Below are 144,179 nucleotides of genomic sequence, written 5' to 3'. Positions count from 1 at the left end.
AAATATTAGAATTGGCAAAGCAATACTGAGGAACAAAAAACAAGCAGAAGGCATAACTCTCCCAGACTTCAGGCAATATTACAAAGCCACAGTAATCAAGACAGTGTGGTACTTGTACCCAAACAGACACACAGACAAATGGAACAGAATATAGATCCTGGAAACAAACCCAGACACCTAGGATGAATTAATCTTTGACAAAGGAGGCAAGAATATAAAATGGGAAAAAGACAGTCTCTTCAGCAAACTGGGAAAACTGGACAGTTGCATGTAAACCAATGAAACTAGAACACACCCTCACACCATGTGCAAAAATAAACTCAAAATGGCTTAAAGACTTAAATATAAGACAAGACACCATCAAAATCCTAGAAGAGAACATAGGCAAAACATTCTCTGACATCAACCATACAAATATTTTCTTAGGTCAATCTCCCAAAGCAACAGAAATAAACAAAAAAAAATAAACCAAAGGGGCCTTATCGAACTTACAAACTTTTGCACAGCAAAGGAAACCATAAAAAAAATAAAGAGACAACTTGCAGAATGGGAAAAATAGTTACAAACAATGCAACCATCAAGAGCTTGATCTCCAAAATATACAAACGATTCATACAACTCAACAGCAAAAAAAAAAAAAAAAAAAAAAAAAATCCAATTGAAAAACTGGCAAAAGACCTGAATAGACATTTCTCCAAAGAAAACATACAGAGGGCCAACAGGCACATGAAAAAAAATGCTCAACATGACTTGCTTTGTGAAAAGAACCATGAACGTCACCAGCAGTACCATAGGGACTTTTGCACAGCAGGTAGTTCCAAAGGGCCACGCCAGAAATAGGATACCCTACAGAGTTTCCATGTAGGTTCCAGAGTCAAGGGTCTAAATGGAACAAAATGAAAGGCGAGTAAAGAGGGAACCAAGACATGAACTAAAGTGAGGTGGGTCTTCAGTAGTAAAAGGAAGGAGGAAATCTCTGAGCAAATTCTGGGGCTTCCCACAGCTATTTAGGGACAACCCAACCCCTCAAGCATGGCATCTTGAGGTGGGCAGGTTGAAAGCAGTTAAAGCAGAAGGATTCCTCGTTTCTGTCTGATGCATCAGAAGATGGCACTCTGATTCTTCTGGAAATTTATATACAGCAGATGTCAAAATAATCCACCTGCTAATCCAGACCTAAGGATCCATATCATGTCAAAGTTCAGATTAGGTAGACAGATGGCTGATAGAGTTAGATAGTTGAGAGAGTTAGATAGTTTAGAGAGACAGATAGAGAGATGGAAAGATTGGTAGATAGATAATTTTCCCTCTTGACTGAACTTCTTCCTCTAGCTAATACTGTCTTTTCTGCCTCTATAACATCTAACTTGGCTCTCTCCACTTTGTATAGTTCTCATTCACTTTTCAACCTAGGATATGCTAGCCTCTGCCCCCCGCTTTCTTCTGTAATTGCTTCCACTAAGGTCATTCGTGCCTCTCTGGTAACTAAAGCCAGTAAAGACTGGTTACTTGTTCAACAGAACATTCTGCTAGACATTGTCTGCTGCTCCTTGTTTTTGAACCCCACCCCACCCCACCCTTGGCTTACAAGGGACAACTGAGTTCTCTTTCTCTTTGAAAGCATGTTTTCAGTCTTTTAAACTGGTTCTTTTTCATCTACTTGTCCCTTAAATGGTGGTATCTCCCAGGGACACACGTTTGGCTTCTTCACATTTTTTCCTGGGCCTTTACTGCCTCCAACTATCAATATGCTGATGATTTCCAAAGTTACATCTACATGCCTCCTCATGCCTCATTTCCAGTCCATCCCATTATTCTGCCTTTTTACAGAAGGAGTGTGGAGGTTAAGAGCATGAATTCTGGAGCCATATGCCTGGACAGGCTTGTCTTAAGGAAGCCACATAAACTCTTTCTGTGCCATAGTCTTCTTATCTGCAAAATTGCAGATGGGGGATAATAAAATGTCCACTTCTTAGGATTATTGTTCAGATTAAATGAGCTACTCTATGTAATGTCTTTAGAATAGTACCTGAAACATAAAAAACAAAATATGTCTGCAGATATTACTTTGTATTAGGCATCACTATCTAGACTTTCCTGCCAGCTTATCAGGCTTATTTTCTTTTTTTTTTATTTTTTATTTTCCCACTGTACAGCAAGGGGATCAAGTTATCCTTACATGTATACATTACAATTACATTTTTCCCCACCCTTTGTTCTGTTGCAACATGAGTATCTAGACAAAGTTCTCAATGCTATTCAGCAGGATCTCCTTGTAAATCTGTTCTAAGTTGTGTCTGATAATTTTCTAAATCTGTCCCTGAAATGCATTTCTCTTCATCTCTAGTGCTAATACACTGACTCCAACTATCTGAATGGCTAGGCCATACTTGCCTCTCTAGTTTTATTTCTGGTTATTTTGTCACCATCAAAGCCCATTAATAATACCTGAGAAATAAAAGTAGAATCTGCATGATAAAGTCTAACCTTTTTGTCCATTGTGTTTATTCTAATATCACTTGCTCATAGGGGCCTTCTACATGGCACTTCAGACCATAGTTCCTAGTGCAAAATGGCTGTACCCAACACGTCAGCTCAACAAGCCATGTGCAGAGATGCTACGCCCAGCAGTGGTAAGAAGCCTGAGCAGCATGGCTGCACCTGACCCACAAGCACTCCACCCCCACCTCCCACCCAGACACCAACTCTACAGAGCAGCCCCACTCAGCCTGTGGGGACAGCTTGTGCCCTAGAGTATAGCTTTGTACTTCTCCACTCTTTGATTAAAGTATAAAATTTCTTTCACTTCTGAGCAGAAATTGGTCTAATTCTATTGGCTTGAGTGACACCAGGCAAGAGGACCTGATTCAAAAGGGTTGGTAAAAATTCTAACGACTCAGCTAGAGTGATCTGTGGCCCTTTCACCTGCACATATCCATGAGATCCCAAGTCACCTGGCCTCCAGCAGGAGGATGGCGGAAACTTCGGGAGATTAAGGTGAAGATGCTGGACTCTGGTCTTTGAGGACACTCTGATGGGGTAGAACAGTGGCAGCCTCCAGCTGAATTTAAAACAATGCTGTCTAAGAGCCCAGTACCTCGGTGTGGTGTACATAGTGTAGTCCCCAGAGTAACCTGGACAGAGCCTCTTTGAGGGGATCATTGGTATCATTGGAGATTGGAGACTGAAACTCGTGTTTGCCTGCCTGTTCCTCTGGCTGACCATCCTGAGGTACCAGATACCCAGGGTCCACGGATGAGAGGGAGCCATGGCAGTCTTGCCTACTGTCTCACCACAGTGCTGTTCTATTGCACTCTACAAGGCAATGGTGGCCACGCCAGGGCTTTTGCCCTCCTCATCAACCTCCAGGGGTTGTTCATAGCATTCTCCAATGTCACTTTCAGTTTGGTAAATCCAGGTGTCCCTGAGCCAAGAAGCAAGACCAGGAAAGGATGAAGGTAACAAGCACTGCCTGACAAAACGGAAGGAGGATGCTCAGTCCAAATTGAGGGAAAAGCAATAGGGATGCCAGAGTGTGAAAGGGCCGCAAGGTGGGTCCACGACCAGCGATCTGACCTCTTGCAGTCAATGCCAGTTTCTCTGAAGCAGGCTGGGGAGCTTGTCAGCCACTCAGAAGACCAGGAATCCCAATATCAGGAAGTCCCGTGAGCTGCTGGCAAGAACAGAAACACCCACCATCAAACCTCTTCTCCCTGCTCTGCTCGTGAGATGAACTTTGGGTGTTTCTTTATTGATTAAGGTTCTACAGGCTCTCCTCCTGGTTTCAGCTCAGAATGCCAGTGCTCCAGAGAGCTGGGTAGTAACAGGTGGGAATTCTTCATGCTTTTAGCACATATTCAGTGGGCAGTCTGAAAATGTCTCCTTTTCAGCTGAACAGAAGAAAGAACCCCAGCTCGCACAGTTGTGCTACCTTCTAATGGACCACGTTAGTCAGGAACTAACACAGCTAAGCTGCTCTGGCCCAGAGGCAGTCCTGTCTAATCTCCTGTGGGACATTCTTTTTTTTAAATTTTTTTAATAATGATTTTTATTTTTTCCATTATATCTGGTTTACAGTGTTCTGTCAATTTTCTATTGTACAGCAAGGTGACCCAGTCACACACACATGTATACATTCTTTTTTCTCACATTATCATGCTCCATCATAAGTGACTAGATATAGTTTCCAGTGCTATACAGCAGGATCTCATTGCTTATCCATTCCAAAGGCAAGATTAACCCCAAATTCCCAGTACATCCCACTCCCTCACCCTCCCCCTTGGCAACCACAAATCTGTTCTCTAAGTCCATGAGTTTCTTTTCTGTGGGTAGGTTCATTTGTGAAGTATATCAGATTCCAGATATAAATAATATTATACGGTTTTTTTGTCTTTCTCTTTCTGACTTACTTTACTTAGTGTGAGAGTCTCTAGTTCCATCCATGTTGCTGCAAATGGCATTATTTTGTTCCTTTTATGGCTGAGTAGTATTCCATTGCATAGATGTACCACATGTTCTTAGTCCATTCATCTGTTGATGGACATTTAGGTTGTTTCCATGTCTTGGCTATTATGAATAGTGCTTGAATGAACATGCGGGTACATGTGTCTTTTTCAAGGAAAGTTTTGTCTGGATATATGCCCAAGAGTGGGATTGCTGGGTCATATGGTAGTTCTATGTATAATTTTCTAAGGTACCTCAATACTGTTATCCATAGAGGCTGTACCCATTTACATTTCCACCAACAGTATAGGACGGTTCCCTTTTCTCCACACCCTCTCTGGCATTTATTTGTTGACTTAGTAATGATGGCCATTCTTACTGGTATGAGGTGGTACTCCATAGCAGTTTTGATTTGCACTTCTCTGATAATCAGTGATGTTGAACATATTTTTATGTGCTTGTTGGCTATCTGTATATGTTCTTTGGAAATGTCTATTCCGGTCTTTTGCCCATTTTTCTACTGGGTTGTTGGCTTTTTTGCTGTTGAGTTGTATAAGTTGTTTGTATATTTTAGAGATTAAATCCTTGTCAGTTGCATCGTTTGAAACTATTTTTTCCCATTCTGTAAGTTGTCTTTTTGGTTTTGGGGGTTTTTTATGGTTTCCTTTGCTGTGTAAAAGTTTGTCAGTTTGATTAGGTCCCATTGGTTTATTTTTGCTTTTACATCTGTTGCCTGTGTGACAATTCTGACTTAGGAAAGACTAACCATTTCAAGCACAGGCCAGTACACATTCAAGGCCGACCCCTAGTTATATCCGAGTCCACAACATTTGAATCCCTCTTATTTTGGTCTTTTGAAGAATCATTTAACAGTTTGGTGCTGAATTCAAATTTCCAAAGCTGGAAATCTTACTTGGATCAGATCTTGCAGCATCTGCATACCAAAAAAAATCACTCCAACTGCCCTCCTGGTAGTTGGAAACATATGCAAAACAAAACATCTAAAGTATGGGGAACCAAACATCTACCTTACCAAAGGACAGCCCCTTAGGGTGCTTCTTATAGAACTGGAAGCTGTTTGGGTATCACTCCCTGACTCCACACATTTAATCTCCCTATGTAAAAGGGCCTGGTACCAATACCAGCTGGGAGGTGGGGAGTGTTGCCCTGTCCACAGGTCTCTAAATTACAACACAATTTTACAACTGGACCTCTATGCCAAAGACAAAAAAAAATGGATGAAATTCCCTGTCAGTTTTTTATGGCCTTATATCAGAACAAAGGCCTTCAAAAGGGATGTGGGCTCCCATCCATGAAGGTAACACCAGTCCTTGATCCTCCTTCTGAGTGCCTTTTAGATCTCCTCCCTGCCCCTTCTGTTCCCTCTCTGCTCCCTTCTTTTACAGGTACTGACATAGGCCACAAGCCCGAATGGCCCCCTCCATAACACCCCCTGTTCCCAGAACCCTGCCCAGCAACTACACAAATCAGGACTTATTACTCCCACAGCCCACCAGAAAAGGACTCCCTTTGAGGCAGGTGCCTGATGGAGAAGGGAGCTCATCCAAGTACATGCCCCCTTTACCACTCCTGATCTGTATAACTTTTAAAAAGTCATAGCAAGGGGTTGAGGGAAGATCCAGAGGGATTCCTGAATCTGATTAGGGGAATCTTTCAGACCACGAACCCCCAGGAGTAGCCATCCAAGGACCCTAGGACCCAATCAGTGTGCCATACGTAAACAAGAGGGACCCTGGACGAGAGATGCCTCTGCCACCCTGAAGGGGGATGGAAAGGCTAGACCCTGGCCATTACTGTTAAAGGCAGATTGCCCAGAGAGATGAATAATGATGGAGTCAGTATCCCATAAGCTGATCCTCCAACTGGGCCTGTGGAGTCCCAGCTGGCACTGGACATAGAAGGAAAGTCTGTTCAATTCTTAGTTGACACCGGTGCCACTTACTCAGTTCTAAACACCAGACCAGGAAAACTGAATCACAAGAGTTGTGAAATTATGGGGGCACCAGTGAAGGCCCAAGAATGAGCATTCACAGAGCCATAAGATACACGCACCCCCATGTTCATAGCAGCACTATTCACAAGAGCCAAGTCAAGGAAATAGTCTAAATGCCCATTTAAAGATGAATAGATTAAGAAGTTGTGGTACATGTGTACAATGAAATATTACTCAGCCATTAAAAAGACAATAAATTTGCTGAACAAATTTTCAGCAACATGGATGCAACTAGAGATTCTCATATTAAGTGAAGTCAGAAAGAGAAAGACAAACACCATATGAGATTACTTATGTGTGGAATCTGAAATATGGCACAAATGAACCTATCTATAAAACAGAAACAGACTCACAGACATAGAGAATAGACTTCTGGGGTCAAGAGAGAGGGGGAGGGAGTGGGATAAATTGGGAGTTTGAAGTTAGTAGATGCAAACTATCATATTTAGAATGGATAGGCAATGGGTGCCTGCTGTTCAGCACAGGGAACTATATCCAGTCATTTGCAATAGAACATGATGAAAGATAATATGAGAAAAAGAGTGTGTGTGTGTGTGTGTCTGTGTGTGCGCGCACGTGCGTGTGTGTGTATAAAAAAGTGGGTCACTTTGTTGTACAGCAGAAATTGACAGAACAATGTAAATCAACTATAATAAATTTTTTTAAAAAAGAATATAAATGGGATAAACACTCAACCATTCCTTCCTGTATGTCCTGAACACTTTATAACCCTGCTAGAAAAAGATACCTTACATAAATCGGAGGCTACTATATCCACCTATTGGGAGACAAACTGGAGACTGGTGTCCCCTTAGACAAAAGGTATAAGATAATGTGAATGGCTGAGGACAGATCTCCCTAGACAGAGCAAGTCAACCTCCCCACTGTAAATTCTGAGGTCTGGCCAAGGAACAGGTAGGACAAGCTCTAGGAGCCTGTCCTGTGAGCATCTATCTAAAATCTAGACATATATGGCGCCATAAAAAAAAAATAAGCTCTTCATTAGGAGGCCTTGTTGGGCACTGCCCCTTCTGTATAGGGCTAACTCACTAGAGCCTTATTAGACCATGCCAATCAGCCTGTAAGCCCCCATTCTTCCATAAAGAAATTCAGTGGAGAATAAACAGATGGTATATGACCTCAGAGCAGTCCATGAGGATACACATCCATGAGTCCCTAATCCCTACCCCTGCTGGCCACTCCACTGTCCACCAGGACCTGGTTTTCTACATTAGATTTAAAAGATGCCTTCTTCTGTATTCCATTAGCCCTGGAGCCACAAGAAATTTTTGCTTTTGAGTGGGAGGACTTAAGTATACAACAAAAACAATACTGCTGAACAGTCCTGCCTCAAGGATTCAAAAATTTCCCTACCTTCTTTCAGGAATCCTTAGCTAAAGACATAAAAGACCTACCCCTAGAGGAGAGAACTCTTCTCCAGTTTGTAAACGACACTATGATTGCCAGCCCTACTAAGGAAGCCTCAGACAAAAATACTGTAACCACTCTGAACAACCTAGCTGATAAATGATGTCAGGTATCTGAGAACAGGGCTCAAATATCAAACTAGGGTGACCTACCTAGGCTTCATTCTCACAGAAGGTCAGAGAAACCTACCCCAGGAAAGGAAAGAAGCCATTTGCAACCTCAGCCTCCTAAAACAAGACCAGCTATGGTCTGACAACTAGGCCTCTCTATGCAAAGTTGAAAGGAAAGGGTGATAATCCTTTTGAATAGACTTCAGAATTTGAAGGGGCATTTTAACAATTTACAAACCAATTACTTCAGGCCCCTGTCCTGCCCTACTAGATTTATCTAAACCCTTTGACCTTTACTTTCATAAGAGAAGGGTTATTGCTCTTGAGGTACTAGGACCCCTTACTCAGGTGGCTGTTTATTGTTCTAAGCATTTAGATCAAACTGCAGAGGAATGGCCTCCTTGCCTACAGGCAGTAGCAGCTGCTACAACCCACTACAGGAAGCTGAAAAGTTAATGTTTGGTCAGCCAATCACTACATGGACTCCACACTAGCAGGAGTAGTAAGCTCTAAGGGGACAGAATGGTGATCCCCAGAAGGTTGATTCAAGTTCAGACTGTGCTTTCAGACAAGCCAGGGGCCACCATAAAAACATGTCATACATTAAATCCTGCCACCATGCTACCCACAGAAACGGGGCCCTGGAGCATGGCTGTGTGTAAACCATAGAGATGATCTGTCCAGTCACCTTGACCTAAGAAGTGAGCTTCCCCAAAGGCCAAAGAGGGACGGTTCACAAACAAGAGTGATTTTACCAGAGAGGGAAAGAGGCTGGAAGGCTACATAGTAAGCTCCCAGACCTGAGTCATGGAGGCAAGAAGCCTAAACCTAGGGATTTCCGCCCAAAAGGTGAAGCTGACTGCCCTTCCCTGAGCCTTAGAGCTCAGGACAGGGAAGTTCTTAAATGTTGACACAGACTGCCAGTAGGCGAATGCCATCCTACCTGCACAAGAAAGGAAAGAGGTATGCTTGCTCCAGAGAATAAACAGGTGAAACATGGCTTAAGTATATTAAAGCTCTTAGGAGCAGTATAGCTTCCCAAAAAAGGTGGCAGTGATTCATGGTAGGGTCACCAAAAGGGGGATGCAGAGGTAATAAAGGGGAAACAACAAGGCAATGCAACTGCCAAAAGGGTGGCCCTAGAACCAGTAATTTGGCTGTTATGCCTCACACCTCAAAGGCCAAATCCATCCAATTATTCCCAAATCTACACAAAGGAAGAATAATATAAAGCCTGAAAATGGGGCTTCAGTGGAGACCTAGGAGGCCATGTTTGGCTAGTTAATGTATATATACAATTCTTTCCCCAAATGCAGCCTGTTAAGACATCAGGGAGGCTTAACCACGAACTCACCAAGTGGGGGATGCCCTATGTTATTAGTCAGCTGAGGTCACAGTAACTCCTGGCATGAAAAATGTAACCAATTGGATAGTTGAGACCTGCCCCATCTGCACAATTAACAACCCCAACACCAGACCTCCTAAAGGTCCCTAGAAAAGGCCCATTCAGACCGGAGGGCCATATCCTGGGGAAGACTGTCAGATTGATTTCACATGCCGAGAGTACCAGGCACATTCAATTATTTCTTGGTGCTCGAAGACACATTTTCTGGGTACATAGAAGCATCCCCTGCTAAACTGAAATGGCAGCTGAAGGGGAAGGCAGTACTAAGAGAAAGAATCCCCAGGTTTGGGCTCCCAGGATCCTCACAAAGGGATAATGGTCCAGCACTTGTGTCTCCAGTGACAAAGCTGATAACAAGTGCCCGCGGCATGATGTAGACCTTGCACTCAGCTTGAGACCCCAGTCATGGAGGGAAGCAGAGATTCAATCAGACGTTGAAATGGGCCTCAGCCAAGCTATGACAGGAAACTCAAGAAAACTGCATTAATTTGCTTCCGATTGCCCTGTTCTGCATGCAGTTAAACCTAAGGGATAAGTTAAAATACATCTGAACTCACATGAGGTAAACCCATTCCCCACGCCCAAGAGACAGAGCACCCTGTTCTCATGGAATATGTAACTATGTACTGCCAGCACCCACTGACCTGTCCCTGCACCCCTTCCAGCCAGGAGACTGGGTGAACCTAAAAACCTGGAAAGTCAGCAGCCCACAAGACCAGCTCATTCCTAAGTGAACTGACCCCACGTGGTGAGCACCACTCTGCCCTGAAGTTCATGGGGTCACTCTGTGGAGACACCACACTTCATTGAAGAGGCTCCAACCTCTGGAGACAACCTGGGGCAACTGATGCCCTTGACCACTCCTGTGACCTCTCTTTGACCTGAAGCTACTCTTGCAAAAAAAAGAACCAAACTGCAGGCAAAAGACTTAGATATCTGCATTTTTAGGGAAAATGTTGACATATGACTGTTATTCTCTTATCGATATTTGGGCTCGGCATCTGAAACTGTCTGGTGTCTTTTGTCTCCAAGGTTAGACAAGTGGTGTGGCTTAGGGATACAGCTGTTTGGATGAAAGCTCGGGGACAATCACACACACCGAAAGACATCCAGGAGAAGTTTTGTTCTACCACCAGGGCTTATGACCTGTGCCCCTCAGTGCCCCTGAAAAATGAGGAGCAGGACAAAAGGCACAGGAGGAATTGGTCACCAGCAAAGCTCATTAACAACTCCTGGGGATGAGTTCCCATTGTGGTACAGCAGAAACGAATCCAATTAGGAACCATGAGGTTTTGGGTTCCATCCCAGGGCTTCACTCAGTGGGTTAAGGATCCTGCATTGCTGTGAGCTGTGGTGTAGTTCCCAGATTTGGCTTGGATCCTGCGTTGCTGTGCCTGTGGCATAGACTGGCGGCTATAGCTGTGATTCAACCCCTAGCCTGGGAACTTCCATATGCCACAGGTATGGCCCTAAAAAGCAAAAAAAAGAAAAAGAGAAGTACTGAAATAGGAATCCTATAATCAAATGAACATATTTCTTCATATAAGAAAAAATAATTTTAGTATACCCTCATATATGTCACTACTTATAAAATCCATTTCATTGATGGAAATTTAACTGGAATAAAATGAATATTTGCAATTATGATGATAAAAGGATGTTGCCTTAAAGAACATCATGAATTGTAAAGCAGTCCAAAAAGAAAATCAAAATTCTAAAAATGGTTCTTTTAAGTAAATTCCCATCACTTTTTTTTTGTTTTTATGGCCACACTTGGGGCACACGGAAGTTCCCAGGCTAGGGGTCAAATCAGAGCTGTAGCTGTGGCCTATACCACAGCCACAGCAACACCAGATCCAAGCCTCCTCTGCAACCTATGACACAGCTTGCAGCAATGCTGGGTCCTTAACCCACTGAGTGAGGCCAGGGACTGAACCCACCTCCTCCTGGACACTATGTCAGGGTCTCAACCTGCTGAGCCACAATAGGAGCTCAGCATCACTTTTTGATAACAAAATATCTTTATTGTTTAGAGATATAAAAATATAAGTGTTTGTTTTTAACAATAAAAATCTCTCAAAAAGGAAAATTAAATAGCTACTGTGTTTAAGTCTGGGCTCTGATGCCTACTGATTTGGGTGGGGATCTTGGACAAATCAATTAATCTTATAAAGCCTCAGTTTCTTCACCTGTAAATTAGAGGGTAATCATAATATGAAGTCACAAAGTTAAATATGAAGATTAAATGTGACTTGGTAAATAAAGCTGATCTCTAAACTCTAACCTGCTAGATCACCATTATAACCACTGCTAATATGATTCCTATGAGGCAAATAGCTTTCCAAAGAATGACCCAGTCACTTTATGATTTCAGTCCTTACTCCCTATATCTCTTTATTATTGGAGCTGACACTGAAAGATAAAGTTTCAAGATAGTATTATCATGAAAGTGGAGAAGGAAACCTAGTATGTATAAACAAAATGTATATGCAGATTAGTATTTGGGTATACAGTGTATTTGTGTTGGACATTTTAATGATTTTTAGAAAACAAAGCCATAGGAAACTAATGCTTCAAGTTTCACCTTTAGCCACTAAATAGTATACAACAGGGTAGATATTTTAGGCTTTGCAAGCCATAGCATCTCTGTTGCAACTATTCAACTCGGATATTGTGCAGAAATAAACTATAAACAATATACAAACACATGGGTATGACTGTGTTCCAACCAAACTTCATGCACGCTAAAATTTTAATTTCATATAATTTTTGTATATCATGAAATATTATTCTTTTGATTTTTTTCAGTCATTTAACAATGTAAAAACCCTTAGCTCATGGAATATATAAAAGCAAGTGTCAGGCCAGATTGGGACAATGTGCCAATATCTAGTAAAAAAAAAAAGATAACATTTCAAATTGAAGATGATACAAAGAAATGAAAAGATATCCAGTGTCCATGGATTGGAAGAATAAATGTTGTTAAAATGGTCATATTACCCAAAGCAATCTACATATGTAATGCAATCACCATCAAAATACCCATGACATTTTTCATAGAACTAGAACAATGATCCTAAAATTTATGTGGAATCACAAAAGACCACAAATTGCCAAAGCAATCTTGAGAATAAGAACAAAGCTAGAGGTATCACACTCCCTGCTTCAGACTATGCTACAAAACTACAATCATCAAAACAGTATGGTACTGGCATGAAAACAGACGCATAGATCAATGGAACAGAATAGAAAGCCCAGGAATAAACCCAAGCACCTATGATCAACTAATCAGTTAATCTACAGCAAGGGAGACAAGAATATACAATGGAGAAAAGACAATATCTTCAATAAGTTGTGCTGGGAAAACTGCACAGATATATATATTTCTTGATTGTTCCTGTGAACATCATCAGAGGAAATTTGAAAATAGCTATCCCAAGGGAGGTCACTATCTAATTTAATTCAAGTTCCACCAATATGTCCTTATGTATATCCTATACCATATCATCTGCCTTCAGGTGGCATAGCATGTAACCTGGAAAGATTTATATATACTGACTTCTCACTGTAAATTTGCATCTACAAAATCCTTGCATCCTGTTTACATATTCTATTTCCCAGGCAACGTAACATGAATGTGGTTTGTAGAGCCACTCAAACCAGGTTAAATCCTAGCTTCCCATGTGACTTGGAATTTGTCAAATCGTTTAAACTTAATTCCTCATTTGTAGAACAAGAAAAATGACAAGAATATTTTCAGAGTTAGTGGAAAGTGAAAGGAGATCACATAGGTAAAAGCACCTGGGGCAAAGTATGGTTCCTTTTCCTCACTCTACTTCCGATTTCAAAAAAGGGTCAAAACACATCTGCTACTCTAAATGAAGGTACGTTCCCATCTTTGATTTCTCTTTTATCTGAATCATTATGACCATACAAGGAACCACCTACATTTCTAAAATTTTTAACAGGCATTAGTATAAATTATCACATTTTATCTACCTTTTATTTTCTTAAAACACTTTCACAATGAAGCTGAGTGCTCATTTTATGGAAACATTTGGATGCCTCTGTTTTTAAAGAAATTCACAAGAATATTTGGATGCCTCTGTTTTAAAAAAATCCACAAGAACATCCAAGCATTAACCTCAAACATACGAAGTGTCAAAAACTTTCAGAAATCACTCATATTTTCCCTTGTAAAACATTAATATCCTTTAAATTTCTCGAAAAATACAAGTCTACTTTGTTTCCTTTTTAGACATACAGATCTTTAAAACTGTCCATCTTTCCATCCTATTTTTCATCAAACAAAAAATCTCTTGAGAATTTTCATTTTCTTTTTTTAATATATGATGATTTTAATTTTTTTCCCATTATAGCTGGTTTACAGTGTTCTGTCAATTTTATACTGTACAGCATGGTGACCCAGTTACACATACATGTATACATTCTTTTTTCTCATATTTTCATGCTCCATCATAAGTGAAATCATAGTTCCCAGTGCTACACAGCAGGATTTCATTCTCAAATTAGAAAAAGCTGAGGAAAAAAAATTCTCTTGACATTGAAAGGCCAGCAATGTACAGATATCAGAGCCAATCACACATTCTTGCCAGTTACTCTATTGCTTGGCCCTTAGATCGCTGTTTTGGCAGACAGAGGTTCTGGAGTTGGACTGCCTACACTCAAATCCCATCTCAGTTTTGCAACCAGCAGGCTGAATAACCCCAGGCAAGTTTAGTAACCCTATCTGTGACTCGGTTTCCTCTCTATAAAATGGAGCTAAGGCTTGTGTTAGCTCACAGGAAGGTCTATAGAGAGAATTAACTGTGTATGCCTCAATCTGGGTTCTCCCAAAGTTGAGACTGAAATAGGTTTGAGTTCAGGAAGCTCCCAGGGGGCAGGGCTGTAAGGAAAGGGAGGGAGAAATCCAAGCCCACTGAGGGTGCATTGTTGGAGTGGTGACTACTCTGAGCAACTGGAGCGCCATCATGTGGGGAGCCTTCTAAGGGGCTTAGAGGATGGCCTTCAGAGCTACACCTTTAAAGGATGGGAAACTGGGGCATTAATCCACAAGTCCCAACCTCATTTGCTGAGGTTCACTTCTAAGAGCTTAATTTCCCCATCACACCATGGCTGGCTGGCTGGCTCACTGACTGAGCAGCCTTTCCTAGTGCCAGAGAATGCCCTGAGGCAAAACAGCAGAGGCATGACCTTGACAAGGAATAGGGCATCAAGCACAGAACTTTTCATCATAGCTGCTCTCAAAACCAATGGAGGCAATAGGTTCAGAACTTATCTGGCACAAATGTAGGAAACACCAAGCACAGCATATGGAAAAATAGTAACTGCTTCATAAGTCATAGTTCTTAATATTAATTTTGCTGTCAGAATCAACTCTGTGCTGTAGGAAGACAAACACCATTAATCCTTTGGGTCCTAAATAACAACACATACCCAGATGCCAGCAAGAGTGCAAGTACTGGAGGGGCACAAAATAAAAAGTTCAGTTAGGACTTCACAGGGTGGCTAATATGGGGAACTGTGGTGCAGATAACCAATAGACACACAGGAATTTGGTCTGGAACTTAGGAGAGAATGGGTGAAAGCTGGAGATGGAGACTTTAGAAACACTAGTACCCCCACGAGTATTCATATGTCAGTATGTGATCATAGAGGAAGACAAATCAGATGGAGAAAAGAAGAGGGTTAAGATGCAACCTTAGGACACAGTAGCATTTAGGAAACCACAGAAGGAGGGTGACCCTGGAATGCCAACACGAAATAATCCTGTTAGGGATATAGGAAGCAAGCAGGAGAGGGCAGTGTCATGGAAACCAGAGCAGAGAGGAGAAGTTTTCAGAAGGAAGGAGTATTCAACAGTGTCAAATACTGCAGAGACTAACATGAAAACAGAAAGATGCTCATTACATATGTATTTTTTTAAATGCAAATTTTAATGGAATATAATTTTAGTTGGGAAAAGTAGAAACAAGAGCAGTTTAAAAATGGAGGCACAGGGAAGCTATCAAATTTAATTCAATACAAAAGGCTTTTACTGAGCACCTAGAGTATGCCCAGAAGGTAATTGAGACTGATTATTCCAAAATCATCTGAAAGTAATAATTTAAACTTCTTTGAATCTCTTCCTCTCATCTTTTTCTGTTCTTGAAAAATGAGTTATATAATGTGAACAGTTGATATTATGAAATTGGCCTCAAGCTTTAACTCCTTTGTACACATTATCAGCAAGCATTCCTGACTGCTCTGTCTCCACTAGAATGTAAAGCATGTCAACTGAACAATGGTAGCTATGCAAGCCAACTTAATTATTAATACGCCTACTGGTTTTCCAAACATACGCTTAAATATCTTCTACATTCTAGGATTTTATAGACTAGTGTTGCAGAGTAAGAAACCTCATTTGTTTCACTACCATAATAACCAATTGTCTTTTAGCTTTATGGTCAGGAGCCATTGGCCACTAGATGGAGAAAGATACCCAAGTGACCCCAGTAGGCAAAGGCATGAACTGAATTTTTCGTTCCCCAGACTCACTTAGTGACCTCAATAGATAGTAAGTTGGATTCAGCTGTGAACAAAAGAAATCTCTGTGAATGGTGATGCCAAGTATTCCATGCACTTGGGGGTCATTATTCTTTTCCCTGGAATCTATGCATTCACTTTCCAAGAATGAGTTCCTTACCCTTCTGATCAAGATAACCCTCAGAATCTGAATTAATGAGTTATTGTTCTGCCTCTCGGCCTTTAGCCCTCCACAGAGCACTGGTAACACAGTTCTTGCTACACGGGTGACATAGAGGAGATTATGCCCCTGCAAGAGCCCCTCCAGGCCCTGAGCCACACTCAGATACTACCCTTTCCCCCAAACACACAAACGACCAACCATAACCTCCAGATACATTTGAATTTTTACTGGGGACCTCAGAAAAACAAAAGGTCTTCTGAATCTAAAGAAATAAAACTCTCAAGGGTAAAATTTGAGAACCATGACTGGCACACCCATCACTTACCTTAAGATCTATCTTGAACTGGAATCATAATAAATTTCCCATCATCTTTGAATAACTTATGCAAATAATATTTTATAGAGAAATCTGTTCCTCTAGCCAAAAGAGTTCTATCCAAGTAAACTTTTAAAATGTACTCTATTAAGTGCCTTTATATTCATTATCATTCAAACGATGTTTTAACTTTGGCCACACCCACTGCACATGGACGTTCCTGAGCCAGGGATCAAACCTGCACAGCACAGCACTTGTGACCCGCATCACAAGCTGTGGGAACATCAGATCCTTAGCCTGTTGTGCTATAAGGGAACCTCCCAAACTTTTTAAATCACAGTATAATGTTTGTTCTTTTTCTTTCTCATGTTTTCCTCTGAATACATGTCTCTCCTAGTTTTAATGAATTAATCACTCTCACAACTTAAATACAGATTTTTAACTTTCTCTTCACATATTTTTTTTGTCTTTTTAGGGCCACACCCACAGCATATGGAGGTTCCCAGGCTAGGGGTCAAATCAGAGCTGTAGCTGCCAGCCTACACCAGAGCCACAGAAATGTGGGATCCAAACCTACACCACAGCTCACAGCAACGCCAGATCCTTAACCCACTGAGCAAGGCCAGAGATCGAACTTGCATCCTCATGGATAGTAGTTTGGTTCATTAACCACTGAGCCATAATGGAAACTACTTCTTTTTAATTTTTTAAAATTTTTTTTGAACTTTCACTAAAAATAAAATTTAACATTTATTTTCTTATCCCTCATCTAAACATGTCCAAACATATGAGTTATTAACTGAAAAATATTTTCCTGCTTTCTAACTAATCACTATTTTTAGAGAGGAAAAATAAATATCATAATTGTTTAATAGTTATGATTTTCTTCTTGCCCAAGAATTCCAGCGTCTGCCAATTTAAACCTTATATAAATTTTAAAATCTAAGAAGTAGATCTTAATTGTTGTTATCATAAGAAAAAAAGTTTTAGGATCTATATGAGATGATGGATCTTTTTTTTTTCTTTTTATGGCCACACCTGTGGCATATGGAAGTTCCCAGGCTAGGGGTACAATCCGAGCTGCAGCTGAGGCCTATGTCACATTCTTGGCAACACTAGGTCCGAGCTGTATCTACAACCTATGCCACAGCCTGCAGCAATGCCATAACCTTAACCCATGGAGTGAGGCCAGGGGTTGAACCTGCATCCTCATGGACACTATGTTGGGTTCTTAACCTGCTGAGCCACAATGGGAACTTCAAGATAATGGATTTTAACTTATTATGGAATAACTTCAAATATATATGTCAAGTCATTATGTTTATACCTTAAGCTTATTTAAAAAATGAAAAGATAGAAGTTCCCTTTGTGGCTCAGTGGTTAGCAAACCTGACTAGGATTTGTGAGAATGTGGCTTCAATCCCTGGCCTCGCTCAGTGGGTTAAGGATCCGGCATTGCCATGAGCTGTGGTGTAGGTCACTGATGCAGCTCAGATCCTGCAATGTTGCTGTGGTGTAGGCTGGCAGCTACAGCTCCAATTCAAGCCCTCGCCTGGGAACTTCCATATGCCGCAGGTGCAGTCCTAAAAGGAAAAAAATTTTTAAAGTAAAGAAAAAGAAGAAAAAAGTGGAATTGTAGATGGACAAAAATAGAGAAGTTAACAAAGCTAAAAAGAAAACTGAGAAAACGAATGAAGTAAGGACTGAATGGAAAAACATCCAATGGGGTCCTGAGGTTGTGTCTGAAGATTTTGATGTTGATTTTTTTATCCCAGGCTCGTCCTTTTCTAATCACGTCTTCTCAAATTTGATTCCTTATTTTACTCCTTCCATCTCCAATACTGCTTTCCTTAATGTTTTAAATCTTGTAAAGATAGCAATAGACCTAAAGATAAGCATTAACTTTGATTATTTAAGGAGAAATCCCTACAAGTAAATTAATAATTAATTAACTACCAACCCATTACCTTTTGTAATTAAAGTAGTTGGTCTGAAAATTGTGAGATCAAATCTTTTACTCTGCTGGATTATCTCGGCTTTTAGGAAAGCATGCCCCATGCACATGTGCAAACTCCCTATTCACACAGGATCGGGGAATTCAAGAATGGAGACCTGGGGAAGAACTAATCCCAGCCCCATCATTCAAATGACAGGACCTTGAATCTTCCTTCTTACTCCTGTCAGTGGATTCAAACCTTAAGGCAGAGCTCCTGGGCCAGTGCTATTCCACATTATGATTTTCCTGAAACAAAGAGGAGTTCAAACTATATCTCATGTGTTGGTTACACTGACTGGAGAACCGCAGACACTCTCTGGTTTCTACCAGTGGAAATAAACAGAATGTAGTCTGTGCAGCTCAGATTTCTCTAACTGCTGGAGCTTCCCACATGAAGGGCGAGAAGGCCACAAACCAAGCCTCAAATTCAGACTTTTCACTTTACTTCACTTTACATCCATTTGAGATTAAACATTCAGTTACAGAAAGACGCAAATGGAACGGAAAGACCTTCGCCACACAACGTTAAACTTGGATTCCTTCCAGAGTACCACGTAGGGCCTGAGGATCGTCTGGATAAAAGAGTCATATCCCTTGATACTTTTTGTGTGTGTGCATATGTTACCAACATTTATTTGTTAAAAACAATCATATATACTAGTATTATTTGCTTTTGTATTTCACTTCTTCCTATATCAGAAGGTTCAAACATGAAAGTGACCTCTTTGGACCTCAAAGAAGATCTGCTGACAAGAATACCAGATTGTGTTGTGGGAAACTAGGGAATTCCTCCCGACAGAGGCACCAGCCACCACTCACACTCATCCTCTGCTGGACATTTCTGTCTAGAGCTTTGTGATATCATATCACGTCACAACATGATATGCCCTCTGATGTAGGTACTTTTTAGCACCCAGTTTACAGAAGAGGAAAATAAGCTTAGGTTCCTCTCTCTAGCACAGACAACTAGTCAGTGGTTGAGCCAGAACTACAGAGAACTCTTTCCTGGCTCCACCAAAGCCATGTTCCAGCCCCTCTAGACCACCACCTCTCAGGGTGGGTTATTTCCATGAAGGAACTCTAGTGATTCAGGAAACTCAGTGGAAGGTCTTTAAACCTGACTCAGTGAACTGACAATCAAGAATAAGCTCTTCCCCTCAGCTCACACCACTCATTATCATGGAGGATGAGACAGTCTGTGAGAGTCTGAGCATGCATATTACATTCAAAGCTTACAGTTAGAGACGTGAGGACCCACTGCTAGTTGATTGTCCTGTAATCTTATATCCTTTCCCTGACCTGTGTTCCTAACACATTTCTGACACTAGCCATTTTTGGACCTGTTTTACATGATAATCTATTGAATGGGTGCTATTATGGCATATTCCTCAGCTTTTCTGCCATTTCCAAATAAGAACCAAATCTCGTTTGTTTCTTTCTCTATTAACCCCAAAAGACAATGTTTTTGTCCAGTATGCTCCCAGTGTCCATGATATGCCCAACCACATCAAAGCCTAAGTTATATGAATATTCACCCCGGACTGGGACATGGTAAAGGAAGAAAAATGGGGAATTTGTCCTCAGTGGACTCTCTGCTTGCTCCCTATAATCGTCTTTTGCTCACATAAAGTTGGCCCTTCCCGGAGATATTGCCATATCTCGAGAGGATGGCTAGGCATGTGTCCCCTTTCCTGAGACAGGATGAAGCAGCTTAGGAAAGAAGAGACAGACCCACCCAGTGAAGAGAGCCAGGCTTCAGGGACACGTTGGGGCCAAGAAACAGAACACTATGTCCAGAGGACTCACAGCAATGGAGATAGGAAATGGCCAGGCAGCTGTGGACTTCAGGAACATAACACAACTTGGCAGGAGCATCCACACAGGCAAGTGGAACAGCAAAGGAAGATTCTCCCTGAGGTGGGTCACATTCTAAGCTCCAAGCAGGATGGAGCCCTGGGGCAGCGGCCATGTTGGGGAGTGGGAGCACCACTTGAATCCCTGGCAAGCGGAACCACAAGACCAAAACAGGTCCCTCACTAGAAAGGGACCAAGATACCAGGCACATCACTGAGATATCTATTTGGTTCAAACAATAACACAAGACTTTATCTCTTAAGTATAAATGGGAAACCTGGGTGTCAGGGCAGTCTCCTTGATCAGAATGCAGACACAATTCAGAGCTAGACTTGGTGCTCTGACCCCTGGATGGAGTCCTACAAGCTCTCCAATTGCAGTCAGGAAGAAGATGTGGATGCTGCTGGCCCAGCCACTGAAAGGACAGTGGTCCCAGTTTGGAGGTGAGGATCCTCAGCCACACATTTAAGCCCACATGACACTTCATGCTAATGAGAAAAAGGCATCTTGTCCGTGCAAAAGGTAAACCTGCAAACATGCAGGCACAGCTCTTCTCAAGCATCCTTGTATCCTTTATAAAGAGATGCCCCTCCCAGGTGGACACAGACCTGTGCAGGGAACAACCTGGTGTCTGGAACACAGGCTAGATTCTAGCTCCCTCCTTATTCCTCAATCAGCCACCTTTAGGCAGTAAAGAATCTGTCCAATCATACCCAGCTGACTTGGAAAGCCCAGTAACTTAACAGCAGGAGAAGGTCTGTTCTGAAAAAGTCTAGAATCAAGGGCAAGGAAAGGGTTTTCCATCGCTCATCTATGGTATAACCAAGCCTCTTCCACATACCCTATGGGCATGAAAAGTGGGATCCAGAGGAATGTACATCAAGCAACTGATCAAAACTCTTTTCCTCCCAGAAAGGACATTTCAATATGAATCCAAGCTAATAAATCTGAGAAACTCCAAAGTAAGTGCTTTGGCAAAAACATGTATTTCATGATTTTATTTTCATAGACAAGTTATGTTCCTTCTTTGTTTTTATCCAGGCCTTCCTCACAGAGTTTTAATTATCTATGACCAAGTGGAAGATAAGTTGGACAGATGCACCATTCAGAAGCCAAGATCCGCACAGCAATTTTTTTTTTTTCTAAAAGTAACATCTGGTTCTATGGCTCTTTTTTCCTTAGAGACTTAGCGGCTATGGACGTGGATGGCTGCTTGGTTTGCTTTGCAGCTGTAGAACTATGTCCCAAGTTGTTTCTGGCATAAGCTGCAGCTGGGCAACATCTGACTTTGCCTTCCACCTCCCCCTTCTGTCCTTTTACAGAAAGCATACCCCCAAGGGAGTTAGGGCAAGGTTCTGGGTGGTGTCAGCATGCTGGCCCCAGGCCCTCCATAGCCAGTTGTCATACCCAGTTGTGTGAGGACTAGCATTCTGTTCCATGTTAAAATTTAGGAAAGAGGTTAATCCCTTCCATCAGGCAGAGGCAGGGGGGTGGGGGGGAGGGGGAATGAGTTCCTGTTCACAGGGGAGATGAAATGAAAAATCTTTTTGGAGAGTGAAGACTTTCCTATCAGTGAAGCCTGAAGATAAAGAATAAAGAGAGAGGCCTATAAAGACACTTATGAGAGAAAGGAGGCCAACAGTACCTAAGGGCTCCAGAAATACCTCTGCATGGGAAGGAGTCCAGTCTGATAAGTCTTCAAAAACAATGTTTTCATTTTCCAAGTTATGCATACTCACTAAAGAAACTATAGAAAAAGAAAGGAAAAAATGCATACCTGTAGAGAACCATATTTCTATCATCTAAACTCAGCCCATTTGGGGCATTTCCTCCCTACCCTTTTTTCCCTGTATATAGAATGAATTACAGGGATCTCCATCGTTTCACTCATACATGATACATGCTTTTATATTCATGATATTAGAGTATATAAATTTTGTCATGTTAACATTCTTCCTAACAATTTTAATGGCTACCTAATCAAGCAGTTACGTAAATTTTCTAAGTTATTCAAACATAATTTAGGTTCAGAGGTCACTGAAGAGACATTTTCAAAGAGGAAATAGAATAAGTTTAAAAAAAAAGATTGGATTTACACAATGGAAAGGAAGGAAAAAGTCGATGTAAATTGCAAGATTTAAATAGCCTGAGAAAGTAGCAGAATGGTACCAACTAGATCTTAGAGCTTGTATAATTCTTTACCACTCAAAGTGTGATCCTTGAACTACCAGCCTGACACCACCACACCTGACAGTGTGTTAGGAATACAGACTTTCATCCTCCACCCCAGAACTACTGAACCATAACCTGCATTTTCCAAAGATCTTCGGGCAGTTCATATGTGTGTTAAAGACTGAGAATCACTGGTTTAGAATAAACACTTTCTGTAATCAGAGAAGTAAAATCTGGTCACAGTTACACAGCTATTAGCAGCAGACCTGGTTTCTGCTTCTTTCTATTAAACCAAAATGGATCTTATTCAACCAATAATAATATATAATATTTATCAACAACTATGTACCAGGAATTATTCAAATTGTTTTATAACTAACCCTCACAACAACCCTATTAGTGTTCCTATTTTGTAAATAACTGAGTTTTTTAACTTAATTTTATTGAAGTACAGTTGATTTACAATGTTATGTTAATTTCCGCTGTACGGGAAAGTGACTGAGCTGTACATTTATGCATATCCATTTCCATATAGGTTATCACAGAACATTGAATAGAGCTCCCTGTGCCATACAGCAGGCCCCCATTGATCATCCATTCCACATACAAAAGTGTATACAAAAGCCTTTGCCATTCCCAAACCCCCAATCCATCCTTCTCCACCCCTACCCTTCCCCTTTACTAACTTTGATGAGTTTGAAATAACTGAGTTGTAAGTAACTTGACCAAGGTCACATAGCACTTGGCAGAGCTGAGACTGAACCCTGGCCCCATTACTTGTGCTCCTAAGCCCTGAACTGGATGGATGGATGGGTGGGTGGATGTAATGGTGGGGGGGTAAGGAGGGAGGGACAATTTTGCCCAGCTTATCTGCTACATATCATATTTGAGTAGGTCAGAGATAGACTCAAAGGACAGTATGCATAGCCATATGGATTTGAGTCAGAGAAGTCTGGTTCCAAAGCCCCCACCTGCTCTGAGTCATTCACTATGCCAGCAGAACAGCAAAGAGAACAGTACACCCTGCTGGCTGAAAATCACTACAGTCAGTGTGAGGAATTTTGCATCTATAAGAAGATGGCTTCTCTCCTTATTGAATTTTCTATTATTTTTTCTTTACCCACCATCGACTTATCTCCCAATTTATTCATTCACCTTAATGCTTATCAGGCCCATATGTTCTTAAATAATTATTATGGTACTTCTCAGAAAACTATAATCTTTAAAGATCTCTGCCCTCATAGATTTTGCAATCCAGAAAGAGCATAAATAATTACACATAAATATAAATATATTGATAATATAGTACATGTTATTTATATAAATATGTATTTAACTTCAAGTAGTGCTATGAAGGGAAATTATAAGCCCTGAGAAAAACCAGCAGGGGGGTTATGGCTTCATCTTGGAGTCAACCTTATTCGGTTTGACCCACTCCCTGCAGTTTCACACATACATTACCTTCCTCCATCAGTGTCTTTCCACCCAAACATCAAACTCGTTTCGCAAACATTCTGTTTCTTTCAAATCACATAATGTCCTATCTCCCCCCATTAATTTCAGCACCTGCACAACTTTCCCACTGCTGCTATAATAATTACTACAAACTTAGTGGCTTAAAACAAAACAAATTTATTATCTTAAAGTTCTGGAGGTAAGAAGTCCCAAATGGATCTCCCTGATGTCTAAATGGCAAAAATCCAGGTGTTGGCAGAGCTGCATTCCTTTTAGAGGCTCTGGGGGTTTGATTTCCTTGCCTTCCCCAGTTTCCAGAGGCTGCCCCGCTTTTAGTCAGCAGTCACATAACTCTGACCTCTACTCCTGTTGTCATATCTCCCTCCCTGACTGTGATTCTTCTGCCTCCCTCTTTCACTTCTAAGGACCTCTGTGCTTACATTGAGTCCACCTGGATAATCATCTCTCTAACTCAAAATTCCTAACTTAATCACTTATGCCATATGTGATAATGCAGGTTCACTCGATGGGGACCATACCCCACCTACCACAGCAGGCTCGTGCTGTCTCCCTCACCCTGTTCTGAGGCTCTGTCTGTACCTATTCTCTTCATCCTATCATCCCTATCTCCTTCTCATTATTTCCCCTCGTAATGCAACCACATAACGATTCCAGTAACACACCAACCAAACAGGAAGAAGGAAGCAGAATGGGTCAACCCCTGGAGCCACACTTTTCCACTGGAGCATAGCCTTTCTTCTGTTTTTTCAAACAAAGCTTTTGTCTTGGACTCAATTTTCTAAAAATCAAAACAGCACATTTCCTGGTTCAGAATGTGCCTACAAAACAATAGAAAGACTATCATTTTTTCCAGGTAACTTTTATAAAGGAAAAAGTTACACTGCAATAGTTCATTGTATTGCAACAGACCTTAGGAAGGTCAATTAGTATATAGCAAAAGGAACTTCAATTTCAAAAATCTATCCCAAAAATAACTAGGGATGAGCACAAAGATACACAATCATTTCTAGTGATTGAGGGAAAAAAAAACCCTAAATATGCAAGATTACAAAACTGAATTATTGGTTGTTTGTGAAGTGGTTCACTATGCAGCCTTTTAAATGATATTGTGGTATATAATAAATGACGTGGAAATAAAGTAGTGATATTACTTTTCAGAACAGTACAACATGGTTAGTTAAGGTGCATGATTATGTTCAGAATAATATAACCACATATAGGAGATAACCACAGGGCTTTTTTTTAAAAAATCATTTTTGCTTTATCTGTAGTCTTCTATCTGTTCCACTATAACTTATATTACTAAGCAATCACAAAGCAGAGTTTTTACAAGTAGAGTTCACTGATAAAAACATACAAGTATTATTTAATAATTAAAAACAATAGCAGGGGTTCCCTCAATGCTCAGTGAGTTAATAATCCAGCATTGTCACTGCTGTGACTCTGGTTATAGCTGTGGCATGGGTTCCATTCCTGGCTCAGGGACTTCAATTGCAAAAATCTATGCCACGTGCCACTGACAATGGCCAAATCACAATCATCATCATCATCATCATCATCACAATAAGAACCAGAAAGCATTTAGTTACTTTCAGTTTGCAAAGCATGTTCTCATGCAAATTCTGAATCAATAAAATGATCTGGACACCAGCCTGGAATATTTATATTCAAAAGAATCAACGACAATCCACATAACCATAAACAGATATAAGATCACTCTCACCATCTCTCCCTCTCCCCATTGCAAACTATGCTCTTGTCACACAGACTATTCTTTCAATGTGCCACACTTACTGTCACCAATAGGACCTGCAGAGTGGCTGTCCCTTCTGCCTGAAATACATTTCCCACAAATCTTCACACAGTTGGCTCTTTCTTATCATTTAAGACCCAGCTCAGGAGTTCTTGTCGTGACTCAACAGAAACAAATCCAACTAGTAACCATGAGGATGTGGGTTCAATCCCTGGCCTCGCTCAGTGGGTTAAGGATCCAGCATTGCCACTCACTGTGGTGTAGGTTGCAGACACAGCTCGGATCCCATGTTGCTGTGGCTGTGGTGTAGGCCGGCAGCTACAGGTCCAATTCAACCTCTAGCCTGGGAACTTCCACATGCTGTGGGTGCAGCCCTAAAAAAAAGCAAAAAATAAGTCAGAAAGAGAAAGACAAATACCATATGATATACTTATATCTGGAATCTAATAGGCACAAATGAACCTTTTCCACAGAAAGAAAATCATGGACTTGCAGAATAGACCTGTGGTTGCCAAGTGGGAGGGGGAGGAAGTGGGGTGGTTGGGGAGCTTCGGGTTAATAGGTACAATCTATTGCCTTTGGAATGGACTAGCAATGAGATCCTGCTGTGTAGCACTGGGAACTGTCTAGTCACCTATGATGGAGCATGATAATGTGCAAAAATAGAATGTGTACATGTATGTGTAACTGGGTCACCATGCTGTACTGTAGAAAAAAATTGTATTGGGGAAATAACTATTAAAATAATAATAATAATAATAAAATTTTTTTAAAAAAGACCCAACTCAAACATCTCCTCCTCCTCAAAGAAGTTTTCCCTCACCACCTCATCTAATGTATCTCTCCCTTTCCTCTCTGCCCGGTCAGTTTTCTTCATGGCACATATCTGAAATTATTTTATCCTTTAAGTTGTCTGCTTATTTATAGTTTGTTCTTCCCTTCATCAGCGTCTTTTACTTTCCCTAAAATGTAAAGCACTTGAAAACAAGGCTAATTTTTGCTCTGTTTACCAATTCCTAGAACATGCCTCATACACAAGAAGTATTCAATACATTTTGTTAAATAAAATAAAGACCAGCCCAACAGAAGAAACTGTATGCATTGCATTAAAGAACATGTGCTACAGGAGAGTTTTCTTTTGTTTTTCTTTGCAACATTCAGTTCCTTACCATGATTCTGGGTTTTTTTCTTTTTTAAAAAATAGCATTAACACTTACATAGAGTAAATGCACAGATCTTAAGCATATAATTTGATGAATTTCTACAATTATAATACTCACTTAACCCCAACAAATACATAAAGCTTTTTAATCACCCTAGAAAAGTTTACTTTGCCCCTTCTAGGCATCTCCACAGAGGCAAAAATTATTCTGATTTCTATCACTATAGATTTGTTCTCCCTGTTCTCAAAATTCATGTAAAAGAAATAATAGAGTACTGTACTCTTTTGTCTAGCTGCTTTCACTCAACATTATACCTCTAAGATTTGTCCATATTGTTGCATTTAGCAATAAAATACTCATTTTCAATGCTATGTAGTATTCCATTGTATAGATATCCTTCTATTTCATTTTTTTATTCTTCTCTTTATGGACATGTGTCTTAGTCACAGTTTGGGGGTATTATAAATAAAGCTGGTATGAACATTTTTTGTACAAGTCTTTTTGTGAACATACATTTTTAACTTTTCTTGGCTAAATACCCATGAATAGAATCACTAGGTTATAAAGTAGTTATATATTTAACTTTATTTTAAAAACTGTCAAACTGTTTCTCCAAAACACTTCTGCCATTTTACATTCCCACTAGCAAAGCATGAAAGTTCCAGCTGATCCACATCCTCACCAACATTTTGTATTGTCATTCTTTTTAATCTGGACCATTCTGATAGGTGTGGCATGACACCTCGCTGTGGTTCTAAACTGCATTTGCCCTGATGACATATGGTGTTGAGTATCCATCTTCATATCTTCTTAGTAAAATACCTATTCAAATATTTTGTCCATTTTTTTTACAGCCACACCTGCGGCATGTGGAAGTTCCCGGGCTAGGGGTCACATCAGAGCTGCAGCTGCTGGCCCATGCCACAGCCACATTAATGCAGGATCCGAGTTGTGTCTGTATCATATGCTGCAGCTTGCAGCAACACCAGATCCTTAACCCAGTGAGCAAGGCCAGGGATCGAACCTGCATCCTCATGGACCCTATGTCAATTTCTTAGCCCACTGAGCCACAACAGGAATTCCTTGCCCTTTTTTTTATATAGATTTGTAGGGCCTTCTTAGTTATGGCAGGACCTTGACATATTCTGGCTGAGTCCTTTGTCAGTTTCACATATTACTGATACCATCTCCCAGTCCACAACTTATCTGTTCATCTTTTTAATGATGCCTTCAGATGAACTGAGATTTTTAATTTTTCTGCAGTCCAATTTATCAAATTTTCTTCTATAGCTAATGCTTTTTGTATCCTGCTAAGAGATCTTTGTGCACCCCAGAATCACAAATATCTTCTCCTATTTAGAATCAATTTTGTGTATGGTGTATGGTAGAGATTGGTGCTCATCTTTCTCATGCAGTACTTAGTTCTTTTTTTTTTTCTTTTTTTTTTTTCCCACTGTACAGCAAGGGGGTCAGGTTATCCTTACATGTATACATTACAATTACAGTTTTTCCCCCACCCTTTCTTCTGTTGCAACATGAGTATCTAGACATAGTTCTCAATGCTATTCAGCAGGATCTCCTTGTAAATCTATTCTAAGTTGTGTCTGATAAGCCCAAGCTCCCGAAGAAGATATACAGATGGCCAACAAACACATGAAAAAAATGTTCAACATCACTGATTATAAGAGAAATGCAAATCAAAACCACCATGAGATATCACCTCACACCAGTCAGAGTGGCCATCATTAATAAATCCACAAATAACAAGTGCTGGAGGGGCTGTGGAGAAAAGGGAACCCTCCTGCACTGTTGGTGGGAATGTAAACTGGTACAGCCACTATGGAGAACAGTTTGGAGAGACCTTAGAAATCTATACATAGAACTTCCATATGACCCCGCAATCCCACTCTTGGGCATCTATCCGGACAAAACTCTACTTAAAAGAGACACGTGCACCTGCATGTTCATTGCAGCAGTATTCACAATAGCCACGACATGGAAACAACCCAAATGTCCATCGACAGAGGATTGGATTTGGAAGAGGTAGTATATATACACAATGGAATACTACTCAGCCATAAAAAAGAATGACATAATGCCATTTGCAATGGATGGAACTAGAGAATCTCATACTGAGTGAAATGAGCCAGAAAGACAAAGACAGTACTTAGTTCTTCTAGCACCATTTCCTGAAAAACCATTACTTCATCTATTGAATTGCTATAGTGACTTTGGTGAAAATCAATTGACTATTTTTTTTAAGTGGCTCTATTTCCAAACTATTCTATTCCATAGATCTATTATTTTCCTACCTTTAGGTTAATATCATGCTATCTTGATTACCATATCTTTACAGTTAATCTTGGAATCAGGTAATGTAATTCCTCCAATTTTGTTCTTTATTTTTCTAAGGACTATTTGTAATTTCTATTTCTTGTACAAGTTTTATAAGTTGTGTCTTTCAAGGACTTTGTTCTTTTCAGTTAAATTTCCAATGTCTCATCATAAAGTTGTTCATAATATTCTCCTATACTTTCAATGTCTAAAAATCTATTTTTATGTCTAAACTTTCACTCCCACTAATAATATTCAGTGTTCTTTTTTTTAACTTCATCAGTTTTACTCGGAGTACATCAATCTTACTAACCTTCTTAGATTCGATTTGGGCTTTGTGGTTTTTCTCTATTGTTTAGCTTTTTTTCTGGTTAAAGATTTTCTGTTTGTCTTAACTGGCTTTTAGCAGTTTGACTAGGATTGTGTAGGTGTGGTTTTCTTTGAAGTTTGTTAAGGCTTGTGGATCCATGAGTTAATGATTTGCATCATATGTGGAAAATTCTTGGCTTCATCTTCTCTCTCCCCAAATCTTATATTCCAAATACATCATTATTATGCACTGCCTAGTATTGTCCTAAAGGTCACACTTCTGAAACCTTCTTTAATCTCTCCAATTCATTCAGGTAATTTTATTGGTATGGTTTTAAGTGCACTGATTTTTTTCTTCTGCAGTGTCTAATCTGATTTAAGCCCATATGCTGGTTTGTTTGTTTGTTTGTTTTTTGGTTCAGAAACTATATTTTTCAATTTGTTAATTTTCATTTTCTTTTTATTTAGAATTTCTAGTTCTCTCCTAAAACTCCCCCTCTATTCACACATTACACTCACTCTGTCCCATAAATTATTTTAAAATTTTTTAATTTTTTTGTCTTTTTAAGGCTGCACCTACAGCATATGGAAATTCCCAGTCTAGGGGTCAAATGAGACTACAGCTGCCAGCCTACACCACAGCCACAGCAACTGGGGATCCAAGCCGTATCTGCAATCTACACCACAGCTAATGGCAACTCCAGATCCTTAACCCACTGAGCAAGACCAGATATCAAACCCATATCCTCATGGATACTAGTTAGGTTTGTTACCACTGAGCCAAGACAGGAAATCCCTATAATGGTGTTTTAATGCCTTTACCTGCTAATTTTTATAGCTGGGTCATCTACAGGTCTGCATCTAGTGGCTCTGTTTTCTCTTAATTGTGGATCAAATATTCCTTTTTTTCATGTCTCAGTTTTGTATTGTATTCCAGACACTGTGTATAAAATAACAGTGATGATTGAGTATAATATTTTTGGTTTGTTTAGGTTTGATTTTTTTCCCCAAAAGTAAACTCTCCTCTATCAGGTAGTTGAGTTAGAAGTTGATTTTCAAATAAGCTAGGCTACAGAATTATTTAGTTTATATTCATGATTATCCTGTGTTTGGCCCCAACCCCTACTGCCTCTTTAACCTCTGCCTTTTTGGTCATCGGTGTTGGGAAACAATTTTTCATGAGTCTGTAATTCTTCTTCACATTTTCCAAGCAGGCACACTGACTGTCTTCCACACTGATAGTCTCTCAGACTATTTGTTCAAGGACATTTATATAGCAAACAGCCTTGAAAGATAAGGGTAGCTTCTCTACTTGGGACAAAGAACAAGTATGCTTACAGCCCAACATAAAACATTTGGGTTCCCTAAGCTCAGTGTTACTTTCCTGTAACAGAACCCACTGGATGTCCAGACATCACCCAACCCTCTTTGCACCATCCTGTGGGAACTGGGGCTTGTGGAATCAATGCAAATATGTTGATTCTCTGGCTACTGCTCTAGCTGCAAGTAAGAAACTATCCATTATCTTTGATCCATGAGTTTTGTGTCACTCATCATCCACAGTGACCTTTATCTCCCTCTGTTGACTGCCTTCCAGATACCTGAATTTTCCTTAGAGCAACAAGGCCACTCTACCTTGCCCTTGAGAGCTTATATTCTCTGCTTCTCATCATCTGTCCCTCTGAATTGAGAAGCATCCTAACCCCACTGTCCAGATCTTTTTTATTCGAGAAATATCTCCTCCTGGTTATACCACAGAGGAATTCTCGAGTGCTCTCTAGTGAACACAGCTAGCATGTATTCACTTTCTAAGCCTCCACATTTCTTGAACACACACCAAAATATAACACATTATACCACAGGAAGGTAATGGTAGGTATTAGCCATTCAGAACCAGATATTCCTCCTTGGTCTTTTAGTCTAACCCTGCATGATTCCCCTAGGCCATAATGAAAATGGAAAGACCACACAGAGCCCATGTAGCTCTTATGCGAATTTCAGACCTGGATCAGAGAATCTCTCAGACTATAATTTTCCTAGGTGCTCTCCAATTCTATATTTTCAGAAGTAAAATTGCCTAGTATTTGCAGTATATTGCTTAGAAAGATGGACACAATAGTATCTCCCATCCCATATACTTTTTGTAATTAGAGTTTTCCACTACTCTCATAAAGCCATGGAGCCTCCCATTAAGACTGCACTGGCTCTCTGACTTGATTTTACCGAAAGAACACAGTACAAGTGAAGATGTGTGCCTTCCTGTGCCAGGTTTCAGAAACTTTGTGGATTCTGTTTCTATGCTCCTGGAATACCTCCTGCTGGAATCCTGTCTTACACTCTATCAGGAAGCCTAAGCTGGTCATGTGGAGAAGCTACAAGAGAAAGAATCAAGGTGCCCCACTTGCAGCTTCACCTGAACCCAGCCTTGAGCCAATCTGCTAGCTGAAAAGTAGCCACAAGAGTGATTCCAGGCAACAGAAAAACCACCCAGCCAACCCACAGAATCATAAAAAAATAACCACATTATGGGTTGTTATACAGCAGTTAAACAATATTTAAGGCCAGTATTTAAGGAACAAAGACAACTTGGTTTTGAATCCCACTTACTCTTTCTCTTACTAGCTTTGTGCCCCTCACAAGTTATCCAACCTCTCTACAGAGCTAAATGTCCACCTCTTCTTTCATAGGAAGACAATTTTCACTGGATACACAACTGGCAGGCTGTACCACGTTCCCAGACTCCCTGGCATTTGGGAATTATGCAGCCAAGGAACATGAGCAGAACAAATGTGTGCCACTTCTTGGTCTGGACCCTAAGACATTGGACATACACTTCTTCATACTCTTTCCTTTCTGAAAGACTGGAACACATATGTGCCCATAACCTAGCTTCAACCATCAACAACAAAGACAACATACTAAAAAAGAGCCAGAGACAAGGTGACAGGAACCTGGTTTCCTGAATGATCATGTGGAGCAGAAAGACCCACCAGTCTACATGTACTAAACTATAGCACAAAAGAAATAGGCTTCTGTACTCCTTTTTTTTTATAGTTGATTTATAGTGTTGTGCCAATTTCTTCTGCACAGCATAGTGATCCAGTCATACATATATATCCTTTCTTTTTCTCATACCATCTCCCACAATGGTCTGTCCCATCAGATTGGAAATAGTTCCCTGTGTTGTATAGTTGGAACTCATTCCAAATGAAATACTCTTTAAGCCTCAGTATTACTAGGTTTCTTTTTTATAGTACTTTAGCCTTTACCCTAACAAATATACCCTCTGTATCTTAGTTTTAAATAATGCTTGAGATCAATTTGAAATTGTTCAATATTCTTTCCATGAAGGAGAAATAAGAGGAACATTATCAAATTATTAGGGTCTTTTGATATTTTTCCCACAGGAAAATTGTCTTGCAGCAATTGAACACTATAAGAGAGTCTAAAACTATGTTGTGCAAGAAAATGTCTTATAATTTATTATAAAGTACAATGTGTTCAAGGCCACAAAAAAATTTTCATAATTTTTATTTAGTTGAAAGTATTCTAAGAGCACTCAAATTACTCAACCTGCTATTGGGCTAGGGTTAGTTGCTCATGTCAGCAATGTGTATTTTTGAAGTGTCCAATCTCAGTACTTAACCAAAGGAGGTAAGGGTCCTGTTTCAAAATGGATATTAAACATTTTAATTTATTAATAATAAATAAGGCAATTGATTATTACCAGATGTGATACACTACTAAAGAGCATTAGATGTACTTTTCTTTCTGTTTTGTGATCCCTTCCATTACTGTGGGGTCAATCATGGAGACTATATGATTGAATGGAATACATGTCCTGTAATTATTTTTAACCCTTGAGGAGATCACTCGAGGGTGAAGCAACCAGAAATACAGGACTAGGAAAGCCAATTTCTATGGGAGTGGATTAAGCACAAATCCTTTATTTGAATATTCATACTTAAAGGGAATTCTCTCTGAAATCTCATTTAGAGCAGTCCTTATACAACAGGAATTTTGGTAAACTTGTAAGCTTTGAGCAGATGTGGAACAGACAAAATGTAGCCCGATGTTATCAAAGTCTGAAAAAAAATCACAGAACTGTACTACTTTATGTGAGTCTGCCAAAATTCATACTGGATGACTCACTAGAAGTTTATAAAATAAAAATATGCATGATTCCTTACACAAGTATGTTATTTTTCATATTTATGGCTGTTACAGAATTTTTGTTAAAACTGGTGACAGTATGTCTACGAAAATAACCATTTAATTCAAGAATAAGATGAAAACAAGCTTTGTTGCACCTTTCTTCACAAATACATGAATAGATTCTTGATGTTTTAAGGCCTGTTTTGGCATTCTAGGATTGATTAGTATCGGGTGTGAGAGACAAGGATAAAAGCCAATACCCACTTCCAGGACATTAGGAATATTAAAGTCCTCATGTAGGGGGGAGTTAAGGCAATGGTAATTTATGTAAAATAATGTGGATAAATGTTGAATAAAAATCAGACAACCTTGTGGTCCAGTAGGGGTAGAACAAAGACCAGATGTCTCCTTCTGTCTCCCAGATGGGCCGGAACCACATCAGGAATGTGATCTCTACCACCAGCCTCCAAGTTTAACCCCAGGGTGTGATGGAGAAATTTCAACAAATACATATTAGAAGCTGAAAAAATTAGCACTGGTCCCATATCACGTTCAGTGAGCTTGCTTCTATCTTCCTAGTTGCACCTTCCTCCTAGAGATCTGGCGATTAACAAACAAAATTTTGAGTTGTAGATGCAGATGTTCAGGGAAAAGTTTTACTTTAAAATTTAACTCTTTCAGATTACTTACGATAAAGGGACCAATGACAGCTTTATTCTGAAGAATCCTGGCAAATACCACTTTAACCCAGTGACTAAAGTTACCATTACCAATAATCAGGTAAATTGGCACCATCTGCCTCCTAACATGGTGCACTGGGAATAATGCAACCATTATTATATAAGTTACATTGTAACTTATATAGTACTCCTACCCAAAATGCATAACCTGAATCTGATCCTTAGAAAACATCAGCTAAACCTAAAATGGGGAGCATTTTATAAAACACTGATTTATATTCTTCAAAAATTACATCTTGAAAGACAAATAAAGGCTAAAGGACTATCCACACTAAAGATGTAAAGAAACATGATGACTAAAGGAAATGCATAATCTTAGGTTGGAACCTCTGGGGAGGGGGAATGGAGAAGATTACTATGAAGAAACTTGAATAGAGACTGCAAATTATAAAATAGTATAATAAATATGCTATTATTTACTGAATTTGATCACTGAACTATGGCTATATATGAAAATGAGCTAATTCTTAGGAAATATATACTTAAGTATTTAGGGGCAAAGGAATATGACATCTGCAACGTATTCTCCAAAGGTCAAAGAAATATCGTGTATATACAAAGGGAAAAGGCATAACAAAGTAAATGTGGCAAGATGTTAACAACTGTTGAATCTGGATTACAAATGTATGGGAGTTCTTTGCAATATTCTTGCAACTCTTCTTTAAAGTTATTCTAAATTTTTTAAATGTCTAAATTAACTTTTAAAACGAAGCTATTCAGACTTGAAAGATAAGAAAAGTTATCATTGTTTCAATGCCTACTATATTGGTTAATAACATTGGAGAATTCTAGAACTAAAAAACAAAAACAAGACAGAAAAACAATGTCTATCTCTTAGAAAACTAAGAATGCAGATCACTAGAGCTACTTATTAAAGACAGTTTTACGTGTTCATGTACATGTTCAAAATGGTTATTTTTCAGAGTGCTTTTCTTTCACGTAGTTTCATTGGAAATACCTGGGGAGTGAGGTTGTTTCAAGTGGCCATTGTTGACCACCTATCTAGAAAGATAAACTTTGATAAACTTTGAATAGTACAGGAGTCTGTACTATATATGGCGTACTCCAAATCCAAAGATTGACGCTCTTCTACAAACTCATTCAGCATCACTGTGTCCCCATTGTGTGTCAGGTTCTGCATCGTTTGTGGGCTGACTTAAAGCATAATCACAGTTCCCAGGAGCCACAGTTCCAAGATAGCTATCTTCAAGCCCAGATCTCTTTCCTGAGCTGCACTTCCACACAGGCCACAGCCTACTGTATATCTTCACTTAGATGTCTGACATGCCAAAATGCACTCCAAATCTACATATCCTCCAGTCTTTCTGTTTTTGATAAATATGGAAACCTTCTAGTTGATTCAGGGGGGAACATGGGAGTCACCTCTACCTCTTCCATTTCATCAGCACCCACAGCCAATGAGTTCCAAAGTTCTCTTGATCCTATCTTGAAATATAGCTTCATCTACTTTTTCATCTCCATCTAAGAAAGCAAATAATTCACTGATTTAGATCACGAAGTATGGAGTAAGATTACTTGGATTGAAATCCAAGCTCCAGTCTCCTAGTTTTGTGTCCTTAGACAAGTTATTCTGCCTCACTGTGCCTTAGTTTCTTCATCTGCAAAACTGGGGCCAATAATTGCATCTATTTCATAGGATTATTACAGTAAGTACTCAATAAATGTGAAATATTGCTGTCTCCTTTGCCGCCACCCCAGTCCAAGTAACCGTCATCTCTCGACCTCTTATTGATACCCATAATTCCACATTTGTACCTCTATAAGGACCACAACTAGAGGATCTTTTTAAAACACTGACAAAAGCATGTCATTCCTCTGCTTAATGTGTTTCAGTGACTTCCCGCTGCCCATAAATACAATCCAAACGTTCTTCTAAAGGCTAAATGTCCCTGCATGACCTACCTAGTATTCCTCCAACTTCTGACAGCTGATGACCACACAATGGGCAGTCAGTTGACAACATACTACACAATTTTGGTTTAAAAAAAAATAAAACCCATCCCAATATTAAATAATAAAAATATAATGTAAAAATAAAAATGATAATGATTACATGCAAGTGTAAAGTAGAATATTGCTTGTAATTTTTCAGCAAGGCATGTAGCTCCAACTTAGATCAGTTTCCATCCACAGATGGGTGATTTATTTTCTTATATTTTCTAATAAACTCAAAAATCCTAAATCGCAATTGTAGATATCAGGAATGGCAGTTAAGGATGGATCAGTCAGAGAGCTTACAACTGAATTAAGCAGAGAATCTAAAAAGTATATGATGATTTTTCACTGAGATCACTTTCAAAACTCTGTCAGATGCTAAATCAAGGAGCACATCACACATAAGGGCAGAAAGGTTAGCAAATGAACCAGTTCCAAATCCCCTCTGACAGCATCCAGTTCTGAGAGCATTTTTTTCAGGCTCTGCTATAATATTTAGATATGAATTTCAAATACACTCTAATAATATATAATCATTTTTTCTGGGTCCAATGAAGAATATAATCATGGGCTGGGGAAAAAAAAAATCAGACTCTCAGCAATGGAGCCCTTTTCACTGTAAGTCAATCTTCATAACAAATTCTACCATTTTACACCCAACATTAAAATCTTCCTATGCCAGCTTCAAATTACAGATCAGGCTATTTGAAATTCTGATATCACTAAGAGACACCACTTGAAAACCTATTTCAATACAAAGTTGTCATTATCATATCATCAAGAAGAAATATTTTTATCTCTTCCCTAGTTGAAAAAATGCAACATCCTTCCCCTCCGTTCTCACCAACAATTCTCCCTCTCTTCTGTATTAATTTTCTCCATTTTATTAGGTCATTCACACTATGCTGTTATTTCTTTCTTTAAAAGGAAAAAAATCCCTCCAATTTCTCTGACTCCTCTCTTAAACCTCCTGTCAGTTTTCTGTCCCTGTCAGCTCCACCAAAACCACTCTTGTTGAGATCATCAGTGAACTTCTAATTGCAAAATCCCACAGGCATTGTCAGCCATCCACCTACTTGAACACCAGCAGCCCTAGGCACTGTGCATGGCTGCCTCCTTTGGGGCACCTTCCTCCCTTAGCCTCCTGGACACCACGTCTTCTCATGTTCTTGATTGAGGCACTTTCCTTGCTCTCTCCATCCCCTTTGCTCCTCTGACTTCAGGAGGTTTCTCTTCTCTCCATCTCCAGCCCCAGCTCTCCCCTGAAATCCAGGACCAGACACACCATTTCCAAAAACCTAAACCTTGGTCTTCCCCAGCACTCCAAGTCTCTACTCACAGTCCCAGTTAATGGAGTTTCTCCTTCTTTTTTTTTTTTTTTTTTTTTTTTTTTTTTTTTTTTTTTTTTTTTTTTTTTAGGTCTGCATGTGTGGTATATGGAAGTTCCCAGGCTAATTTTTTTTATAGGGCTGCACCTGCGGCATATGAAAGTTCTCAGGCTAGGGGTCAAATTGGAGCTGCAGCTTCTGGTCTACACAACAGCCACAGCAACACAGAATCCGAGCCACATATGCAACCTACATCACAGCTCATGGCAACACTGGATACTTAACCCACTGAGCAAAGCCAAGGATCAAACCCACATGCTCATGGATAATAGTAAAGTTTTTAACCTGCTGAGCCGCAGTAGGAACTCCTGGAGTTTCATCTTTCTAAGCCAGAATTGTTATGGTTCATCCGTGATTCATCTTATTCTCTCATAACCTACATACAATCCTTCACATCACTGGTATACCTGGAACATGACCTCTTCTCTCCACTTCCTCTCTGGACCAAGCCACCGCCACATTTCACCCAGATTCCTACAGCTCATCTCCATACTTTCATCCTCCCCTCCTGCTCCATCTGTGTTCCTCATAGATACCAGAGTGATCCTTTTAAAATATGCCCAATACGTCACCCCTCTGCTCCAAGTCTTAAGTGGCTCATCATCACATGTGGCCAAAGTTCATACCAGGACCTAAAAGGCCCATGGCCTGGCACTCTGCTTCCCGCATCACTTTGTCCCTCCCTCATTCTATTCCAGGCACAATGGAGCACAAACATTCCAGAGATACCATCAATTAGGGCCTATTCACTGGCTGTCACTCCATCTAGATTATTCTTTCTCTACCTATCAAATGACCTCCATCAAACATTCAGTCTGAGAATTGCCTACACCCCAACCCCATCCACCTACTGAATGATTATCCTCTTCTTACTATAATCTTATTTTCCCACAGCACTTTTCACTGACTAATTTATATACTTACATGTTTATTTTCTTATTATTTATCTCTTTCCACTAAAATTCAAGGTAGCAATGTTTTTTATCTAATTTGTTCATTACAACATCCTCAGCACCTGGTTGCTCAATGGATACCTGTTGCAGAAGTTAATAAACGCATGGTAAATTATACTTTCAGCCATTTTCCTAAACCTACATTATACATTTAAAATCAGAGAAACAATAAATTACTTTAAATGATTCTAAACAGATATTCCATGTTCCTGGATTGGATATTCCATGTTCCTGGATTGGATATTCCATGTTCCTGGATTGGAAAAATCAATATTGTGAAAATGGCCATCCTACCCAAAGCAATCTACAGATTCAATGCAATCCCTATCAAATTACCCATGACATTTTTCACAGAACTAGAACAAACAATCCAAACATTTATATGGAACAACAAAAGACCCAGAATCGCCAAAGCAATCCTGAGAAACAAAAACCAAGCAGGAGGCATAACCCTCCCAGACTTCAAGAAATACTACAAAGCCACAGTCATCAAAACAGTGTGGTACTGGTACCAAAACAGACAGACAGACCAATGGAACAGAATAGAGAATCCGGAAATAAACCCTGACACCTATGGTCAATTAATCTTTGACAAGGGAGGCAAGAACATCAAATGGGAAAAGGAAAGTCTATTCAGCAAGCATTGCTGGGAAACCTGGACAGCTGCATGCAAAGCAATGAAACCAGAACACACCCTCACACCATGCACAAAAATAAACTCCAAATGGCTGAAAGACTTAAATATACGACAGGACACCATCAAACTCCTAGAAGAAAACATAGGCAAAACACTCTCTGACATCAACATCATGAATATTTTCTCAGGGCAGTCTCCCAAAGCAATAGAAATTAGAGCAAAAATAAACCCATGGGACCTCATCAGACTGAAAAGCTTTTGCACAGCAAAGGAAACCAAAAGAAAACAAAAAGACAACTTACAGAATGGGGGAAAATAGTTTCAAATGATGCAACGGACAAGGGCTTAATCTCTAGAATATATAAGCAACTTATACAACTCAACAGCAAAAAAACCAATCAATCAATGGAAAAATGGGCAAAAGACCTGAATAGACGTCTCTCCAAAGATATACAGATGGCCAACAAACACATGAAAAAATGCTCAACATCACTGATTATAAGAGAAATGCAAATCAAAACTACCATGAGATACCACCTCACACCAGTCAGAATGGCCATCATTAATAAATCCACAAATAACAAGTGCTGGAGGGGCTGTGGAGAAAAGGGAACCCTCCTGCACTGTTGGTGGGAATGTAAACTGGTACAGCCACTATGGAGAACAGTTTGGAGAGACCTTAGAAATCTATACATAGAACTTCCATATGACCCCGCAATCCTACTCTTGGGCATCTATCCGGACAAAGCTCTACTTAAAAGAGACACTTGCACCCGCATGTTCATTGCAGCACTATTCACAATAGCCAAGACATGGAAACAACCCAAATGTCCATCGACAGAGGATTGGATTCGGAAGAGGTGGTATATATACACAATGGAATACTACTCAGCCATAAAAAAGGATGACATCATGCCATTTGCAGCAACATGGATGGAACTAGAGAATCTCATCCTGAGTGAAATGAGCCAGGAAGACAAAGGCAAATACCATATGATATCACTTATAACTGGAATCTAATATCCAGCACAAATGAACATCTCCTCAGAAAAGAAAATCATGGACTTGGAGAAGAGACTTGTGGTTGCCTGATGGGAGGGGGAGGGGGTGGGAGGGATCAGGAGCTTGGGCTTATCAGACACAACCTAGAATAGATTTACAAGGAGATGCTGCTGAATAGCATTGAGAACTATGTCTAGATACTCATGTTGCAACAGAAGAAAGGGTGGGGGAAAAACTGTAATTGCAATGTATACATGTAAGGATAACCTGACCCCCTTGCTGTACAGTGGGAAAATAAAAAAAACAAATAAAATTAAAAAAATAAAATAAATAAATAAAAAAATTAAAAAAAAATAAATGATTCTAAACAGGCTTAAATAGGAAGTAAAATATGGCCTTCAGATTCAGGCATGGGCTTAAACCCCTTCTCCAGCACTTCATCTACCAGCTCTATGCCTCAGCCTGAGCCTCCATTTCCACTGAAGAACAACGGAAATCATGGCACCTGTCTTTCTGATTTGGAAAAGATTCAACACATGATAAGTGTGCAACATTTCTCAGCACAGTACCTAACATATAATTGTTGTTCACTAAATATTAGGAGATCCAGGAGTTCCCATTGTGGCTCAGAGGGTTAAGAATGCAACATTGTCTCTGTAAGGATATGGGTTCCATCCCTGGCCTTGTTCAGTGGGTTAAGGATCCAGCATGGTGCAAGCTATAGCTCAGATCTGGTATTGCCGTGGTTATGGTGTAGGCCGGCAAGATGCAGCTCTGATTTGACCCCTAGCACGGGAACTTCTATTTGCCGCAGGTACCACCCTAAAAAGAATAAATAAATAAATAAATAAATAAATAAATAAATAAATAAATAAATGTTAGAAGGTGCACCTCCCTCTTCTCCTTCCTCCTTGATTACAGGAAGAATTATTTGCTCCATCTGCTGAAGGTTGAGCAGGGGTGGAAAAGTATTTCAATTTGCATGCCGTCCAGTTTGTGGCAGGTGCCTTGAGCACCGTGTTGAGGACTTGGCAGCCATATCTAGACTCTGCTGGAACCAGCACACCACGATGACACCTATCCTGGCATTGGAGGGGAGAATGGTGGCATCTGAGCAGAATTTACCACCCAGGATTTAATAGCTTACCTTACTGCCTCATAGGAGAACCCTCTGCTTCTCCAAATCCTCATTTGACTTTTCTAGCATAACTGTGAAAGAAGCTATGTAATACCACAGTGTCAACTGTAGAATTATTTCAGAGGTTAAGGACAGCTTAAGGAAAGACAGTGGAAAAATCTATATTTCTACAAAGGCTTATGCAACCAATTGAGCTGTCACTTCATTTTATGGAGTCTGCTGATTTTATTCAGTTCTGGGTCTAAAACCACAGAAGGTTAGCTAATCAGGCTTCACAAATCCCATCTCCGCAACCAGATTTTGAAAGCTCACATTTACTTTAGAAGCTTTCCCAATAACATAAAGAGAATTTCAACATTTTTTTAAAAGATCTTCAGTCCAGAATAATTTAAGATTAAGCATTATATTGATTCCAGGGCTGTACAAATAACTGCATGAGACAGATGTTAACCAAAGAAAAGAACTTGAGAAGTGGATGTTGTTATTCTCCCATGATGCTGTTATTCTTCCAACTGACTGTGTGTGGTAAAGTATCTCATGTTATCATGGCATAGAGAATGTGACAGCTTAATTTTTTTAAACATGTATTATATACAAAATACATTTTGGAGAAAGGAAGCAAGTACATAATATTGTACTTAGTTCTTTGAAAAAAAAAAAAAAAAAAAAAAAAAACGTGGTACCAAAGGCAGTCAACTTATCTGACAATATGCTTTGGTATCTAAAGTAGGAGGAAATAAAAATTTCCTATTAATAATAGTGCCAAATTTACCTACCTACCAGAAAAAAAATTAGGCCAAACAAAAGGTTAGATGGCTCCTATTCCATATCAATTCAAGAATAATGTAGCTAAAGATATAGTCATAACATCCAAGCTTACACATTCCAATCCTATTTGGATTATTCAAGAGATATCCAGGAATACAAACAAGAGAGAAGGGTATTTAATTGCAATCTGTGATTCAGGTATGGTTGGAATCAGCTGCAGAGATGAGAGACTAAGAAGTCCAGTGCTTTATCAACACCTTCAGTAAGTGGAATGCCATGTAGATAATGGCCTGAGGTACTGGAGTTCAGAAACTGATGGGCTACCTCACATGGCTTCCACGATCCCTGCAAACAGATCAAATGAGGTGTGCCTTGCAGGGCACGGCACTAAATGTTGCTGCATGTTCCAGGCTCTTCAATAACAGGCCAAAGGTTACCATTGGTGGGTGGAAACTGCATGTAGAATACTCAATGTTTGTGACTCACCACCTTTCCTTAACACAGTCAAGCAAAGAGCAAAGGTTCTACAGCCAGAAATTCTGTGAATTGTGTGATTTCTGGCTTTGCCACTTCTAGCAGTATAAGCAGTGCTGTGTCTTAGTGACCTCCTCTGTAAGGTCATAAATTAATGGGACCTGTCTCATAGAGTTGTGGTAAGAATTAGATATGTTAATACATGTTAACACATAGAGACCTTGTTATGATCATCACTATGATTACTGGAGTGCTATTACTATCGTCATTAGTCATTTTTTCCACTTCCTTTCCTGACATTGTTTGAGGTTTCCTCCCTCCATCCCATTCCCCATCTTCAGCCCTGTGATTCCACAGGCACCAAGGGTAGAGCCTGATTGGCTTAAACCCACCAGCACATCTCACCTAATCCAAGTCAGAGAGAAACCTGGCCCTTGTAAGGAAATGCCAAGGTACCCACTCTCCTCCCTACCAGGCTGGGTGGCTGAAGAAGGGGCGCTTACCTCCATTGTGGCTGAGAGTGGCCCCAGGATGCTGAGAGCCCATTTGCTGAACCTGAAGATGGAGCCCACCTAGAAGTAGGAGGCCAAGAATGGATCCTAGTGGCTACATTCATCCCCAGATCAGCCAAACCCAGTCAGAGCAGCCCAGGTACATGATTATAAACTAGATCATGCCTTCTAGCTTAAGCTGGTTGGGGTCCAAGTGTGTTCCTTAAACCTTTTATATATTCATAACTACATTTGAGAGATATGAATGTAGTTTACTTTTATTTAAAAGACAAAAGGTCATTACTTACTGAAGATTCTCTTATAGTTTACACAAACAGAGGCTTTAAGTGACTTGGTCTGTTCAGGCTGCTATAAAGGAACACCATAGACTGTTATAAACAGCAGAAATGGATTTCTCACCATTCTGGAGGCTGGGAAGCCCAAGATCAAGGTTCTGGCACACCTGGCACCTGGTGAGAACCCACTTCCTGGTCCATAGACTGCTATTTTCATGATGTACCCTCACATGGTAGACAGGGTGAGGGAGCCCTCTGCGATCTCTTTTACAAGGGCACTAACGAGGGCTTCATCTCACAACCTAGTCACCTCTCAAAACCTCTACCTCCAAACCCTATCGCCCTGGGATAAGGTTTCAACATATGAATTTGGGGAGTTCCCATAGTGGCGCAGTGGTTAACAAATCCGACTAGGAACCATGAGGTTGAGGGTTCGATCCCTGGCCTTGCTCAGTGTGTTAAGGATCCGGCACTGCTGTGAGCTATGATGTAGGTCGCAGACACGGCTCGGATCCCGCGTTGCCATGGTTCTGGCATAGGCCGGTGGCTACAGCTACAATTAGACCCCTAGCCTGGGAATCTCCATATGCCGTGGGAAGTGGCCGTAGAAAAGACAAAAAAAAAAAAAAAAAAAAAAAAAATCAGTCTATAGTACTATGTAAAAGCAAAAGCACAAATTTGGAGAGAAAATCAGCTCAAATTACATCATAATTATCTCCTAGTGAAGCGGGCACTCACCATGTATAAGTTACCTGTATCATGTGCCCACTCCTGTGTTAGAGGGTGGGGTCAGCCCCACATGAACAGCTTGGATTGAAGGTAGAAAAGAGGTAGAAGGAAAATTGGAGTGTTATTACCAAAAAAGGAAAGCAATCTTAGATAGGAAAGAACAGCAAATTTCCACTACAGAGTCAACAACACCCTGATTATTAAAATAATAAGTAAGTGTTGTTACTGTTTTATATAGTGAATGACAGTAGTCACAGAAAGGGACACAGTCTGTGAGCCATGTTTAAAAGGAATAAAGAAAATTTCTTTATTGTTCCTTTCAGATTCAATGAAATTGAGATTTGGAAAGATTTTGAGACATAATAAAAAAAGTCCAATAGAAATAAATCTTTGGATACTTGGTGTTTGTTATACACTGGAATTAACTATGAATGCTTCATAGATGTGGGCATTTTTGAAGGACTGTCTTTCTTTGATGTAGAAATATTAAATAAAGGTTGGATGTAAAAAGCATATATGAAGTTTACAAAAACAAAACCATTTGAAGCAAACTTTCAGTTTTTCCATTATAAATTCAGTAAAAATGTTATTATTTTATCATATAAAATAAAGTAAAAAGAAGTTATATTGAGACCTCCAGAACAAAGGAGATACATATCTCATAAAATTGATTATAATTTTTTAGTTTTCCAAAAAACAAGCTAAAGTAAAAAAATAATTGACAGATATTATATGACAAACAAACAATAGATGCCAACTAGAAACCATTATTTAACACTGTTGAAGTATTCACGGTGTTTTTAATAAATCAGCACAATAAAAAGTGAATAGAAAACAACAGAAAAGAAAATTGTATAAATTTGTCTGGAATTCTCACTTCATAGGAATACTCTGTCTTAACAACTCTTATTGTCAACAGGCTGCTTTTCTAGGGCACTCAACATGAAAGCCATGTGTCCTTCTCCATAACGACTCCATCCACCCTCTGCCCAGGGGTCTCTTCCTTTCTCTGTCCTGAGGATTCTCATAGCCTTGCTTGAAGGTGTTTTCATCCCCTAACTCCCACTCCACTTATCCCACTGGGAGTCAGTTTCCAGATCTTTCCTCTCGGTCCTTTCCATGTGCAAACCCCGAATCTGAGAATGGAGCTGTGATCTCATTTCAGCCTTGGTAGTCTTTACGTCCCTTTCTTCTGATGCCCATGATTTCTAGATACAAATTAATTATCAAACGGGTGTTCAGGAAATATAAGCAGACATATTAAGTCTACAAAGTAGAATTTCATTTCCCTCCGCATTTGCTAAATTGTTTCACCACAAAGAGTTGGCCAGGAATGTGCAGGCTCTCAAAAGGATTCATTTTTGTGTTCAATTCAGTCACTACAACAAAATGCCTCCTTGTACATATCCCCTTAAATTTTGTACATATCCCATATCCTGTCATTGTTGAGAGGCCCTTCAATCCTCTATGTATTAACTTTTACATGACAATAATGCATCCTAGATAGAGGTCTAATTTTTAATTTTTCAGCAGAGGTGAAGAGCTACACCAATATTTTTCACTCTCCCAATAGATCCCACATGCAAACCAGGCAATAGATGGGGTGTGGTCCAGAATCCACAGAAGTTCGGCTGTGGCACTGACACTGTGATGCTTGTCTGCCCAGACAATGACCAGTCCAATGACCTTAGGCTTCTTGGGCTTATATCGCTAACCAGTTGAGACAATCATCAAGGATCTTTGTTTGATTCTAAGATGGCTATTCCCACAAGCTATTTCCTGCTCCATGAGCTCGATGAGGAACAACCCAGGACCACCCCAATTTCAAATTTCTCCATCTTCCAAAACACATCTCTTCAATATGGGGAATCAGGAATCAGTGTTTCTTTCTACACTGTTATCTGTCTGCTTTTTTGTTTGTTTTGTTTTGTTTTGTTTGGGGGAGGGAGGCGCACTGTGGCAAATGGAAGTTCCCAGGCTAGGGGTGGAATCGGAGATGCAGCTGCCAGCCTACAACACAGCCACAGCAACACGAGATCCAAGCCACATCTGCAACCTAAACCACAGCTCATAGAAACGCTGGATCCTTAACCCGCTGAGCGAGGCCAGGGATCAAACCTGCATCCTCGTCGATTTTAGTCAGGTTCATAACCTGCTGAGCCACAATGGAAACTCAAAATTCCCTAACCTCTGGGTTTCTATTGAGAGAGATTTAAAAAAAAAAAAAAAGTCATGGAAGTTCCCATGGTGGCTCAGTGGTAATGAGCCGGACTGGTATCCATGAGGATCTGGATTCGATTCCTGCCTTGCTCAGTGGGTTAAGGATCCAGCTTTGTTGTGAGCTGTGGTGTAGGCTGCAGATGCAGCTTGGATCCTGAGTTGCTGTGGTTGTGGCAAAGGCCAGCAGCTGCAGCTCTGATTTGACCCCTAGCCTGGGAACTTCCATGTGCCACAGGTACGGCCCTAAAAAGCCAAAAAAAAAAAAAAGGAGTTCCCGTCGTGGCGCAGTGGTTAACGAATCCGACTAGGAACCATGAGGTTGCAGGTTCGGTCCCTGCCCTTGCTCAGTGGGTTAACGATCCAGCGTTGCCGTGAGCTGTGGTGTAGGTTGCAGACGCGGCTCAGATCCCACGTTGCTGTGGCTCTGGCATAGGCCGGTGGCTACAGCTCCGATTGGACCCCTAGCCTGGGAACCTCCATATGCCGAGGGAGCGGCCCAAGAAATAGCAAAAAGACCAAAAAAAAAAAAAAAAAAAAAAAAAAAATCAGATCACCCAGAGCTTTCTGGAACAAGGCTCTAAGGATTAAGGTAGTGAAACACAGAAAAAACACACACACACACTTTGACCATTACTGGCCAAACTGGCCTAAAGAAGTTCTTTAGCTTTGCAAGTAACCTATTTCTATCAGAATTAAGAGATTTGGCAAAGAAAATTCCTTCAAGCAAGAAAAGTGAAAGTAATCTCTATAACTATAAAAAGATCACATCTAAGAAATCATGGCTGATACATGTTTATGATATGATCCATGATATATGACATGGGCAATAGCCAGAGGCTGAGTGCAGGTGACCTGACAGATTTAAAAAAAGGCAAGGAGGGGGGGTGGATTTGAAAATGTCCCCAATGGCAATGGCTCCCTGGCCTTGGAGAGGAGTAAGTCCTGCTTAGGCCAGTCCTAGGACAACCTGGTAATGTTTAGCAGTGCTCCAACAATCTTGAGGTTTAGTCTCCATGGGAGATTCGGGTCAGAACCGCTAGAACTAGGCAGCCCTCCTGCCTCACACGGTACCCTCCGCCACCAGAGGCCGGACTTCCATGTTACCGCAAAGGGTGCTTCTTCTGGAGTGGGGGTGACTCGAGGCTGGGCTAGGCATCCAACATTCCTAAGGCTGAGTCAAAACAGTCTCCTACATAGAGGCTAATCCAGAAGCAGAGTAGCTGACCCAACTGCATTATTTCCCTATGTAACATCTAGTTTCAAGCACAAAAGAAAAAAAAATAGATGGGAGAGAAAGTCTACGCTTTTTTATTAAAGTCAGATGAAAACTGGACTTAATCAGAGGAATCAGAACTTTATGTAAAAATGCTGCTGACATTTGGGAAAATTCATTTGAAACCAAAACTCAGAGGACAAGAGGGAGCCAGGGAATTAAGATCTCTTGGAAAAAGCTGGAAATATCGCCCAGCAAGATTTCAACAATGTGCTGGTAAGTTTGTGTAAACTTGGTGCTTGAGGTAAACCAAATAATGAATAGCTACAAAACCACCACTCAACCACAAAATGTCATTGACATCTGGCCCAAGATCCTAAAGTACAGGCATCTAGTAAAGAATATTTTAGCAAGTGGTCTTCATACCACTTTTAAATTCATACCTATAAACTTCTGAAATTAAAGTATATTCTTAACCATTCTATCTGGACAAGTAGTTGCAATTCTATGAAATCATGGACCTATATGAGCAATGCCAAATTGCTTTTATTTTTTTAAGATTCTATTATTCTGATTCAGGTCAGTTTTTTAATATTTAAAAAGATTTATTCTCACATGGACTCATGATCCATATAATCAACAGGCTAATAAAATGCTCATCTTTTTGACCACTTTCACTAGGATGTCTCAAAGATTTTCCCTATAAATAATCAATTCAGTGTGTGGGGTGGCGCAGGGTGCAAGGGGGAGAGTAAACAGCAATGAAACAAGTCTATCTTGAGAATATTGCCAATATTCTCAATGGCCATGATTCACTTTTGTGTATAATCCAATCTGCCAGATCTTATTTTTGAGATAGAGGTAAAAGACCCACAATTGGCTGCTTCAGGTTTCAAACATCTGTTGAATTGCCCTCCACATAGCAATAGGCATGGACTTAAATATCTTGTCTGCTGGTGCACGGTTTAGGTTAACACAGGTGTAAAAATGTTCACCCATCCAATTTCTCCTTTCTTCCTAGGCCAAGTGCTCAGTGGGCTGCGGTGTTATTTAGGTACACAGGCTGGGCTACCATGTTTGAGAACTCTCATGTCATGTTTCCTGCCTGATCTTAGAAACCTCCACGATAGTCCTCAAAGTGCCTCCTCCGTCTTTGGGATGGGGGTTCTTGACACTGTCAATCACTCCTTCACCTGCATGGATTTGTTTGGTGCAGCCTTTCCACTTGAACCAATTGCAATTTTATTACTACATAGTCCAGATGTTTCAAGTAGACTAAATGAAAATACAATTATCTAAATCACATGCAACCATAGGGGCCTTCAAGTGCTTCAGAAAGGCACTAAACATAAACAACTTAACTTCCATACTTCTTGCTTAACTTCAGCTAAACCCTCTCTGGTTGTCTACACTATCTCTAAATTATTCAGGCTGTTCACCAAAATTTAGTTCCCTCCTTCCTGGCACATGGCAGAATGATACTCCTCACCCTGGTGACCCTAGCCTCAGTATGTCTTGCCTTGGTCACTGAATGTGAGCTGGAGTATAACCTCCAGAAGAAAGCTTTAAGAGCCAATGTCACTTACTATGTTAATTTCTTCCTCTGTCACAGTAATCAATATCCTCCATGTGGCTGCTCCATCAGCTGGGATTCCTGGATAAAGATGACATACACTATACAGATACAATGAGAGCAAGATATACACATTATTTATCTATTTTATTGAAGTATAGTTAATTTACAATATTAGTTTCTGATGTACAAAATAAAGATTTGGTATTTCTGCAGATTATACTCTTTTATGGGATATTACAAGATAATGGCTATAATTCCTTGTGCTATATAGTATATCCTCATTGTTTATCTATTTTGTATGTAGTAGTTTGTTAATCCCAACCCCTAATTTGTCCCTCTCCTACTTCCCTCTCTCCTTTGGTAACAATGAGTTTGTTTTATTTCTTTTTCATATACATTCGTTTTTTAGTTATATGTCAACAAATTTGACAACCTAGAAGAAATGCACAACTTTCTAAAGACTTACAGCCCGCCAAAACTGAATCAAGTAGAAGTGGATCAACTGAACAAATTTATCACTAGAAATGAAAATGAATATGTAATAAAAACACTCCCAATAACAAAATTCCAAGACCAGGTGAATTCTACCAAACATACAAAGAAGACCTTATACCCTTCCTTCTTAAACTTTTCCAAAAGGTTGAAGAAGAAGGAACACTCCCAAAGACATTCTATGAAGCCACCATCACCCTAATACCAAAACCAGACAAAGATATTACAAAAAAGAAAATTATAGGCCAATATCTTTGACAAATGTAGACACAAAAAAATTCTCAACAAAATTTTAGCCAACTGAATCCAACATTCTTTTTTTTTTAAGATTCTACATATAAGTATAACATACAATAATTGTCCTTCTCTGTCTGGCTTATTTCACTAAGTTTAATGTTCTCTAAGTCCATTCATGTTGCTGCAAATGGCAGAATCTCATTTTTTATAGCTGAATAACATTCCATTGTTCTATGCATCACATCTTCTTAATCCAGCTGTCTGCTGATGGACACTTGGTTTGGGTCTATATTTTGGCAATTGTAAACAGTGATGCTATGAACACTTGAGTGCAGGCATCTTTTTCAGTTAGAGATTTCATTTTTTCAAGATATATACCCAGGGGTGGAATTGCTGGATAATATGATAGAACTATTTTTAGTTTTTCAAGGAAACTCCATATGTTCTCCATAATGCCTGTACTAATTTACATTCTCACTAACACTATACAAGGGTTCCCTTTTCTCCACACCTTTTCCAGCATTTGTTACTTGTAGACTTTTTGATGATAGCCATTCTGACAGGTCTGAGGTGATATGTCATTGAGCATGTTATTTTAACTTGAGCATGGAGAGTTGTTACAGCAACATAGTCTTATAGTTACACAACCTGACCTAAACACCATCCCTCTATAGGATAGAAATATTGGGATACTTAACACTATGGCAAAAGTTACTATATGCCAACACAGTAGAAATGTGAGGCCACATCTATTACACAGTGGCATATGGATATGGATATATATCAATATTAATACAGACTTATGCCCCCCCCAAAAAAACCCCTCCTCACATCGACTGGATAATTTGAATTCATAAAACTCCATGCTCAAAATTTCAAAGAAACACACAGCTCCCCCATCAAAAAGTACTTGACCCATTTGTCAAAATCACTTGCAGAGTGCCACTTCTTTTCTAAAACCAAGTACATTAATCAAACACAGAGCTTCAAGAGGGCTTCGTTTTGAGTGACCCAATAGACAAATAAATGAGCTGCCATGGCTCCTTTGTAACTGAAGAGGGCCAGGCTGACCAAGTGGAGAGAAGACTAAATCAAAAATAGGACTGTTCAAACAAAAGCAGCGTTTGGGGGCCAGAATCAAACCAATAGAGCCATCCCACATACTCTCATCTCCAAGAATGAATATGAGCCAAGTGCATGTGTGTTTATTCACTAATAAGAAGATGCAAACATCCCACATCTGGTTGATTTCTTATGTGCTACAGCCATAAAAATGTCTGTGTCTGGAATACACATTTGAGCACTGTGCTCCAATGTGGCAGCTTATAAACCTGATTGCACAGCTTATACCTATGATCTACAAGAATGTTTCCCTTGGAAACAATGAATCTCTGGAAGGTTTTCCTCTTCATTGCCAGGACAAACTGCCTAAAGTTTCTCATTTAAGTGTGTGAAGAACTGTCCATTTTTAATTTGCAGGCTTCTAACAGGTCGTGACTCAGTGAGGGATGACGTCAGATGTTATCCTACCAGGGCTGGTGTGGTGTTCTCCACTCATTTAAACCATCCCCTCTGTTTCTAAGGCAGACAGTTCTCTCCAGTTTCCATCCTCTCGTCAGCTTCTTCCCAGCCAGCTACAGGCAAACAGCCTCCCCGGCCAGAGATGAAACAGGAAGTCTGACAGCTTGAGTCGGCAGTGGGACCCCTAGTGTTTTCCCACTCCAGGTCCTGGCAGCCTGCCCCACAAGTACAAACACACACACACACACACAGAGCTCCCATTGTTGCAGCCTTCTCCAGCCCACTGATCCTAATATGGAATGCAGCAGGAAACCCATGATTTCCTGACACTCGGCAAGCTGGAGGAAGCAAGGGAAAACTCCATTAAAAAGCCCGGCTTTCCTCCATGTTAGATGTGAATTGGGAAATGGGGAAGATTTAGCAAAATTCCACTGTGTCTTCAGCCAAGCTTGGAGAACAGGAGACCAGAGTGGAAACCCTCAGGCGGTTGAAATTTCTAGACGGCCAGGAAGCCACTAGAATTCGGTGAAAATGAGGGTTTCTTAGTTCTAACTGATGGGGAAAGCAGACAGATGCTTTTAATCATTCTCCCCCGTGTGTGTTACCTTTCTTGACCAGTATGGTGAGGGAGAGGGCATGTGCCAGACGCCTGGGACACGACCCCAGGTACCCAAAGTAAGACAGAGTGATCCTCAGCCTGCCGCTGGCTTCAAGGGCTTGAGGGGAAGCAGGAGAAGCCCCGGCGGCAGCAGCCTCGGCAGCTGGAGCGGCGAGAATGAACTGCCAGGAGGGAAAGGATAGGAGCTGCGGCTGCGGCCACGAGGAGAAGAAGATGCTCAAGTGTGTGGTGGTGGGGGATGGCGCCGTGGGGAAGACCTGTCTGCTGATGAGCTACGCCAATGACGCCTTCCCAGAGGAGTACGTGCCCACCGTGTTTGACCACTACGCAGGTAAGACAGTGGAAAACCTGCCCCTGCCTGTGGGGTACATGCTGCGGGAGGCGACACCCCAGCTTCAGAGGGGCCTGGCTTAGCTCTCGTGTCAGGACTGGGTGCGGGCCTGGCAGGAGCCAGGTAACGGGCATACGCTCCCACCACTGTCCTTGCTGGAACTGTGAGAACAATGTGTGTATCAACTTGATCGTAACACACTGCTCCCCCTTAACCAAATGAATAAGCTTGGGAAACTCCCTGAACTGCCCTGTAGGTTTTGGGGCCAGAGATTTTATTCAATTTTTGCCTGAAAATTCATCAACTTTTTTTCATGTGGACATTTTAAAATGTAGTGTAATTGTATCACAATTCTTTAAAAAAAAAAAAAAATCACCCCCTAACCACATAACTGGTTAAAAAAAAAAGTGTTCTTGTCACTTCTCATATACACACTGTATGCTGTTGATACATGAAATGCTGAGATTAATAACATTACAACATTCATTTTTCTATAACAATTGGTGCTGTCCTACTGTACTTTCATTTTCCTGTGGAGGTAGGTTGTAGGAAAAGTATTCAAAGATTTTAAATACCTATTAGGTAATCTGTTTCTTAAGTTAAAAGAGACATTTTTAATTAATTATTTTAAAAGTAAAAATAAAGAGAAAAATAAGATTTTTGGTCATTTCAAAGTATGTCCCCAAAGGATGAAACATGCCATAAAATACTTTAAGATCTGATAGTTAAGATACTGTGATCAATAATTTAATTCTTTCAGGTATATATATATATATATAGTTTTCTAAAGTTTATAGTGTGATAGCTTATTTAAATGTTTCCATTTTGACTTTCTTTTTTTCTTAGTCTCCAAAACAAATCTCACTAAATTTCTTAAAAGCAAATTCATAAAATGGTTCAAGTTTACAATAGCCTAGATCGTATAACTTTTTGGAATATGGTAATCCACTTGATCACTGTGAGATCAGCTTGAGTTACAGATTTGAGATTTTGCCAGAGGAAAAGGTCTCTTCCTCCCTTTGGCTTTGGGTCCAGAGCAGCAGAGGGGAAATGGCCCACAGGAAACCTGTGTGAGTGTTGACTTTGCTGTAGGGCCATTTGAGATCCTTTCTGTAGGAAGGAGCTTCTTTTCCAGAGTTAAACAATCACCTTTGTCTCCTCTTACGACAACATGTACATGACTGATGGCCCTATTACCCAGCAGACAGGGGGAGAACCACACTGAAAATAGTATCTACTTCACAGCAAGTTTTTCTATAGTTGGAGAAATTAAGAGCAAACTTGAACGCTGGCTTCCTTAAGTTTTTCTGAAAATATAAGACTATGCCCAGAGAAGAATATTTCAATGAGAACAGAATAAGGAGAAGTACAAATAGACTTTCACTTGGAGAAGGAAAAAAAAAACTAATCATAAAATCAGGTTTGCAACTTCAGAAAGTTATTAGGATACTTGACTTGTAAACATCTTTGCAAAAGTTATTTATTTTACAACTTCTTTTTTGCCAAAAATAGGGAAATGGCTCATCTAATTTCAAAAACATTTAGATCAAAAATGGAACCCAAGGAGTTCCCTCCATGGCACAGTGGGTTAAGAATCTGACTGCAGTGGCTTGGGTCACTGCTGAGGTGTGGATACAATCCCCAGCCTGGCCACAGTGGGTTAAAGGATTTGGCATTGTTGCTGCTGTAGCTGGGATTCAATCCCTGGCCCAGGAACTTCCATATGCCACAGTTGCAAACGCTAAAGAAAAAAAATAGAACCTGAAATCTACTAAAGGGAGAGGTGTCAAGTGCTTTTAAAAATTATGGGAGTTCCCTTCATCGCTCAGGGGTTAATGAACCTGACTAGGATCCATGAGGAGTCAGGTTCCACCCCTGGCCTTGATCAATAGGTTAAGAATCCGGTTTTGTTGTGAGCTTTGGTATAGGTCCCAGATGTGGCTCAGATCCCATGTTTCTGTGGCTGCGACTGTGGCGTAGGCCAGCAGCTGTAGCTCCAATTCGACCCCTAGCCTGGGAACTTCCATATGCCACAGGTGCAGCCCTGAAAAGCAAAAAAAAAAAAAAAAAAAAAAAAAGAAAAAAAAGAAATAAAAAAAAGAAAAAAATTGTATATCCTATCCTCATCTATTGGGTGAACCAATTACAGTCCAGGGTCAAGGAAAAAGGTAAAACCATCTTTAGAGATAAAGTCATCCGATTAAAACAAAAAAAATGTTAGAGGTCAAACAAAGGCTGAACTACCAGTAGATTTCACTAGGATCAAATTACTTTCTATTTCAGTCATGTACATGCTTACTGTTATTTGAGCATCAAAGTATCTTAGATTTTGGCTACTCCATATTTTAGTGCTCAAGAAATCAGTCACTGTACCCAAAGCAATACTTTGCACGTAGGAAGCATTCCCACACACTGTTACTTTGATTTACACTTTGTACTTTTTTAAGTACACAATTATCTCATGCTCTTTCATCTAGGTTATAAGGGAAATAAAGATATGAGCCAAATACACCTAGGAGTGCAAGGAAGTGAGTGTTTCCATAGGAGAGGGATCTTCTCATCACAAAGATGCTAACTCTCCTGCCACCACCCTCCTCATATAGGAACTGATTGAACTCTTACACTGTCACATAAGAATCTACAAGGCACTCCATAACTTGTCCCTGTTTCTTCCCCAACCTCATCTCCTTACTCTCTGCTCATCAGTATTTCTGCTCTAGCCACCCCATCTATCTTGACATTCCTCAAACACACCAAACTCTTTCCTTCCTTGAAGATGTTGCACTTGCTCTTCCCCCAGCTTGACCTTATTCCCTCTACCCAATCTTCCTCAGCTTCAGTTGATCACATTGCTTAATGCATTCATACAAAATAACACAAACACAGGCATGCAGAGTTACTCTTTAACTTTTTATCCTGCTTCATCTTTCTTCATAAGATGTTAACACTATTTGACATTATATTTATTTGCTTTCCATTTCTATCCCACACTGGAATGTAAACTCCATGAGGGCAGACTTTGTGTTCACTGCTCTATTCCCATCTTCTAAAACATAACTCAACGTAAAGCAGATGCTCAGTGGATAGTTACTAAATTAATGAATTAGTCTTAATCATTTGAGTCCCACTACTCCTTAGATAATTCCTGGTCCGTCAAAACTTTGATGCATAAATGAACAAATTGCTAGCCCAAGAGATGTATCTTTGCAAATGAACATATAAAATATTTATGTATTATAAAAAATGTATCATATTTTTGAAATTTTTGTTCACATTTTAAATAATCATTTTATCTCTACTCCAATTGTAATACAGCATTGAATTTTATCGACCCAAGGGTCGATGTCACATTTATGGAATAATGTATTTCTACAATGTCTAAGTTTCATTTGGAAATAGATGGGATGTACTTAAATTCCTCCACTTACATTATATTCAAAAGCTTACCTAAATTTTGAGTAGCCCATTCAAACATTTATAGTTCTTAATAAAAGAGCATGTTCCCAAGAAACCCTGGGTCTAATAAGGAGGCAGTAGAAGGAAGGTAGACAGGGCCACTCATGATTTTTACAATTGTGCCTTATAAGAAACATCTCTGGGCACTACTACCTACTCCCTTCCAGGATGTCTCAAGACAGCCTAACAAGCTTTAGAGATTTCATGCTTGCTTGCTGTAGAAAAACCACATTTCTTCTTCCATCCTGTTTTCATCTTATCTTTAGCTTTGAGCTTTGTGGCAGACCACTCACTGATAAAGTATAATTGATGTTTTATATGACACAAAGATAACACTTCCGTTTCTAGTTTAGGTTATATGTTGAGTTAGATTATACTCATGGTTTGTATGTTTATGTGCATGACTGTGTAAATTAATCCCATTCAAATTGAAGCCTTGCGTGACATACCTCATTCACCATTTCCATCATCCTCTATGTGAGAAGTGGTCTTATCTATTGCTCTTTCTTCTGTTATCCATCCCTCTAAGAAAACCACCTGTGTTTCAAAGCTTAAGTCGCTATTTGCAAACCCAGGCTGCCTGTGCAGGAAATTAACACAATTTGTGGAAAGGGGGAAAAAATCTAGTTTGTTCTATCAGCTCAGTGAGATGTAAAAGGAATCTCTCTTCACAAAGAGCTGAAAGTCAATTCTAAACTTTTTCCACCTAATTAATCGGTGGTTGGTCCCAGGTAGACTCAATCATAACCTTAATGGCCAGAGCCGGGAGGGTGGGAAACTATGTCAAATCCACAAGGAAAAAAAAAAACAAAAAACAAATAACAAAGATTGACAAAAAACAAAGCCTGAGGCCTATAAAGTTATGACATAGTTCTGCCCATTTGGGAATATTTACTCAGGAGTTTCTCTTTTGTTCTTTTTAAAGACCTCTGAAGGTCCCTAGAGAATGGGTGAGATTCATCTTTTGTAAGCCAAAAGGAAACCTAAAATACCTCTCATGGGACTATGAAATAAATCACAAAGTTTTTTACCTTAGGCAAAAATACAAAGGAAATATGTGAAAAAGACAAGACAGGGCCAGTTGAATTACTCACTCTGTTTATTCTAAATTCCATGATGGTCAAAAATCCAAAGTCTTATTGCATTTAGAATGGATAAGCAATGAGGTCCTACTGTATAGCATAGGGAACTATATCTGGTCACTTGTGATAGAACATGATAGAATATGAGAAAAAGAATGTACATATACGTATGAATGGGTCATTTTGCTGTACAACAGAAATAGACAGAACACTGTAAATCAACTATACTTTAATAAAAAAAAAACTTAAATAAAAACAAAGTCTTGTAGGCATTCAACCCAATATCTCTTCCTGAGGCAGTGTGATGTGTATCTGATGCTTTTTCTGGCCTCTTGGATGCCACATCAAAGGTGCAGTGCCAGGAACTATACAGACAGTTCCTTCCACAGTCTGCACTGGATGCCTATGAGAGCAAGTGCATTCAGGGTCTCCTGGCATGGAAATTACACTCAGAAAGCCAAAGCATACTGCAGGGGTAAACTGTGGGCTTCATTTCTTAGAAGTAAGAAAGAGTAGAAGAAGTAAAAAGAAAATTAAGTATTTGCGACCAGAGTGACTCAAGAAAAGTCATGCTCCTGGGATCAGAAACTGCATCTGCAGTTCACAGCCCTCTTGCATTCCAGCTTTAGCTGGCAACAAACCAAGGCCTGCGACCAATTCAGGCTTCAGTGGTCAGGCTCCCTGTAACCAAGACTTTTAGTCCCACATGGCCTGGATCCTTTCACTGTCCAAGCCAGGAAATCCTTCATAAATTTTACTAACTGTCCAATGAGGTTGGGCTTCAGGTAAACAGTACATTATTTGCAGGATAGGGTTTTCAGAATCTGCCATCACTCCCTCTTCTCATAGGGCCAAGAACAAACGTGGCTCAGAGATAGCTTAGTACATTGGCTATCTATGTTTTTGGATATAGTTGTCCTGTTCTACAAAGCCAGCATGACTTTCTGCTCTGGCACAGCAGATTAAGAATCAGACATTGTCTCTGCAGAAGCTCAGGTCACTGCTGAAGCACAGGTTCAATCCCTGGCCCCATACAATGGGTTAAGACTCTGGCATTGCCATAGCTGTGGAGCAGGGTGCAGCTGTAGCTCAGATTTGATCCCTGGCCTGGGAGCTTCCATATGCTGCAGGTGTGGCCAAAAAAAAATAAAATAAAAATTAAAAGATAGCATGACATTGGGCAACTAACATGAGGCTTGGGAGAAAAGGACAGGTAAGAAAACTCATCAGAAACTATCTCCCTCACCAATCCTGAGCACAAGATCACAAGGATCTACAAAGGCCCTACCCTCTGTATTAGGATACACATTCTAATAAGGCTGAAAAGTTACTTTCCCACAAACAAAAATCCATGCCACCCTTTGGGTTAGTTATCGGAATTCGAACAGTTAATTTTCCGGGTATAATGCACTCAGGATAAATTCCACCATGAATTCAATATGACCCACTGTGAATCACAAAGTGACTTGGCATTGCTCCTGAATAATCTGAAGTCTACCAACTTTTTGGATGTGCCTAATTTTTACAAGACAAAAGGACCTGATTCATGTGTATTCATTCAGTGTTTTGTCTTGGTTCACAATACAGTTTTATTTATGATGTTATCCATTTGCAATATCACTGTGAATTTCATTATGGCCATGTGTGATTCAACAAGCAGTGTGGTATTTAGCTATGAAATTCAAATGCCACTAGTTGTTGTACTAACAACAACAATAAGAGCTACACACTTTCATAGTCCTTGCTATGAGTTAGCATATGTGAGATACTTTCATACATCAGTTCATTGCCTCATCACAATGATCCTATTAGGTGTTATTATTCTCCCAATTTTTACTGATGTGGAAACCAAAATGCACAGTTTCTTGTTTTTTTTTAACTGAAGTATAGTTGATTTACAATGTCGTGTTAGTTTCAGGTATACCACACAGCGATTCTGTTATATATGTATACATATATTCTTTTTCGGTTTTTTTTTCCTTAGAAATTATTAAAAACATTGAGTATAGTTCCCTGTGCTCCTTTGTTGATTATCTACTTTATATACAGTAGTGTGTATATGTTAATCCCAACTTCCTAATTTATCCTCCCCCACCTTCCCCTTTAGTAACCATAAGTTTGTTTTCTGTGTCCCTAGGTTTATTTCCGTTGTGTAAATAAGTTCGTTTGTATGTTATTTTAGATTCCACGTATAAGTGGCATATGGTATTTGTCTTTGTCTGGCTTACTTCACTTAGTATGATAATCTCTAGGTCCATCTATGTTGCTGCAGATGGTGTTATTTCATTCTTTTTTGCAGTTACTATGTATATATACCACATCTTCTTTATCCATTCATCTGTCAATGGACAGTTGGTTTCCCATATCTTGGCTATTGTGAATACTGTTGCTGTGAACATTGGCATGCATGCATCTTTTCAAATTATAGTTTTCTACAGATATATGCCAAGAGTGGGATTGCAGGCAGCTCTATTTTTAGTTTAAGACACATCATACTATTCTCCATAGTGGCTGTACCAATTCACATTCCCATGAATAGTGTGGGAGTGTTCCTTTTTCTCCATACCCTCTCCAGCATTATTATTTGTAGACTTTTTGATAATGGCCATACTGACTGGAGTAAAGTGATATTTCATTGTAGTTTTGATTTGCATTTCTTTAATAATTAGCAATGTTGAACATTTTTCATGTGCCTGTTGGCCATCTGTATGTCGTCTTTGGAGAAATGTCTTTTTAGATCTTCTGCTCATTTTTTAATTGGGTTGTTTGGAGTTTTTTGTCATTGGCTTATATGAGCTTTTTATATATTTTGGAAATTAAGTCATGTCAGTTACATTATTTGCAAATATTTTCTCCCAATCTGTAAGTTGTCTTTTCATTTTGGTTATAGTTTCCTTTGATTTGCAAAGCTTTTAAGTTTAATTAGGTATCATTTATTTATATTTACTTTTATTTGCAGTAGTCTAGGACAAAGATCTAAAAAGATATTGCTATGTTTTATGTCAAAGAGGATTCTGCTTATGTCTTCTTCTGAAAGTTTTTATAACATCCAGTCTTACACTTAGGTCTTTAATACATTTTGAGTTTTTTGTTTGTTCTTTGTCTTTTTAGGGCCACACCCATAGCATATGGAAGTTACCAGGCTAGTGGTCGATTTGAAGCTGTAGCTGCTAGCCTACACCATCGCTGCAGCAGTGCCAGATCTGAGCCACAGTTTATGGCAACATGAGATCCTTAACCCACTGAGTGAGGCCACAGATTGAACCCACATCCTCATGGATGCTATTTGGGCTTTTTACTGCTGAGCCATGACAGGAACTCCTGTTTTGAGTTTATTTTCGTATATGGTGTTAGAGAATGCCTCCAATTTCATTCTTTTACATGTGTCTGTCCAGTTTTCCTAGCACCACTTATTAAAGATACTGTCTTTTCTCCATTGCATATTCTTGCCTTCTTTGTCATAGATTAACTGACCATATGTATGTGGGTATTTTTCTGAGTTCTCTTTTCTTTTCCAGTGATCTATGTGTCTATTATTGTGCCAGTACCATACTGTTTTGATTACTGTAGCTTTGTAGGATAGTCTGAAGTTAGGTAGCCTGATCACTCCAGCTTTATTCCTTTTTTTTTTTTTTTTTTTTTTTTTGCCACACCTGCAGCATATGGAATTTCCCAGGCCAGGGATCATATCCAAACCACAACTGGGTTCCTAACCCACTGTGCCACAGAAGGAATTCCATTCATCTTTGTTGTCTCAGGATTGCTTTGGCTATTTGGGGTCTTTTGTGTTTCCATATAAATTTTTAAATATTTGTACTAGTTCTATGAAAAATGCCATTGGTAATTTGATAGAGATTGCACTGAATCTATGGACTGTATTCAGTAATATAGTCATTTTGACAATATTGATTCTTCACATCCAAGAACATAGTATATCTTTCTATCTGTTTGTGTCATCTTTAATTTCTTTCATCAGTATCTTATGTTTTTGGAACAAAGATCTTTTGCCTCCTTAGGTAGGCTTATTCCTAGGTACTTTATTTCTTTTCATCCAAGTCATAAAGTTATTAACCAATTCACCCAATGTTAAATAACTTAAAGTAGAGGCCATGAAATAGTAAATAAACAATATAAGCAGTGTGTAGGTTCATAGGTAATAACGTTAATCAAAAAAACCACTCTTAGTTAGGGTATGATAACCTGCTATATAACAGGTAAACAGGTAAAGGATTAACACCATGGCCAGGATGTTCCTTGTTAATTTATAGTCCTGAATAGGTACTCAACTCAGTGAGGCTATTTTCCTCCATTTAGTCATTTAGTGACCCAGATTCTTTGCATCTTGTGACCCTCCCATCCCTTAAGATCTCATAGTTATCTGCATCCAGCAAGCCTAAAGAAAAAGAGATGGAGAAACCTGAATAGAAAGTTTTATGGGCCAGGCCTGGATGTGATGGACATCATTTCCAGTCAAACCCCAGGGAAGGTAACTTAGTCATAAGGCCACACCTGGGTCTAAGGGAAGCTGGGTAATAAAACCCACCTACATGTCCAGAGAGAGAAGAATGGATTTTTTGTTTTGTTTTGTTTTTTATAATTATTTTTATTTTTCCCATTATAGTTGGTTTACAGTGTTCTGTCACTTTTCTACTGTACAGCAAAGTGACCCAGTCACACACACACACACACACACACACACACACACACATAGATACATTATTTTTCTCACATTATCCTCCATCATGCTCCATTACAATTGACTAGATACAGTTCCCAGTGCTACACAGCATGATCTCATTGCTTATCTGTTCCAAGTGAAATAGTTTGCATCTACCCCAGATTCCCACTCCATTCCATTCCCTCTCCCTCCCGCTCCCCCTTGGCAACCACAAGTCTGTTCTCCAAGTCCATGAGTTTCTTTTCTGTGGAAAGGTTCATTTGTGCCATATATTAGATTCCAGATATAAGTGATATCATATGGTATTTGTTTTTCTCTTTCTGACTTATTTCACTTAGTATGAGAGTCTCTAGTTCCATCCATGAGGAAGAATGGATTTTGATGAAAACTTAAAAACATCTCTCTTTGTGTCAGACCCTCCAGCCACAAAATATCCTTGCCCACCTTTTCTCACATGTAAAACAAACTCACCATTTTCCCAAGAGGGACCACCCAGAGACCCTAGTCTTTTACCAAAACAAGTTAAAGTCCAGCATCTGTAGGTGATGTCTAGTATTTGCAAACATGGATCTTGGGGTCCAATAAAAGATACATTATGGAAAGTACTGTACTTGGGTACTTGGCTTCTTGGGGTTCAGTCACCTCTTAGACAATGACAGAACAGGGATGAAATAACCACAATATTCAAACCCCCTTTCAGAAAGGAAAGAATAGGGGAGACATAGCAATAACAGAATCCTGATGGCAAACATTGGGAAGATTCCTGCCCTGGCAGTGAGGGAAGTTTCTTGAATTTACCCTCATGCTATTCTCTGGGAGTAACTTCTTCATCAATTATTCTCAACTTTCCCTGGCTTGGGTTTCTAGAAAGTTTTCCCTATCTATTATTCACCATAACACATGTCTGAATTGGGCCTTGGGGATTCTGAACAACTTTCACGGTTGTGCAATTTCAGGGCTCAGGTGTTGTTTTATAGTCATAGGACTATTTAGGCCAAGTTTGGAGTTTCTTTGGAAATACAATTCTCTCAAAAACTTATTAGGCTTCTGGTAAATTCCCTGTACCAATCATCACATTCAAGACCAAAGTATGTCCTTACTAGACATACTTCTTGAACATACTTTGTCTGCTTCTTCTAGCCAATGCCTTTTGCTCTCAAAATAATAATAGCTACATAGAGGCCATATGGAGCAGAATGCTTAGCTTTGAAGACAACATCCTAGATCTTTGACAGAGAATTTTTTCCCTATTTAAACAGAGAAATGGATGTGTTTTTTGCTTAAATCCTTTTTAAATTATATCTACTACTTGTGGAACCCCAAAATAATCAATTTTCCAACTCTATAAGACCATTAATGTTTGTGTTCTATTAATCTCTGCTTTAAAAAACAACAATTCAACTCTTTTCTTTCTTGTAACACCTTGATAAACATAGTAATAATTAATATACTCTAATATTCTGGCTTTTCCCAATCTTTTCTTTGAGTGCTATAGACTCAGTAAGAACTAGGTTTACCTTCCAGACAATAGTTTTTCAAAATGTCTTGACATGGTGTAACACAGATCTTCATCTTTCTAGTCTGTTCTGTTTTTTGTTGTTGTTGTTGTTGTTTTTTAAACCATCTGCTACTTAAGAATTAAGCTAACACCCTTTTTTTTTTTTTTGGTTTTGTAATGATGGCACCACACTAGATAAGCTAGGATACTGAAGCAAATAGACTCAAATATATAATGATTCAAACTATTATAATTCTGTTTTTTGTTCAGACAACAGGTGTGGACAGAGTCGTGAGATGGTTCTGCTCCATTTGGTCATTCAAGGATCTACTTTTTTCCATCTTGTGGCTCTCCTTCTGGGTAGGACTTTGTGGTGCACTATATCTAGACAGTAGAAGATGGAAGAATACAGTGGAGTGAGGGGAAGGAGGGGTGGTATTAGCCAGGTCCAAAGGCAGCAGGCATGGCTTATATTCACATTTCATTGGAAAGAAGTTAAACTGTAGGCCACACACCACTGTACGGGAGGTTAGCTATATCCCCAAAGAAAGGGTGAACAGATTTTAATGAACACTTAGTAATTATCACCACATCAACATACTCAGTTTAACTTCCTTACTTCAGGTACAATAGACCCATAAACAATATAAATTGCCCTACATGCCATATTTAATTGGATGTTTATTCCACTATGAATGACATGTTGTGCTTCCCACATTTGCCTGGTCATCATAAAAACCTGCTTGTTAAAAATGCAGATACCCCGGTTCCCGTCATGGTGTAGCAGAAACAAATCCAACTAGGAACCATGAGGTTGCGGGTTCAATCCCTGGCCTCTCTCAGTGGGTAAAGGATCTGGCATTGCCATGAGCTGTGGTGTAGGTCACAGACACAACTCAGATCCTGCATTGCTATGGCTGTGGCGTAGGCCAGCAGCTGTAGGTCTGACTGGACCCCTAGCCTGGGAGCCTCCATATGCTGTGGGTGCGGCCCTAAAAAGCAAAAAAAAATGCAGATACCATAAATTGGTGCAGCCACTATGGAAAACAATATGGAGGTTCCTTAAAAAAACCGACAAAGAGCTACCACATTATCCAGCAATCCCATTTGGATCATTGATTGCAGGATCAATCCCATTTATAGGCATATATCTGGAAAAGACAAAAACTCTAATTTGAAAAGATACATGCACCCCAATTTTCACAGCAGCACTATTCACAATAGCCAAGACATGGAAACAATCCAAATACCTATCAGACAACTGGTTTAAGAAGATATGCTATCACACACACATACACACACACACACACACACACACACACACACACACACAATGGAATATTACTCAGCCATAAAAAAAGAATGAAATAATGGATTTGTAGCAACATGGATGGACCTAGAGAATTCCTTAAGTGAAGTAAGTCAGACAAAGACAAATATTATATGATATCACTTATATATGGAATTGAGAAAAAATATAAATGAATCTATATACCAAACAGAAACAGACTCACAGACATATAAGACAAGCTTATGGTTACCAAAGGAAAAAAGGAGGTGGGAAGGATAAATTAGGAGTATTAAATTAACAAATACAAACTACTGTGCATAAAATAGGTAAGCTAAGCAATAAAGATTTACCATGTAACACAGGGAACAATAGTCAATGTCTCATAAAAACCTATAATAGAAAATAATCTAAAAAAAAATTTACATGTATATATTTATACATAATTGAATCACTTTGCTTTACACCTGAAACTAACACAACTGTATACTTCAACTATACTTCAATTTTCAAAAAGGAAAAAAAAAATGCAGATTTTTTTTTTTTTTGTCCATACCAGGGCTATTATTCCAGACCCACTGAAAAAAAGAGCTGTAAATATAAATTTCAACAAGCAACCTATGAAATGACCATTTTTTGTTAGTTCAAAATGATTTAAGTATCATAAGTACATATAGTTCAGTCTATTGTAATTTAGAAAGTTTAAAAAACCCTTTATGCTATAATTATGCCTTCAAATCAAGTAAAGAGGAACAATTCTATAATCAACTATTAATCAGTAAAAAGCAAGTTAAAATAGATATACATATATATATATAATTTCTTGACTTGTTAGTTTCTAGTAGGAGAAATAAAACAGAAGAGGCCTTTAAAGCCTATCAGAAACAGGTGGCAAATTCCTAAATGAGGATCCAGAGTGTGTTTTAAAAAGTTCTGGGCATAGAAGAGACCCTGGAAGAAATAGAATCTACAAGGCTGAAAATAAAAAAGTGTTGGTTGCATCCATGTTGCTACAATAGCATTATTGCCTTCATTATTGTGGCTGAGCAGTATTCCATAGTAGGTGTACCCCATCTTCTTAATCCATTCATCTGTCAATGGACATTTAGGTTGTTTCCATGTCTTGGCTGTTGTGAATAGTGCTACAATGAAATAGGGGTGCATGTATCTTTTTGAATTATGGTTTTGTCCAGATATATACCCAAGAAGTCAGAAAGAGAAAGACAAATACCATATGATATCACTTATATGTGGAATCTAAATTATGGCACAAATGACCCTAACTACAGAACAGAAACAGACACAGACATGAAGAGCCGATTTGTGATTGACAAGGTGGAGGCGGGAGGGAGTGGGATGGACGGGGAGTTTGGCATTGTCGATGCAAACTATTACATTCAGAATGGATAATCAGGAGCTCCCATTGTGGCTCAGTGGGTTAAGAAACAGACTAGTATCTGTGAGGATGTGGGTTCAATCCCTGGCCTCACTCAGTGGGTTAAGGATCCAGCGTTGCTGCAAGCTGTGGTATATGTCACAGATGTGGCTCGGATCCCATGTTTCTGTGGCTGTGGCAGAGGCCAGCAGCTGCAGCTCCAATTAGACCCCTAGCCTCGGAACTTCCATATGCTGCAGGTGCAGAACTGAGAAGAAAAAAAAAAGGATAAGCATCTCTTGGGATAGAACATGATGGAAGTTTATATGAGAAAAAGAATGTATATACATGTATAACTGGGTCACTTTGCTGTACAGCAGAAATTGGCATAACACTGTAAATCAGCTATACTTTAATAAAAATAAATGAATAAAAGCACTAGCAACAACCCGAAAAAAGGAAAGAAAGAGAGAGTAAGGCAGGCAGACAGGCAGAAAGAGAAAAAAAGCAAGAAAGAGAGAGAAAGAGTACTGGGAGAGGGCTAGTGTGAGGTGGGGAAAGCTAGGAGAGTCAGAACAGGGAGTCGTGGAATTTATAAAGCAGAGCAGAAAGAAGACTAACTAGGCAAACTCGGGTGCACCAATCACCAGCTGCTGGGAGCACAGCCTCAGGCATAATTGGCAGAGCTGTCTAAATGTGAATCACTGAGCCTGCTGTCTGCAAAACAATAATCAGCATGACTGTGAGGCCTTCAGAGCCATCACAGAGGAAAACTTAGAGAACACTACTGCATGGGAAGAAGCAAAGTAGTTTTAACAAAACAGGAAAGAGCCTAAGATCCTTGGGGTGGATTTGGTGCAGTTCTGTCCTGGATGCTGTTCTTACTGCTCCTTTTCCACCCAGCCCTACGATTGTGAAATAAGCATAAACATCTGTTTCCCCTCTTCAGATCCTTCTATCCCTCATGCTTTGACCTAACATTTGGGGAAAAAGAGGAAAACAACAAAAATGGAAAGATGCCTAAAATTCAGTTTCTCAGGGTCCAAAAACCTTCTACTTAGGCTAGAGTCTGCCTCCTGAAAGAGAGAACATGTAAATCCTGGAAAAGGCAGAAATTTTTAGCTGGGACTCAGGCACCCTTATTTGAACAACCAGCTCACCAGCACTCCTGCTAGTGTGGACCAAGCTTTCCTTTCAGGGTCTCTCCAGCTGTTTTAATACAAATCAGTCAATCAGGCCCCCAGGATGGGATTCTCCTTGCCAATAGAGAGAAACAGTGCTCCTTGAGGCCAGAGCGGAATGTACCATCATGAAAAAACTGCTTCTTGGTCCTTTTGGAGTAATATTTACTTTATTAGCAAAACAGTAATTACCCGTTATTAATTAGCTAAGTATTTAATATGTGCTACCCTGTGTTACTTTGCTATCTTCTTTGGGCCTCATATTAGCTCTAGGTAGTATTTTCATTTCATAGATAAGAAAATTGAATTCAGAGAAGTTTCAATATCACAGAACCAGGGAGAATTGAGATTAAAATCTGTCAGCTCAAATGTTACCTCTCTAGGAGGTCAAATCAAACTACCCTGATTAAACTAACCACTCTTTCAGAACCTGTTTATTTTCTCTATAGTTATTATTTGTTTATTTACTTGTCCATTGCTTGTCTCACCCTATAATGTACACTTCCTAAAGGCAAGCTTCTTTCTGTCCTGTTTATTCTTATGTCCCAAATGCCTGGGATTAGCCTACAATGCAGTAGTCAGCCAGAATGTCTACTGAATGATTGAATGACTAAGTGACACCCAAGAGTCTTAGTTTTAACCACTGCACTACACTGAAGTCAGCACCCCATGTGAACAGTGAGGATAATTTTGGTTTTTTAATTTTTATTAAAGTATAGTTGATTTACAATGTTCCTTCAGTTTCTGCTGTACAGTAAATTGACCCAGCCACCCACGCACATCCATTTTTTTTCATTTTCCATCATGTTCTAACCCAAGAGACCAGATACAGTTCCTGTATATACAGCAGGACCCCATCACCCATCCATTCTAAATGTAACAGTCTGCATCTACTGACCACAAACTCCTCATCAGTCCCCTTCCCTCCACCCTCCTCCCTGGCAAACACAAGTCTGTCCTCCATGTCCATGATCTGTTTCTGTTCTGTAGATAGATCATTTGTGCCCATATTTTAGATTTAGTGATATCACATGGTATTTGTCTTTCTCTTCCTGACTTACTTTACTTAGTATGAGAGTCTCTATTTCCATCTATGTTACTGCAAATGGCATTATTATGTCCTTTTTATGGCTGAATGGTGTTCCATCGTATATATGTACCACATCTTTTTAATCCATTCATCTGTAGATGAGGATAATTATCTATGTTGAAATTTGATCCTCTCATATCCTAAAAGGATATATATCCTAAACATCATGAACATGCATTCAAAAATAGTGTATTGGCTTTGTTTAAAACTTGTAGAACAATTTTATTTTTCTGGGAAAAAAGTTCCAAATGCTCTTGCTTTCCAGTCAAATTTCAAACTTGTGAGTTGAGTGGTTTTACTAGACAAAAACTGTTTCCCTAATTATATTAAAGATTTCTACTTTATCTCTTTTTTTTTGGACACTGTATACTACAGGCAAAAAGAAAAATTTATTTCTCTAAAGTATGTACTATATAACTTTTTCAAATAATTAAGAGAAAAACAGTGAAATCAATATTCTCCTTAATGTATACCAAGTATAAACTTCCTAAAAATTACGAATGATGTTTGTAAAATGCAACCATTGATTTTCTAGAAAGTAAACTAATTTTCAGCTGGTATGTTTGTAAGAAATGTAATGAACATATGTACCAATAATGGAGCACTTTATCCCTGTTACAATAGGATTTATTAGGATAAAAATGTCTCTACTCTCTCTTCTCAAGCCTCCTCTCTGCTCACATTGGATAAGCCTGCACTATGAACCCTAAATGCTTCTTTCCTCCACTAAAATGAATTTCATATGATATTTACAATAAGTCAAGCTGGTAAATAAGAGCATCAAGAATTTTCAATAGTCCACATGTTTTTAACCAAACTTTTCACAAGAGACAGAGAGTGAATGTTAAATCTTAAGTGTCAATATTAGGCATGAACTTTGCTGTAAAGGTTATACTCTGTTCATTTCATTCACTGACCCTCCTGATAACTCTCCCCACCAAGACCTCCCCTTTAAACTGAATCTTTCAGGCTACAGATCAAAGTAATTTCCTCTCAAGTCAGCAAAGATGGAGAAATCCTTATTATCATGCTTAGAATAATGGCTTTGAATGTATGTGAAGACCAAGGAAATTTTCATCGCTATCTTCATCAGATAATATACCCACATCTTCTTATTCAATTTACATTTCAAATCTATAGCCAGCATACAGTCAGTAGCTTTTGTATTTTTGTGCTTGTTGTTGTTGGGTAGGAATGAGTGTCTTATCAACATGGCTAGGTATAATCCTAACAGGATGTAGAAATGTAGACTAAATAATCTTTTAGATCAGCCCTATCTTTTTTTTTCCTTGATAATGGGGAAATAATGTGTCTGTAGGTTGATACATTCTTTGGTTTTATAGGAGACATTTTGGTCCCTATGGTTACCATAGGTTACTGTATTTTTTTAATATTGAACACTCTACCATTGTAACAGATGTGCCAGTCTTACCAGGCCTTAGTATATCATAGATTGTAAATCATCCTGAGGGATTTTTAGGCTTCATTCACTTCCTACCAGTGAATACATTAAAAACATTTTAAGGATAGTGTACATCAGAAAAACATCCTACTTATCATCAATTACCACAGACTGAATTCCACCTTCACAAAAGATATTCTGTTCCAGCATAATCTATATTTTGCTGGACACAGGAAGAAATCTTCAGCTCTGGACTATAAATAAACCCTGATGTAACTACAAAAGAGCCAGGCTACACCAATGATTAACCTTCAGCAGGGTAATTTATACAGTAAAAGAAGTTACTTTACATTGTGTCTATTTATATATGTGGCTCCTTGAATGATTTCCAAAATTTCAACTGGGTATCAAAGTGCGGGAGCTTATGGTGATGGGGAAGGAGTGAGAAGGGGTTGGGGATGTAGATGAATAAATGCCTAGCTCTCAAAGCATCCAAATGACATTTGGAAAAACACATTTTATTTGTGCCCAGTGTCCCAAGGATCCAGTAAACCTATCATCATTTCCCTACCTAATATTACTGCTTCAACTTATCTATCTTTTACCATGTCACAAACAGTAGAGAAGCCTGTTCCCTATGAAATGAGGAAGGCAATTTCTATTCCATTGACAAAAACACTTACTTAGCTCTACTTTTACAGCCAACATCTGGTTACTCCCACAAACCCCAAAATCACACAAAGCCCCAAGATAAAGAGCACCAAGTAAAGCATTTGGAGGATGAGAAGGATCAGCCCACAGAACAATCCATTTTTCCATTAAAAATTGTTAGCATTATTCTAGGAGTTGCCATTGTATCTCAGCAGGTTAAGGACCTGACTTTGTCTCTATGAGGATGCGGGTTCTATCCCTGACCTCACTCAGTGGGTTAAAGATCCAGCGCTACCACAAGCTGCAGTGTTGGTCACAGACGCAGCTTGGATCTGGCATTGCTGTGGCTGTGGCATAGGCCAGCAGCTGCAGCTCAGATTCAACCCCTAGCCTGGGAACTTCCATATGCCACAGGTGAGGCCCTAAAAAAAACTGTTATCACTACTATTTTTTTTCTTCCTTTTTAGGGTCATATCTGTGGCAAACTGAAGGTCCTGGGCTAGGGGTTAAATCAGAGCTGCAGCTATCACCTACATCACAGCCAGAGTATTGCCACATCCTTAACCCACTGAGCAAGGCCAGGTAGAACCCACATCCTCCTCATAGATACTTGTAGCCACAACAGGAACTGAGCCACAACAGGAACTCTTTGTTAGCACTATTTTATTTCTTTGTAAATGGCACCAACAACCATTGAACAAAGTAACTAAAAAGGTGACTTCAGAGAATTTAGTACACATTTTTTTCTTGTTATGGTTCTTAAAATTAATAATCAGCCATTTAAAGATATGTTATATAAGGGCTTCATAGGAGTTCCCTGGTGGCACAAAAGGATAAGGATCCAGCATAGTCACTGCTGTGGCTCTGGTTGCAGTGGTGGCACAGGTTCAGTCCCTGGCCCTGGAACTTACACATGCCATTGGCACAGCCAAAAAAAAAAAAAAAAAGAATGGGAGCGGGGAATGCTTTATTTAAAAAGAATTATGGCAAAGAAACCTCTGGTAATTACTAATGTGTGCCTTTCCATCAGAACTGGGTTTCTCAGACTGTGCTTGAGTGACAAGGCACAGAAAGAAAAGGGGAGCTGCATCCTGCAACATCAACTCCCAACAAAACAACCCAATAACACTTTATTTTTCACATTTGAACAAAGAAGGATATATTATGAATGCCAAATTCATAAGGATGTTAAAGATAAAACATGGATCTTCAAAGAAATTTTCCACTTGTGGGTGCATTAAAAAAAAAAAGAGTTTACCTCCTGCTGTGAAGTACCTCTATGCACTGAGTTCTCCAGGAAAGGGGATGCATATCTTCTAAGAAAAAGGCTGGGGTATATTAACCTGACACACAGCTCCTTAAGTGCCATTTCATGCTTATAGTATTTAAATTGTATCCTTTATTAAGGAAAAAATTCTTAAGAAATATTGAAATGGTATACATGAAAATCATAGAAATTCAGCTGTGGAAATTACACCGTGATACAAGGGACATGAGGAAGAATTGCATATTTCTTCCTTAGTGACTTAATTAGTGATTCAGAAGAAATAATGCAAATCTACTCCTGAGTGATGTCTATGAAATCTGTGGAAAGAGAAACTCAAGTACCATTTTTCTTCTTGATTCTTTAAGAACAAGGTTTCTTTCAGCTCAAGGTCTTTGGTAATTTTTCCACTGGGATCCATGAGTATCCTTTCTTTAGTACATAGGAATATCTTTCTCTTTTACTCTCCGAATTTCTTCTTTTTCTCGTTTTAACATCAAGCCTTACAGATATCGTATGAGATCACTAATATGTGGAAGCTAATAAAAGATTATACAAAGGAACCTGTTCCCAAAACAGAAATAGACACAGGGATTTCAAAACAAGACTTACAGTTACCAAAGGGGAAACATTAGGGGGAGGGATGGATTGGGAGGTTGGGATTGACATATACATACTACTATACATGGAAAGGATAATAATGGGGACTTATTGTATAGCACAGGGAAATCTACTCAATACTCTGAAGTGACCTATATGGGAAAAAAAACTGAAAAGGGTTGGATATATGTATGTGTATGGCTCATTCACTTTGCTGTGCAACTGAAACTAACACATTTTAAGTCAAATATACTCAAATAAAATTTGAAAAAAAATCAAGTCTCAGAAATAAGAACATTCTTGTATTATAGGAATGAGGACTAGCACTGGAAATTCCTAGGGAATTCTGGAATCCCTGACTAGGTAAACCCATCTCACTGCTCAAGAGGGATGCTTTTTGAAAATAGGACCTTCCTGGAGCCCTGTTCCATTAGACTAGAGCATGCACATAACCTGAGAAAGCTAGATATTTCTAGCAAAGATCAAAATATTCTTGAGTTATAAAAGAGTTGTGGTTTTAACTTCAATTCCCAAATTCCTTTCTTCTTCATACATGCTATCACTCAATGGCCAAAACTGGAGAAATTCAAAGAGCAGAACTAGAAATTTTTACTAAATCTGACATTATACCCTATCTTTAAATATCTATATTGTTGTTCTTGGTCTCTTGAGACAATAAAATTCCCAAAACTTTCTTACTCCTCCTTCTCTGTTGTCTTTCAGCTATGTAAATACTTCCATTAAAATACCTACTTTTTAGTACTCACAATAGCCAAGACATGGAAACAACCTAAATGTCCAACAATAGATGAATGGACAAAGAAGATGTGGTACATATATACAATGGAATATTACTCAGCCATAAAAAAGAACAAAATAATGCTATCTGCAGCAACATGGATGGACCTAGGAATTATCATACTAAGTCAGACAGTAAAAGACAAACATATGATGTCACTTATATGTGGCGTCTAAAAAAAGGATACAAATAAACTTATGAAACAGAAACAGGCTCACAGACTTAGAAAACAAACTTATGGTTAACAAAGGCAAAAGGGGTAGGGGAGAAATAAATTAGGAGTTTTGGATTAACATATACACACTACTATATATAAAATAGATAACCAACAAGGACCCATTGTATATCACAGGGAACTATATTCAGTATCTTGTAATAATCTATGAGAAAAAAAAATCTTAAAAGAATATATATATGTATGTATATATGTGAATATTACTTTGCTGTATACCTCAAACTAACACAACATTGTAAATCATCTATACTTCAATAAAATCTTTTATTTAATTTTTAAAAAGGTGCTTTTCCCCCCCTCTGCCAGTCTGCTCCTCCTAGGGAAACCAAGCTCTATCCCCTATCACACCTGGGCTTATAGTAGATACCAGGTCACAAATGCTGATTATATTTCTAGTACCAGAGAATGGTGATAAAGGATGTAGTACCTTTTCCAGTGTCTGGAACAGAAATGGATACCCCAGGGATGAAAATTGCATGTACACCTCCCTGGACACACCTAAAGAAATCATATTAAACTACAAGATGGGAGATTTCGACTAGACAGGTTCAAATATGACATTGCTGTACAGCTTTCAAAGTAATTTTGGTATCTTCCCCTTCAAAGAATATGAGATAATTTCAGTGTGAATAAACCCACTTCATGATGGGAGCAGGCTGATGTTTTAGTGGATCTGAAGGTCAAGAGAACAGAGGCAAAGGAATGCATCTTCTTTAAAAGTGTTTTTTTGGCTACCTCTTGCTCTCCTAGGCTCTGTTTATCCAGAGAACACAAAGGATGTAAGGTGAGGTGAAGGAAGGACATAGCATAGCTCCTCCTGCTCTGAGCTCACCTCTCATGGTTGAATGACAAGTGATGAGAATAAAGAAGAACAGAACAGAGGGCTTGTGTGTAGATGAGTGGACCTTAGGTTTGATTTTCAGGGAATCCACAGCTAAAAGCCATGTGTGAAGATGTTCCATCATGGAGGCACTTCCTCCAAGTCTTAGCCACACTGCTGGGTTTATTGAAAAGCCATCTGGACATCTGCCAGATTAGAACCTATTAGTGTGAGGAAGAGATCTTTTTGTCCTGCTGTCTCTAGAGCCACTGCATCTTCTCTGCACAGAACCCCCAGCATTGATAGATGCTCTTCCCCAGGGTAACAGATCATCTCTATCCAAGTTCTGCATTGACACAGAACATTTGTAACAACTGCCCTACTCAGCCATCATCCCAGGTGATTCATAGAGGTGCACAGAAAGGGGAGGGGAGGGCGGAGCATATTCAGTGAGTTGCTTATATTGCCAAAAAGCCTCATTCTGTCCTCCCAGGATCAGTGTTTTCCTTACAAGGAGATTACTGTCTGCAGAGTTTCGTGAGAAAGTCGTGAAATATTCATAGAAAGTAATTTCCATACCTATTTTATCAGCTCAGTGCCAGCAGCAGTGTTTTCAATACGAGCATTCCAATCTTTAACTTCATGGACACCTCCAGGAGACTAAAATAAGTGCAATCCAACTCATTGTTGATCTTGACTGTGCATGTGAAAGAGAGAGACAGAGACAGAAATCCCAACTCTCTTGATAGAAAAAAGAAGGAAGGATATATATCGATATACTTCTGCCCTTACAGAACTCTGCTTTTTCAGATTTGTGTTCAATCTCATCCTTACAATATGACTTCTACATGTTTTATTTGTTTTTAAGAAAAGAAGGTCTTATCTGTAAAAAAACTCTTTAAAAGTTTCCATAGTTACATTTCATACTCCAATTTTCCTCTATCCTGAGTCTCTAAAAATACTTGTTAAGCAAATTTAGTACCACTATAACTAATTCTAACATGTAATTTTACACTGAAACCAGGTATGTAGGAAGTAAACTATCTTCTTGGTAACAGTGTTATAGAGGCCCCCAGGCAGCTAATCTGTGTTAGCCAAACATCCTCAAGAAATTATAAATTGTAAAATGTACATCAAAGTACTTTGTGTGCTAGAAAACATTATCAAATGTTGTTTCTTATTAGTAATAAACTGCATTATTAAATGCTCCACGAGCATAGAATGACATAAAGTGTAACTAGACACAAAGCAGAAAACCAACACATCCTCTTTCCCAGGACTGCATCTTTAAGAAAGCAGTTAATCCTTATTTGTTCCCTCCCACATGCAGAAGCAAGGCAGATGCATGAGTGCCAGAAATAGGACTGGGAACCAGAGGTCTCTGCTCCATGTACTGTAACTTGTGCACACTGCCTGCTTGTTCCTTTTATGGGTGGAAATGCCTCAGAACTGTTGGCATTATCTCAGCAGCAGGTGTGTGAAGGGGGCAGGCTCCACAGCCCAGATCACCCAGCTGCAGTTCAAGAAGAATCATTTCTACTCGAGCATGTAAATCCATTTTATGACCTTAAAAAGACTCACCATAAGAACATTTGGATATTAAAACGTTCTATTCCAAAGACATAGTTGTAATTGTACTGTTTACTGTTGACAATATACCTCAAACAATTTATTGCCTGGTGAAAAATCAGAGCCTACTTCATACCAAGTTCACAGAGCAGTTAATAATTAGTTGTGACTAGGATAGATCCGGAAGCTTGTTGTTTGGAATATTTTGTTTGTATTTTTCCTGATTTTCCTAGTATTCTCTGACTTCTTAAGTTAATGTTCAGACTTACCCTGTACCCCCCCACCCTAGGGACCTCTCGTTAATACCCAACCTTGTTCCCCAGCTCCTCAACCCCATCACAATTTTTGAAGTGATTGAGGTCAATCCTCAAGGAAAAGTATTTTCTTAATTGCAGTCAAGTATGACTCAACCTCTATCACTTATACAGCTATCATCTATACATTAAATTTTTAAGCTATAGTTTGAGGTTGATGGAGGAGAAAAATTTTCCCATAGAGCAATATAAATTACCTCTAGCTTTCCAGGAGAGGGCTGTATTTGCTACCAGGGAAAAGGTGGGGAGTTCCCATTGTGGCCCAGCAGGTTAAGGACCTGATGTTGTCTCTGTGAGGATGCAGGTTCCATCCCTGGCCTCACTTTGTGGGTTAGGGATCCTGCATTGCCCCAATCTGTGGTATAGGTTGCAGATGCAGAAAGAAAGAAAGGGAGGGAGGAACAGAGGAAGGGAAGGGAAGGGGAGGAAAGAGGAGGGGAGGGAAGGGAGGAAGAGAGGGAGGAAGGGAGGGAGGGAGGAAGGAAGGAAGATAATTAAGATATTAAGATAATTAAGATAATTAAGATATTAAGATAATAATAATCACACAACAGCCCCTGTAAACATTGAAATCTTTTACTTCTCAAGCAATTTCAGCTCTAAAATGTCTATCAAAGGTCTGTGAAAATCAACTCAATATTTTTCTATTTATCTCTATTAAAATAACAGTATTTCATTGTACTTCTGATGTGACCATTATTGCATAAATCCAGTTTTCTCCTCTTCCTGAAAACCATCCAAAAGAAAAATGGAAAACAAAAATACAAACTATATTTTCAGTAAAACTAGGATATAGATTCCAAAATATTTTGAAAAGGATGCCAAAAACAGAAGAATTTACAGAAGAAACAAAGGAAGGAAATAGAAGCTGAGTAGACAGAGCCTACTCATGACAGGTCTCAAAAACTGCCAACAAAATATAATTTTCAAAGGTGAGGGAGACATCTGGAAGGGAAAATAACTATATCCCATTTATATAAAACAGTGAAACAAAGAGAATAATCTGAAGACTTTAGAAGACTCCATATATCTGATTCAGATAGGAGAAGCTAAGGACCTCATAAAGAGTCACACAGATACAGCCATGTGCAGGAGAGGTTTATTCCAAATGCTTAAGAATAGTTCAAGATTAGGAAATTTATTAGTAAAACGTACCATATTAATAGGCCTAAGGAGAAAAATAGTATGCTCACCTTCATGGAGATTGAAAATGCATTATACAATTTAATAATTAAAATTTGATTTAATGAGTCACAACAATAAAATAGGGAATAGATGATATGGTAGCCTCCAAAAGAGGACGACTGTCAATTCCTCCCTTCCTCTATAAATCTGTCACTCCACCATCCAAGGTGAAGTTTATTCCTCAGCCCTTGAATCTGAACTGGTTCTGTGAATGTCTTGACCAAGAAAGTGAAGAGAAATTGGTTTTCTGGTACATCAAAGTCCAGGATTTACTTCCTCGAAGAACCCACCTGTTGATACTATGAAGCCCAAGTAGTATAGAAAGACCAAAGTGAGAAGATCTAAGGGACTCTGGTCCACAGCCCCATCTGCGCTCCCAGACAAATGAGTACGAACTGCCCCACACACGAGTGAGCCATCTCAGAAGCCCAACCTAGTCCAGGCCCCAGACAAGTGCAGCCCAAGATGATTTAGTATAAAGTCTATCCAAGCCCAGTCAACCCAGAGAAACATGAGATAATGAAATAATTATCGTTTTAAGTCACCAAATTTTGATACAGCTGCTTATGCAGCAATAGACAACTTAAAACACATGGTTATGTTGTCTGTATGTTTATCTCAGGCCAAAAGCCAGGTTAATACTTAATGGGAAAAGGCTAGACACATTTCCAACAAAGTTGGGAATAAGGCAAGGGTTCTCATACTAACATTATTATTTAACATTTATAGAAAGAACAAGATGATTGGAGTTCCCGTCATGGCGCAGAGGAAACGAATCAGACTAGGAACCACGAGGCTGCGGGTTCAATCCCTGGCCTCAGTGAGTTAAAGGATCTGGCATTGCTATGAGCTGTGGTGTAGGTTGCAGGCATGGCTCGGATCTGGCATTGCTGTAGCTCTGGCATAGGCTGGCAGCAACAGCTCCAATTAGACCCCTAGCCTGGGAACCTCTATATGCTGCAGGTGCAACCCTAAAAGGTCAAAAGACAAAAAAAAAAAAAAACTAAAAAAACAAAAAAAAAAAAAACAAGATAATAAGTTTGGATAAAAGAAAAGCGTTAGAGTTCTTTAAAAGCTTCCTTTCTCTCCTCGATTCATTCTAGTGTCTTTGATATTCCTTGAAAAAAAAGTTTCCCCTTTAGAGATTTTGCTCTTGCTGTTCCCATTGCTTGGAACTAATGCCAATTATGCTTCCAAAAGCCATATGATTGGCTTGCTCATTTCCTTCAGGGATCTACTCAAATGTCACTCTATCAGCAAGGTCTTCCCCAGTCACACTACACAGTAATGAACTACTCTCCACTCATCCTGCTTTATTTTTCTGCAGAATTTATCACCATGTAATATATTGCATGCATACGTACATGCTTTGTCATCTATCTACATTTCTTTATCATCTATCTACTAAGGTGACAGGCCATATCCCTGGCATTTAGAAGAATGCTTGGCACTCGCTAAATACCTTCTGAATAAACAAATATAAGTTTATAACAGTACCGTACCTTCACTTTCTAGTTGTTCTTTTTTAAATATATGTTGGCCCTTCCTTAATTCCAACAATTATTTGTATCCATCTCTACATTTTCCCCCAGATTTTATAAGTCCTTTGTAGAGGATGTTAGGCTACACTTCTGAATAAGCACAGAAAAGTTGACCTGTTCCAAAATTCAGTGAACCCAACTCTCTTGCTGGATAATATTAACAGCTAGTCCAATAAATCAGAATTATTTCTTATAACATGCTGGGCTTGAAATTATTATTTTTCCTGGTAATGTGGGCAAAGAACTTGTCATGCTTTTGCAAATTTTCATCTTATAATTACACTGCATAACCATGCTAGGAAAGGATACACACACATACAGAGCAGTCAAGATGTACTGTGCAGTCATTCAATACTCTGTGAGAGGCTATATGGAGAAAGGATCTGAAAAAGAATAGATATATGTATATGTATGGCTGATTGACCTTGCTGTACACCTGAAACTCACACAGCATTGTAAGTCAGCTATACTGCAATAAAATTTATTTTAAAAAAATAAAAAGAGGTGCTGTGGATCAAGCATCCCTAAATTAGACACTCAGCTGTGTCATTTAGTAGTAGTTTGATCTTGACCAAGTCACTTAAATTCTCTAAGCCAGTTTCTTCGTAAAAAGAGAATATAATAAGATTTATTTCATATAGGACATGTGAGGATTAAATGTGCCAATGTGTCACAAGATGTATCAGTGTTGAATAAATTTCAGTGGCTTTCTTTTTTTTATGAGTGCACCTGCAGCATATGGAAGTTCCCAGGCTAGGGGCTGAATCGGAGCTGCAGCTGCCAACCTACATCACAACCACAGCAACACTGGATCTGAGCCACATCTGTGGCCTCCGCTGTAGCTTGTGTCAACACTGGATCCTTAACCAGTGAGTGAGGCCAGGAATTAAACCTGCATCCTCAGGGAGACTTTGTCAGGTCCCTAACCTGCTGAGCCACAATGGAAACTACATGTCAGTGGCTTTTCTATTGTATTTTTGGTTCATGTGGGAGAGATACTTGACTCAACTTCTTTGTCTTAATGTACATCCGGCTTCAGAGATGTATTTCCCTTGACAATTGTCAGTTTCCAATATCCAGGGAAGAGCAAACAATGCAAAAGCCTATAGACTAATCCAACATAGATTAATCTTAGTTGTTTTGGTTCCTAAGACAATGAAATGAGCAAAGGAGTTATGGGGCGTACATATATGAAGATCTCTTCAGGAGTTCCCATCGTGGCTCAGCGGAAATGAATCCAACTAGGAACCGTGAAGTTGTGGGTTTGATCCCTGGCCTCTCTCAGTGGGTTAAGGATCCGGCATTCCTGCGAGCTTTGGTGTGGGTCACAGACATGGCTCGGATCTGGCGTTGCTGTGGCTCTGGCATAGGCCAGCAGCTATAGCTCCAATTAGACCCCTAGCCTGGAAACCTCCATGTGCCACAGGTATGGTGCTAAAAAGACAAAAAAAAAATCTTCATACAGACGATAGTCATAATACCTATGTGGCTGGGACACTAACATGCCTGAGACAGTGATGAAATGATATCCTGGAGTCCCTTCTAGATCTCTATTTTTCTTTGTAAAGCCTCCCCACAGTGTGGGTTTCATCAGAGCATTTTCAATTAGAGAATTATCATAGCCTTCCTCAAGTGCATTCTTACATTCTTGAGTATTCAGGCATACTTTCTTCCTTTCGTGTATTTGAAAAGATTAATTTTCACAAGCGCTTATTGAATTTAAATTCAGGATAGAAAGGACATCTTCCTTCCCCAAAACTATACTGTGCTTATACAACAGTCCCAAGGAAGATTTGTTGATACAGCAGCACAAAGGAAAAAGATATGTTAGGGTGCCTGGAAAGTAGGCAGTAGGAAAGCAAACAATATATTTCTTTGAGCCATGTCACTTAAGGAAGTTTGCCAGAATATAGAGACCACAGCTGATGCAGAGTTGGCCCCTGCAGAAAGCTCTTTAGTGCACAGTCTACATTCAAAAGCAAGAAGCCATAGTTAGATTAACATTAGGTCAGATTATTGTTTCTCATACAACGTTGAGAGGAAATAACAAATAAAACATGTTTCTTGTAAATATAACAATGATATAAATGCCTATATTTTTCGATCAGTGAGCCTTATGCATTTGGTTAAGTGGTTTAAACAGCTATCATCTTGACCCATTTTCATAATGGAGTTTACTCATAACCTCAGCTGAAGGATGGAGGGACAACGAAATTCTTGGACCTACCATCTCTTAAGAAAGACATTTTCCTGAGTTTTCCTAGTTCTTCAAAAGGTAAGGTCAGTAGCCAAAATAAAGGTGATCCATTCAAAGTTGAGAAAAATGTGAAGATCATAAAAAGTGGTATACAAAAAAAAAGAAATGGAAACATTAATAAGGAATAAAAAAAATAGAGAGCTTTGTATTCTCAAACAGTAATCAAGAATATGGCTTTTTAGTTCATACCAAGTGAATATGAAATAAGAAACTTCTTGCCTAATCCTTAATTTCCTTATTTGTAAAAGAGTTAAATACCTACTTCATGGATGTGTTTTAAGGAATAAATAAACTAAAATTCATAAAGCATCTAACAAGTATTCAATTTGTGAAAATATTATTACATATTGTTGGGATAAGTAAAAGTAGCATCATTACTGAAAAAGTATCTGTATCGGACCTCTCATGCAGCTCTAAGCACTTTTACCTTCTCTAAAACTTTACAGACAGGGGGAGAAGAAACCCTCAAAGGATTTCTTTTTCTTGCCTCATTGTTCTGGCCAGGACTTCTAATACTATATTGAATAAGAGTGGTGAGAGTGGGCATCCTTGTCTTGTTCCTGATCTTGGAGGAAAATCTTTCAGCCCTTTACCATTGAGTATGATGTTAGCCACGAGCTTGTCATATCTGGCCTTTATTATATTGATGCACTTTTCCTTTATCCACACTTTGTTGAGAGCTTTTATCACGGATAGATGTTGAGTTTTGTCAAGTGGTTTTTCTGCATCGATTGAGATGATCATGATTTTAAACTTCACTTTGTTAGTGTGGTGTCTCACATTGATTTGTGGGCACGGAACCATCATTGCACCCTAGGACAAATCCCACCTGATCATGCTGTATGATGCCTTTCATGTATTATTAGATTCTGTTTATTAGCATTTCAGTGAGGATTTTTACATCTATCTCCTTCAGGGATATTGGTCTGCAGTTTTCTTTTCTTGTGCTGTCCTTGTCTGGTTTTGGTATCAGGCTAATGTTTCCAAATCAAATGAAATGTTCCCTCTTCCTTTATTTTTTGGAAGAAATAGCTTTTTTTCTTTAGCCACACTTTCTGTTATAAGTCCCAAACCAGCATTCCCCACCATTTGCTAAACATATCCACAGAAGAATGATGACCTGTTAAAGAAATCAGTTCCCTTTCTTTTGATTTTAAAATATCTGAAAACCAGTGAACTTAGAACACTGTGCTCCCAAAATACTATTATGTTTCCTGCCAAATTCATTCTGTCCACTTTAAATCTCCTGGGATTTCTATATCAATATGAAAGCATTCACCACTTGGGTGACTCTCTCTTTAATAATCCAAGTTCTTAGGCCACTTATTTTGTGATTATAAATTATCAAAAGGCATATCAAAACTATTACTAGTTCCACAATGTAATGTATTCCACAAGAAAACTGGCCTAGACTTTTTGAAAAAATCAGTAACATAGCAAGGGGAGAAAAAAGATGAACAGACCACTCTAGATTAAATGTAAGGCTTTAATCTGATAGAATCCTCATTTGGGAAGGGAAAAAAACTACTGAAAGTATTTTGTGGGCAATTAAGGAAATTTTAATATGGAATAATTTAGATTATATTAGGAAATTAATGTTAATATTCTTGGGTATAATAACAGTACTTTGGTTTTGTAGGAGAATGCCCTTTTTTAAGGAAATACTAGTAAAGTAGACAATGATAAAATGTCACTATGTTTGCAAATCACTCTCAGATTGTTCAGAAGAAAACAACTAACTTGCACATACAGAGATAAAGCATGTGGCAAAACGTTCACATTGTTAAATCTAGGTTGGGGGTGGAGGGTGTTCACGTCATTCTTTCAACTTTTTAGTATGTTTTACATTTTTTGAAATAAAAAATTGGGATGAAAATCTTTGTTAAAGGAAGATTTTTTTTTTTTAATGATAGTTGTGCCCTGTGCTACAATACACACTTTTTCAAACTGAGATGATCATTTGGTATTAGAGATAAGGAGGTCTTTTCTTAGAATCGATGTTATGGCGATGGTCTTGCTTGTTACTGATTGTTAACTTTGGAACTTTGTTTAAATCAGAAGATTAAATCCTCTAATCCTAGTTTAGAACCTACCAAAAGGCTAGAGATTACAATTTTTTCTCCCAGAGAAGAAATATTAAAATGCAAGTGTATGACTTTAATACTTTTTTCCTCTTGGATAGATATTTCCCCAAGAGAAAATTGTGCATATGGGACACGTGGAAGAAATTCTCCTTCATAAATACATTTCTTCATTTTTTGCCATGTTCCAAAAGCTAGACACAGCACTCACAAAGAGTTCAAATTGTTTATGCATTTTTCTACATGGATTGAATCTTCACTTCTACATCCTTTCTTTTCACTCTGACTCCAGAAAGCAATGTGCATACACGCACGCATGCACACACACACACACACAGTCTATTTTAACAAACTTTGAGTAGACAAAAGAGGGTATTTCATGAGATATACTTTGCCCATGGAAATGAGAGAAAATATGAGCAAAAGGAAAAAAAATCAACGTTTCTCTCTTGTTAAACAGCTTGGCGCTAGCAGGAAACAAGATGACATAACCTAGAAAGTATGATCTGAAAAAACACTGACCAGCTCAGTTTAATCACAAGAGGAAAAAAAAATGTTAAAACCTAAAAAGAATAATTTTCTTTTGTTTCCCAAGTACTCGATATAACACTGGAAGCAGTTAAAATGTCAGATCAATATTGGCCCCTAGAAAAATTTAATTTTTAGCATTAAAATGCATCTTCTCTTGTGAGTCATCATTATTTCTTAAAGCCTCTTCATTTCCCTCTTAGGACAATAGCAGAAGAGCAGTGTGTGACATGGCATTCTGTTAGCTATATGTCAAAAACTCCAATTACACACTTAAGTTTCAGTTTAATTATGGCTCCAAGGGGTAATTTCCTGTTCTGTTTTCCAAAGTGTATCTAAATATGGTAGAAATAGGACATTATCACTGAGAAACACTGATGAAATCTAGGTATACATTTTGTAAGTTCAATTTTAGTGCAAATTTCTGCTGTCTTTGAAGGTGGGGCTGAATATATAGATGAGTATCATCAGACCATCTCCATCACACCTGTTCTTGCTATCACAGCACAGTGAGATCAAGGGATGCTTCACATGCTTCTCATTCTTTAGCAAGTACAACCTAGGTGCAAAAGGAATTTTCATCTCCACTTAAGCCTGGCTGTTCTCCCACCTTGCTCTGTCCTGCTGGTCCTGCAGCTGCCAAGCATTGGCAAGCTTCAGACCATATTTAATTCTCTTAAAATTTACTCTAATGCTTTCACCTCTTGGCCTTAGTTTCTACCAGCAGTAGCTCATGGCCTACCATGGCAATTCTTTCATGTAGGGAAAAAATTTTCCTTGATAACTCGTAAGTGTGAGATGAGGAGGGAAAAATTGTAGAGTTCAGGCGTATTTAGAAAGCTAAGTCAGATTTATCTTAGACATATTATTAAAGGTAACTCCGATATGTTGCTTGCTTGCTTGTTTGTTTCCCTCAGGCATAGGAAACAAATATAGTTCAGACCAGACCACTTTTAGAAAGCCGTGGAAATTGTTAAAGCAATAGTCATCAGCAGCACAATAGACAATTAACTTTTCAAAAACAGGGTCATGGGAAGTCTTGAGTGTGTACCTTTAGTTATGCTTAGGATAAGAATACAATACAATCAGCATAGAGTTTATGGAGAACTTCTCGTGTTTCAGAAAAGGTCATGAGTTGTATGTCAATTACACCATAAATTAATTAATTAATATTTTAAAAAATAAAAATCAATGGAGTTCCTTTTTTAAAAAAGGGAAAAGAGTATGTGAACGTACTTACATTTTGAAGTAGTCTAAGTGTAGTTGTTTTTAAAATAAAGAAGCTAAAGATCCCCTTCTTTTCTAAGGTATTGTCATCAAAACCATTATATGTTTTTGGCATGAAATATTACTACATTAGTGCTTATTTGGAGCAATTTGGACATCAATCTTCCCCTTTCCTTTAGGAATTATAGCTTCATTTATGCAAAGCCTGTTACAGCAACAATATAAAAAATAATCTCTGGTGGATCTCAGAAAAAAAATTAATACGGATGAAGATGTGGAGGACTCCAGGCAGCAGAAGAGAAGTAGTCAGTAAATAAAAAGATACTGGAGTATTTGCACTGAGTACATGGCAGAAGCAGTAAGCAAGTGAGCAGGTGATCAAAGCCCAGCACAAGCTGTCAAGAAAAATGATCAAGCCCACAATCTACAGGACCACCATATAATCATCTTGTTATTAAGCCTCACAGGGCGCACGCCACCTCCTGGCTCTATAGAACATGTAAAACATAATGAAGTCAAGTTATGTTAGGATTTTCAGCCTTGTAATCGATTATTCCAGGAAAATTATTCAACTCATTTAATATAACTTAGACATGTATAACAAGAATCCACTGTTTTCATTTTCTCATTTGCAATAATGGTTCCCTGAGATGAAAATTATATTTTCTTAAGAATATGTAGGGAGTTCCCCTTGTGGCTCAGCAGTAACAAACCTGACTAGTATCCATGAGGACAGGGGTTCTATCCCTGGCCTTGATCGGTGGGTTGAGGATCCAGCATTGCTGTGAGCTGTGGTGTAGGTCGCAGACTTGGCTCAGATCCCACATTGTTGTGGCTGTGGTGTAGGCTGGCAGCTACAGCTCCAATTTGACCCCTAGCCTAGGAACTTCCATATACTACAGGTATGGCCCTAAAAAAAGAAAAAACAAAAAGTGTGTGGACTAAATATCTCACACTTTGGATTTCAAATTCAATGATTTAAATTTCAAAACTGTGGCTGGCCTTCTCCCAATATTTCACTTGCTTTCTTCCCAGAGTATTTGTGAGAAATAAGGACTAATATAACATGAATTCCAGATATCAAAGATATTACCCAGGAAAGTTCCCTTGAAGTGATTATCAGTTGTAGAGTATCTTGAAAAACTCAACTCAGGACAAGTTGACCACAGCAGGGCTGGGGTGGGAGTGGGCGCTGGGGGATACACAAACACCATACATGTGTTTGTTCCATGGTCACTGGAGATCTGTATATATATATGTATATATATATATATTTGTCTTTCTGCTATTTCTTGGGCCGCTCCCATGGCATATGGAGGTTCCCAGGCTAGGGGTCCAATCAGAGTCCACCAGCCTACGCCAGAGCCATAGCAACTCGGGATCCGAGCCGCGTCTGCAACCTACACCACAGCTCACGGCAACGCCGGATCGTTAACCCACTGAGCAAGGGCAGGGACCGAACCTGCAACCTCATGGTTCCTAGTCGGATTCGTTAACCACTACGCCACAACTGGAACTCCGAGATCTGTACTTTTTAAGTGTGGATTTTAAATAATGAGTCAGAATGCAATGCCACCCTAATAGTATTGATCATCTATCCTCTAAGGTTTCTGAGAAAGCAAGGACCAAAAATTTTGCATCCTCCCAAGTATTGGATACAGCCATAAATAGACAAAGACAGACATTTCTAATCCCATCAGTGACTCGCCAATTTTTTTTTCTTTATTTTTTCCCTTGCCTTTTCCTCTCCCTGTGCATGGGTGACATCTGCCTGTTTTCTTTGCATGTCTCATAATACTGGTAGAACATTGGACATTTTAGCAATTCTAAGTACCGATTCCGCTTCTCTACTCTGGTCTTGTTATTTCTGCTGTTTGTTTGCTTGGTTGTTTTGAGACTGTTCCGTGGGCAGCCTCCACTGTTACTCCTCCGAGGGCACAGCTTTGGCATGTGTATGATCATCCTTGGGTGATAATGATTTCTGCAGGGCTTTTTCCCTGATTTCTCTACTAGCTGCCTATTTCTGTTGATGGCACAGGTTGCTCCTTGCCTCCACTCATGACGGCTGAGTGTGTTATTGTTGTTGACAGTAGCTTGGGACCTATATTGCTCCACAATCTGATACAGTAAAGGTGCTCCTCTCTGCAGGGGTTGTCTCTGAGGAGCCTTTCGGAGGTTGGTTTCAACTCTCCAGTTCACCTCTCAATTGTCTCCGTCTCTGTTTAACCTCTAGGTCAGCTACATTATGGCTGGTTTTCCTCAAGAAGCCACCAGCCTCCTTTAAATGGCTCACCATCAAAATCTCAGTTGTTTCCCACAACACCCTTAGGCATATACTTCCCCACACTCTGTTCAAAACAAAGTTAATTATCTTACGCAGAGTTGTGCTCTTTGTTCTTTTAATATTCCCCTCTCTCTAAACAAAATTTCTGTGCCTCTGCACTGGAATTGCAGCCAACCATGTGGCCCAGTTTCCCGGAGTGATACCCTGGTCTATGAGTAGAGCTCTGAGTGGAAACAGTAGATCTGCATTTGTTCTTCCTGGCCTGGAATCTTTGTGATCTGAGCTTGATGAGAGCATTTAAGAGTCAGTATTGCCAGCCTACTGATCCTGGATTAGAACTTCTCTTCTGAGTGGGATATGTGTCAGAAAGGAGACGGTTCTTGTGGCTATGTATTTCGAGAACAGTGCTTCTGCAATTCAGAACTGGGAGCTGGGGGCGAGGCTGCTGGGGGCCTGCCCCTTCCAGAGTGAAACCACATCCCTAGATGGGGAACAGGGTAGAAAGAGCCTTGCCTGCTTGGCTGCACATGCCTAGGTAGTTTTATGTTTTAAACAAATGCCTGTCCCTCTGTCTCTGGGCACACATTCAGAAGAATGACTTGCCAGTTGTTTTTGGTGACTTCAAGGGAGGATTTAGGATTTATTGACATAAAAGAAAGCAAGTACAAGCCAAAGACACTCATATTAACTACCTTTATGTGCTTTCTGCAGCTTTGCAGATGACAGGGACATCAATATCCAGTTAACTTTGCAGAGCAGTAAGTCATGTTGTTGAGAGTTTAAGAGGAAAACACGGGCTGGAAACATTGGGGGTGGGGGAGGGGCATGTAGGGGAATATACCTAATAATGGCAAGTGGAAAATTTCTTTGAAGTTCTGTTTTATCTTTAATATCCTTATGAATTTAGAATTCATAATATATTTTTCTTTGTTTGAATGTGAAAATGAAGTGTTATTTGGTTGTTTCGTTGGGAGCTGACAGTGCAGGAAACAGCTCCCCTTTTCTCTCTGTGCCTTGTCACTCAAACCCAGCCTGAGGAGCCTGGTCCTTTTGGAAAAGCACACATTAGCAATCACCAGAGGTTTCTTTGCCATAATTCTTTTTAAATAAGCCATTCACCAGTTTGGGGGAATTTTTTTTTTTTTTTTTTTTTTGGCCATGCCTGCAGCATGGGAAAGTTCCTGGGCCAAGGATCAAACCCAAGCCTCAGCAGTGATCCAGGCCACAGCAGTGTCAATGCCAGATGCCAGATCCTTAACCACTGAGCCATAAGGGAGCTCCTGCCCACTCCCATTTTGCGAGAAAAAGCTTTATTTAAGCTCTTGTCCAAACTAAGTACAACTATCAACAGACCTATATAAGCAGTTATATCATATAGTTATACAAAGGAGATAACTTAGAGATGTAAGATTAAATGACCACAATTATTTGCTACGTGCAGTATTTTCATATAAATGGAAAACTCTGATAAACAATGCAAAAACAAAGGTTCATGTTCTATTGCGTTTTTCAGCTCAAATCGATAGAGGGTATGTGGGATGTCAAACCCATCACCAAATGCAAGGAACCCACCATATTCTGGGATGCATGAGAATGTATAATGTGGGCACTGAGATGTTCAGAAGGATTGATGGCCAAATGGAGAACCATAGTACCTTGTACTTTTTTTATTTATTTAAGCAAAAAAACAAATGGAAGAAAAACTACCAGAAGAAAAAAAATGATCAAATACTCTTTCAGGCTCTCTCAACTCCCAAAATGAGCAAGCCCTTCGAAAAGCCTAGGAAAGAAATCTGTTTCTCCCCTGTCTGCCTCAGGGTAATCCAGATGACTTTAGCTGGTCTCTCAGCTGGGCTGACCCACCCAGAAGCACCAAGGCTAGCTCTTCCCTACCCCTATCCCCCACCCTGCACAATAACACACAGCATGAAACTCAGTACTTCTGAAGGATCTGACTCAATGACGAACCTCCTATTTTGCCTGAAAGTTTAAGGATAGCCTGAGAAGTACTGCCATGAAACAGCTCCCAACAATTAAGGAAGGCTTCACTTATGGCTCCTTTAAACATGATGTGGGAAACACAACAGTAACTACTCTGGAGAGCTGGTCTTTTGAGTTAGGCTGTGAGAGCCATAAAGTCTTTCCCAAGACAAATCACAGTCGTTTCCACAGTTGCGCAAAGGGCACATGTACAACATTCATTTCCGAAACAGATGTTTCCATTAATTTCTCATCCTCAATCTCATCGTCTCTAAGACGGGGATGGTAGAGCTCTGACTTCATAGGGTTGGGGAGGAACACATGAGATAGAATGTGGGTTTTTGTGTGTACACAACAGCAACACAGCTTACTGGAAACAGCATGAGCCTTGGAGTCTAATAGCCATGAATTTAAATAGTGTTCAGGCTTTCCTGGCTGTGTGACCTGTGCACATCAGTGTCTTTCCTTAGCTGTAAAATGGATGTGTCGGCTTCATGAACATTGTCTCTCATCCTTCAACCCTCTTCACATTGGCTGCAGAAATCACAGGACCAAATTTGATCCCACAGACCAATACACAGGAACATACACAGTGCATTTTACGTAATAACATATTCTTTGCCTTCATTTTTTTCTTCATTAATTTTTTTTCTCCCTGATTCCTTCACTTTACAAAAATCTTGTACTGGGTTGGCAATTCCTTTTAAACTCTTTCTGGAAAAGCATAATATTGAACATAAAAAGAACATAACTGAATAGCTTATCAATTATTGCTAAATATTTTTTACCAAAGTGTTTCCATCTAGTTTTACAGAACTCTGTATGCATCCAGGTACTAAACCAAATTAGACTCTCAGTGCTGTTGCTTCTGAACATGACTTTTACCTCCGAGTCATCACAGCCTAAACCCAGCCATGGAAAAATGATCCAGATTGTTTTGCTTCACTGAAAAGAAGGTCAGAAGACCCCTTTGGTTACCTTAATACACCGGATATATTATTTAGTAAACCATGTATTTTTTAAACTATACAAGTATGACCTCAGTCTAGACCAAAGTATAAATCTAGGACTATGATCTTTTCAGGGGCAAATGCTTATAAATGGAAGGGTCTGAAAAACTTCTAAAGTCCATGACTACCAGTGGCAGGGTCCTCACAGAGGACATTCAGTCAGACACAGTAAGTAGCTCAGACCATCAGAAACAAAAAGGAAGGGAGCAGTTAGAGCCTTGGTTTAGAATTCTAAGAGACTGGATTCTAACCCTGGCTTTGTCACCTATTATCTGTGTACCTCTTTTTACTGTGATTTATGGCCTTTTTATCAGCTCAAAGAAGACCTCATAGTGCAGGGATTCCTGACGTTTCAAAGACTCATTTCAGGAGTGTCTCACTCTTCCCTCCCCCACCCCTCACTCTTTCCTGGCAAAGACCGAGGGAACTGGGCGTGAATCCAGGGAAGGGCCGGTCTGTTTCCCATCACCTTCCCCTCCCTCTCCTCCTCCTCTTCTTACTTCCCACCACTCACTTGTCTCCACCTTTCACCTCTATCTTCAAAATATTTCTCTTTTAGTCTCTCCTCTATTTCATGTGTAAGCTAAAAGTACAACATGTAATAAAAAAAAAAATCAAAAGGGTCTTGAGTGTTTAGGAAAACTGAACTTAATAATAAGCCAGTGACATCAAGCTCCTGGTAAGTTGCCAGAAGCTGTCTTCAGAAATTCTGCAAAGCCACATAGTGGGTAAAGGCTGGGCTTTGAGAGCAAACAAACCCACATTCTACTCCCAGCTCTGAGTCTTAACTACTAGTGTGTTCTTGGAAAAATCAGATAACCAGAGACGCCTTTTTCCTTAACTGTTAAAGAGAAATTAAGTGAGATAATTAAGTGCTTTCACCTAAAGCACTTAACAGTGTCTACATGGCAAGTAGGCAGGGAAAGTTAGCTCTTATTAATCCTATCACCCTCCACCTATTAGCTTTTCTTTGACAACCAGGATTCAAGATAAATCGTGTGTGTGTGTGTGTGTGTGTGTGTGTGTGTGTACTCGTGTGCTTTTTAGGGCCACACCTGCTACACATGGAAGTTCCCAGGATAGGAGTCTAATCAGAGCTACAGCTGCTGGCCTACACCACAGCAACACGGGATCTGAGCCACATCTGCAACATACACCACACCTCGCGGCAACACCAGATCCTTAATCCACTGAGTAAGGCCGGGGATCGAACCTGAATCATCATGGATATCAGTCAGATATGTTTCCAGTGTACCACAATGGGAACTCCCAGATTCAAGATAAATTTTTAACAATTTTTTTCTGGAACAGTATATAGAGAAAATTTTCTACTGTTTTTAATACACGTTTATAAGAATTCAACTTTATTATATGGTATCGTGGGCAAGCCTAGAAATCTAAACATTGTTGGAAGGTGGGGAGTGAGGCTGGATTCTGAGCTGTTCCTTCAACTTAACAAACTTCTGATCTACAATCTGCTTGCAGGTTTATAAGAGAAGATGTTAGGGCAGCCCTTAGAGGAAAGGGACTCATTAATTCGTGTCAAATGTTCCCTGGGTTCCAGCTCCATGTCACAGGTCTGCAGACAGAATTAGAAGGGAGTGTAGAACACATCTGGCATCATGAAGAAAAGAAGCTCATCAGGGAGGCTCTTAAGAGGCAAAGGATCTTGGCCCTAATTGTTAGATGAAGTGAGGAATGGAGTAGCCAGATCACAGCCTGAGCAGAAGTGTGTGTAGCTGTGTTGCGGTAGTACACCGAAGCTTTCTCAGAGTACACACGCCTTATTCACCGGCTCCACAGACCTTCAACAAGTTTCTTGAGCAGTTAGCTTGGCAGGTACATCCAATAGCCAGTACGTAGTTCCAGAGCAGCATCTCAAATGGTAGTTCATCAAATGTATCTGAATTGCCCAAAGCATGAAATTTGATATCAAAACCTTTCCTTCACGCTGACTCTTCCCTCTTTCCATTATTCTTCTGTTACCACTTCCCTCTAGACTGTAGTCCTAGAACCTAGTGTATTCTAGTAAGTAGGTGAAAAAAAGAGGAAAAAAAATCAATAAGAGAAGGAGTTCCCTAGTGGCCTAGTGGTTAAGGATTTGTTAATGTCACTGCTGTGGCATGGGTTCAATCACAGGCCCGGGAACTTCCACATGCTGTGGGCACAGCAAAAAGAATAAAAAATCAGTAAGGGAAGAACGGATGACAATTTTCACTGCTTTTTGTCTGGGAAGAAACCATATAAAGTGCTCTTGACAAATGCAAACTCTTTTCCCACTTATGAAAGTGAATTGTCTGCTTCTCATGCTTGCATATGTCCTTGGGTAAAAATCATCACAGAGGTTAATGGTCAATCTTTGCCTACTGATTACCTATGTGTTATGTCTGAAATGAGGCAGATTCCCTATATGAAGTATGCTTGTAGCCGCCAGGAAAGTAGCACATAAGAAATTCTGATGTAGATCATTGACTAGGTACATTTATCTTTTGACTAGTACATAAAAACATGTGAACATATTTTCTTTTATGATATAATGATTCTACAAATTCATATTTGGGCAAAATTTTAATAACATATCAAGGTAAATGTGATTAAATTAAGTAGAACTTTTGTAAAGCTAAAGAAAAAATAAAATACTTCAGTTTGTGAACTCATTGACTTAATACTTTAAATCTGAGTCAGATTTCCCCAGATACTAGTGTTATGGGAAACAGACTTTCTCCCCCTCACCCGTCCCAGTATGTTATTTATTATTGCTTTTTCCACTTAAGCTCCCTTTATCATCGTAAGGTAATCAGAAGGAAATTCCATATTTTGCTATTTCAAGTAGTGTCAGAATCAGAAAAATGATGGGAGTTTGGCCTATTAGTAATGGTCTTTTCTTCTGTAATTACCTAAACTCAATATTGATTTCTATTTCCTAACATTGCTCTCTTTCCTATATTTACCATTCATTCATTCAACAAATGTTTATTGTCATCTGGAGCCAAAGTGAACAAGGCAGACATAGTCTTTATATCATTGTGAGTTACAGGGGTAGTCCTGACTTCAGATGAAGCTTTATACATGACTTACACAACATCTTTCAGCCCTGCTTTCTCTGGATTAGCTCCACTCTCAAAGCAATTTCTTTTCACTGTTCCAAAATGGTGATAAGCGACTACCTCCTTACATTTTCACTTCCAGTCAGAAAGAGAGTCTATTCCCCTCCACCACAAATAAAGAACCTGGAATTGAGTCTTATTGGTCCCAAATGGTCTGACGTGGGTCATGTGCCAACCCCTGAACAATGAATGTGATCAGGGATATAGGATATCTGATAGGCTTAAGGGAACCACAGCTCACGCTTGGTACAGTCAGAGCCCATATTGCATAATGCTGAGAACCTCAGAGCACTTTTAGGAAACAGATAAGGTATGAAATTGATGCTGGAAGAAACAAACTACATCCACGGTACTCCCAAACTTATAGAGCTAATAGGCTCTGCAGAATGGGCAGGATGACGGGAACTCACCAATTCAGTGTATGTGTGAATCACTTCTGATACACGAGGGCTGATGAGTGTGTAGCCCTGAGAATCTTCCCATAGCAACAGGATGCAGGCCAATTGTTCTGTTAAAAAACACCACTCAGCAGCCACCATATGCTCAAAATTGTTGGCCTCTGGCAAGATTTAGAGGTGAAACCTTTCATGTTCAATTAGCCTTAACTTTGATTCATGCAGTGCCTATGAATTTACCTTTATTTAGAAAATCCGAGGTTTCAGATAAATTTGACAAAAGCTGCTGTAAATTAAAGCATCTACAAAGATGTTAGTTTCCTCAGTTAATCATGCTTTAATTTATTTTCCAATGTAGAGCAGATTAGGGAAAACTGCAAATGGCTGGCTCCGTTCTAATCTCACACTAGTAAAAATAATCTTTCTTCACCTTATTTACAGTCTTGAGTATTGGGTTTAATTCTAATCTCACGTTATACCTCATCATTAACCTAATTCTCTATGTCAGTGGTTCTTAACTTTAGCTGCACAATGGAAGCATTTGGGGAGATTTAGAACATGTCCATGCCTAAGTCTCAGCCCCAAAAATTCTGTTATCATTGGTCAAGGGTGTGGCCAAGGTTAAGAACCATGGCTCTGAGTAGAAACTTGTTTCTTGTTAAAGATGATGATGTGTCTCCTGGGAAACTTCTCCAATGTGCACAAGCATCTAATTTAAATCCTAGAGCCAATCAGTTAAGAAACATTTGAAGTTGACAGGATTAAGTCAAATTCAGAAATAGGGAGAAATGTTCCCTATCAACAGCAAAATACCCACCTGTGCCTACTTTTGCCCCAATTGCCATAGATACATCTCCACACCTCTCCTGCCATCCCCTGTCTAAGCTACCATCACCTCCCTGGGCCGCTGCAACAGGCTCCCAATTCTCTCTTGCCTGCCATCACACAGCGGCCAGAGTGAGTTTCTTGAAATATAAATAAGGACATGTCACTTTCTTCCTCAAAAACCTTCAAAGGATTCCCTATGCTCATGTTAAAAAATATACCAGCTCTCCAGACCACTGTCTGCTCACCCCCTCATTCATTACACAATGGCCACATTAACCTTTCGATTCTGCCACATACTTTCAATCTTAATGCATGTTTTTCCTTCTGCCTAGAATGCTCTACACACACATCCACACCCACTACACACACATTCTTTGCCTTATTCACTTAAAGTCTAAGCTTACATGTCACATCCTCAAAGAGATTGTCCCTGACCCCTAATCTAAAGTGAGTCCTCTGCCTTATACTCTTAGTGCCCAATTTTATATCTTTCTGTTGGCAGGGGTAGGGGTGTTACTTGTATAGTATCTGGCTCCCCCTCTAGACAATAGGCTCCCTGCAGACCGGTATGGCTCTGTTTTCTCACCTATGTATGTCCCAGTACTAAGCCCTTGCCCCAACCCATAGAAGAAGCTCAACAAATATTCCATGTAAATGAAGTAAGTATGATTTATTATATCATCTACTTACAATGGGGGATATTGGAAAAATAGCTTAGAAAGGTGAGTATAACCACATTTACTCAAGATGATGTTTAGCATCCTGTTCACATTATATAAGTGTTCTCTTTACAAAGAGCCACAGGAGAAAGTTTTTCAGTTTCAGTTCTAGGAATAGTTCTGTTTCTCTTGAGTAACCATTTGGTGTTTTGCTACCAGATTCCATAAATCATTCTATTTTGATTCTGTATGATTCTATTAATCATTAACCAATTAGGCTTCCCTCTTGGCTTTGACTGATAAGAAGCTCAGAGTCAAATGTGTAACCCTCCCCAACCCCACCCCCTGCCAGCACGAGAACAGCCTCTCCTGAGGTGTATTTTCTTTTGAATCTTGCCAAGTTTAATCTAATCAGTCCTTCCTTCATTTTTGCCTCAGCTTCTCATTTTTAATTATACTGCATTTGTAAACCATCTTAAATACCCTCTGGAACTAAGCAAGATATAGTAAACAAATTAAATAATAAAAAATAACTTTTTCAGTGAAAGAAAAAATGTCTATGCAATGAGTTGTGTTTCAGATATTTGAGTAAATGACACCTTTTTTCCCTGCTTGAGAGAAAAAAACGGAGGCAAACAGAAAAAGAGCAAAACGAGTTTAAGCATAAAACACATTGCAAACAGTATTGGAAAACAAAGGTTTATGGAGGGAGGGAGAGAGAGAAAGAGATCTTTTACATCTGTGGCTGACAGATCTCAAAGGGAGAAGGGAAGAGCTGAGTAGAGCATGCCTGGTAACTGTTCTCAGGTTTACCAGTGAGGCTGCTTCCCTGGGGGCAGTCAGGTCAAGAGTGTTAACACTAAGTGTTGCCTTTACATGGAAACATTAAGCCAAGGGAAACAAACATTATTGACTTTGTAACATTTATTTCAGCTCTTAGATATTTTATAACATAAGTTACTGTATTAGTTTCCTATGTCTGCTATAACAAACTACCAAAAGTTCATTTTCTTATGATCTTATTTCTGACTTCCAGAAATGTATCTCATTGAGCTACAACGCAGGTGTCAGCAGAGCTGTGTTCCTGCAGGCCCCAGGGCAGAATCCACTTCTGGTCTTTTCCAGCCTCTAGAGGTGCTCTTGTTTCTGGGCTCAGGGTCCCCTTCGCATCATTCCAATCTCTGCTTCTGTTCTCACATCTCTTACTGACTCCCCTGCCTCTCTCTGTCCCTTATAAGGACCTTTGTGTTTGAGTCCACCAAGTAATCCAGGATAATCTTCCCAATTCAAAATCTGGAATTTACTCACATTTATAAAGTTCCTTTGGCTATATAAGGTAACACAGTCACAAGTTTGGGGATCAGGCATCTTTAGAGGACCATTATTCTGCCTACAATTATTACATTAAAGAGTTAGGTGTCTTTAAATATCCCAAGGTATGACTTTGGGATATGCTTAAAACCATATCAAAGAACTGTCTCCAGTATCTGGTACCATCCATTCAAACCAATTCATGTATTCCAACAGTTCAGTCCAAAGACAAGATATGAAATGTTTTTTCACCCTGAAAAATAGTTCAAGGACATTCCTAAGCTGCTTTTCAGCATAAGAAAAACCTTACTCCTTTCCAGTTAAGAGGTCTCTACATAGAGCTGTGATGAAAGGAACTACTTAGTTATTCCTCCTGCCTAGAATTCACCATTCTCTCTATGGTCCCCAAGCTCTCTCCACCCTCTCCACCCCCCACTCCTAGCACTTCCTAACCTCCCTTCACTCCTCCACTCCCACTCCCTGAAATGCTAAAGTGTCATGAAGATGAGATAAGGAGTATCTCTTAAGAATAGAAACATGAAAATGAGATAATATTTAACTGAGAAATTAGGAAATTCTCCATAATTGTTCAGGAAGGAATTTATGCTTATTCCTCTTGCCTTTCCTTACCATCTTACACTTATACTTACTTATAAGCCCCAAAAGGTCAATGCCTCTATAGATCTCAAGGTGAAAGCCCTTTAGAACCCAGGGTAGTGTCACGTAAAGGGACATTCATTCAACAGAGGCATGTTGTTAACAGATGCATGGTGTCCAAGAGCTGTATCATCTGCCTGAGTGTCAATTCCTAATTCCTCCATATGCCAAAAGTACACTCACTTGAATACTTCAGAAGAGTATAGGTTTCAATCTTTTGAACAATTTGTTCAATATTTTCTTTCACTGGTTTGGACCACTGCCCCCATCTTGCCTATCTCTGCTTTTCTCTAGGCATTTCAAGCTTTAAGGAGCTCAGCATTTATTAACTTGTAAGAGTCTTCCCTTCTCACTCTTCTTGAGACTATATGCAAAAACAGCTAGTTACAAATGCCATGCCTCACCCAGAGCCAAAAGACCTGATCCTCAGACCAAAATCTAAAAGAGAAACTTTTTTGTTAACAGTTGAAGGGTCAGTCAATGTGATGATTTTAAAAAGACTGTTTGAATTTGTCTCAGGAGGTACCATTAGTGCTCATTTACTCCCATTAATTGTCTATTTTTAGTAAAATCTGTAACATAATGAGTATGTGTGCTTTGCTATTTTTCTCTCCGCTTCTTCACTGGGAGCCAGACTGGGAACAGAACTTACAGCTCTAGAACCCACACCCCTGCCTCCATACACAGTGCTCCTGGCAACATGGTGGTTAGAGGGATGGTACAGCCAGTCCCTGGCAGAGATTAGGGTCAAAGGTTTGGGCTGCCCCCACCCAAACAATGAAATTGACAAACTTAAAGGCTGCTTTATGTCACACAAGGCTGTGTCCAGGGTTGTCTCAACTGTCAGTGTTGGCAATTAGCCAAACACTCCATCCCTATCCATCTTGGAGTGTGTCCAAGACAGGGGTTCAACAGCTTCCCTTGTTTTCTAAAACTGATCAGCTTCAATTCAACAGTGGTGTCTCTGTCATGAAAAGTGTCACCAGGGCCTCCTGCTGTGATTTCCTGGGTGCTAGGAAAGCTACCAGTCTCACAGAAGCTCTGCCCCGGCATCCACATGCTCCTGAAGTCCCCATCGGCTTCACACCATTGTCTCTACAAGTGGAGACCCTCTTGGGAGGGGCTAGATTTTAAGCTATCCATTTATTCCACAAACACCCATTTACTGAACACCCATTATTTTCAAGACACTGTGCTGGGCCCTTGAAGTTTGTCTTTGCCTGTAAGGAGTTCACGGTCTAGTCAGTTATGAATCATTTGTAGAACCTCAATATGTTGGAGGGGGGAAAAAAAGAGGATAGATTTTGATAAAAAAGAAAAGGGAAGAAGGATACCAATTACTAGGCCAGGGAAGAAGAGGAAACAGGGAGAGGGAGGCTCACCCAGAGAAAGATAAATTTGTCTGACTTCACCAGCTGCCCCTAAAGCCATGTCCACACAGACAATTATAGTGGACAGGTGGACAGACGGACAGCAATAGCAGTTATTTCCACAGGTTATAGAGCACACTTGGGAAATTCAGTCACAAAACTTACAAAAGACACCCAGAAAATGCCACATAGAAGAAAGCGCATTGGTTTTTATTATACTCCAAGGTGTTGAATACAATCTACTGAAATACTGAAATAAATGGCTGAGATAATCAGCCCTTTTCATGGGCTCATTTGCCCAAATCACTTGCCTCCCTCCTTTGACCCACACTCTCATATTTTAAGGTCAATGTCCCCTCAGTAATGACCTGGTGAATGAGACAAAATTTTCCAAGCATCTAGATTATTTATAATTTCATCTTTGCACAGTCCTCTTTTTTGGCAGCAGTCCCTTGTGTACCACAAATCCCCACCAAGGAAACTGGCAGCCCTGTTAGGAGGCTCCCCCCATGGTAGATGCTTTGGGCTCTTTGCAGGAGAGCTGAGGCGACTGTGCCCACACTCTTAATTTCTGGAGCCCTGGGAGGAGCAGGTGAGAGTAAGTACTCCAGTGGCTATCCTTTCCGCATTTCTTTGGTGGGTATCCTTCCACACATCTGTCAACCACCCAAGAGTGCTCAAAAGAAGCCCTGTTTCAAGAAAGGATAAGAGCCCTGTCCCTGAAAGAGTGGCCTGCAGACCAATATCTGGGGCACCACCTAGAAGCTTATTAGAAATGTAAATTCTCAAGTCCCACACAGACTAACTGAATCAGAACGCTCATGTTACCAAGAACCATCAGCTCCACCCACCCCACCTCCCCATCCTTCCCCTCCATCCTCATGATTCAGGTGCACTTCTTGAAGACAGCAGGGGATAAAAACCGCTCCTACTCTGCTCTCTCCCCATCTCACACTCAGATGAAGGGCTACCTGCCTGTGTGCTTTCTTTCCTGTCTCCATTTTGGAGCCACATTTCTTGGAGCCTGAGAAGTAGTTGCTGCCTTGGCTTTACTGAAGATGCCTCCTACACCATTCTTGGAGGAATGCTCTAGGTCTGTGGTGACCAAGTCTATCACCAGCACCTTTATCTATCAACTTCACACTGTATCCCTCATGACCTGTATCCCTCTTACCACATGATACACTTGTATCAATTCTCACCTAACACACTCTGTCACAAAAAAATACCCATTTCTTTACTACCCATTTGTTGAATGGCTATGGTAGGCCAAACACTATGCTAGACATTTGTCCTCTACCTGCAAGCTTGTAGGTCAGACTATGCAGTCCTACCATCTGGCCCTGTATTAGGGTTCTCCAGAGAAAGAGAACCAATAGGAGGGGAATGTATAGAGGAAGAGGTTAATTACAAGGAATTGGCTCAGGTGACTACAGAGACAGAGTTCCATATCTGCAGCGTGAGCCAGCAGGCTTAAGAACCAGGAGAGCATATGGTACAGATGGAGCCCAAAGGCAGCCTATTGAAGAATTCTCTGACTTTTCATTCTATTCAGGTCTTCAAGAGTGATGAGATGAGGCCCACCCTCACCGTCACTGTGAAGGACAATCTGCTTTACTGATTAGAAGGTTAATCTTATCAAAAAACACCCCCACAGAACTACCCAGGATAATGTTTGACCAAATATCTAGGCATTCCATGGTCAAGTTGAGACATAAAATTCATCATCACAGCCCTTATTAGAAATTCATACTGGGAGGAGAGGGAGAGGCACAGGCATGGCAAGGTAGAGGCAGCAGAGCTGCAGCAAAGGAAACAGACCTATGTTGGTGTGGCCTTCATTCAGGTCTTCTGCAATGTCCCTGGTCTACTTTTGTCCCTTTATCAGTGTTCTCATGGAAGACAGGACCTGGTGGTGTATGACTCCATCCAAAATAGAACAGGCCAGACTGAAGTGACAAGAGTTTCTTTGTCAACCCTGGTGCCACCCAGTCCTAGGCACCCCAGGAGTTACCATTGTGGCTCAGCGGAAATGAATCTGTCTAGTATCCATGAGGATACGGTTTCGATCCCTGGCTTTGCTTAGTGGGTTAAGTATCTGGTGAGCTGTGGTGTAGGTCACAGAGGTGGCTTGGATCTCTCATTGCTGTGGTGTAAGCCAGCAGCTACAGCTCTGATTCAACCCTTAGCCTGGGAACCTCCATATGCTGCGGGTGCGACCCTTAAATAAAAATAAAAAGAACCAAGCCCAAGCCACACACCCTTCCTGACACAGCCAGCTCACATCAGGAGCTTAATAATCCTTGAGAATAGGTTTGGATTTTCCCAGTTGGAGAGTCATAGGTCAAGACTGAGGGAAGGACAGAAAAGCCATAAGTCATAGAGCTGTCTGGGTGATGGCATCAGTTTAGGGCGACCCTGGAGAAATCCCAGAGAGGCCCAAACAGCCTCAGTACCCAGCCTGAAACTGCCCTGGACTGGAGCATACAGTGGCTTTCAAAGACTGATGCTGATTAGAGAGTAACACGGTCTTCCCAGGTCCATTTTCCTTCTACTCCATCTTATTTCCCATTCCCACCTCCAGTTTTTGTCCCCAGCAAATTCGATTTCTTTTTCCCCCTCTTGATATTGACATCTCTCTGTAGTTACTGGCGAAGCCTCCCCAGATTCACTGCCATACAGGGTCCTAACTTCACATTGTCCCAACCACAGTGCTAGTGGTCTGTGGTTTTCACAGCCTCCCCACACACAGTCCTATCGTACATCCACGTGGCTTCCTTGTGCTTCTGACCAATAAATGATGACCCAACAGGACCCTCACCTTACCTCTAATTACCCCTTCTACCCTTGAGCCTTTAACCTTCTGGTCTAGCAGACTTTGCAGTTCTATCTGCCCCTGGTGTCCTTGATGATGTGGTTTTAAACTGCAGAGTATCTATGGGTTCCAAGAGAAAGACATGGTGCAAGAGTTTTGCAAATGACCCTTTGACTTATAAAGTAAATACATTTATGATAAATGTGTCAGGGACACAAGAACAGGTATTAAATTATAAATATTAATTATCCTTCCCTCCCCCCCAACCCCGACCCTCACACACTCCACCTTCTGCTGAGGACAGAAAGTGCCTTTAATCACTCAGTTATCCTCTCCTCCAAAGGCCGAAGAAAAGCACCAATCAAGCCTTGGCTGTCTTATGTTGGCAGAAAGGAGACAAAAATATTTAAGGAGGGAGTACTGGTGGTGAATGGTGGGGAGAGGCAAAACTTTAAGGCTGTGGTAGGCCAGGAAAAATACTAAGCAGATGTTGACTTTAAGAAGTAGTGCTGTGGTTTATAGTTTGAACTCCCCTTCAGTGTCTTTTCTTTTCACTTGGGGTCAGAATGGTTTACAAGGACTTTGAGTTTTTAGTGTTGTGTGTTCTTGAATGTGAAACCACAAGACCATACTACATGGTCATGCTTATTTGTTATAATTTTAAATACTTGAAAATGCACAGAAACTCTACTAAATTAATTGTACCCCGCCTAAAATTTGACAGAAAAGCATCAGCAAAGAATAATTCAAAGCCTCAGATTGCTAATATACTGGCCCAGTTGACCTCAGACGGCAGGCATTTAAAGCTTCTTTCCAGGTTAGGGTGACAATGTGTACCACAGGTTCTGATGCTACCTGGCATTCAAGGCATCTCTTTACTGGCTATGAAACTCTTCTTAATAGGACCAGATTGCCATGAACAATGCCTTGCTGATAAGCATCCCCATAATTATACTCTTATTTTTCGATGGTTCAAGGAAAGACAATTGGGGAAAAAATATGTGAACAAGGACAAAAAAAGTGGTCGATGTTATCTTATGCAAACTCTGAGAAAATACTTAATAAAGTTATCAAGATGGCCTCTTAGATATTCATTGCAGAAAAGATCCAAGAACTGTTTTACCTCAAATTGTCGCATATTCTTCCTCCTTTGGTCACAATTAATCAGCAATTATTAATATTCCCTGACAGTTCTTAAGAACTAGAAAATAAAGTTGTTATCTGAAAAGAACCCCATTTGACTAAGATAAACGAAGTAAAAAAAGAGAATACAAATACATAAAATTCTAAGATCCTGAATAATGAAGAAGCAATTGAGTAAATATAACCTAAGACAACAACCATGAACAAATGTAGAAAACAGAGAAAAATTGATTAATGTTCTCCAAATTATCTTGTAATACTGTGGAAACAGAAGTACACACTCTAAATATTTGCTTGGCTAGGTTATTTCACTATGCCTAGACATTGTCAATAAAGGGCTATATTTAGAACCAAATTACTACTGTCGTCTTTATAGCTCATACACTTCTTTCAGGTTACAACTAATATATTTGGCAGATTCTAACCTCCTCAAATGCACAATATTTTCTTGGCACCTCTGAAACACAAATATAGGTAGAGCATTATTGGTTCATCATAATTCTCTGAAAAAAGATGAGTTCTCCGCAAAATGCAGTTCATAAACCACTGCAGTAGACCTATGCATCACATGTTTTTCCTCGTAAAAATATAAGCCTAAAATAAACCTGGATAAGCTGAAGATGAAATTAGGGAATGAACTAAGAAGGAGTGCTAAAACAAGTAATAGGAGACAACTTAGATGCCACAGAATCCAATCTACATATAACAGTAGTAATAAAATAACCACTATTGTTATGCACTCAGATACCTTTTTTTTCCTGATTTACATGTTCATGGTAACCAAGTATTGAAAAAAACAAAAAGTATTTTCTAGAAATATTTTTATATATTCAGTGTAGAATTGAATCTCCTATCTAGACATGATATCCTAAATATTTTACCTCAATGTTCTTTAAAAGTTTCCATTGTAAGGTTTTTCCATAACTGATGAAGGCCAATCTCCAATTATTAGATATACAGATTGTTTCCAACTGTTACTATTATAAACTCTTTGGTGATGTATACATGTGCATATGTACCATATATACTTACACGTGTCTGTTGTTGTGCACTTGTATGATTATCCCTGGGGATATATTGCAGAAATAGGATTGCTGAGTCAGAAGTAGACCCATGGTTAGGCTTCTGATCTATATTGCCAAATGACTTGCCAGAAAATTTGAACCAATTTCCATTTCCTCCAGCAGTGTATAAGTGCTGTATTTTCACATATTCAGCAGCCCTGGGTATCATTCTCTACTTCTTTGCTAATTTGACAGACTAAAGATTGCACCTTATTTGATTTTTTTTACACCAATATTCATTGGCCCTTTGTTTATTTGTAAATTACCTCTAGTCTTTTTCGGAGTAATTGCTATCATTATTAAGCAGAAAACACCCTTATGCATCACAGATAATAACCTTTTTTTTTTTATAATAACCTTCTTGACCCTCATACACAGTGAGCATTTTTCACAATATAGGTGAAAATATGTGGTTTTTTCAAAGTCAATATACCAATCATTTTCCTTCTGGTTTTCTTCAATTGCTTTTATATTTTCAGAGTCCTTCTATTTCCAAATAGTAACCAACTATCTAAATACTATACATTGACTACTCCATCTTTCCCTATTGCCACTTACCATATACTAAATCCTTCCAATATAGTTCAGTGGCTGAGATCCCTATTCTGATCTATTGATCCTTGTGATGATGCTTTAATAAGTTTATAATACATGTTAACATATTAGCACAGTTATCCTGTCATTCTTTTTTAATTATTAGCTATTCTAACTAAATTTTGAATATAACTGCTATCATTACTCTATCATGTTCCCAATTTAAAAATCCTATTGGAATTACTTTAAACATATTAAACTGGGACGATCTAACATCTTCACCAAAAAGAGCTTCCCATCCAAGACCATAGGCTCTTTCTCCATTCATCTTCTTTTCTGCATTCATCAAAGTGCTTTTTTATGCTTTTTTTTCATAAAGGTCCTTCCCATCACTAGGCACTTTATCGTTTTTGTTGTTATTGTGAAAAAGATACTTTCCATCATCTTTCCTACCTAGTTATAGCTAGTACCTGATAGAATTTTTATGAGCCTAATAATTCTCTGAAAATTCTTCACAAGAACACACTATTCCACTTTTATCATCACCCAAGTGTTTAAATTTCCTTAGTGACTAGTTCTAAACATGGCAGGGAAAGTGCTGTTCCACACAGACCACCTTGTTCCTATATGTGTCAGATAGGATAGAAAAGATAATATATATGGGTAGCACTTCATAAACTAATTTTTTCCCTTGTGTTACCTCATCTAGTATTCACAAAACTGTCTAAAGTGGATGAGATATTCTAGAGAAATCGAGTTGTTTTTATTCTCATTTTAAAGATGAAAAAAACTGAGGTTCAGATCTGAATCACACACTTGGAGGGTGTGATCAAAATACAGATTTCTGGGCCCCCCTCCAGACCTATTTCCCTTGAATCCTAGGGTTAGGGTGTGAAACCAGGGAGTCTGTGGTTTTAAACTTCCCCTGGTGGTTTCCCTGAAACATTTATTTTACTGAGTCCAGGTCAAGGCCGAAGTAGAAAGTTTCCGTCTCTAAGTTAGGTATTTATTCCACTAGACCTCGATGGCACCTTGATTATTACAAGTTTAGTGACATATGATTGTGACTAAAGGAGCTGGCATGTGTTTTTTTCAGTGTCTCTTTATACAAGGGATCCTGCAAAAAGCACAGCCTAGTTTGCAGACCACACACCTCTGCCTGCAGGCTTCACTTATAATTCAGACACTTCTCCCCAAAGTCTAAATCAGAAAACAGCTTCCTGGTGCTCTGTGGTTCAGGCCACGGGGGCTGGCGACCTCAGCTCACAGAGCCACAGTGAACCCCAGGATGCATTGGCAATGGCCCTGCCCCACTGGTGGAGTCCAGCAGCCCCATGGCTGATGAAAGTGGCCTGGAAAAGTGGCAAAGTGCCCCAAGTACTGATCCCACCCAGTGGTGCCACCTTTCCATGGCATCCTCTCAAAATAGGTATGCCAGCTCTAGTGTAGGACATCATTCCCAGTGATCCCATCCTGTCACTTAGTGTCCAGAAAAGCTCCTGGTAACCCTTTGGGAAAGATCAAAGACTCATCTAGAGAAAGGATATGCGTCAGAGAAAACTTCCACTTTGGGTGGAGTTTACTGCACTTTTCAGTCACTCAACAAGTACGTACGGAGTTACTTGCCAGGTCCCAGTTTGGTGTTGGTGTGAGAGAATAAGTAACACAGCACTTTAAGTCTCAAAGGACGAGGAAGTATGGAAAGAGGCTTAAAGTACGTGGGAGACAACAAGGAGGAGTTATGAAGCCAGTGTTCCAGCTTATGGAAGTTTGCTAGGCTGACAGGTGTGGGAGAAGCATTCCAGAATTTCTTTTCCAGATTTCCAGAGGGAACAGCTTAAGCAAAAGCATTGTGAATATAACAGATTGCAAGAAGTTTGGATTGTAAGAGGGGAAAAAATAAGAGATCTGGAAAGGTAAACCAGAGAGCAGATTACAAGGAGGCTATACACTCTTGAAAAGGATATGAGTTTTATGTGGGGAATGATTGGGAGCCACAGCTGTGGGACCACTGGTGGCAGTGAGGAAAAAGCAGCATGGGAGATGGACCCTAGAGAAAGCAGTTTGGATATTAGGGGACCATGTAATTGACAAGGTTGGGGGTGAGGGGCTGCATGGGGACAGCTGCGTGGATGGTAAAGAGGAGTCTGATTCTAAAGAAACTGAACAGGTAGAACTGCCAGGATATGGAGATGGAATGAATGCTGAGGAAGGAAGGGTGAGGCCCCGCGAGACTCTAAAATCCCAGGATATGAGTGTTGGGCAATCGTGGCCTCATCCCCAGTCAGTTCCAAGAATCCTGGAACTGCACAAGCTCCAAGAATCCTGGAACTGCACAAGCTCCTCCTCTTCCTGCTGACTCTCATCCTCCCCCTCCCACCTCCCATCATCAAACAAGTACTGACAAGGACAGACCTTTCCTGAACACCCACCCCACACCCAACTTTGTTCCAACAAGCTCTGTTCCCAAAAGTATTTGCTCAGTCATGGCACCTTACAACTATCTTAGCTTTCTTGTACAGAATTTTTATATTTATGATCTCCTTTTCTCCTCAAACTTCCATTAAGAAAATCAAGACTAAGGGAAGCTGTGACTTGCTCAAGATCCCAGAGTTCATTCACAGTGAGCCCAGGCCTCCAACCTGTTTTCCTGCCTTAAAATCTGGGGTGTATATCATATCACTTCTATGTGGAATCTAAAATAGGGCACAGATGAACCTATCTACAGAACAGAAACAGACTCACAGGCATAGAGAAAAGACTTGTGGTTGCCAAGGTGGGTGGGTGGGGAGTGGGATGGGAGTTTGGGGTTAGTAGATGTAAACTATTACATTTAGAATGGATAAGCAATGAGGGCCTGCTGTACAGCACAGGGAACTATATCCAATCACTTGTGATAGACCATGATGGAAGATATATAAGAAAAAAAATATATATATATATATATTCAGACGTTTTACTGTACAGCAGAAATTGGCACAATATTACAAATCAACTCTAATTAAAAAAAAAAAAATCCAAGTGGTTGCAACTCCAAACAGGTACAAACCAAGCCCCATGTGGACACACATGAAAAAGAAAGGAGACAGAAGATGCTCGGCAGATGTACAACACCCTGTTCAACTGGGACCCTTGTTACTGTAGGACAAACATACAGAACTAGCAAAAAAAGAAGAAAACCCTCTGCTCAGAGGCCTGTTTGTTTTTGCCTCAGTCTTTGTTCTATGGAAACAGGACCTCCTGCTGACACATCAGAGGCTTGCCTGAGCAACTTTTATTTCACACGCTCACACACACACAGTCAGGAAACATAAGGCAGTCTTTGCAAAGAAGGGAAACAAGCTGGCTGTGGCGGGACCATGTAGATGGATGAGAAGGTTTTGAAGCCACATTAAGAGGAACACCAAAGTTGGAAGGATGAACCCCAGAAGGATGGAATTCATCACTATTCATATTTATGAAAGTGTATTGTCTATTTCCATTGTCATTCTGTTTCCTAACTTATTTTGAGGGTAATCTCCTTCCGAGGCTCAGAGTTGCTTCCTTATCAAATGTACATTCTCCTTTGTGGGACTGAAACCATGTCACAAACACAAGAAGCTCCTAAAAGTAGACCCTGGTGCTAAGTCAGCTGGGATCTTCCAGAAAGAAGATCAGGGGATGAGGGTCAGTTCAGAGATGGAAATGGACTCTGCTAATGATATCCAGTGAGAAAGCCTGATGAGGGTCAGAACTGAGAGTGTTCATGTAAACACCCCTTTCTTTCAGCACCTTAGAGATAGAAAAACTTCAGGGATGATTACCCCTCACTGTGGAACAGCTTACAGAGTTTTTTTGCCCTTATGAGGTAAACACAATTTGTTCATTTTCCAGGTGAGGGATAAACATACTGACATGCCCAAAATCTCCCCAAATGAATAATCCAGTTTTCTTTTTTTCTTTTTTATTTATTTATTTATTCATTCATTCATTTATTTATGGCTGTGCCCGAGGCATGTGGAAGATCCCAGGCCAGGGACTGAAACCATGCCACAGCGGTAACAGAGCCGCTGCAGTGACTATGGTGGATCCTTAACCCACTGAGCCACAAGAAAATTCCCCCAATCAGTAGATAACCAACTATGCACTTGAATTCGGACATGAAGAAAAATTATCTGAAACTTGTATTTAAGGCCAATAGCATGCCAGCTGTCCTTTCAACATCATTCTGGAGCTATATTTAACACCCTCGTCTGGAGGATTAGTAATTTAGGGGAATATACCTTTGTCTGACTCTGCTATTAACTAAAAGTTTAGATTTTCTGAAGTTACAATTAACTTATAAATCTTATTGGGTCAGGTTGCCAGTAATTCCCATTTGGGAGAAAGGAGAACAACAAAGGTTGTCTTTTCCATAGGACAATACCCAGTTTTCTACTGAATTTAGCCATCTTATTCTAACATTTTGCTTTTTAAGTACCTATAAATGCCCAGTTCCTGAAAATGCTCTTTGAATGAGATTCATCAACTTACTGAGTCTCTGTCTTGGCATATCCTCATTCTATATTTGCAAGAGAGCCAGGGTTTTCACGTTCTTAAAATTCTATTTCTTGCTATGTCTATAATCTAGTATCTCTTCCACCAAAATAGTTCCTTTATGGAATTATATCCACACACCAAGTCAGGTCTGCCTCAGAGTGATACAGACACATGGCTGCCTATGTGCTGGGAACAGAGAGGCACAGGGAGGCCTCTTTCCACCAGCCAATTCTCTGGATTCATCACATATTCATCACACTGACTTCAGAAGACTGCTCTTGGCCAGGGAGAGGGCCAGCCCACCACCTAACAGTGAAAGGGCTGTGAACTAGGTCCCTGTAGCGCTGCTTCTGGGCTATAGTGACAGTCTGAGCTGGCTTCCAGGGAGTCCCCAACACTCCCTCATCCAGGTTTGCAAATGACATACAGTTTTATGAGGTGATTGATGTGTTCAGGTCCTGCCTGGACACTTTCTCTCAGGGTGAAACCAACTGACCCTCAGGAGAGCAAACCCGTGATTTCTACTTCATTAGCACCTTGCTCCAACTCCTAAAATGAACCATCCAGTCTGCACCAACAACAAGCACAAGGCAGCAAAGCGCTTAATGGATCTGGGAAGGAAGGCCTTCATTTTACATACTTAACAGGTCACTGACAACTTTTCACACTTTCTTGAGAGAACCGTCTGAGCCATTAGCAGGTCATCTGACCCACTCTCTTTAAAACCTTTCTAAGCCAAAAAAGAAAAAAACCTCTAATAGCTCCAAGAATAGAAGGTGACCTGGGATTTTCACCTGACCACTGTCTGCCAGGCGGGTTTGCTGGCTGCAGGCTCTTCCCAGAAGTTAGTGTCTATCTGGGCATCTCTGAGCAGCAGCTCTGCACATTCTGAGGGACCTTCTGCATGAGCTGTCCTAAGCTTCCTTTCTGTTCTGTGTATCACCATCTACTGTGCATGCCAGGAACTGTGCTGGGTACAGTGGGGTGTCGGGTATGGAGTGTTTGTCCTCAAGCATCTTCCTGTCCAGTGAGAGACACAAGACATTGATCTAAGTAGCTGTCATTGAGGGAAGAAAGTGACCAGTAATTCACAAATATGATGCATTTGTTGTGCCATTTCCTGTGCAGGGAGTGTACAGGGGAGAGCAAGACAGACTGGCCCTACCTTGGAAGAGGTTTGATAAGCATTGGTTGAAGGAGGGAAAGAAATAGTTGTTCAGCCCCTACTATGAGTCAAGCTGTGTGCCAGGTATTTTCTCATTTAACCTCCTCCTCACAAGTATTGTCTTTGGTGGGTGATATTATCCCCCCTCCTTTTTTTTTGGCAGTACCTTTGGCGTATGGAAATTCCCAGGCTGGGGATTGAACCCCCGCCTCTGCAGCAACCCAAGCGACTGCAATCGGATTCTTAACTCACTGCCCCATGTCAGGAACTCCTGTTATCCCCACTTTTTTTTTTTTTGTCTTGTTATTGCCACACCCATGGCATATGGAGGTTCTCAGACTAGGGGTTAAATCAGATCTATAGCTGCCAGCCTACGCCACAGCCATAGCAATGCCAGATCCCAGCCACGTCTGTGACCTACACCACAGCTCGAGGCAATGCAATACCCACTGAGAGAGGCCAAGGATAGAACCTGCATCCTCATGGATGCTAGTCAGATTGGTTTCCACTGAGCCACAACAGGAACTCTGGTTATCCCCATTTTTAACAAATAGGGAAAGAAAAGCTCAGAGATGTTAGGTGACTTTCCCAAGGTCACTCAGAGTGACCAGCAAAGATGGGATTTGAATGCAGAACCATCTGACTTAAAGAATCCTGCTCTCTCAACTCACTAAATTTACCATGAGCATCTGAGGGCAGACCTTCCTTCTGTGCTGATCTAATTCATTTCCAAACTGAGAAGTCTCACAGGAGGGGTGGGGTTGGCTAGCAATAATGCATCCATAGCTGGTCAAGAGAAGGACTCACAAAGCCATTTGTATATCCCATGAGGCATGAGGAAGGCTTGGGTCTGTCTCTGGCACCAATGTGTGATCCACTTATCTTCCTTCTGATAAAATGGGAGGATCAAAGGAGAGCAAAGAGAGAATCAAAGTGATTTCCAGAGAGAGGGGCACAGGCATTTCCCATTCCCTTAGGAACTGTCCAGTAGGGCTGGGTGAACAGAGTAAGCACCGACTCCACAGCAAAGCTGAAAGCCAACCTGGCTTCCATCCCAAAATGTCATCCTGATTCCTCCTAGGATTTTGCTATAAACCAAGAAAATTAATTTCTTCTCTTTCACTTTCTTTGGGAAAACAATTCAGGACTTTCAATAGCTTAACAAAGCCTTCAGAATAAAGCCTACATTAGCAGGTCAGACCTGCATTCATCACCCTGCATGTTCACCTGTTTGGTCCATCTCCTCCAGTGCACCCCAGGTAGCTCATGAACCATATCTATCCAACCCCAATGCATCTTGGGCAATTCTTAGCCATCCCTGGGGCTCGGCTCAGACATGTCCTCCAGAAAGCCTTCTCGGACCACACTACTGCAGGGTGTGTGTAAACAGGCAGTAACGCCCCACTGTGTGTTTCCACACCCCACGAGTACATACACATACACACAAACACAAACATATGTGCACACGCCCAGTAATATCCCTACTGTGTGCTCCCATCCCCATCCCCAAGTGTTTAGTGCATTGCACTATGTCCTTCTCTCCACCCTCCACCACAGGAAGAGCTGCATCTGGTCTTTATGCTCCAACACTGAGGGCAGTCCCAAGACCCCATAAACCTGTGAGGACAGAGGGAATGGAGGCTGGACTCAGGCTCTCAGCCCAAAGCCCAGCCCTCTGAGTGGGCACTCGCCTCAGACCTGGTGCAGTTCCCTGCCTCAGAGCTGCCAAAGGAGAAAAGAGTGAGGCCTGAGGAAAAGCAAGCTGGCAGGCATGTTCACTCTCAGAAAATTCAAGCTCAAGCTTCAGGGCTCTGGTGCCAAAGGTCAGAGCTGTGGTTCCAGAATATAACCCAGTGGGGACATGAGCATGAGGCAGCGTCTGGGGCTCACTGCACAGATGGTCCCAGGCCTGGGGGTCTGGGGACCATCCAAGGGAGATCTCCAGAGCTGCTGCCCCCATCCTGCTTGCTAACAAGAGGCAAGAAATTCCATGCTGTAATGGCTGGATTACTCCCCTTCATTCCTGACCCATGACTAGGTGGTGAATTGGCCATTAAAGAAATCATCTAGATTTCAGGGACACCTGTCTGGGCTCCAAATGTGTGGGAAGAGGAAGATACAACAGGACAAAGAGCTTGGGGTGTTCACCATCTCACCTTCATCTCCATTGTGAGCCTGGCTTTTGAAAGGAAGTAAAAACGTGTAAATGCCCCCTCTTCTGTCAGTGTTTTCAGCATTTGGTGGAACTGTGTTCACCACTTAAAAATACACATTTAAAAGCCCATCTGAGTGGCTGCTGCCATGTTACCAAGCTGAACACATGTTGATCTGAGCAGATTAGAAAAAGGGTTCCCAGGGTCTGGGGAGGCCTTACTTTTAAAGAAGTCCTGTTCTTCAAAGAATGAGCCATTAAGAAGCAATCTTCAGGAGTTCCCGTTGTGGCGCAGTGGTTAACGAATCCGACTAGGAACCATGAGGTTGCGGGTTCGGTCCCTGCCCTTGCTCAGTGGGTTAACGATCTGGCGTTGCCGTGAGCTGTGGTGTAGGTTGCAGACGTGGCTCGGATCCCGCGTTGCTGTGGCTCTGGCGTAGGCCGGCGGCTACAGCTCCGATTCAACCCCTAGCCTGGGAACCTCCATATGCCGCGGGAGCGGCCCAAGAAATAGCAACAACAACAACAACAAAAAAGACAAAAAAAGACAAAAAAAAAAAAAAAGAAGCAATCTTCATACCTGTAGCCCATGAACCTGAAAACAAATAAAAGTAAAATCAGTACTAAATCAGCAACTCTGAGCAAAGGACCAGAGAATTTAGCTGGAGTTATGGTTATAAAAGGTTGCTATTCCATTTATCATTCATTTCCTGCACAGCTAATGGTAAGAGGAATCGAAAATCATTTTTATACTGGATTTGCACACTTTATTGAAATACAGTTGATTTACAATATTCCTTGAGTTTGAGGTGTACAGAGAAGTGATTCAGTTGGGTTTTTTCTGATTATACTCTGTTATTGGTTATTACAAGATATTGAATATAAATCCCTGCATTTGGACCTATTTGGGTCAACTAAGAAAAAATCATATTCTCCTTCATATTTTACTTTCTTTTTCAAAAAGAGATTAAATTTTTGTGGAAATTTAGATTTGCTCTTTCCATTTACCAGGAGAATTATATTAAGCCTCACATTCTATCTGTTCCATCTCAGTTTAGTTCCAGGTTGAGACTTTATTTCATGTCCAGCCATGAAAAGAGTGGCTGGTATCCCTCTATTACCTCTCACTTTCAGATACAATTTCCTGGCGAGGCAGTAAGCCCAGTGGGTAAACCAGACCCTCTACTTTTCCCTCAGGTCCGGGAGCCCAAACCTATATAACACCTTCTTTGGCAACCAAGGTTCCAATGGTAATGAATCAGCTAGGCTAAAGCACAGAGCTATTTAATTAAAAAAAAAAAAAAAAAAAACTTAGTGAAATAAATGTTAAGCTCTTCTCATTTCATTATGAGCTTTACCTTGGAGACGGTAAAATAGGCAGGTGGGTTACTATCTTGGCTTATTAGTTTTTTTTTTTTTTTTTAACATTTCAACCACAAATAAATGCCAAGAGATTCCTAACAGAGAAGTTGCTTACGTGAGTCTATATTCTGAAAAGCTGGCTCAAACCCAATCAAAGAAGAAAATAACATGGCCCAGAAAGAGTCCAGCATCCTTCTCCTTCAGGAGCTGGATCTGGTAGGGCCCTCACAGGTTTGGTGACCAGGCTGCAGAGTGTCCTGGTGACACTGGAGTGCATACCTCTCCTTAGACATTAGGACTTGGCTCAGCCCAGCTGCTTTCACTGCGGCCCATGCTTGCCTTTCATTCAGAAACCATGCTGTCAGCTTGGTTTAGAACGTACATGGACAAGGCATAGGCTTGTCCTAGCTGCCCAGGGAGATGCTGGTGGGGAGAAATGCAAAGGCTCCTGATTGAAGCTTTTGCACTTACAGACTCTCCCTTCTCTTCTCCCCTAGTTACCGTGACAGTGGGAGGCAAGCAGCACTTGCTCGGCCTGTACGACACTGCAGGACAGGTATGTTTTTATTCTTTGGTTCACTAAGGGTTTAGGAGGCTGGGGAGACTGATCCATTTGGTTAGGCATCTGGGGACGAACGGTACACATATTACCTCCTGTGATCACCTGGGGCAAATTTACAGTCTAACCAAATGACAACCAAAATATTTTTACTATCTTAAAATATTCATCATTACAAAAAAATCATTATAAGACTCAAGGTGTTGACAGGCAGATAATTCATTTACTGACTGATGATGGTCATGAACCAAACAGCATATTTGGTCAAGAGTTCCCATTTCTTCCTACCAATTCCAGACCCAGGATTGCTGAGTCAATTTAATAAGTTTTAGTTTCAGCCATTATTTCATTTATGTTATATCCTTTTTTTTCTTGGCTGTGCCTGCAGCATGTGAAAATTCCTGGGCCAGGGATTGAACTTGCACCACAGCAGCAACCAGAGGTGCTGCACCACAGGGGAACTCCATCATATTATATTCTTTCCTGCTCTTTATTTGAATTGCCTAACAGGCTGTGGAGAAGTACAAAAAAAAAAAAAAATAGGAGATAGGAATCTGGGAGTAGGAAAAAGATGGATTAAGTGTTAGAAAGAAGAAAAGCCAGGATCCTAGATGTTTTCCCAAAGTGAGGAATAACTGAGGTTGACTCTAAACTCTCTAAGATTCTTGAAATAGTCTCTTTCTGTCAGAAATAGTTCTTCAAGTTGGAGCACCTGGCCAACCAGTAATGTAAGGCCATGGGATGGCACTCTTAATGTTTTCTTAGTTAGCACTTGCTCTACTGGGTAAAAATGCCACCTTATCTTTATTCCCTCCTGCCCCACATACTCCACTAGGAAAAGTTTCAAATGGTACAAGTTCACGGGCTAGAGGGGAAGTGGTTAAGCAATTGATGGCTGTGGCCCAATTTCTCTGACAGAGCTTTTGTAATCGTACATCCTGGGTCATTTATTTAGGTCAAAATCAGCGGGTTGCTCAGTCTGTCCAAATTCATACATCTTAAGTCCTTTGGAGTGAACGTTTGACCATGCTTATTCCCACTGTGAGCTTCCTGATAATAGTCATTTGCAGTTACACATTTTTTTTTCACAATTATCTGGAGATACGTCTTTTTGCTCAACTTGAAACCTCTCTACTAGAAAAAAAACCATAATAAATAAATTTTCTTTGGGGTTTCTGTGTACATTTGCAAGGACCACTGCAGAAATGTCTTGGGATGTCAGAGGCTATGGAGAACTTGGCAATCTAGCACCACCCTGAAGTTTCCTTCAAACTCCCTGGGAGATGGCTGGTTTAGCCAACTCCTCTAGGCCCCGGAGAGTGGAGGAGACCTCTTACAATAATAGCAAGACACAGGACTAGGAAAGGCTGCCCCTAGCTACCCAGGGTGGAAAACTGATGTGGCCCCTCTGAGCAAGGGCTCACAGCACAGCTCCTGCCTGACCACACTCCACTGGAAAGCATTGCAGCAGCAGAGGAAGTCCTTTGGGCTGGAGTTGCCTACTCTCCATCAATCACATGGTCACTGAGGTGTCCACATTCATCAGGACTTCACAGCCTGGAAAAGAGTCAACACCCTTCTCCCCCATCATCATATTGTCTTACTATCATCCACTTTGAAAAGTACAATACAGCAAGGACTGCCACATGACTCAAACTCCTCTGCTTCCCCCACTTGCTACAATAGCCCTCTGTGCCCCATGCGCCCACCCAGCTCTCCCCAATTCCATAGCAACCCTCTGCAACTCTTAGCTTCTGTGCATCAAGTGTTCCCCAAACAACCTCCCTTCGCCTCTATTTAATTCCAAATCCAATAAAACCACATAAAAGCATAAAAGAAAGTTTATTCTTTTCTACTGCTCAGTCCTTTTTAGAAAATTTTAAAAAGAATACTAGCATAAGAGTCGAGCCTCTAAAGCAGTAGAAAAAAATATCTTTGAACTCCAAATGGACACAAACCTCTGACACCAGAGAAAGTGACATGTGCAGACAGACTATAACAACAAGTGGGTTGTAAATATTGCTTTTTCAACTTAACTTCCCCTTTAATGTTTTCCACCAGCGATTTTGAAAGCCCAGAGGTGGACAAGGTTGATAGGGGAGCACAAATCATGGGGAAAAGAAATCAGAACACATCTTAAGGTTCCTTCTAGGACTAAAATTCTATAATTGGAAACTTTAAAAATGACCTCAAAAATGCCTAAAAGAACTGGAATAATTAAGCAAAACAATTTGAAGCTAGACTCAAGGGAGAACTTTCAGCAGTAAAGAAGGGTGAAATATTGAATTGCCTCCCTCAGAAGGATGACAGGTTATCCTTTTGTGGAACAGTGGTTCTCACATGTGAGCAGGGATCAGAAATCACCTGTAGGGCTTGTCAAAACCCAGCCACTGGGTGCCACCCTCAGAGTTTCTGATTCTACAGGTCTGGGATGGTGCCCGAGTATTTACCTTTCTGACAGGTTTCCTCATGATGCTGCTGCTGGTCTGCATACCACACTTGGAGACCCACTCTTCTAAGTCTGGTTCAGGGACCAGCATCATCGGCATCACCAGGGGCCTTATTAGAGATGCAGAATTTCAGGCCCCATCTCCAGCCTATGGAACACATTGAAAATGCATTGTAAGAAGATCTCTAGGTGATTCGTCTGCACATTAAAATGTGAAAATCTCTACCCTGGACGTCTTTGGTGGTTGAAACATTGTTCCCAACATTAGGAGGATGCAGTGGAAAATAACCATTACCCATGGTTCTATAACTCTTCCAATAAGGCTTTGTAACAAATTTAATTTTGAAGCTTTGTCCCAAAATTTCCATTCCCAGCCTCAGAGAGAATAACCTAGCCTCTTCAGGTCTATTGTAGCAACTGCTGTTGAGGTCACAAAGCTAAGGGAAATCTATGACTAATTCAAAACTACTCACTTGGTCAGAGTTAAGAACAAGAAAGAGAGGTGGGTCTCAAAACCAATTGATTAATCCCTGAGCCACTAAAAAGAAATAAGTCTCTGAACCCAGCTATAGGGTTCCATCTTGCTGGAATGTTCTAATTAGATGATCTTATATGAGCAAACCAAGAAGCAGTGCCCTTGTCTTTGTCTCGTACTAACTGTGGCTCAGAGTTAACATAAACAACCTCAAGAAGCATCCTTGTTCAGAAAACTAAAGGGATAGGAACTCATTCCGTCTACCCTCAGAGTCCTCCCTGGACAAAATCATTTGACATGGTTCCCCTCACTCTGCACACCTGTTTGCCTCAGACACCACAGCAGCCCCACCAGCCCGGCCAGACACATGCTTCCAGCACTTCCCAAGCCAGACAAGCATTTGCTAAAGAGAGTTGATAACGAAATCATGTGTTCACACTGAGAGCACAGGGCAGTGCTGTCAGACCAGAGCTCTCTCCCCCAACCCCTGAAACAAACTGACATCTGGATTTGGAGTAGAATCCTCTGAAGACAGACAGAATTAAGGGCTTGGGTTCTTCTGTTAGGTAGCATTTTCAGACACTCTGTGAGGCAAGGACATGGAGGGTTTTCCGCAAGGTGACTCTGTGTGTTAGCCCTCAGCTTGTCCTGGGGAGGCAGCAGGGCCAGCTCTGTGAGCACCTTGGCCTGTGCAGCTCAGGCCCCTGAAGTGTGTTGGTGAGAGGATCCCTGTGACAGGGATTCCTGAGCTCAGATCTTTGGCTTCACTGCAGAATCTGAGAGCTGACTTCTACACAACGTACTTGCTGGCCAGTTTGTTTAGACTGTGTGAGATAGACCAGAGGAGAGCAGGGAGCTGGGATAGGGTGTCACCACAAGCCTGGGCATCTACCAGCATGGGGGAAGGGTCTCTCCTAGGTCAAGACTAGAGTCAGGCAGCCTCTCACTCCCAGCTGGCCATCTGGAGTGGAACCAGCCCTGGTACCAAGACACCTTGCCCCATTCTCTCGTGGGCCCTGACCTAAACAGGCAACATGGGTAAAACCCTGCTCAGGCTACAGCCTCTCAGGCCAAACTCCATGATGGACATGTCTTAAAGACAATATGTGCAAAAGGTGGCCATTAGCAGCAATGCCAGGGAGGAATGGGACCCTCCTGGGGTCAGGACCCTGGCTACTCGGCAGCAGCGTAACCTCTGCGTCTTCTGCACACAAGCCCCACTGGGTCAGGTACTGTCTGCTTTCAGGCAAGCACACAACGATGCCTGTCACGAGAAACCACAGCAGATCAGCTGTCCCAGAGACCATGAGCGTGTGGGAGCAGGAAGGCCATCAGCTGCACCCCCTCACTGAGCCAGGGCTGCATGATGCATGTCATTACCCACCCTGAACTCTAAAGCCTGTTTCTCTCCCCTTTCTCCCCAGGCAGGGAGGCAAGGATTTTGGGGTGGGGGTGTCATTAATAACAACTCAGGGTCCACTTGGAAGGACTTGCTATTGGCTAACCCAATGGGGCCATCTGGAGCAGAGAGTCTGACATCAACCCTCTATGGGAAGTTTGCCTAAAACCTCAGGACAAATGTTCTTCCTCAAAGAGCAGCTCAAATGTCCTTGCTCACATGCCTCTTAACATGGTTTCAAAAGTGCTTAAATTTGGGGGGATGAAGAAGTCAGTCCATGTGACAAGTGAGTAAAAGTAACCTCAGGACACAATCTTACTTCTCTCCAAATGATGATAAATGGAGCCGTAGGGACATTGATTCAGAGGTACACTCAGAGAGTGTGAACATTTGGGTCTCATAACTATTCCATGTAGGAAAAGTTTATCTCAGTTTCAGCCCCAGTGTCCACGAAGGGTAGGAACACTGTACCAGGACCTGCAGCTGTTGGTGACACAGATGGAGGATGGACTCAACCATGAAAGAACTCGCTCTGCTCAAGACACTGTCCTGGAGTTCCTGTCGTGGCTCAGAGGTTAACGAATCCAACTAGGAAAGATGAGGTTGCGGGTTCGATCTCTGTCCTTGCTCAGTGGGTTAAGGATCCAGCACTACTGTGAGCTGTGGTGTCGTTTGCAGATGCGGCTAGGATCCCACTTTGCTGTGGCTCTGGCGTAGGCTGGTGGCTACAGCTCCAATTGGACCCCTACCCTGGGAACCTCCATATACTGCAGGAGCAGCCCCAGAAAAGGCAAAAAGACCAAAAAAAAAAAAAGACACTGTCCTAAGTGGTCTGCAAATATTATCACATTTCATTCTCATAGCAATCCTCTGAGGCCAGCTCTATTACCAACCTGTTTTACAGATAAGAAAACTGAGGCAGAGGGAACTTACCCAAGATTCCCACCAAAGTCCCAAGCAGGGCTGGGATTGAACCCAGAGAGTATCTTCTTCACCCATGCTCGTAAACACTGTGCTGCACTCCTGCCCTCTGTGAGGTGCCCACATTTTCCAAACCAAGCCTGACAGATATGAGTATATTTATGGGAGAATATTAAAGTGAGGCTGTGCTGATAATCTGGAATAAACATCACTGAACCCAAGAGGACTTGGAAGCAGAATTCAATTTCCAGTTTAATGAGGGTAGGGGGCTGGGGAAGGGCAGCACTCCTTGCCACTCTAAGCGTGGCCCCTGGTCCAGCAGCATCAGTGCCACCTGCAAACTTGTTAGAAATGCAGATTCTCAGACTTCATCCCAGATCTGCTGCTGAACAAGAATCTGAACTTTAACATGATCCCAGGGGATTCAAATATGCCTAAAGTCTGAGAAGGGGTGGTCTAATGGTGCCACCTGTGCCATCATGAGGCAGCTGTGACGGACATATTTCGAGCCCAGGTATTTGGCCCATCTGAGCTTGAGGCTAGCCCTGAGCTTTTATTTTTTAACTATTACCCAGAGTTACCCCAGAAAACCAGGTTTGCTTTCCAACCACTCTTCTGCCTTCAGAGTGAAGTTGGGTGGAAAGCACTCAAAAGCCTACCCTATACATATCCCTCCCTACACCACCCCCACCCCCCACCCCACCTCTCTGTCCATTTTAGCCCCTGAAATCCCCATTTGAGATACTCTTCTAGTCTTATACTCTCAATATCAACACTGTGGTCTCATATACCTCCTGGGACCCCCTTTATATCACCTCAACACGTGGGCATCCAACAAAGAAAACATGCCCCATTGAAAAAAAAAATCACACAAGTTAGCAAGTGGCACAGATTCAAGTCCCTCAATGTCCTAGCACCCAGTCCTCAGTCCTGAGGGGACATTTACTCTGATTCATTCTGAACCCACTGCCATGTCTCAAAGCTGCAGCCAGTGGTGATCCAGGGATGAAAGGAATCAGGCCAGCCCAGGTGTGAGCCTTCTTTACAGGTACATTTGCTATTTAGTCCTGATTAAATCATTCAACGTCTAGACTCTAGTTTCCTAAACTATAAAATCTGCCCAGGGCAAAGGGAAGCCCAGTAACCTGTGGTTCTGAGACTTGAGCTACAATGGAGTCACCTTATGGACAACTGAGGGCTTGTTAAGACACAGATGAAGTAGCCCTTCCCCCAGAGCCACAGCATCAGGAAGGCAGGGCAACACCTGGGAATGTGCATTCCAACAAGCTCCCAGATGATGCAAATCCCACAGGTCAGCACCCATACTTTGGGAGCCATGGCACTAGCTGATCTCGAAAACCTCCAGCCTTGAAACTGTATTTCCTCAATTCAGCCAAATAACTATTCTACATTATTCTGTTATCAGACCACTAAAAGCAAGAGAAACTTCACCTCTCTCACTTTCACACAAATCAAACTGTTTCCTATATTTTTGTTTTCTTTCCCCCACTAGATTGCCAATTCTCAGTCACTTTACATGGCTCATAGAGCATCCTTAATGCTCCATGCTAGATGTTTGGTAGGCAATTAAGAAATCTTTTTAGGCAGAATCAAACAACAGGAGCAAGGTTTCCACAGAAGAGAGAGGCAGAATACAGAGCAGGATAAATCCCCATGAAGGGCACAGTCAGAAGTCACTCAGCTGGAGGGCCCTACCTAGCACAGGGGAGATGATGGAAAAACCAAACCCCTCTCAGCTTCCCACTTGATGTCAGTCCAGCAAAAGTCTTCCTAACTTTTCTATCGTGTGAGCAAGCAGAATTTCTTTGATAGCTTATGGGTAAAGACTCAAATAAACATGATCTTTTCAGACTACCAGTTATTCACTTATCTAGCTGTGATCCAGGCTTACCTAGTTTTGACATTTCTCCCAGCTATTTTGTTTCTTTGCTTTGAGGTTTTGAACATACAGTGTCTGCTGCCATCTGGTGGTGATTTCTAGCTGATGCAGGCCTGGCGATAGGACTTTTATAGACATACAGAAATTAGATACTATACCCTAGAGTCTAACATTTCTTTGCTTAGATCCTTGGGTAAAGCATGAATCCATTTTAAGATTGCTGGATAACTGAATTTTCAAGAAAATTCTTAATCTTTCACTTAAAATCCTGAACTGAAACGAATTTCATAGTCTCAATTAAGAACCAGAGCCAGATTCAGGCTAAACACCCCAGCCTGGCATTTAATAGCCCTGTTACTGAATTTCGCTAAACCTTAACTTCCTCCTTTCTATGAAATTTAGATGTTGATGGTACCACCTTTATAGTGCTAGTGGGAACATTCAACGAGATAATGCATGAAAGAGCTTGAAACAGTGTCTGGCCCTCAGTAACAAGCCCTTGATACATCCTCAACTCCCTGTCAACCTCAGACCAATGAAATCAGCAAGCTTAGGTGCCCAGGCCCACTCTGCAGAGATTCTGATTCACTGGCTCCAGAGGAGGGAGGTAGAGGCAGGTAGGTGGCTAGCAGGGTGTTAGGATGTTTTTAAAGCTCCCCAGGGGCTTCTAATGAAAAATATTGCAGTGAATAATCCACAGAAAAACCGTATGTTCATTTGCAGGTCACTATAGACCCAGTGCCATCCAGTCTGTCAAAGCATTTATGAAATATTTGTCACAGGCATCAGTGGGGCATGAGAAAAAACCTAACACAGACTCCGTCCATTTATAACAATCCAGAGGAGAGGCTGGAGTGGCAGAGCCAGGTGGTAGCAGGAAGAGTTGTAGCTTATGGGCTGGGAAGACAAGGTCTCAGCTTGTGGACCTCACAGTTACTGTCAGAGAGAAAGCCCCCAAGAGAAAGGAGAGAGACCCTGGGGGAGGGTTGGTTTTCAGGATGAGTTGTGTAAAGAAGAGGAGGTACTGACAAGAGATAAGCTCTCCCGTCTCCCACCCTAGCCATGTAGACACAAACACACATACACATGCACTCAGGCACAGGCACAACTCAATTGAGATTCAATCAGTGAGCCTGGCCCAATCACTGTTTTAGCAAAGTTCTCAACTCTCAATTATTTGCCTTAATATAAATGAGATAAATGAGTCACAGTAACTGATTTTCTGGGTGTTCTTTCAGTTCACTTTGTAGGATTTTAGGATTTTTCAGCATCCTTGCCAGCTCTCATTGCCTTTTGCTTAGTTCTTGATAGTACCAGAAGCAATAATAGTGCCAGCCATGCACACTGAGCCTTTGTGTTCTGGGCACTTTTGAGCAGTGAAATGACAGACAGTTGCATACCCACCACACTTGACATTCCAGGGGCTTCCCCCTAGGCACACATGTACATGGCTGTGTGCACCCCTTTTGTAAAGATGTTGTTAGCATCAACAGAAAGATAGTGAGGTTGATATTGTAAAGCATTCATTGCATTAAGCCTAAAATAACAAGTGTCAAAATAATGAGCTATGCAATCAATTTTTTTTTTTTTTTTTTTGTCTTTTGTCTTTTTAGGGCTGCGCCCACGGCATATGGAAGTTTCCAGGCTAGGGGTCTAATCGGAGCTGTTGCTGCTGGCCTACGCCAGAGCCATAGCAATGCCAGATCTGAGCTGCATCTGTGACCTACACACAGCTCATGGCAATGCCGGATCCTTAACCCACTGAGCGAGGCCAAGGATTGAACCCAAAACCTCATGGTTCCTAGTCAGATTCATATCTGCTGTGCCAAGATGGGAACTCCTTATTTTTAAATAAACATGTGAATGTTATATATGTAAACAAACACTAAAGATTTTGGAAGGCTACTGTTATGTAGGCGCTCCCTCTGGGAAGAAAGGAAAAACTATTAAAGTTCAAGTGGGGGATGGAAACAAAATTTTACTCCTAACTCGATGTCCTCGGGGAATGTTTGAATTTTTGCAATGAGTTTATATAAGTTTTATAACTTTTTAAACGTTTGGAAGAGTAGTAAGGTCAGACGTAATAAATGAATTGAGATATTACCCATGTCTATGTACACAAGTATAAGTGTGAACATACAGACATAGTTGTATCTATGTATGTATGCCTGGACGTAGTGTGTATATGTATATGAGTTATATGCAGTGTGTATGTAAACACAATATATACATATAAAATACACACACACACATAAGGTTCCTCTGGGCTTATGTGTTACTAAATTCTATAAAAATACATAAAACCCTCTGATAAATAGCTGATTTTACCTGAGAACCTCCTGAAACACTTCACATACAATAAAAGGTAGTTGCTGACATTTCCCCAAAGTTGCGGTAACGCAATGTTTTACCTTGTCTCTGTCACCTCTTGCTGAAACAGCACATATGTAAACATCTTATGCAACCAGGAACTCTTCAACCAGAACACATTCCTGCCTGAAAGGTCTTTGGGAAGAAAATAATTAATCTGCATTTGATTTCTTAGGCCGCACTGTGGCTTTTCAGTAGACTTAGAAACAAATCCCCAATTCTTAGCTCTAAACCCTCACACAGTACATTTCTTCAAAAATGGTGATGTCTGATTTGGCCACAACTCTTTGGTCTTCTTTTTAGTTGTCTTGTTCTAAATGAAATCTGAATGCAATTTTTTAAAATTATATAAGGAGAGAATTTCTGACCTTGGCCCACAGCCCACTCCTTTAAATACATATTCAATACAACACAATTCCCATGTGACAAGAGAATTGCAATAATTCTGATTGAGTCATACACATTAAATGGGTGAACTTTATGAGTAAGTTATCTCACCAAAACTGTTAAAAATATTTTAAGATTTTTTTTTTAGTTCATCTTCAAAGGGAGGCAATTCATAATCTCTGTGCATAACAAACAGGTGTTTTCCTGACTGATGGTTCCTCTGCTTCTAGTAATTTAGAGAAACCCCAGATTCTGGGGTGGGGGAAGGGATGGGATCAGGGGCGCTGTGGTGGCACCACTTGAGCCCCACCTCCCAGCCACTGCACAAACGCATACACCCTGTGCTCTCCTGCAGGAGGACTATAACCAGCTGAGGCCGCTCTCCTACCCCAACACGGATGTGTTTTTGATCTGCTTCTCGGTGGTAAATCCTGCCTCTTACCACAACGTCCAGGAGGAGTGGGTCCCGGAGCTGAGGGACTGCATGCCTCACGTGCCTTACGTCCTCATAGGGACCCAGGTGAGAAGGTGGGCAAGCGGGCAGGGTTGCCAAAAAGGAAAGGCCCTTTAGGCCTCTCCTAAACATCCTCTTCTACCAAAGCCTGCTTAAGAGTGTCTCTGGTCCATCAAGCCTATCAACAGCTATTTTTAAGAACTGAGTGGTTATTTAGCCCCTGATTGAAAAGACAATAGGGCTATTTAATATGAAAGAGGGCGTTCCCATCGTGGCTCAGTGGTTAACGAACCCGACTAGCATCCATGAGGACGCGAGTTCCATCCCTGGCCTCGCCCAGTGGGTTAAGGATCTGGCGTTGCTGTGGCTGTGGTGTAGGCTGGTGGCTACAGCTCTGATTAGACCCCTAGCCTGGGAACCTCCATATGCCGCTGCTGATTAGGCCCTAAAAAAACAAAAAAACAAATAATATGAAGCAGGAAGTTTTGATAGGGCCTTTAAAAATTAATCTCTCCACTTTTTGTCTTTAGATAACAAAGTCATTTTTTAAAGAGACACCCTTCTCCAGGCCAGAGCCAGAGGAATGAGGTGCAAGCGTCATTTACACTCATTATCTAATATTTTTTATATCTAAAATCCATGATTGTTTGAAAGTCACAAAATTGGTGTGAATGTCAAAGTAACCCCAGTGATCAGAATAGACTCATTATAACAGAAACTCCTTAACAACACGCCTTGAGAAATGATACAGAAGTCACTGTTCCCTATTCTCTTCAAGGCTCCTGGTTTCCCAGATCTTAGAAAAGAAGTTAAAATGGATATATACCAGATAAAACTGTGATTGTAAACGCCTTTAGAGTGTTTTGAAAGTTAATAAAATTCCACAGTTTGAATTTTCAGCCATAAGCCAGTTGCACAAATGCATTAAATATCATTGCAACTTTTCATAGTTTTAAATAGATTTTGTTCTTTGCTATTTGGGTTTTAACCCAAATTATTGTCTCAAAAATATGGAAATGTAATAATACCAAAGAGCGTTATTGTTAGCTGTCTCATATGCTGCTTTCTATTTCTCATTTTACATTCTGCTGGACAAGAGAAAGATTTTTTTTTTAAATATAAAAGAAAAATACTTCCTAGGGTGTATATGGACAGATAATTAACACAGTCATAAATCAGAATACAGTAATGCTTTTGCTCTAAAGATCATCATTTGTTTGCTTAAATGAAGTCTTTTGCCTTAGGTCCAGATGATAATGTTTGACCACGTTGATGGGAAAATCAGTGATGGGACATGCAAACATCCTTGTATGATCTTAACTCATTTTGTAACAGGTGGGCACAAAGTTGAAAAATTGAGGCAAAAAAACCCACCTACTAGTCAAGCTGAGCAATGTACTTACAAGTAGGACCCTAATGTATGAATTTTTTTTCTTTAAAACACAAACCTGTATGTGCTCACATTTACACCCATGCATATAGTCATGGGTCCACATACACGGTATGATTTTAAAGCAACTACAATATTTAATTAAATTATTACCCCTAATCCAAACATAGATGCTATTTTCAAAGTAGTTCTACCTTTGAAAAGATTAATGCTTATCCTTGAGCAGGCCCTTTGGAAGCTCCTTTTTAGGACTTGACTTCAGAGCCTGGAGCATATTTGTTAGGCTATCCTCATAGGTGGCAACCTTCATCCCTTTGAGGGTGAAGATTGGGTTTGGAAAACCTCTCCTCTACAAAAAAATCTTTAAATATATATATAAATATATTAGGATTTTATATATATGTGTGTATATATACTACATATATTATTATACATTGTAATATATTATTATATATTATATATTTTAATATAATAGATATTTTATATATTAATAATATATAACATTATTATATATATATATAATATGAGTTCCCTGGTGGCTCAGCAGGTTAAGGATCCAGTATAGTCACTGCTGTGGCTCTGGTAACTGCTGTGGTACAGGTTCAGTCCCTGGTTAGGAATTTCCACATGCTACATGTGGCCACATGGCCAAAATTTATATACACACACACACACACATATATAAATAAATATATATATGTGTGTGTGTGTGTGTATATATATGTATATGTGTATGTGTGTGTGTGTGTATATATATATATATATTCAGAGCCAGGAAATAAACTATTAAACAATGATTTTTTTGTTTTGTTTTTGTTCTTTTAGGGCTGCACCCACAGCATATGGAGGTTCCCAGGCTAGGGGTCTAATCGGAGCTACAGCTGCCAGCCTACGCCAGAGCCACAGCAATGCCAGATCCGAGCCATGTCTGCGGACCTATACCACAGCTCACGGCAACGCCAGATCACTGACCAAGGCCAGGGCTCCAACCCGCAACCTCATAGTTCCTAGTCAGATTTGTTTCCGCTGCACCATGACAGGAACTCCTCAAACAATGATTAATATAATTAGGGAGCAAATGAGGCATTACTGTTCAGTAATAAAACTGATTATTTTGTATATCCTATAAATCAGGTCTAGAAATAAAAGGAAATTTCAAAAACATTTGAGACAACTATGGAATCGTTGGAATAAGTCCCTAGCTCCCAGGGTAATAGCTTTGAAGGGGAAACTATAAGGAAAGCTGATGTATACATTTATAAAGAACTCACTTTAATTTTTAGACATAATATGGGCATGTGTTTGTGCTTCCTTAAAGAAAATTCAACAACTTCATAGTGTCAAGGAGAAAAACATCTCTCTTATGTTACAGTTTACAATATCTGGTAAGGCCCGAAAATAGAAATGAGTGTATCACATGTGTGTCTTTTGCCAGATTGATCTCCGAGATGACCCCAAAACCTTGGCCCGTTTGCTGTACATGAAAGAGAAACCTCTCACTTACGAGCATGGTGTGAAGCTGGCAAAAGCGGTACAGATCTGAATTTCATTTTGAATAGCTGCTGAGAGAAGAGTGTGCTGTATGCTTTGGAATGGAAAAGCTATGTAGGCTTTTGCTTTCAAGTGTAATGTGCTCAGAATCACCACTCTGCTTTATACACCTTCCCCTCCGCCCCCACCGCCCCTGTTCTAGTCAGGCTGGAAGGGACCATTCAGTTAGCATTCTTGTCAGCCAGCACTCTTTTCATTAAGAAAGAAACTTGGTGAATTTAAACAGCTGGGGCACTTATCATTTGATTTAGCAATATCTAGAATATCCATTTTCCATATTTAGTGTGAATAAAGGGAGTCATTAGATATATATATTTGTAAATCTCTCTGCTTATTATCGGTATAACTCATTTAAATGACTCCATAAAAGGCATTCTGCGATTTTCCTGGGAGAAACTTAGATTCGCATCTGGCAGGGTTATATTTGTTTAGTATTTCTCACTCTGTAATGAATAGCCACTTAGAGAAGCTGGATTATGTCACAAACAGCATCCAGAAAAGTAACATAGATTGAAAAGTAACTCGGTAGAGAAACTAAGCGGCTATTGCACAGATAATAGCAACTTGCTCACAGATGGAAATGTTTCCACAGACCATTCTTCCATTCCCAGAGCTTAACAGTGATTCTGCTGGAAAATGATCTAGACCAAATCTTATACCTCCCATTTCCCCCCAAGATGTATACAAAAGCAGACGCTCAATGGACATGAGATGAGGTACTGTGTGTGAGGTTTCTAAGTCGTATTTCTGCAACCTGAGTCCACCTCCTCATTGATTTAGTCACAAACCCGTGAACCCAGGCCAGAGGTTTCAGAATCTTCCCTTTCACTTTCTAAAGTAACTAACCCTGCAGAATGCATGACCTAGGCAGAGTTAGGGTCCCCCTTTGCAATTGGTCAAGAACAACAACTACCAATTCTTCATGAATAAAAAAATGCATGCATTTCTCTTAGTAACGTTTTCATATAGGTAACAAAATTAAGTGATACACTTGAATAAAAGTGAATTCAAAGAAATTATGTTTTTATGGACGCAATCCATGAGAACATCTCACAAACATTTGAGAGACGGTATGCTTCCTAGTTCTGTGAATAGCAGTGTTAGAACCGGGGAGGGTGAGCCATTCATCACATTCTTACAGGCTCTGTCTCATTTCAGCCCCTTGCTAGCCTTTTTCAGCAGATAGCTCTTGTCTCCTCTTACAGGTGAGCAAACAGTGTCTTAGGGACATGAGCATGTTTGAGTCACACAACTGATAACAACACAGATAAAAACAACACTAAGCCAGCTCTGTGGACATCACCTGCAAGCACCTGACCATCATGTAAACTGTCTCCTCCACTATTTCCTTTTCCTCCTATGAAATGGGCACAGGTCATAGCTACCTTTTCCTCAAACATCCAGCTTCCATTCTCTCCCTAAGGTACATAAATATATAGCTCCATTCATGATCATATGGGATTCTCAGTTCACATTTTTCACAACAAGAAGGCCCCAAAGACTCAGCACCAGCTTTTTGCAGGAACTTGTTTTCTGGGTCCGTAGCTTCTGGCCTCTCTCTCAGCACCATCCTGTCAGTGTCCTAGACTGACTTCTCATTTGGGAAGTTGTTTCTTCCCTCTGAAAAGAAGTCTTTCCAAAGCCTCCATCTCATTTCATACTTATTTTGGGAACAATAGCTGTGTTCACCACTCCATTGCCGTTTGCCAGTTTCTCCTAGCAACTGCTCTTAGATACAGAGAGAATCATGTTTAGCTTACAAAATCCAATTTAGAAGAAAACCAAGCAAGAGTTTAACTTGTTTCATCACAATTCATGTAATTATAGAGATGCTTTAAGTTTCTCTGCTCCCTGACTTTCCTGTCAAGTAGTTTATAATAACAGCTAGTGTTCATGGAGTGTTTGCTATTCACCGGGCTTCCTACCAATCATTTTACATGCTTCATCTTAATTAATCCTCACAGCAACCCCTGAGGTGTGTATATTGTTGCCTCCACTTGCCTAGAGGAAACTGAGGCTCAGAGAGGCTAAGGTCACACCACCTGAAAGTGGCAGAGGCAGGATGGGAAACCATGCTTTAACCTCCACATTCTGCTTCCTTCCTGTCATCTGAAAAGAAGCCCTTAGGTTTGGGGTTTGTTTATAGACTGAAGCCCTGTATTTTAATGTGTATACTCTCCCCCGTAGCCTAACAGCTTTGCCAGTTCAGATTTTTTTATATCCTTTTATTCAATACTTTTTCAATTCCAAAAGATTTTTCATCTAACATCTCTTTTTGTCTCAAAGGGCATTTTATTTATAAAGGACAGTTTCATATCATACATATTTCCAATTCTTTACACTCCAAAGTCAACTACATTTACGTAACTGTTTTGTATCAATTTAGAATAAATATCCCTTGTTATCCCTTTATCTTCTCTCTTTTCATTATTGTATTTTTTAATCTTAAGCCTTCCTTCCCCATGATTTTCTCACTTGCATATGTCCATGCTGTGGCTGGACTTATTTGCAATAATTGATACCTAATTTATGCCATGTTCTGTGCTATACTTTAGCTCTAAGGTGATACGTCTTCATGCATGTTCTCTTTCCCAACTCCAAAGCATACACACTAAACATGATTTCCTAAGCTCAGACCCCCTAAGATAGTTCTTGATATCAACACGTGACCACGTTTCCTTTTTCAATCTTTGGCCTCTTTCTGATCTCTCCTGCCATCTTCTTCACCCTGTGCCATTTTTCTTGCTGTTCTCACTCCTTGTCTTAGCACCTGTTCCCCCCAGGTTTTTAACTTGACCAGTGGGGTTTAAAGCAGAAAAACGTAGCAAAAATCCTGTCATCGGCATTCATGGAGTCTTTAATACCCTCCTTCTGTCATTGTCACCTTCCTTGCTTTGTATGCCAGCCATTCCCTCTTTCTCCTGTGGTGACTGGAAATTGGTCACTTCACTGCTAGGGCTGGACAACAAAGAGAGAGACAATCCCTGCCCTTCAGAAACCCATGGGCCAGAAGACCAGAGAGACAGGCCAACAAAAGTATGCCAAGCTAAACACATACAGCGGACACATACACAAAGGATTGAGGCAGCAGAAAGGAGAGTGATGGACAGATTCAGGGACCAGGGGCTTGGAGACAATTTCTTGCAGCAGTTGACAACTGAGCCAGGTTTAAAGGACAAGGACATGTTTATCAGGTGGACAAAGTTAGGGGACTATGGAGACAAAATTCCAAATAGATGGATCAATACATGCAAGTGACAGGCCAAATTTCACCCACAAATATTTTGTTCAGCCCACACAAGTATTTTAATGTGGTTTATGGCCAGCATCAAACAATATGGAGTATTTATGTAAATATACAGATTTCTGGCTTCTAAAGAAATATCAGTACACCTGGCAGCACTCTCCCGCATTTCCTCATCAATTGCAACTTTGACTCAGTCTTTTGGACAAAGTCTCTCCCCTTCATATCTACATTCAAGCAATGCACTTACATTGTCCACCCTTGACTTGGCAATTTCTGCCAACTCTTGAAAAAAATCAGCAGCAAACACATCCAACCTAGAAATCCAGTTCCTCTTTCAGCAATTTGGACATAATGCTGGTTTGCTGAGATAGAATTTCTCTCATTTGGTTCTTTCCTTTGCTTGGTTCTCAAGCCACCCTCTCACTATGTGTGCCTTTCCTAATTCTTAAATAAGAAATAAAAACTTCTCTGCTTTTAGCCATTTTGTTAGATACCAGCTTCCTCTGTTTATTCCACTAACCTCTTCTCTCCATTTATAGGAACTGCCTTACTTTTCCTTCCCTTCTTCTCTCATTACCCTCACTCAGTCTCCATTTGTTCATTGGTTTTGTTCTTCCAGACACATTTCTTTACATTTGCTGCAGAGAGCTCAACAGAATGGTTAAGACTCTGGCTCAGGAGACAGATAAATTCAAATTTATGCTGTTTTCTTCAATGTGTGGCCTTAAGGAGGCCACCTAACCTCTTTGAACACCAGTTTTCTGAGGTGCAAGGGAGGATGGTGATAGACTTACGCCATGAAGTTCTTATGATGATTCAATGAGCCAAGGTACCTAGAAGTCCAGCTCAGCAAGCTAGTTGTTGCTGAAACTTCACCCTTTTAGACACATTTGAAACTAGAAAGACCTCTTTGCCTGTATTCCTTCCAGTTATACCTTAGGTTTTGGTTATTTTTTTTGGGGGGGGGTTGTTTGTTTTTTGGCTGCACCTGTGGCATGTAGACGCTCTGGCCCAGGGAGTGAACTCATACCATAGCAGCAATAATGCTGCTAGACCACCAGGGAGCTCCCCAGTTGTACCTTATTTTAATCTAGAGCATGCCCCACCCCCGCAAGGATGACCTAGAAGAAGTACTAGGTTTTCTTCCACTTGATTGGCCATTGCAAGTTTGTTTTCTGGCTTTTTAATTTCTTCTTGTCAGACTCTTTTCTGTTATATACACCTCCGATACATTTCCCAGCTTTTGAGGCAATTTTTTGACAATGTTTTATGTATTATAGAGTTGTAAGGAAAATGTTCTCTCAGTTTACATTCCTCAATCTCTATTTCGTTCTTAAAAACAAATCATTTTGCTAAAGCATGTCCCAGATTACTAACATGTGTATCTAAACAAAGATTTGCAAGTCCTGAGCACTTACACATTGGTTCTAAATATTTAACTGTGTGGATCACTTTGCTCCAAGAGGCAGATGAAGTTACTGCTCTAAGAGAGGTTGTATTTCCTTGAGGCAGTTTTCCGTTTCTCATCTTTGAGGGCACATTTTTTTTAAGCAATCTCTAGAACATGGCTGTGCCTCTTCCCTGAACCAGGATGATTTCTGCTCTCCGGCCCTCAGAGTACTTGATACGTGGTTAACAAAACTCACCTCATAACTGGGTTCTGTTTCACCCATATATTTCCCAAATCATACCCAAAATCAGTTTGCTACTTTCCTGGAACTATCAGTACAAAATAATATGATATTATCCCAGTTACACAATAACAATCTACTATTTTATGATCTTCAGAAATGTCTGAATTGGGAAAATTTGGGCACCTCCTGCACCATCAAAAGGCAAACTCTGACATGCTGTCAGCAGTACATGGAATAGGGGTGGGGGGCAAGGGCAGGACCAGACAGCCAGAAGGCCATATGTCACACCCCCTTCTCCCCCCTCACCCCTGCTCAGCCCAGCTCTCCAGCCATTTACAGAACCAACTGAGGCTTGTGACCATTGGAGGGAGGTATTCTGGATAGAACAGCCCCACAGCACTTTTTGGATATTTTTTCAGGATAATTGACAAGAGCTAGCACATTACAAGCACTCGTTCGATTGTTCATTAGATTAGTGTGCTTTCCATGTGTGTTCATTTCAAGTACTGAACAGACCCCAAAATGCAACAGATGACTTTGCAGGACATTATTGGAACATTTCTTTCTCCTGTACCTCTCTCTTAAATTCAACTGCTTTTAATTATATATAAAAAGCCACTTTCTAATCCAAAGGCCAAACCATGGTCAAAATGAAACCATAAAATAAAATTTCAATATCTAGCATCTTTTCTTTGGATATTTGCCTTTGGCTCATATAGTAACCATTATTGACAAGGAAGAAAGTACACAATGTCTGGACCCCACCAGGACACTTTTACCTCCACCTTGTTTTCTCACCTGTGCACTTTGAAGTGAGTAAGCAGCTCCATTTCATTCATTCTCAACTTGACCAGCTTCTTGCAGAGTTGAGTGCTGAGAGTTACAGTTTCCATCATGGAACTAGGAAAAAACACACATCAAGTGACCCAGATTGTACATCTAGATCATTCACTTTCTAGTTGGATGTCCTTAAACTACACATGTTACCTTCCTGGGCTCCTCCCCCTCTAATCTATGCTAAACCACCAGTCCCTCTAATCCACACATGGCAACCTGGTAGGTTGCTGCCAAAGACACCCCATGTCAGTGTCTTGCTTAGCCCACAAAGTGTTTTCAATGGGTAAATATTAACTAAAATCCAAATGACCAAGTCGTCTTGAAAAACACAAAGATGAGCAACAATGAACCAACATTCCTGCATGGCAATAATTGTCTAAAATCCAGTAGACTGCCCATCACAGAGGGGTGCCCACCTCAGAGGCCACCACAATCTCCCAGCTCCCTGTTTTCTGCACCAGCCCTGTTTTATTCAGTTACATAAGTTACTAGCCCTAATTGGCATGTGATTTTGCTACCCTGCTGTCGTCATGTATCTGCTGTTGATTTTGAGGAGCTCACCATCCAGCCATCCTCTTCTGAATATGCTTTAATTTCTAAGAGTTATTCTTATAATGGGAAGCATGCAATAGAAGCATTTCTCCACATGTCCTTAGTATTAAAAGGCCCACATCAAACTGTTAGCTCATATTGAGCTTGGGAGCAATTAAAACCCCAGGTGTCCCTCACATGAATTATCTCATGAAGTTGCCTGCCAAACATGGTGTGTTCTACCCTGCAATTTTTTTTTTTTTAATGTGAATATATAGCCCTGGCCTGAATTTTTCTCTCTCTCATAGGGATTTGTGATTATCAAATACACCATAATATGAAATCATCCAAAGCTTTGAAATAAAGCCCAAAAAGCACAAAATATTTTATCATTTTAATATACTTAGACTATATAATGACAAGGAGGGTGTCTGTGTCAGTAAACGCATTTTATGATTTTTATTTTTACATGTTTTGGGGCTTTTTAACTGCTTTAATTTATACCTTTTAAAGTATCTTAAAACCAAAACAGTAATACCAATCAGATATTACTTTGCTGAAAGACACCTTGTAAGAAATGCACTTTAATCAGGAATGACCTGGAGTTCCCACTGTGGCATAGCAGGTTAAGAACCGGCATTGTCTCTGTGGTGGCTAGGGTTTGATCCCTGGCCCAGTGCAGTGTGGGTTAAAGGATCACCGGCCCAGGAACTTCCATATGCTATGGGTACAGCCATTTAAAAAAAAAAAAAAAAAAAAAAAAAAGACCTGTAAAACCCTATCATCTACTCTCTTTTCTATGTGCTTTATTGACCAAGTTAACACCGTGCCTTACCATATTCAAAAGGGAATACATTTTTCACTTATACCAGATTTGTTTTTACTGAAGTGTAACACTTGTACCATATTTACATGTTCTGCATACAAATGAGAAGTTACTAAAAATATCACATGCCCTGTGGTTTACAAAATAGACTTAAACCATGTCACTAGTTCTGAATCCTCAATTTTTATTTTTTTTTTATATTCTTATATTTAGGAATAAATGGTTAGGGATCACTTAACAGAATTTGTTGCCTATCAAAAGCAATCCACAACCATTTGTGGTCAATGTCAGAAAGCAAAAAAAAAAAAAAAAAAAAAAAAAAACAGAAATCAGGATCACAGATACAAACTGAAATGCTAAAGAAAAAGACATAATATTAATGCACACAAACACACAAACACACACACAGCCTGTTGGTGGGACAAGCTACAGTAGCACTTGGCTGGGCAGAGGACAGACACCACTGTGCTTTTCTCTCCTTTCTCCCTCTCAGTCTTTCTCTCTTTTGTGTTTAAGATCGGAGCCCAGTGCTACTTGGAATGCTCGGCCCTGACACAGAAAGGTCTCAAGGCAGTTTTTGATGAAGCGATCCTCACCATTTTCCACCCCAAGAAAAAGAAGAAGCGCTGTTCTGAGTGTCACAGCTGCTGTTCCATTATCTGAGGCGGCTTGAGACCCACCTCCAGCCCATCTCAGGGTAAGAAAGGCAGCCAACCTCTGCACCAAAAGCAAAAGGAGGGCATGACCAGAGAGGAAGCTGCGGACACAGGGGACTGTCCTCCGCCCTGAGAGCCCTCCCAAGCACAGCACACGACCAGCCACCTGCCACGTCCTCCCCACCAGCCAAAAGAATCCACGGTGCACACCTACAAGAATGCCAAACCCAAACTCAGCTGCTGAATAGGTTGGAAAGAAAGGCCACCTTGCATTTTGCATCTCCCCCTCCCGGAACATGAAGCTGATAGGAAATCATCACAGGAAAAATGAAAGAAAAAAAAAGAAAAAAGAAAAATAACTTGGTTCCTCCTCTACTGGTGGCCTTACTAGATGTCTCTTTACAAAACATGGGAATACAATGATAACCTTTTTTTTTTTTTCTGAATCTGCTGTTCTACTATGTGTCTTACATTTGTTTGTATTATTTTAAGAATGTCACTAATTTACTCAGGCCTTGCAAACCCATACCAAATTAGCCTAAGACAAAGGGTTTTATATTCATTCCTATTTTCAGCATGTTTTCTACCAAAGCTAATAGGACCAACATGAACTTCTGAATGCCTGACTATAAGATAGAAGAAAACATTAAACACTTTTGGAAATATACAGAGCCATGATTTTTGAACCTGATTGAAATTAAACACCATCTGAATTGTAGGTCCATATTTTTGCCAAAGATTTACCCCAGAAATGCATACATTGATAGTAGCTTTATTTTTTTTCCACATTGTATTGTCATGGAAAAATTACAAATGAACTGTATATAAGAAAGTAGTATTTCTGCTTTTCAACCAAATTGACTAGAGGGAGAAGATGGCAGACCTACCTTTTAAAATATTCTTTATTCAGCAAAGTGAACTTTGCTGCTCCCTCCTTTCCCCATTACAAGCCTCTTTCCTCTCTTGATTTCACACACCCTGTGCCTAGTGATAAGCTGATTCCAAAGAAGGATCTGGACAGGGAGCACGAACAAGTTAAGTGTTTAAAAGTCCCCAGGAATTCCCACTGTGCCTCAGTGGGTTAAGAACCTGACTAGTATCCATGAGAATGTGGGTTCAAACCCTGGCCTCGCTCAGTGGTAAAGGATCTGGCGTTGCCGAAAGCTGTGGTATAGGTCTCAGACACGGCTCAGATCCCAAGTTGCTGTGGCTGTGGTGTAGGCCAGCAGGTAGAGCTCTGATTCCACCTCTAGCCTGGGAACCTCCATATGCCTCGGGTGCACCTGTAAAAATAAGGGGGAAAAAAGTCTCCAAAAGTTAAGCTAAGTGCCTCAATTTTCCCTCTCACTTCAACTGAAAGTGTTTTTCAGTTTGTCCTATGGAAGCTCCCATTCTCTTTAAATGATATTCTCCAAGTACAACTGGTACTAAAATATTTCCTCTTCCTACTTCCTGAACTCATCATTTCAAATGTGTATTTGGGGGCTAGAACTGAGGGGAACCAGCTCTGATCTCTCTCACCCAGCTTCCAAAACAATGTGCTCCAGGGAATAGGGACTTCGGCCTTGGGAAGGTGACCCTTCCGAATGTCCAGGGATTCTTGTATCTCAGAGTTATTTCCTGGCTTTTAATTAGAGAGTCTGAAGACTTCTAATTAGTTTTATCTGCTTCCAATTTCCCTGTAAATAGCCAGGTAGGCACTTGGTTTTTTTATTTCAACGGCATAAGCAAAATGTCTCTTTGCAACATGGAATTACACCAATTTTAGTTTAAGAATTTCCAGATTTACACTCTTGTTAGAAAAAATATGCTAGTTTCTTCTGCTGCTGGAAGAATTGCACGAAAAAAAAAAGTATGTGGTGTGGGTCTTTTCTATTAAGACCTTTCATGATACTCCCTCAGTTTGGGGGTGGGGGGAGGTAGTTTGTTTGCTTTTAATTTCTGAAATATGTTTTCCCTTCTACATTTCAAATTTTATTTTCTTTCTACCCCATCTAGTTGCTAAACATTTTCTTAAACACACACACACACATCCCTAAAAACGGGAGTTTTGTAAGTCAAAGCTTGACATTAAGAGAAAACAAGGACTTTCTCTCTTTGTAAGTGGAAATAAACCATGTATAAACTAACTCTGCACAGGTTATGAATTCACCCTTTACAAACAATAATGAGCTTTTAGCCCAGTAATAAATGAAATGCCGTTAGCTGGTTTTGTTACATTACTGTGTGGTTACGTCTTGCTAAAGAGCCACTCCTCACTTCTCATTGGTGTGGGTGACAAATTGAGGGCAGTCTGTTTGCTCTGCCGAGGAGAATTCCCCAGAGTGTGCACTCCACGGGCCGATGGCTCCTCAGACCTTCGCCTCCCTAATGGGCCATAGGGATTAACTTGTTCACAGTGGGAAGATCACTCTCTTGCCCGGAACCAGAACCTGGAGAGAGATGCTTGGGGTTGGGGTAGAACACAGGCTCTTACCTGCCTTAGGCGCTAACTGTTGAATAAAATAATGAAGAGCAAAGCAACTTAAATGAGTTAATGTTATTCCACCAAAGCAATCATGGATTCCCTATTTCGTGGCAAGTGGTAGTACATTTCACTTAAAAAAAAAAATTTCTGTCAAAAGATTGAATAAAACTGTATTCTGAAACCAAAGGTAAAGAGACAGAAACCCCAGAAAGGATGCTTTAAAAGTTAACACTTCCAAAATGAAGGGGCAGCTGATCTCCATTGGACGGGGGAGACTTTACTTCCCAGAGACAGAGGAAGAAATAGTCTGATCCCCTCATTGTATAGACAAGAGAACTCAAGCCCAATGAGTTATAAGAGATGTGTTGCAATTAATCTGGAACAGATCTCAGCTTTCCTTCTTCCCATCCAGTGTCCTTCAACTCCATACTACATTCATTACCAACATAGTAACTGAGATTTGGTAGGTGTATTATGCAAGCTGCCTCAGTTTATCCTACAGAGCCTAGTCACACTTCAAACACATGACATGGGCCACTGTAAATAAGATAATCCATCAAACTAGTCATAACCTAGAGACAAGAAGAATTTTAGTGCATAATATTATGCCCAGAATCCAGAGTTCCTGCCGTGGCTCAGTGGAAACAAATCTGACTAGCATCCATGAGGACTCAGGTTCAATCCATGGCCTCACTCAGTAGGTTAAGGATACAGCATTGCCGAGCTGTAGTGTAGGTAGCAGACCCAGTTCAGATCCTGCCTTGCTATGGCTGTGGTGTTGGCCAGCAGCTATAGCTCTGACTTGACCACTAGCCTGGGAACCTCCATATGCCGTGGGTGCAGCCCTAAAAAGAAAAAATAAATATGTGTATATATGTGTGTGTGTGTGTGTGTATGCCTGGAATCCACAATATGCAATGTAATATCATCTCAATCCAATGGCTTAAACAAGTAGCTAGTCTCACAGATACTCTTTTCAATCAGCTGGGTGGTTGATTGGTAGAATTAATAGACTCCTTTGGAAACACAAAAGCACCAAGACACAAGTCAGAGCTGTGTTAACAATACAACTCTGGGTTGCTTTCTGCCAAGAAAATTTATACTCAAAGAGAAATTACTGAAAGCAGTAACTAGAGCAATCCTCAATCAGGAAGCCCTAAACTGGGGAATCGAAAACTAAATCATACACATATGAAAGAAAGAGAGGGTGAACCCTGAGACTTCAATAATAAAATATTAGAACATGATATGCAAAGAAACATTTTGGATATTTCCAGTCTATAAGAGGAGTGGATGTAACCAGAAGAAGTGGATGTAACCATACACAATTTTGCAGAACGCCAACAAGGAAATAATATTCAAATGGTGGTAAAGCAATCACAACTATGCTCCCAACTTTAGGAAAAAGTTTTTAAAAGTTAAAACCCATATTTGAAGCCAACAAAATGTCACCATTCAGAGTGTTAGGTTCTATGAGCAATAACCTTGCAAAGTAGAGAGTATTTATGAAGTATTTGACTTGCAGCCAGCCTTTAAAGAGGCAGTACTGCATTTGTAAAGGCAAACTCATCCATAAGATCAAACTGATGGAAGATTAGAAACTGAAGTTGAGCTTGAAAGCAACATTTGACACCACACCAGAGATGATTAACCATTTATGTCTTCATTTTAAATCTATCCCTACGTTTAGATGCCAGAAAGGAAAACATGCATTCTCCTCAAGAGAGAGGACCACAGGTCACCAGATATTCTCCTAAGAGTCACTGAGTAGGCAGTCCAAGGACAAATAAGAAAACTCAAGAAAATATTTTCACTTCAAGGACCATTAGAAGCAGAAAGAAGGTCAGAGAAACTAAGTTTCTTGCAAAGGAATTTAGGTGGTTTTAAAAAGGAAACATTTAGTGAATGGAGAGAAAACTCAAACCAAACAAGGCAAAAACACATAGCTGACAGTTCTTCCAGGGAACTGCCAACTTCTGCCTCGTCTCTAAGGCATAAGGAAAGAAAGTGGCACCATACACATGAAAAGCATTTTATATTTCTAAAGAGCTAAGCAGGGTCAGCCTACAGAGTTAATCGTGTGATAACCCTAGATAATTCTACTTCATGATTCATTAAAAATGGATGAGATGCTGGACAGTGTTCTTTGGGTCCTTAATAGCAGTGCAAGTCATCACCCTTGCACCGTCCCTGCTAACACAGACCAGGCAGCCAAGGGAAACTTACCGAGAAATACAAGTGAGTAAATTATTTTGGGTTTCCTTGAGAATGAACATAACTTAAAACCTGAAAAGGATAATGTTAGGATATCTGGAATGACAGTTTCTTATATGAAGGATATTTATTCATCTTGGTGGAGTATCTCTAATTTAAAATGCACAACAGCAATAACACAATACAAAAAGTATGAGATAAAGCAATAATTCATGGTGCTCCCATGATCAACAAAAACCAGAAAGGAAATTAAAGCACCAAGGTCTACACAGAGGTACATCAAGCATCAAAAGCTCAGCTCTGCTCTTTGGACATCTCTTTGGGTTCAGACAGGAATAAGTCAAGGAGGGTTTGGTTCATCTGTGAATATGTAGGCTGCAAATCCAATAACAGCTCTTGGTTTTCAACTTCCACTACAGGAAATTAGAGGAAAAGCTGCATGATTAATCTTGATCACAATCTCTCTCTTCTCCTTAGGGAATATTATGTTAAAATCCAGAGTCAAGTTGTGTGTATGTGCATGTGTGTGGGGTTTTTTGTTGTGTGTTTTTGTTTTTTGGGGGTTTTTTTTTTTGGTCTTTTTAGGGCTGAACCCCTGGCATATGGAGGTTCCCAGGCTAGGTGTCTAATTGGAGCCGCTGCCGTCAGGTTAAACCACAGCCACAGCAATGCCAGATCCTTAACCCACTGAGCGAGGCCAGGGATCAAACCTGTGTCCTCATGGATGCTAGTTAGGTTTGTTAACCACTAAGCCATGACAAGAATCCTGTGTGTGTTTTTTAAAACATGTTCTACCCCATAATTTCATTCTGTTCTGAGTTCTGCGGTGCCTCAGAAACTTCATGATACTATAGCTGGAGTGATTTTTGTGGTGTTTTCAGCAATATCCCCCAGCACACGCAGTTATTTTTGATGAACCAGATCTGATTGGTGTTTTAGGGGATGTGACATCTGGGGTAATCTGCAGACAGGGTCCCTAAAGCCCAGAGCTGATTCTCGCCTCCCTGGGATCCTGAACAGGTCAGTCTTTATGTTAATTTTTTGGAGAAAAAATAGAAACTCTTTCATGGCAGGGTGGTATGTTTGTATACCTTTGTATACACACCTAAAAGCACCATCACCTGCCTTTTTTGTTTGTTGTTTGTTTTTGTCTTTTTATAGGGCCGCACCCGCAGCATGTGGAAGTTCCCAGACTAGGGGTTTAATCCAAGCTGTTGCTGCCACCTACACCACAGCTCATGGCAACACCAGATCCTTAAGCCACTGAATAAGTCCAGGGTTCGTACCTGCAACCTCATGGTTCCTAGTCGGATGTGTTTCCTCTGTGCCATGACAGGAACTCCACCTGCCATTTTTTAAGCAATGGGATTTTTTTTTCTCCTAGAGGATCTGTGTGTGAGAAGGTTAAAGAATTCTACATTCTTCTCATCTCTTGGCTTAAATTAAGTTTTTTTTTTTTTTTTTTGCTCTGAGTAAACAGTAATTGCTGTTTAAGTACATCTTGGCAGAATTTTACCCCAATGGAAACAGTCCATGTTCCTCCCCTCGTAATCCCCACAGGGGAAATGATAGACGAGGTAAGCATAGCTGACTTGCTCACGGGTTGGCTTTCTTACAGTTTCTTTCTTTCTTCTGATGTAATGGCTGTTCTGTGTACACTTTTCATAATTAATGGAATATTATTTCATGTACCCTAACTTTGCAGTTTATTTTGGGCCATGTTCTGACTTCTAAATCATTAAGCAGTCATTTTTCCCTGCTCTCATTTCTGGGTTATCTTAGGGGGTCTCCATCAACTACTCAAGAAAACTGCCTTCCCCAGGCCTCTGTTAGAATGGGAAATGTGCTCCTCAAATTGTGGTCTGTGGCACCACCTGCGAGCTAGTTAGGACCGTAGAATTTCAGGCCCAGGTCAGACCTACTGAATCTGAAGGTACGTTTTAAAAAGACATACATACATATATACACACACACACCAATGATTTATGTGTACATTAGAATTTGAGGACATTGGTCTATGAGACAACCAAGTTTATCATCTGTCTTTACACCCAAACAACCAGCTGCCAGATGATAAAACCATCAGCTTCATCTATCTTTCTGATACTAACTTTTGGGTACTCCTTAGGCTAATATTCAATTGTTCATATTTACTGGAAGAACAAAAATGCTTTCAGAAGCCCTTTCTTTTGCTTGTCATGTGCTTCCCAGCTGCAATAAAAGAAAAAGCATATTTTGGAATCAAAAGCAGAAAAGCAGCATCTGGTTTTAAAGATCTGATAAATCTCAAGTATTTCTTTTCTGAAAGTCTTTCTTGTGTTTATAAAGGAGATAAAAAAATGCCCTCAAACATTATTTTCCATGAATAAATAGGAAAGATTTATATGATGGAAAATTATGAACTTATAAAATGAAAATAAAACAAATTTCAGGGACATAAAACTTTTGGTGAAGCTTCATTCTTCAGTTCTTAAGACAATACCTAGTGCTCCAGAGGCCAGAATAAGGATTGACTGCAAACAACTTGTCCTCTAAAAAGGGCATCCCACAGATTCATATCTTTATTGCCCTAAGCACAGACCTGAGCTGATATTGCTTATTCAACGTTTTCACTAAAAGTCACAGGGGACTATGTTTTGCCCTCCCCACCCACATTTCTCCTTGCATACAACAGCCCTTAAAAAATTTAAAATTGTACACAAAACACATACACCTATTGTTTTATTAAAATTCCACTGTTGCCAAAGAAGTTCCGAAGGCAAATCGTACTTTCAAAGCAAGAAAGGGCATGGGGAGTTCCCATCGTGGCTCAGCAGAAACAAATCTGACAAGCATCCATGAGGATATAGTTTTGATCCCTGGCCTCCATCAGTGGGTTAAGGATCCGGCGTGGCCGTGAGTTGTGGTGTAGATCTCAGACACCGCTTGGATCTGGCATTGCTTTGGTTGTGGCATAGGCCAGTGGCTACAGCTCTGATTAGACCCCTGGCCTGGGAACCTTCATATGCCACAAATTTGGCCCTAAAAAGACGACAAAAAAAAAAACAGCACGGGATTACCACTTATTTTATGGCTACAAAATGGCCCACTAATTTTCTGGCTAGGATATCAGTGACTCCATCCCAGAATAAGAACCTGATGTCATTGTACCAGTACCATCATTAAGGGACCATTTCCTTTGAGAAGGACCATCCTCTGCCCCTGTACCTGGCTCCCCCTCACTCTGCTGACAGAGCTCTGAATCTGGTCCTGTCAGTCAGCTGTTCCTTCAGGCTCAGCTTCAGGAACACACCTGTATCCCAAGATACCTTAAAACTGGGGCAGCTTTTAAACTGGGAGCTGCTTGGCCACCCCAAATGGCTAAAATTCTTGGAAGAGTTTAGTCAAATCACAAACCATGGTCTTATCAAAGACAATTTTCATTACTGCAAATGTATCCCTGACTTCTCGCTCATAATAACTCATGTGAGCTGCTGAAACGTTCTTCTTGCACCAGGGATTGCATATCTTCCAACAGTCCTGCACCCTGAGACAGCTGCTTCCTTCCCCAGGCCTCAGTATAAAGTCTATTTTATCTCCCTCATAGGAAACATGATAGAAGATAATATGAGAAAAAGAAAATATACATATGTAGGACTGAGTCACTTCACTGTAGAGAAGAAATTGGTATAACATTGTAAGTCAACTATTTTTTAATAAAAAAAAGAAAAAGAAAAAAACTACAAGGGCAAGAAAACTGGCATCAACCATCCATCAACCATCCATCTCTTTTTAAGAATCCATTTATTTATAATTTTTAAATATTTGATTCCCAGTCCCTTTACTACAACAGTAAAACCCAATCCCAGTGCATGAAATCTGAAAGCCCTCTACTGAATAAAGCACATTGAAACATCAAGTGCTGAAAAAGAGAAGCCCCCTGGTCAGAGCCCACTTGCTTCTGCTCCTCTGCTCCTCTGTAGCTTATAGTGTAGAGACAGGCATGAGTGAACTTCCAGTACATTAGTTTCTTTCAGTTTGTCCTGAAAGGACTCAGATTTTGTTAAGGCTGAAACTTACTGGTGATTTCAATTGGTCCTCATTAACGAGTGTTTATTTTTTGTACAGTGTTAGCTTCCTGAGCTTGTTTAAACGTGAGCCAAAAGCTGAGCAAAATCTTCCTCTTAGAGACATTTCCAACATATTTTTAATGCTAGAGGTCTTAATTCCACCCAGTAAAATTAAGTTCCCCCCAAATATTTTAATTTTGATATGCAGATGCCAAGAAGATAATGGAAGATGGAGGTTCAAAACAGCCTAGAAACTTAAATCACCTTCCTTTGAAGGTGCACCTCTCCATGCTGCAGATGTCTTGATAATCTCTTCATAAGCAAGAATGAGGCCAAGAAAGTGTGGTCTGTTCACACACTTCCTGCAGAAAGAACTTGCAAACTCACAGGATTAAATTTCTATTTTAAATGCATAATTCTGCATGTGTATTTGGTAAATAATGATTATTAATAATTCATCACTATCCTTTATTTTGTATTTACAGAGTTTAAGTGAATAAATACTCCTCCAAGTGATTTTAAATGGTATAATATTATTTGTGACTCAGGATATTTACATTTATTCCTAGTTGGTAATCTCTTCCAACATTAGCAAAAGAAAATTAGCATTCTCATCTTGGAAATACTGATATTCTTTGTTAAAGCCAAGTGTTTTTTTACCTTTGGGGGAAGGTTGCTTATGTGTTGGTTTGTTTCTTTGTTTAGAAAAGTTTGTATATGGGGTTTGAGTGGCTTTCCAGAAGTCATTTCCAATGACCCACAGTCAAAGTCAAAGCCTATACCTGATCCTTGTATCAGAAAGCATTTTTGTTTTGTTCTGTTTTGTTTTTTTAACTGAATTAGCGTGCTAAAGAAATTGTCAGCCAGAGAAACTTAAAGTCAAAAATAAAGCAAAAGAGCTTAGGAAATATTTACTTTTCTCCTGATAATGAGGAGCTGGAACAGAGAGTGGAATAATCCCTCTAAATTC

The 144,179-nt window shown here is 40.2% G+C and overlaps 1 protein-coding gene and 1 long non-coding RNA gene across 7 annotated transcripts; both read left to right on the top strand.

Moving 5' to 3' along the window:
• Positions 1-51,727: 51,727 nt before the first annotated feature.
• RHOJ (ras homolog family member J) lies at positions 51,728-136,683 on the top strand. 6 transcript variants are annotated; one of them, NM_001168417.1, is given in 5 exon segments: positions 52,244-52,418; positions 113,391-113,449; positions 123,709-123,873; positions 126,633-126,728; positions 134,340-134,486. In NM_001168417.1, coding segments are annotated over 5 exon segments (642 nt in total).
• Positions 65,626-72,985, top strand: LOC146406971 (uncharacterized). Its single transcript, XR_014820492.1, has 2 exons — positions 65,626-70,313; positions 70,623-72,985. It is a non-coding gene; the product is annotated as an uncharacterized LOC146406971 (long non-coding RNA).
• Positions 136,684-144,179: the final 7,496 nt, after the last annotated feature.

Source organism: Sus scrofa, chromosome 1 (assembly GCF_054392235.1).
Source record: "Sus scrofa isolate SSC_HxYL_T2T_F1_AM1 chromosome 1, Sscrofa_HxYL_maternal_Yorkshire_Landrace_v2.0, whole genome shotgun sequence".
NCBI classification, from domain to species: Eukaryota; Metazoa; Chordata; class Mammalia; order Artiodactyla; family Suidae; genus Sus; species Sus scrofa.
Note: the sequence above shows the minus strand (reverse complement) of the source record. Positions and strands in the feature narration are given on the sequence as shown.

Bases quoted from the DNA above. Each gene is read 5' to 3' on its own strand.
- RHOJ (XM_084955192.1), top strand. From the start codon at position 52,244: ATGAACTGCCAGGAGGGAAAGGATAGGAGCTGCGGCTGCGGCCACGAG. The intron at 52,419-113,390 runs GTAAGACAGTGG...CTTCTCCCCTAG, and splicing joins CGTGTTTGACCACTACGCAG to TTACCGTGACAGTGGGAGGC. The intron at 123,874-134,339 runs GTGAGAAGGTGG...TTTGTGTTTAAG, and splicing joins ACGTCCTCATAGGGACCCAG to ATCGGAGCCCAGTGCTACTT.